A 144,179-nucleotide genomic window follows, 5' to 3' on the forward strand; every position below is an offset into this window, starting at 1 on the left:
GTTCTGTGTTAGGTAAGCCATGCTTCACGCAAAATACCACTGTCAGGCGTGTCGGCTCGCAGTGTGTTCTAGCATGGATTAATGTGATATTCCTCACATTTGGTTTGTGCTTGTGTTGCTTTCTTGGCTTCGTCCCAAACTCATACCTCGTGCTGTCCCTACTCTCCGTTATGGGTCAGTGCGTGTGTGTCGGTGTGAAGGGAGGGCTTGTTCATTTGGTGTCACCCCGCTGTTAACCAGATACCATTACCGAGGTTAAACCTTTTCATCTATCAGGGCTATGATGATCAAACAGAGCCAAGCCTGCGGCTCGTGCACAGGAGTGCTGTTAAACTAAAGGACATGCCAAAACAAGCACAAGCACAAGCACACGCACACGCGCGAGCGGGCGTACACGCTCACACACTGGGCATAGCTGGTAAAGACTCATCTGGAAGAAAAACAGTCTGTGTAAGCAGCCAACCGAGTCTGCACCAGCTGATCGGTGTGTTTGTGTGTGCGTTCTTGGAAGGCAAGAAACATAGTCCATTTACTCATCGAGACAGCACGTCGAATCTTTGAATTCTTTGTCCACTAACGTGACTCGAATCAATACGCCGTGTTTGGTGTCGATACGGCGAGAGCCCATTCTGAAACTCACCTCACAGCTTGCAGCTTCATTTCTAAACGCAGCGCTTAAAGTAGCCAATACTCAGATGCTCGGCATGAGTGTTTCTGTACATTGTAGTTGTACATACGTACATGCGACTGTCTAAACCCCATCTGCGATATTCAGTCGTAAATTACGGCGGACTGCAGAAATAACCTAGAGCAAATCTATAAATACCTCAGATTCCATTTTTCTTGTATTGATTGATTCACTATCGAACAATACAGACAAGCAATGTTTAAATATTTACCAACACATCATTTCCAGTCTGGTGAGTTTTGAGAAGCCATTTAATATAGAAGCATAGAGAGCTGGTTAAATATGTTTGTGTGATATTGGCGATGTTATGAAAAAAGTCAGCATGATTATTGATTATTTTTATACAAAGACACTACAGAGAGTGATTACAGGGGCTTTCAATTTCCAAACACGACTAAAAACATTATCATTTTCTATAGGTTTTTTTAACCAATCAGCTTTGTGTACTGTTTGAGATTCTGAAATGGGTCTTATTTTACATTGTTCAGCCAACAAGGATGGGTTTTTTTTGTCAATTTTTTTTTCACTTGGTAACACACACACACACAAATGTTGAAATTAACACTGCAGTTCTACCCCTGGCCCACAGAAACTCATGGACACTCAACTCAAATTTGGCAGGAGCTGAGGGGTTTTATATAGACTCACATTAATCTTGTGGCCCTCAGAAAAAAACTCTTATTAACCCACATAACCAGAATAAGATAATTACCTTTGTTACTGCTCTTCTGTGTTTAATTCTCGGCGGGTTGAGTGCGTGTGTGTTTGTGTGTGTGCGTGCGTGCGTGTGTGTGTGTGTGTGTGCGTGCGTGTGTGTGTACAGGAGGGATACTATAATCTGTGAATTATGAATATTTTATTATATCCTAATTAAGACTTATCATTTCCTGACGTTTTAATATTGCTGGTAACAAAAGAGTGTTTTTTTCAAAGAGCTGTCAAGTCAGCAAAAACAGAATGGACACAAAATGTCATCACATACTTCATAGTGGACACATGAGGAATAAAAAGGCTCCACTAGTGCGAGTAAAAGAAGGGGAAGGTACTCTAGAAAACACTGAGACTATGCAGATCACAGCAGTGAAGGGACAGTCTCAAATGATGACACATTCCACTTCAGGAGCCTACCATGCTTCTGCTACCATGTAACACACACATCAAAGTGACTTTGATCACTGCACACAAACACACTGTGCAGGTAAACAGGAGAGAGTGAGAGAATGGAATACTAACGTCGGTTACTGCTTACTGCATTCTATAAATGGTATGTAAAACAGTATGCAACGTGGGGATAATTTCAAATGGCAGTATGCTCGGTCGCTTGCCTGACCTCTCTGTTTTGCATAAACAAATGGGGTTATTTTGCACTTCTAATCCTAAACCTAAAAAAAACATCTTAACTTCTGGCAGACACAGGCAATGTTAAAAATCACATTCAAAATTACTTCTGCTTCATTTATCATGCTGGAAATAGTAGGTCAAGTCGAGTGAATTGCATTGTGGGAATGGCTCAGAATATTCCTTGTAGCTTGCTCTGTTCTATACTGCACATATTGTAGTAAGTAATTGTAGTAGGTCATCTGGGCATCTCATGCATGCAGACAATTTGCATACTGTGCACTGTGCTGGAATAGCGCAAGTGGTACTATATGGTAGGATGTTTTCCAAACACAAGTCTTGTCTATTAGACAGAGTTCAGTGCATAATCCCTCAACAGCTGTGTGTATTTTATAACAAACCCTTAAGAGCCCTGGAAAAATCACCTTCGAAAAATGACTTCTGTCTATTTGAGGAGAAGCTTAAAATAGCAGATAAAACCTCTCGTGACATTACCCTTTCCGCTCTAATTTCCGTTACAATTATGTTGAATGTAGTGGTACACCCAGACATTCTGACAGACTGATCCACAGACGGGCTGGCAAACTTGAATGGTGTGGAAACCCGATTTTGTCCCAAATGATAGTGCTTCCGGTGTACTTGGATGTCTACTGTAAACACTTTGGAAGAGTTGTAATGTATTGTTCCAAATAAAAAAAATGTTTTTTTACTACATGAAAACATTTAGTGTTTCCTGGTTTACTAGTATGTATTACAATATTTAAAAAACAAAAAAACTGTTTAGATGAATGACAGTAATGGCACATTAAGCATATTTGAACAAAAAAATAAGAGTTCATTAGTAAACATTTAACACAGCCATGGGGCAGTTTCCCAGACGGATTAGTTTACACCAGATTAGTTTAGGGATTTGTTAAATTAGGACATTTAAGTAGTTTTTACAAACATACCTTACCTTGCAAAAAACATGAAAAAATAATGGCACTTATGTATTTTAAGATATGTCACTGCTTACTGTTTTCAGTTTAGACAGTTCTAACATTTATTTTAGTCTAGGACTCATGTTAAATCCTGCCCCAGACTAACATAAATGTAAGAGGTATCTTGATCAAAAACAACTTGCACTATCTTAAAATCTACAGAATAAGCACAATTATATGGTCTCAGATGCATACAGTAATGTTTTTGTTATTGAAATTAAATATTCTACTTTAACAAAGGCCTAGTTCTGGTTTAAGATAATCCTTGTCAGGGAAACTTCCCCCAGATGTACCAAGATATGCAATTATTTGTCAACTTTTGTTCATACTAAGTATATGTCTCTGAAAAATGTTTGGACACTTAAGTCTCACTTAAAATGTAGGCATGCCATTGCATTAGTTAACAAGATATGAAACAAAGAGGCATTTTATAAGTTTTAAATAGTGTAGTTGTCAAACTAAGTGACATATGTTCATAATGTGATGCATTACAGCTGTGTTTACTGAGTAGCTGTGTGAACTTAAGATACAAATGATACTGAGATGATGATTTTTAATGAAACATTTTTAATTATTCTTCCTTTGAAAAAAGGAGGAAAGTCTGGCATCATTTGTTTGCCAACTGATATGATATTTGCATTAATTCATTTTCAAAACCGACTTACAGTAAGTGTTTAAATGTTTTTGGAGCCAGTGTATAGGATTGTATAATTCGATTATTACTGGATCTGTTTTAGAGTTTGTGTGGGTTAAAATATAGCATCATAAATTTATTATTAGGATTGATGCTATTTTTAGCTGGTTTGCTTAGTCATTTATTATGACTTAAATATTAACACTTCTAGAAAATACCACTTTTATAAAAGAAAATGTAATAGCCGTTATATATAAATCCATGTCCTTCTAAAACCTTGTATCTCCATATTTCATGATTTTTATTTTTTTGCCATAAACCATTATTATTAGTCACCCTTTATGTGTGTCACTGGGCTTTGCAAATATCTAACAAAAAAAGTATTACTAAGTGCTTGTCAACTTTGAGAACACTGTATTTAATCATTTAAAAAGTACATTGTTTTTCCATTCCCTAAAAAAATCCATGATATTTGGACATCCAAGGTTGCAGAAGGAAAGAGACAATATTTTTTAAATCATTCCATTTATACTGTACATACATACTATGATTGTCTAACAAATAAAAGATTTTGGTTCTGTTGGTTGACCAGCCTAGCCGATATACAACTCTGTCTAACACAGTGACTGGAATCAGGTATTACCGTGTGGTGTGTAGATATATTGCTGTAGATATATAGATCCGAATCAGCCTTACAAGAGATTGAGCTGTATGACATCAGCGGAGTGGGCAGAAAATACTGGAAGTTATAAAAACACGTGGACAGTAACTGCAGGAGAGAACTCACTCCCTTGGGCAGGGGGAGAGGTGGTGAAATACACACAGAGAATGTGTGTGGTTTTATAGATGAGAGAGAGAGAGGTAAAGAAACAGGCAAAACCAGAGAAAGCGAGTGTGTTTGTGTGTGTTTGTGTTCTGAGTGGGCTTTTCTTCTGCTGTGAACCTCCTCATTGTTATGCAACTCACATAGCGAGAGACTCACCCTGGACAGGACAGCAAAGTGTTTTGGAAAAGACTCTCTCTCCCTCTCGCTTAGACACACACACTAATGCACACCTGGGTCTCAAGGCTGTCTCTTTTCAGAGCTCAGTTATAACATTTGCACACATACACACACATTTCGTCTCTAAGTTTAAAGGAATAGTTCACCAAAAAGGATAATGAAAATTCTGTTTCTATATTTACTCATGCTGTTCCAGACCTGTAAGACTGACTAACTTTCATCTGTGGAACACAAAGAGAAGTGTCCTGATCCCTCTTTTTAAAACAGTAAAAGCACATTGAGACAGGGGTAATTAAGCACCAAAACTTGCAAAAAGCACCATAAACGTATATAAAATGTAGGTCATAAGTCTCATTAAGTCTCATAGATCGCAATTATAAATCAGATATGAATGCTTTCAAATATGAATACGGTTCAGAGTGAATAATGGCTTACATTGCAGGCTATTCCTCACACAAAGCTGTAATATGGCTGCATGCAGTATGCAGAAAATATTGGACAAAACTTGTACGATGATTTTGTCAGACACTAGTCAGATGCATTACAAGCATATTGCAAAACATTTTCTTTTGAATTCCACAAAAGAAAGAAAACCATATAGAAATGTAACGAAAAAAAGATGAGTAAATGATAACTGACATTTTATTTCTAGTTGAGCTATTCCTTTAACTGAAGGTGTTCCTAAAGCCACATAGCCCACCGCCGTCGTAGCGCACGTAGGTTTTCAGGGCGGACTTTAGGACCATGGAGAGTTCTCCCACAGTAACGAGCGCACACAAGCGCGTCTTGAAGAGGAAACCCCCACAGGAGCTCTTGCTGCCGGATACCTGAGACATCTCCAATCGTCCCTTTCCTCGCGCCGCATCCGATCGACGAGCGCACGGCGCGCCAAGGAATGCGCAGGACTGTCCGCTGGACGAGGGCGCGCGGTCACGCCATGGGTCCCCCTTCATGATCTCTGAGGTTCTATTGCGTTTTGATGCCGTAAAGTCATAGAGACCCTTGGAAACCTTTAGAATTCTCCTTCAAGCAGCGTCTGTATTGGAATAAACTCAGCTGGTGAATTTGTCTTCGGATGGATCATTTGGTCAGATTCCCCATTCATCGTGATGCGCGCTCGCTCCTTTTTCAAGTGTCTTATTGACTGACCGCGGATCAATTTTTGGACGTGGGCTGACGGTAAGCTCGTGCTCAGTGTTAGTTTACCGAGCGAAGTTAGAAGTGTGTGTGTGTGTGTTTTGGAGAGGTTTCATGGCGATGCGGGGGTGGCGAGTTGATCTGCGCTAGCTCGTGAAGATGCCAGTGTACTCTAACCTTTACGAAATAACATCTAAATGTGGAGTTCAATGCACGGTTTATGACAACTCGTTTTAGTGAAGGTATAATTCTAGGGAGAGATTCGCGAGAGCGTCAAGAATGTCCCGGTTGTCTTTCAGAATATCTAGAGGAAAAATAAATGATTTCCATTAAGAAAATTTGGCCGATAGCGTCACTTGTGACATTTTGATGTCAGTCAAGAACAACCCTCCACTTCCCATTACCGTAATGCGAACAATTGTATTTTTATTATTACACATGCAAAGTATTTCACGTTAAACATCATATAGTCGTGTTTGATGTACTTTCAATTTTTGCTGATTTTTCAAAATCTATGTGCAGACATATTCTTATTACAGTATACAATGAGAATCTTTAACAATGACGAGAAATACAAACAAACTTAAAAGTAACGCTTCCGTCACGCTAATGAGAATGAACATAGTGTCCTTATCATTTTTAATTTCCTGTTGAGTTATCAGATTTTTCCTTCAGATTCTTTCATAAACAGAATTTCAGGTGAGAACACCTCGATATAAGCCACGGACATTTTCTACACGCAAAAAATATAAGATTCTTTTAAAAATCGTCGTCTTTACATTATTGGCAAAACGACGGTACAGTGTTTATTCCAGTTGCGCTACTCATGAAAACCCACTATCAGTACATGAAATTTTCTCACATTTTAGCATGGTTGAATAAATGTAAAATAAAAACGCAATTGTGCTGCACCGTTTGAGGTGGCTTGTTTAAAGGCGGTGTTTGCGGGAGTATTGCACCCTCCTGCGATGGTATGGACAGAACACACAAACACACAGGCACTGCAGTGGCGTCTGATCACAGTCTGAGAAAGAGAGAGAGAGAGAGAGAGAGAGAGAGAGAGAGAGGGGCAAGGAAGAGAACAACAATCTGCTCCTGTAACCGGCTGCTACAGTTTAAACCCCTTGTGAGCTTTTCACACTTGAAGCTGTTAACCCTGGGTCGTTTTTTTACCCTGGGTAAATTTACAGTAATCTTGGGTTACATTGTTCACTGTTTCCTACAGTGCATAATCCTGGTAGACAGTTGGGTTTGTAAACCTTGGATTAACGTTCTTGTTTGCATATTTACAATCTTAATAACTTTGGATACTTTTTGGACCAAATGTTAAATCGTCTCCTCAATTTATGTTTGCTGGTACTGTTTGATTGTAGATACTGAAACTATCACTATTGCACACTTATATTTAGGATTTACTCAAATTTCTGTTTAGTTAATGACTAGATGTCTGTTGCTTTGTGATTTGATATTGCAATTGCTGTAATTTATATGGTTATAAAATATATAATATATTAACCAAGGGTTAAGCATAGTGGCTGTTTCAAATCTCTCATATTTTCGTTGAGGAATTGTATAGCAGATAAATAAAGTTGCTTCTGTTTTATTTGTTTTGGAGAATCTTGGTGGTTATATAGACTAAAAGCATTGTTATTGCACTTTACAGGGTGTGGGGGTGCACTAAACAATGCATAAGAATCAACAAACCCGAGGCATGGAAATTAAGACATGTCGTGGAGGAAGAGCTACGATTCTGTTCCAATGAATTTTCATAAACACGCACAGCCCTCCCTTCCCTTGTGCCACCCACCAAATGTTTCAATCCAGTGTGTAGCCTTACTGCGTTAGTTATCGGATCAGTGTCGACAAGTCAATTTCTTAATACTAATAATTACTATCGTTTTATCCCTCAGACGTGTGCCAAGAATCCATATATGAAAATTTGACAAAAATGACTTTGACAGTCCCATTGACTCTTCTTAAAGAAACTGTCACTCAGGTTTGGATGTGGCATCAGGCACAGCTCGTGTTTATTGTGTATGTGTGCACATTTATAAAGAATGCATCTATTCCCATGGTGCGGCTCTTATTGCCTACGGCCAGTTGGAAGGAGGACACGCGCACACACTTTAAGCTGTGTGGAGCAGAGGGGATCCAAGAAGATCTGGCTTTGGCGTGTGTCATCATCACCAGCAGCATTTGGATGCCCTATTAATAAGGAAGGCATGTTCTGTCATGAGCTTATTTTTTGCCCGGAGCATTGGTTAGCCACTTGTCGATAAAATCTGTGAGGGAGATATCGCAGAAGCCAGCAGGAAACCAATAAGCGTTAAGATGCGGCCGTCTTTGATGTGATTGGTGCAATGATTGGTCATTTGACTGTGAGACGTTCTGAAAGAACAGCCATGTCTATCTGGAGGAGCTAAAGCGCATCTGGCAGAACGCTCTTAGCTCTGATACATCAGCAGGTCAAATCAAGATCACATATCACTTCTGTGACAAAACCACTTTGACTGTTGCCCCGATCCGTGGAAAGTTAAAAGTCATGTCTGCGGCCCTCCGATAAAAGCATGCATGTATAATTTAAAGCCTGCGCCACCATCAATTTTTCAAAAACCTGCTTTAGCACAATGCACACTCCGGTTGAACTCCAGATTAAAAAGCTTTGCTGGCTAAATTGGAGTAAACAGGTTGTGAGTCTGTTGCTCTTTTGATTTTGATGTGAAATGGCTCGTATGGCAGAAACAGTCATTGTTATAAAATGGCTCAAAATCTTGGATGTGTTCAACTTGTAAAGCGGTATATTGGTTTGTTTGTGTGCGCGAGTGTGCGCATGTACAGGAGATGGTTCTATTGTTTTCCCGGCAAACAAAACACACTCTCGAGAACCCCAGTTTCTATGGGACCACTTTGCCGGGCACAATATCAATAAGAAGCTTCTGCTATCTGTGTGTGTTTGTGGGCATGTGTGCATAATGAGAAGAGTATGCTGTGGGAAAGCCCTCATTATAAAACAGTTTGAGCTCTCAGGCCATTAAAGTCAAGTAGAGAGAGAGCGAGGGAGAGTGTGGAGGATACTCGGGTGGATTGCTGATGATTGAAACAATAAGCTCGTTCTCTATGGTCTTGTCAGTAATGACTGATATTGGAATCCTTTGGGATGAGGGCTGTTGTCAGCTCTTGTCCAGGTGATGCTTGTGACCTGCGGTTCATTGATTGGTCTCTCAAAAGAACAGTAATCGATTGATAATAAGAGAAGAGATAGCATTGATTTTGGGTTGGCGAGAAGTTGCGGGGTCTTTTGGGAAAGTCCAAGCGGATTTCATGTGAAAACATGTAGCGGCCTTATTTGAAGCGTGGATGCAAAGGTGATAATCATCATCACCCATTGGACCTCATGGGGGGAGTTAAAATTTGAAGGATGACATGCACATAAATAAATATACAATGATGGTGCCGCATATATATTTGTACACAAGTGTGCGGTGCAAAATATGCAACTCAAATTGATGCACGCGCGCATAAACTCATTTACTGCTGGATTTCCTGTGGCTGATGAAGTCTGACATGCAATCTTTCCTTGAGTTTTTTTCAAGCTCTCTTTCTCTCTATTACCGTCACTTTCTATCTCCCTTAAGACTGTCAAGCTGTCAGAACCCTCACTGATTCCCACCGAACGGTATTGAAACCTGCCGTGTGTATGGTGGCGAGCGCACGTCGGTGCGAGTGTGTGTTTGTGCAGACCCGATTTAATCTCATATGCAAGGAAGGTATCTGGCACTTGCAGTATAACAAGAGTTCTCAGTCTATGAGGCACGTCTTACCCTGATTCTAGTCAAAAAATACTTCTGTATGTTTCTGTTACACCCTTGCTCATTCATTTATACATTATTGATTTCAGACAGACGATTTTATTCGCACGGCTCGCGGTGGCCGCGATTTGATGAGAACCTCATTTTGCTCTCTCTCTCGTCATTTAACCTTGAAATATAAGCCTGCGACAAACGCGCTGGATTCTAAGCCTGACAACGTTTGATGGAATTGGGTATCTGAATCCATTTTCTGTCCTCTCTCCATAGATGAGACAGTGCAGTCATTTACTTCATCGAAACTGAGTCAGGAACCTAGTCATCGGTCAGAAAAGCAGCCCAATAATGACAATCACAGTAATTCTGAAAACATTGGATGGGATGAAGATTTGGATTGAACTAGAAGACTGATTTCCCAAAGGGAGGAATGTTTTATTTGAGAGCATAGTTAGCTGTTTTAAAACAACATTTTTCTGCAATATTCCATTAGTTAATGCATTAGGGATCATAAACTAACAATGAATCTGTTACAGCAGTTATTAACCCAGGTTTATATTCCTTTATAAATGATGCTGTTGTTCATTGTTAATTCATGATCATTCATAATAAATTAACCAATGGTAGTTCATACAAAATAATATTCGAAAAATGTTCAAGTCTATGCATAAATCCACATTCAATTTGCTTTTTCACATGTGTCTTTTTCATCATTGTGATTCCATGTATGTCACGTGGCTTTGTTGGTGTGGTTCTAATTTTAAAACTACAATTATTGGAGTAGTACAAAAGACTTCATTTAGCGTTATGCTGATATTTGATTGGAGTTTGTGTTATGCTCAGGTTTGTTTGGATCGTGGTAATGTTAAGAGTACTGTACTGACTGTTATAGGTCTTTGTTGAATATGATTGTTTTGGACACTGGAGTGTCTTTGGCGAGTAATGACATTGGTAGTGCTTTGTATAGTACATTCAAGTATCATTTTTAAAACTGTGTATTGTCAGAAGGTTAATAGACTTGGATTTCTGATGAGGTGTTTTTCCGGTAATGTCAAAGTGATACTCCAAATGTTTTCAGATGTGATTTTCTTTCCCTATTCTGTTTTATTGTCTTTATACATGTTAAATTAAAATAGCCTTTATGAGCATGACTGTATTATGGAAGCCCAGAAGAAAATGCATTTGCTCTGTGCTGGCTCTTTCAAGTCTTTGCTGATTTAATGAAGCTCTCAGTTGAGTTTCCTTTAAAGTTCCGCTTCAGATTTTTCATTTAAAATTCATCGCATGCAGCAATGAAATTAGTCCTGGAAGGTGCTAATGATTAAAGGTCAAGTTCATAAATATTGTTGATTGTTTTATCTTACACAATCTGAGCACTGTTTGAGACATTCAGATCTTCTCTTAAACTAACACGAGAAACACGAGACAAAATCGACAGTTCACCTGGAAATACATACGTTCTTCCTTTTCTCATCATTAACCTAATTGCTATCTTGGAAACAACTGAGAGGTTTCATTTGTTATTTTTCTTTCCATGACTCTCACTTTACTTAGCTTACAACAGTGGTAATCAAATTGTATATTAGCAGTTAAAAACAAACAGTAAGTCAAGATGTATGGATTGAAGCCTCATTATCAGCATACAAATTGCAATGGCTCACTTGTCAAGCTTTTGTGCTTAACGGAAAATTGAAGTTACAAAATCTCCCACCATGTTTTTATGATCAAGCTTAGTCTTAGGCTTTTATAATTCAATTTTTATTGATGTTTTTCAACTAGAAAGAAAGAAGAAAGAATTGTTAATAATATTTTTGCTTAAGGTCTTCTGCCTTTTTGTGTATGCTTTTTTTGCTTGACTTTGCCTTAAGTTACAGTTTTCATCCTTACATATTGACATTTCAGAACCATCCACCAGCAGGATTCCTAATATCATGAAACACTATAAAAGTCCTGTAATTCCAGAACTGGGACAGTCACTAAATTCCTAAAGAATTTGTCAGTTGTATGTAGTAATGTTTTTAGTTTCTAGACTTGTGTGATAAAATCAGTCTGCCAATTTGATGGTAATGGCCTTTACTGTAAATCTCAGGCCCTTTCAAGTCTTACTGGAAACATTTGTATAATAAATGGAATCATTAAAATCTACTCATTCTAAACAATAGCTGTCATAAAGCTAAAAAAAGATAAACGCACCAGCAATCTCTACAAATTACATCACAATTATAAAAATAATGGAAATTCATCGGACAAAAAGAAAAAAAAATCTGGGGGTCAAACATATACACCTTTTATCATGTCATGTTAGATGTCATTTAAATAGAATAGAACAGACTATAATAGAATATTCTTAAATAGAATAGACCTTACGTTTCGTAGAGAGTCAAGCTCTTTTTCTGGTTTGCCATCCATTACCTTTGCTGGCCATTTATCTGTTCTTTTTGGACTTTTGACTGAGAATGCATCTGTCTGGTGAGGGGATTAGTGGCGCTGTGTGTCTGGAGGTGGTGTAGGAGAGCAGTAATACTCAATAATTAATCACCATCAGCAGCGCAGAGCATGGAAGAGTACTCAGGGGTCCCTTGTTAGCCAGGGCCGATCAGTGGAGTGTGAACAGTCTGCAAGCCACTTAAACCACATACACACTTGATCAATATACTGAACTTCAATTCATAAAGGGACCACGGAAAGACTGATACACGTGTGTCTCTGATGGTCACAGTGGAGCAGCTGTAGTCAAGGTTACGTGTGCACTAACAAGTCCATGACATAAACAACTTTAAGGAGTCTGTATGGGACTATATTTATTGTTTCTCATTTCCTGCTTATGCACTCAGTCACACACACACACATACGCACACACTCAAACGCACACACACTTAATGCCCCCGAGCGTGTTCGACTCTACTCTGATATTTGGCTGGCACGGAGAAGCTGGAACTGCCACAATAAATAATGGAGTCCACAAAGACCAGCTTGGTCTTTATCTTTTTTTCATACTTGCACAAACACAAGCCCACACCTAGGGAAACGCACATATGCGCGTCTATTTGCCTCACTGTCATATATGTAACGTCTGAATATAGATGCAGGACTGGTTGTCCTTGAGTCATTCGTTCTGCTGTGTCGTGAGCGTACATGTGTGTGTTGGTTTTAACGGTGTGTGTTTCTCTGTTCATAACTCAGCACTCTTCCTCCAGGGGCACTGTTATATTTACCGCATGGTAAATGTGTTGACTGTCAGGCCTGGAGGTTTGTAGAGTTTAAATTGGATTAAATCATAAAATCACCACATCAATCATTCACAGCTGGTCCTTCCGCAACACGCCTGTCTGCACGCGTGCATGTGCGCCGAGCAGCTGCACGCACGTGCGCGGATATTAGCTCCAATGAGAAATAAGGAATACCTTCTGTACACATCCTTCACTGGACCGTAATTGAATTGCCGGTGGTGACTGTGAAGAAAGCATCGTTCATAGACTGATTTGATCTTTGAAATGTTCAGCGGAGGAGATTGTGGAAAGTGTGGCTGTATTATTAGTGGGTTTTGCCAAGGCAAGCATCTCTATTACTTTTGAACAAGCCCTGAACCCAAATCTTAATCTCTCTCATTACCGATAACTCAAATCGTGTGGGTTGTTGAGGTGAGGTTTGCCTTTTTTTTGGAAGGAATCTGACATTTTTTGCCCCTCGGATGATGAATTTATGGAAAGCCCGAGTCATATCTAAGGCCCAGAATATTAGAGGTTTTAGGATATGGGGTCTTTTGAATCAGGCTGTTAAAGCAATCACTTTACAACACACTAAATTTCACCCAGGACAGATTAAAAGCCGCACAGCAACACCCTGTGAACCGGCTAGAAGAGGAGCATGAAGTTTTTCCACATCTCATGTTTACCGAAAATGCAAAAATGTAGTTCAGACTGACGTTTTACCTTGACGTCACGTTGCATACTAAATGATGTCAGGGATTCATTAAAGCTTTAATCAATGGTCCCGTACACATTAACGGCTGGCTTGGAAAATGTGAAATCCTCACATTTTACCTTTTCCCGATTTTTCAGTCTCTCTGTGTGTCTCTCTCCTCTTTTAGAACCTTGAGATTATGTGTGGGAGAGGGATGATAAGCCATTTAAAGAGATCACAAGCACTTTCTCTCTTTCGTCCCTCTGTCTTTTTAACACACACACGCACACGCACACGCACACACACACACACACACACACACACACACACATACACGGACACATCAACACTCCCACACACACACCCAAAATAAAGTCTATTAACCTCTCAAATGCTACTGTTCCTGATGGGATTTAGACCTTCCAGTGTCTGAATTTGGCATGCAATTCATCATCAGTAGAATGTTATTGTAAGATAATTACGGTTGAACAGGAAGGGTTTGCGCACACTTATTAAGTTTACATTAAGTACGTTAAATAGACGGGAAATGGGTTATAATAGCGTTTTTGGATCAGGTGTAGCATATAACATATAAGATCATGGAGGGAATTTTAAGAATGCCGTATAGCTGCAGGGAGTAATTTAGGGCCCACAAAGTGACAGAAGCTGTGCATCATAGGGTAAATCATGGTGACTGGGTTGTGAAAAAGGGATTATGAACCTGAAATGTTGTTAAGGTGACTTATCTACCAGAGACCTGAAGGCAGATTGGGAGTAATTGACATAAGCTGTCAAGCACTGAGTGTCCAGCAGTGTGGTTCACTTGATCTAAATCTTAAACATTTTTCTTGTATATTTGTCAAAATTTTTATATATAAAATAAAAGGAAGAATGTGTCATTCTGCAGGGCTATTTAAACGAATAAATTATCTAAATTTCAACTACCCAGTACATTTGCACTTGAATTCAGAAACCAAAGTCTGTGTGTCTTTATTAATGAATATTTCAGCCAATTGCGTGTTCGATGGACTTTAGAAGCTTGTACATAGCGTTCAGATGTTATGTTGGTCTTTCTAATCGCTCTCCTCATTTATTCTGTCACTTTGAAATGGAGATGAATTGCAGTATTTTATCTTGTTTGTTGACTAGTTTGATTAAAATTAACATTGGGATTTTTATATATTTGCTTTCTCATCTTTGAGTCTTGGTTATATGGTGAAATGATTCATACACAAGCAACTTGTCTTGGAAGCACAAAATGCACTGCTTGACTTTACCTGGAGCAAAAGAATATCCTCATAAATTGTTACATGTCTGGTGGTTATATTTCATTTCTGTGGCCGTATAGAGTACTTTATGTCCTTTATTACTCAAAGGAAAGAGAAAACAAAAAAGTAATAATCGTGTGCTTATTCTGTTATTGGAATCATTTGGTTTCCTCTGAAAATAGGCTTCTGTTTTCTCTCAGATATGGAAATCGTATGGCCGCTGTGCACAGCCAGCTAACAGAGATTAAAATAGATTTCAAATATTAACACAGAACTCAGGTGATTGAGTGGCAAAGCACAAAAATCAGATAAAATATGAAGAAGTCTTATGTTAATATGATTTGACCAAGAAGATTGTATCTCTCTTTGCTTTGTCTCAAGCATATATAAAGTAAAAAGCAGAAATGTCTGAATTTCTGAGAAATTCAATTTTGCAGACTGTGTATATTACAACTGGAACTTGGTAAATGAAGTACAGAAGGGGTGAAAATCCATTATAAATAAATGAAACCATGCAACAGGTAAACTAACTTCTATAATATATGTGTATTAGAAAACCATTCCACATTTTCATTTAATCAGCATTTTAGATGTATTGTGGCCATTCAAGTCCAGTGTCTGTTGAATTTCAACAAAATCAAACCTCAGGAGTGACATAAAGTCATTCAACAGCAGTGTTAAAGACTGACAGCGAGGTCAGGTTTTCACATAAAAAATGTTTTTTTTTTTACTTTTCTTACATATATTACTTTTGTATTGCTTAGAGTGAATATGAACTTGTTTTCTTTGCAGTATTTGAGGTCTGAAAAAATACAGAGCATCTTTTCAGTTATTTTGACCTGTTTCTCCAGTTTTCATTTTCTGCAAATAAATGCAAATAGAAACAATATCAATCAATGTCTCAATGGTTTGGTTTACATACAGTGGGAGTTAATGGGCGGTATTGTTGTGTGCATTCTTCAAAATATCTATGTTCTGCAGAAGAAAGAAAGTCAAACAGGTTAGGAATAACATAAGGGTGACCAAATGATGAAAGATTTTTTATTTTGGGGTGAACTATCCCTTTAAACACCAGAAGTTAACATGATAGACCAGTCAAACAAAAGCAATGTTTGAGCCACAATGTTTACCCTGCTGAAAGACCAGCATCAGTATTCCTGCTGGTCCGGGTTGTTTAATGCTTTGTATTGCTGGTCTGGTGCTGGGTTGTGAACCAAACAAAAACTTTCAGCAAATAAGCCTGGATGACTAAAGAATCTCCCTGGGCAAACAAGTTAAAACACCCGTAAGCAACCCGCCAGCATCCAAAACACAGAATATGTTGGTAATCAGCTGAAAGTTGACCTGCTATTGGCTTTCTTCATAGTTGTCTCCGCACGAGGATCAGAGAAAATGTTTAACATCAATAAAATCACATTTTACTTTGTAATCCTGAGCTTACAGAGAAACCACATGCATCATTGCATGCAGGTATGCGTGTGATTGTATGTTGTCTGTATAACATGTGAGGTTTGTCTCTGTACTTCCATCAGGTCGGAGAAGAAGATGACAGCTCTCAACCCAGTGCTGTTTCTGCTCTGCGGTGTCTCTGTGTCTATGACCCTGAAGGTTGTATCGAAGAGAGGCTCAGGTACGTCCAGTGTCTCTCTCTCTCTTTATTATTAATCACAGAGGGCCGCTTCAAGTTTTAAAGAGGAACATCAAATAGTATTTTACGCCATAATGAAAGCCGCTATGCTAAACTGTGCTCACTGGCCATGTGACTGTATGTATTAAAGCTTGATTTAATGCAATATTGACGGTGAAGGTCATTTGTGTGTGCTCAGAGTGTGTATGTGCTTTCCCTCATGCATCACCAAACTACACATACACACAAATGGGAACACGTGTAAACACACACATGCAATTTTTTAACAGAGAACAGGTTGGGAAGAGAGTAGTGCCAGCCCATCTGTCAGAGGTGATACTCTAATGTGTGTGTGGGGGGGGTGTCTGTGGGTGTTTTAGATAGTGAGAAATTGTGTGTGTGTGTGTGCGTGTGTGTGTGTGTGTGTGTGTGTGTGTGTGTGTGTGTGTGTGTGTGTGTGTGTGTGTGTGTGTGTTGTGGTGTGTGTGTGTGTTGTGTGTGATGTTGTGTGTGTTGGTGGTGGTGTGTGTGTGGTGTGGTGCATGCCGTGCCCGTTGTTTTGCGTGCGTGTGTATGACTGACTGACTAGGCAAAGGAGCACAAAATGAGAGCCAAGACCACCGTGTACTCCAGATAATTAGGTGCAGGGAGGTGTTATGAGTTCAGCCGCAGTTTGATGTTCCTCAGGACAAAATAATATTTCCTGGTACTTGGGTTTTTTTCAAATAGCATAATGAGCGCACAGAACAAGAGTTACTCAATTACAGAAACTCAAGCTGTTCACTGAAAAGGATCTAAAAATATGAACCCTATTTCATTGTTGGCTAAAAGAACGGGTTATAGACATATTGCGGGAACTTTTAAGTACATCCCCTCAAATTAAGCATGAAATGGCATTTGCAACCACGTGTGTTCCTTAAAGGGCTATTCTCTCAAATATTAACATTTTGTTGTCATTTACACACCCCTCATGTAATGACAAAAAAATATTTATACACTTGTTTTCTAGTACAAATATCTAAAACAAAAAAGTAAATCAAGATACATTTACTTGATAAGAAAATTGACCTAAGTTGGCGCCTGTGGTCTCTCCACTGTCCTATATATATATATATATATAAAGATGCAAAGGCCAAAAAAAGGGGGGGATACAAAGGCCAAAAAAAGGGGCGGAAAAGATACAAAGGCCAAAAAAAAAGTGACCTAAGATATTGAGAGGCTGTTTACACGAAACCATTTTTAATTAAAAATGAATTTTTTTTAGCCGTTTACACAACAACGTTTTGGGGGAATGAAAATGCAAACTTTTGAAAACGATACAGTGTTCTTACTCGTTTTTGCGTATTGATGTAAACGCAGATCGTTTTGACATTAGTGTCGTGTTTATGTGAAACTTACGAAAACGCATAGGAAAACGCTTATGTTTTGTACTCCATTGTTGTCATAAAAACATACTCTTAAAGCCACAATATGGAGTATTTGGACTGCTACATGGTGCACTTTTGAAACAACAACAAAAGGCGAAGCTAAATGACGTTATGTAGGAGAGTGGAATTAAGGTACATGTCATTTTCACCATCCAGAGGCGTATGGAGATCGCCCATCATGTTCACGAACGAGGTATGAAATTTATTTTATGTCATCGTAATGAATTAGCTTGCAAGAAACGTGGAATGTAATGCTACGTTAGCCCGCGACTGATATTGGACTTTGTCCATTGATTTGGTAGCGTAATGCTACACAGTTTTACGTGTTTAAAACAGTCATACAGTCGTCGTTTAAAAACTAAATTTGAACGAACCCACAGTATTTACAAGTAACGTTACTGGCTACATATTTTTGTGCGACATATACTGTATCTCTTAGGGTAACTGCATTCATAACTATTCAAATAATCTGTGCATGAGTATTTCGTGTACAATAAAAAAAAAGTGCTTACCTGTCTATTAAAACACATGCGAGAGCGGAGTCTCTGTAGAGTCCAAGTTGGTCGCGAAGCTCTCTATTTAGAAAACGCCATGCCGATATTAATCCTTGTTTTATTTCTTCATTTGTCAATAAGCCAGCTTGCCTCGTTTGGCCTACGTTTACGCTTTTTTGGGTTTCCTTTACTCGCCAAAGAGCAGTGTTGGGTGTAACTAGTTACTAAGTAATTAGTTACCGAAATTTAATTACTTTTCACTTGAAAAAGTAAAGTAATGGATTACTCTTATTTTTTCTGTAATTTAATTACAGTTACTTCTGATGTAATTAAACTAAATACTTTGTGTAATATATGTGTGTGTAATAGTGGAATTGACATCAAAATTCAGAGTCTAACTTTAAAATCTGTGCTTTAATGTATAATTCTCACATTTGTAATACTTTGATCAGTTAAGAGTACTCATAAGAGTACTTTATGTAGTTTAATAATATTTTTTGAGTGAATTAAAAGAGCCGTTTCATGTCTGTCCTTGAATCACTTAACTAATCAAGGTTGATATAGGATATAGAAAGTAATTAGTAATAAGTAACTAAATAATTTTTGGAGAGAGTAATTTGTACAGTAATCTAATTACACTATTGAATATGTAATTAGTAACTAGTAATTAATTACTTTTTGAGAGTAACTTACCCAACACTGCCAAAGAGTAATCGTGATCCGTAATAACAGAACAACAGATGCTGCGTCCCAGATGCTGTATAACCACTTCCGCATTTGCGTGTTGCCGTAGTTTCTACAACCGGAAACTGAGGGTAGTGTGGAGCACCGGATATTAAGTCACTGATATGCGACAAATACAAGGGAGACAAGGGACAGGCCATTATTTTAAATAGGAATTTCTAAGGATTTGCACATTCTTGGGAACATTTGGGATAATGTAAGTACACAACTGCATGAAATATATCACACTGTGCAAGGGATTTTTGGATATTTCATAACAAAATAATTTTATATTGTGGCTTTAAGTCTTCTTTTTTAAAAGAAAATATCAAGGTTATGTTTAAAACAAGCAAAAAAATCTGCCAATGGACTAAGAAAAATAAATTGAATTATTGTTAATGTAATAATTAATATTATAGATTGAATTAGTTACTTAAGGAAAGTTAAAACAAAAAATATAATATACAGTAGTTATTTATCTTACCCATGTAACAACTCCAATGCTGGCAGCCATGCCCCCTGCATCAGCACCTTCTCCCGGCCATTCCGTTCCCATTTCACCGGAAAAATGCATAGGCTTTTGATCGAGGGAACCCGTGCGCCACTAACTTCCGGGCTGGCATACAAAAACACGTCATCTCTTTGGCTCCCTATTGTCTTTGTTCATTGTCAAGTCTAGTTGTATTATGCGTGTTTCTAGTTCAGACCTTTTTGTACCTGTGGATGTTACCCGTGGATGTTATTTGTGAATTACCTGCCTGTGGATTACCTCTGGATGTTTGTTTACCCGTGGATGTATGTTTACCTGTCGAAGTTACTTGTTGGATTATCACCTGTCGTTTGTACATATGTTCACCCCTGTATTAAATCATCAGTTCACCTTACTCCATGTGTGGCATAGTCCTTCCCTCCGAAAGTGTTAAAACCCCATTTGCAATATTTTTTTAAGATAAATTTAGATAATTCTTACATTTTCTAGGTCACTTTCCTGGTCAAGTACATGTATTTTGATTTAAGAATTTTGAGATATTTGTTCTAAAACAAGTTAAAAAAAATGCTTAAATAAATTTTTTGCAGGTTGTCAAACCTATATGACTTTCTTCCTTAAAAAGAATAAAATATAAATAATGCTGTTGCTGCTTTTTATACACAGTCAAAGTAAATGGGGACTGAGCCTGTCACTCTGTAACACTTCTGCATAACATCTTATTTTGTGTTTGACTGAAGCAAGAAAGTCATATTGGTTTGGATTAACATGAGGGTGCTCAAATAATGCAGATTTCTTTAATGTTACGTATTTTGGAATGAAACAGCTATGTTTAATTTTGGCCATAGGGAATTGAATGAATCATGAAAAGTGGGCATTCCATAGCAGAATCGTGGTAGAGCAGAATGTGGTTTTGCTAAAACAAAGCCTAAACAGCTATTGTTTAAAATAGAATGGCCCTTGTTGCTAGGTGACATCAGGCGAAAAGGAAAGTCGTTTCAGAGCTCATTACAGCAAGTTATTACATTTGAATGATGATGAAAGATTACGAAGAAAAACATTTTTTTGGAATAACGTCCGCTGATGAATCGTGCACAATAAGACCAGGGACGTGACGGGAATTTCGTGGAGACTTTAAAAACCCTCTTTCAGGTCATGTTATGAGAACACTTTTCAATGCAGCTGTGTTCCTGTAACTGAAGAAACATGCTGCTTGCAACGCCAGGGTCAGTAGTTCAATTCCCACCGATCGCATATACTAATAAAAAATGTATACCCAACAGGCACTGTAAATTGTTTTAGAAAGAAAGATCTGCCGAATGTGTAAAATTTGTATGTGTAAGATCACTTCAGAGTCTTTTGAGGTTGTTTTTGTTAAAGAACCTTAAAGCTTTTTTTAAGGCACTGAAGAATTACACAGTTAGAAACCCACCATTTCTGTGTAATGAAAGCAAGCTGACTGCATGTCTAGTACAAAGACAATATTTACAAAACGGCAATATTTACCGTTAACTCTGGGTTTACACTAAGATTGAAATTGAATGTTTAAAAAAGAATTTGTGTGCTTTAGCAAACTTGCACGCTTGATATTTGACGGCATTCCACAGATGCCCTTTGTGAAAGTTAAGTTGAAATCAACCTGGAAGTTTCTTTTAAAGGGGTCATATGACAGGGCTAAAACGAATATTATCGTTTGTTTTAGATCTAATGTAATGTGTATACACGATTTAAGGTTCAAAAATGCTGTATTTTCCACATACTGTGCATGTTTGTATCTCCTCTTTGCCCCGCCTCTCTAAAACGCGCTGATTTTTTACAAAGCTCATCGCTCTGAAAAGTGAGGTGTGCTATGATTGGCCAGTTAACCAGTGCGTAGTGATTGGTCGAATACTGCAGGCATTGACGGAAATGTTACGCCTCTTACCATATTCGGAACATCATGTTCCCAAGCAATTGTACTGACAGGTGATAAAATGTCATCGGTACTTCCAATTCGAGTACTTTGTATCAGATTCGAGCCCGAATCTGATACGGAAAATGAATATGATCAAGCCGATAGATACATCAACTTTGCCAGCGCGACTTGAGCAGGATGTAATGGATTGGTAAGGTTTTATTAAAAAAAGATTATGTTAAATAGTTAAAAACTATAGCTAACTGTTTTACCTATTATAAACGAGGTTATAACGACTATAAACAAACAACCATATACATCATACAGAGTTTGTTTGCGATAGAAACAAGCATTCGTTTTTAGTTCGCAACGAAACACACAGCATCTCCGCGACATGGCTGCGATAGTGACGATACAATGAGATTTACAGGTGCGCCCACCTTACTTGCGTTTAGATGTGGGCGGTCTTAGTCAAGTCACGTTACGAAGTGATGTACATTCGCCGGGGTGTGGTTACACGAAGCGTTTCAGGCAGGTATGGGTGAGCATTCGCTTTTAGATAGAATGCATCTTTTGTTCCGAAACTTTCATTTTTGCAATTTTACGTGTCTAATACATGCATGGGCAACTTATAACACACCAAAGACATGTATTCGCGCCATATGACCCCTTTAATGAAATGGTAAAGTCTGCTGAAACCAGCAGGTGAGTTTTTATTAGACCATTCGTATGCTTGAAGCTGTGCTCAGATCAGTGGCTCTTCCGACCATATTGCAGCAGTCTCAAAGCTTCAAAGACACTATTAAATGTCAGACACATCAACATCACTCTGCAGCTCCAGATGAAATAATAACTCTCTCCCTTTCCATCTGATCATCTCAGCAGAGGCCCAGGGCATGGCCCAAACAGCAGTATGTGTGTGTGTGTGTGTGTGTGTGTGTGTGTGTGTGTGTGTGTGTGTGTGTGTGTGTGTGTGTGCGTGCGTGCGTGCGTGTGTGTGTGTTTGTGACTTTGAGCAGCACAAACACACATCTCATCTAAAACAGCAATTCCTCGATGTGTTTTAAAGGATTTCACAGCTGTAATTGAACAGGGCCATGTTCTGATTGATTATGAAATATCATGCTCTAATTTTCTCCTGCATTGTGTGTTATGAAGAACTTGAGTTTGAGCGCAGATTAATAAAAAGAGATTTGAGAAATGAGATGCAGGAAAAGTCATCCTCAGTTACCCTGGAGAAAAAGGTACTGAAGAAATGCACACTTAAATTTGAATGAAAACTGATTCATGGAAGCATTCAACCACATTTCTTTCTTGTTTTTGTATTTGTAAAGACCTCTTCACACCAAGATCCTGGAAAATACACGGAAAATCTGTCCAGGAATTTGTCCCATCGTTAGATTTTGTTCATTCACACTGCCAGTGATTTTCTGGAATCTGTGCGTGCGTTCACACACGGCATGAAGACTCCGCAAAGACATGTGACGTAATATACTGCAATGTAATGTTATGTGATTTTTTTTGTCGTGAAAGTATTCTGTAGCATGTATTGTTGCCTTTTGCAAATGACAAAGACGTCAATTTTCAAACAAACGTTTTTATTTATATTTTTATTGGTAAATGCAGAACAACGAAGAGGAATGAGGCACAAGAACGCAATGTAGGCTATACGAGATTAAGCCCAACAAGATTAAGCTAAATTTAAGAATATAAAATGTCATATGAAAATAAATAAAAGCAAATTGTTCAGGCTTGTTCGGTGCAAATTTACACAGCCTTAATGAAAACATATATCGGAAATGCTGCGAAGTAAAAATTAGACAGTATTTTTTTTAAATAGCCTAACTGCAATACAAAAGGCACGGTGTAATCATTTTTCAGTAATGTGATGTGCAAAAATGTGAGTTTAAAAATACGTTTTTAAGAATTTAGATTTTGTAAGCATTTCGGGATAAACTCATGCAGATCGAATGAAAAACCTGTTAATAAAGCAGATTGCACATAATGCTATAAAAACCATAAATAAACACTTAGGTCAGTATATGATGATCATGTTTATGTTGTTTACAATGTTTTTGTTGAGAAAAACAAGCACATAAATGTTCCGGTGAAAGTTTGGAGTTAGTCTGTTAACGGTGTCTGCACAGAAACTCGAGCACGGCAGGTGCACACAGCCGTGTTTTAAAGGTTGGTAAGAGATCAAGTGCTGTGTATTTTCTGGTTAAAAGTTTGGATAAAAGTAATTTCAAGTTTAAACTGCGTTTAGAAGCAGACATCGCTATTCTCGCATCTGACCCTAAAGGACGTGGATTTACGAAATACATTCATGTGTTTGGAGGAGGCGTGGCTTTGAACGGCGAATCTCATAGAGGGTGGTATTATAATTTCAGTGCTAGCAGGCTAAAGTAGCACATTTCCAAATCAACCACCCCACCTTTAAGTTTGGTGATTAGGACTCATTCATCCATGATTTAGCTAAAGACGAATAGTATGTCATGGTCCTGCCTTCTTGTTCAGGATTTTCTAGTCTTGTGGCAGGATCGTGACAGATCCCTTATGTTTAGTGTGAGAAAGCCATGGGGTGTTTATCTTTTGACACTCCATGTGTTTTCTCGTGTCTCGTCATTGGCCCTGCCTCTCTCGTTTCCTGTATTACTTCCCGGCCGTGTTTCATTACCCTCACCTGCCCTGTGTTACATCCCTCGTTTGTATTCCCCTTTAAATAGTCCTCATGTTTCATTGTCCTGTGCTCTTGCGTTGTACCTGTACCCTGTACCTTGTGCTTGTGCTCATGTTCTTGTACCATTGTGAGTAATTACCTACATTCCTTTGGATTACGTTAACCGTACCTTGTCTCATCCTGTCCAGCCTTGTGTTTTGATGTTTTGTCGTGTTTAGTTTAGTTATTTTGTCCTGCTGTTTTTGCCCCTTCGTGGGAAGTATTTTGGTTTCTGTTTTTATATTAGTTCTGTCTTCGTTACCCCATTGTGGGTCTTTGTTTTGTGTTTCTTTATTTAATAAAAGTTTGTGTTAACCCCTTCACCTCTGGCTGCCTGCAATTGGGTTCTTCTCCACCACCCCCGTGACATAGTAGGCCTATTTTTTTGTTTTCGATTTACTAACGAACAAAAAATCCCTTAACTATATTTGTTTTCATAGCCAAATTATTTACAATTTATTATAGATGTGTGTCATCACTACATGGCTTTTACGGCATTGTTTCTGCCTTTTGTTCACACAGGGCACATTCCGGGACTGATCCCGTTAATGTTACTAGATCCACATTCTGGAATCACTTTTCAGATCAATCCGGGATGCTTTTGCGTTCTCGGAGAAGGCACTCTTGCAATTTTCTGGGATCAGTGGTCTGTGTGAATGGGGTTTAAGAATGTCTGGTAATTTTCTGATTCTGTTAAATAAAACAAGTAAACCTGTCAGATGTGATTTATTTATGGTAGATTTTATATTTAATTTAAAGGGATAGTTCAACGAAAAATGAAAATTCTTTCATCATTTACTCACTCTCTTGTAGAATTGCACGGTAGTATCGTAGTACCGTAGATAATGTTGCATATGGGCATTAATATTAATTTGAACACTTACATCTGCCTTTTTGCAGTGTTTATCTCCTAAATGAATGTGTGTTTTGAATGACTCGGACGAGATAATGATTCAAATTAGCATTTTGAACCAGTTGGTTAAATGATTCACTAACTCAGTGGAAAACTTGCAATGTATCGTTACTTCCGCTAACACTCCAGTTCATAAGGTGGCGGTAATGCACCTATAAGCTGGTTTGCCAACCACCAGAAAAACTCAAGAAAAAGAAGTTACTTCCGCTAGCGCCTCAGAATGGAGTTTACCAAGTCCCTTGCACATCTGCCACAAATACATCTAGATGATGTACAACGTCTTGCAGATAAATTTTTGCTAACGGCCAGATCAAAGCTAGAGAAAGCACACAAATTCTTTGTTGAACAGTACCTGTTTGATTATGAAGGTAAGTGTTTTGTTTTCTTTTTGTGTTAGCGAAGGTGCTAGGGTGAGTACTTGAATACGTGTTCTGTCAGTTTTTTTTTCACTGTTGTTAAATTCCTGCACGACGGCAAAACGGAAGTTCTTCTTCTTCTACTTCTTCTTCTTCTTGTTTGTTGCAAGATGGATGTTATGATACACTGCTTTGCGAAAAGGCAGAAGTTAAGTGACGTCATTGTGAAAAGGGCGTATGGGTACCTTCATTGTTCGGTTACCAACATTCTTCAAAATATCTTCTTTTGTGTTCTGCAGAAGAAAGAAAGTAATTCGGGTTTAAAATGACAAGAGGGTGAGTAAATGATGACAGAATTTTCATTTTTGGGTGAACTATCCCTTTGAAGTCATATGAAGTCTCAATGTCATGGGATCGATTTCCAAGAAATACTCAAATTGATCAAATATATAATGCAAGTCATTGTAGATAAGAGCATCTGCTAAATTAATAAATGTACTGTAACATATGTTAGGCATGTTAATTATTCTCACCATCATGTCTTTACTTTGATTAATGAAGTACAAAAATTTCACACTGATTTTCTTTATAAATCACATAAATTCCAATTAACTTTTAACTTAAATAAACTCTGACACACACACACACACATATATACTGTATATATATAGAAGTGTACATTCAAGGTGTCAGTCCATTCTCTCTCATTAAGCGCTCTGCAGTTCCCTTTTTTCTCTCTCTCAATCTGTTTCTGTGTTTTTAAATGCTAATGACGGATTAGCCAGTGCTGTGGCCTCAGGATTTTCTCTCTTTATTCCTGTGTTTGTTTCAGTTTTCTCTCTCTGGTCTCCCTCTTTTCTTTTCCTGTCATGTTACTCTGACCCACAGACCCTCTCTCTTTATGAGAGGCAATGAAAGGCTTCAAACATCAGAATAGACTTCAATCCCTCTTTTCTCCATCTTTGTCAACCGAAGGAATTTTTTCATTATGTCCTCTAAAGCTGTGAGAAAATGGCTCTCTCTCATTGGTTAACAGAGCCACCTGCTCTCACAACGAACCTGCTCGACCTCCGTCACTATGGCAAACTGCAGGCGGAGGTGAGCGGATGCGAGTTATGGGAAAAGAGTGGGAACAAACAGTCACGCTATAATCCAACAGAGACTTGTTTGAGGTTAGCGGTGATTTGAGAGGTCAAGGAAAGGTCAAAACGAAGGACAGTCTGAGAGACGCAGGGCGGCACGGTGGTTAGTCATGGAAATGTCCTTAATTTGCTTGATGCAATCAGGCTACGATAAATCTGAGGCAGACAAAGCGATTTTTGCAATCGAGAGAGGGGTAAGAATCCATGGGAACAGTAAATAAGAGAAGAAGTGCATTGTGGGAGATTAAAATCACTTGTTTGGCCCAAAACACATCAGCTCAGAAATATGGGCTACATAATGAGTTTATATGAATATACCTACTCAAAACAGCTATAACCATAAAGCACGGCAAAGCAAAGGAGCCCGGTTCTACCTCTTCCTCTCTCTCTCTCTCTCTCTCTCTCTCTCTCTCTCTAAGTCTCTACAGAGAGCAGTAGGAAATGGAAATGCACACTTTATGGGTCTGGGTGATTGGATTTGCATGGCATCAAGCCAGCACAAACACACACACGCAAACACACAAACGAAAGCGCAGAAAGTGTCTAAGAGAGAAGTGGTAACTCAAAGTCGACATGACAGTTTTACTGGGGTGCAGTTGCTCTCAGTTTCTAAAGCAAACAGCCATTTACTGTTGCACTAAATAGCGACTAGGGTTTGCCCTCAATATTGGAGAGAGAAATTACCGGCTTGAATTCAAGCAGGGAATTGGAAATTAGAAAGCCATGTTTGAGCTTCGTCTTAAAAGAATAGCTGTTAATGTGCAATTGGAGTGAACCAGCCAATCAAGATTGAACAAACTGAACGTTAGATTTGGCAAAGCGTGATTACATACCGTATCTCTCAATTACAAATAACCGTTTCATCTTTTAAACTCTCATTTTCCCATTAAATGGAAAATTGGACTCTCGAAATGCCCAGACCTCTTGAATTTCTGTCCGAACGCTTGTATTTATTTCCGAAAGCATTGAATTGATTGTAATTGCGACTGAAAACCATTTTTACCAACGTCTCTCATGTACAAATCCACTCAATTATTACCGCGGCACTCCAAATTGGCTTTAGACGCATTCGGTTTCCTTTGATCATACGTGAGCGCCTCTACAATCCTGCTCGAGTCTGTCGAATTTGACGCTAGCCCACCTGTGGCAGGATGACAGCGTGCGGCGTACTGCGGCTTCATTGCCTCTGATCACAGGTCTCTGCCAAGCCTTATTAAGACGTTGCAATTTAAGTAAGAGAGAGATAGACTCCATATTCCTAAATGGTTCTTTGTAAAAGCAGAGCATTTGAATTAAATGAGACACAATTGTTAATTTAATTCTACTGTAATTGACTCCAGTGGTCTGGTGTACCATGCTAATATCACAGAGGAAGACTGCCTTCTGGTCGAAAGAGCGAGAGAAAGGCGAAGAGTGACAAAGACGGTGAACGAGTATGAGGAGACCTCCAGGGACGATGTGACCTACAATTAGTGACAGTAACATGATAACTCAAGGCCAACAGCGGTCCATTAGCATATTTCATAATTGATTACGGGAGATCTTCGGAGGACGAATATTTATTCAGAGCTAGTTAGGGCCAATTTGAGGGTGAATTAATGAGGAAACAAGGCTTTAAAAGAGACCTGCGCTTTCTCTTCCTTCGACCTCCCGTTCCTTTACATTGTTGAATTATGCAGTTATGTAAATTCGAGGTTTATAACGGCAGAAGAAAACTAATTCCATCACATACGTTCAGGACAGGTGATCTTTCCGATACAAAACTATTATCTATTAACTATGATCACATTTCTGTTCTGCAAAATGTCTATTATACGTTTGAAATAGATTCCTACAAATTCTGTTTTATTAAGGAGATTTTTTTTCAAATGAAAATTACATTTCTGTCATAGTTACCTAATTTACAAATAATTCTCAACCAAATAAAAATTCTGTCATTTATTCACCCTTATGCCTTTCAAAACCTGTATATGTGTCAGGATTGGCAGGAGAAGAACCCAAGCGCAGGCAACTTGACACAAAACAATGAGTTATTACACGAAAACGTAAAACAAAAACCCACGAGGGGGTAAAACAACAATGACAAAGGAAATAATAATCACAGACTAAACGGGAACATAGACTAACTAACTGGACTAAACTAATACAACACTTGACAAAACTTACACTGACTAAACTACTAGACAATACCTTACAGGACACAGCGTGGGAACAGGCGATGAGGTCTTTGCAGACATGGAACAAAACGAACTCGCACAGGACAGAAAACACAAGGGCTAAACTAATACAACAAGTTTAGTAAAGGGAACCAAATCAAGAGGGGAACAGGTGCGGGGCATGAAATTATTAACAATCAATAATGAGGAAACGAGCGGGCGGGGACAAAGACGAGACCAGAGAGAGCGCAGGGCGTAAAATATGGTTGTGGACAAGTTGAGGAACTTAAAGTAAAAAAGATTCCACTGATGTACAACATCAGTTCCTCTAGATGTTAATCCCAACCTGTATGATTTTCTTCTGCTCAGTAAGACCAAACAAAAATTCAGTCCAACTCTATCCCCTTTTGTATTCCTTGAGAAAAAGAAAATCATACGGGTTTGGAACGACATGTGGTGTGAGTAATTAATGACAGACGTTTTTAAATGTTCTGCTCTTTATAAATCCCTAAAAATACAGTTTGCTCTTTTTCTCCCTACGCTGCCACACATGTAGGCAGTGTTTTATTTTGAGGTGTAGGCACACCAGTGTGATGTTCTTATCATGACCACACTGCTTGGAAATGCGTCTGTAGTTATGGAAACTCTGTAGTGAGGCATTTTAACAAGGTTCTTATCTAAGCAAAAGAAACCTACTTAAACTAATTCCCCACCTCCACCCACCTAACCAACCACACACACACACACACACACACAAGCCCTTCTCCTGAAGATGAGTGATTCCCAGAAACGTAAGAAGCAAGTGCACACGGAGAAGATTACAAGTGAAAGATTATTTCTCTTTTTATCTCCTATATTTTATTTGTAATGCGCTTAAAATTACCATCATATAACATCTCAGCATCGGTTCAGATGCAGTAATGGGAATAAAGCTATAGTTGCTTGCCTATGCAAAACCTGATGCTAGGGTTTTGTGGGTGGTTACCAGGTCATTGCTATGCAGTTGCTAAGGTGTTGTCAATGTTTTAAGTGCATTGTGTTGCAATTGCAACAATGTTCTGTTAGTTGTTAAAAGGGTTCTGGGTGATTGCTACATGGTGGTGTTTCACGGAACATTACTATTCAAATGATAACTAGCAGGTCCTTATATGTAGTTTTGGACTTTTTTTACAGTTTTATCCACAAGGTGAAGTTGTGTTGCTTAGAAAAAAATGTACAGTTCCGCAATAAGGCGCACAATTTATAGATATTGTTGATGCTGGTGTGAGACAATTAATGCACTGAAGTATAGTACCTTGTTTAATAGTATAGAACAAATCCCTAACTTAAAGTACGAGCAATAATAGTAGCGATGCTTGCCTTAGCATACACCATTAAAAACCAGTCAACATATTAGTAACAGTATCAATAACACAGTAGATTTAATTCCCTCTTCCTCTCAGGTAAATGCAGTCATGCAAAACATTGTTGTGACCAGGGAACACCAACGTCATTTGCTTCTAAATTCGTTTTCATTTGTGTGTGCGCACGCATTATATTTCCCATGAGGACTGCAGAGCGGAGAGAAGGAGAGAGAGTTGTTTGATCTTTAACAGGATTATTCATCGTCTTTTCCTTTTATTTATTTATATTCTTCCTTTATGAGCAGAGCATCTGGCCAGAATTTACACTATTAAAGCACACACACCTCACAAGCTGTGTGTGTGCGTTTGTGTGTGTGTGCGTGGAGGCGTAATTCCATGACCCGACAGTCCTGTTGCGTGATCAATACTGCGTTGAATTACACACGAGTCCTTAAGCCACATGTTTCAAGTAACCTCCGCACTGTCAGCTCACTCGCTCCCTCGACCCACACGCATACACGTATTACATGCACAGGTCAGCTCTATAGCGGCTATTTAAACTGGCTGAGGACTAGATATTTGCACAGTACAACATATACTGTACACCGGCGTGATTGAATTAATTCAAATGTCAGCAGTTTGATTTGTGGCGGAAAAAAAATTAACAGAATTTTCCAGGTTCAGTGCATGTTAAGGTCTATTGACAGCAGCTGTCCACAACAGCAAAAAAACTTGACGTGTCCTTTAGTTTGTAAAAACGGACAACGAATAAAATGCAAGTCTACAGGCAAGGCAATGGTAAACAGATAAAAATAACTTAATTGGCAATATCTTGAATTGGCTGTTTCTTTTATTCACCAATTTGTATTGGTGTGTATCTGTTGAGAGGTTATGTAGAGAGATATTCAAGTTGTTGTCCATATTAAGATGTTACAGTATATTGAGAGATGTTATTGTGTTGTTTCTGTTGAGATGTAAATTAGAAAAAGGATATTATTATCCGTTCAGGTGTGTTGTAGGGAGATGTTGTTGTTGTAGTTTATCTGTTGAGATGATATTGTGTATCTGTTTAGATGTTATATAGAGAGATGATGTTGTTATTGTGTATCTGGTGTTCGTGTGTATTGTAGAGAGATGTTGTTGTGTTGTGTATCTGTTGAGGTGTGTTGTAGAGAGATATTACTGTTGTTGTGTATCTGTTGAGACGATATGTCAAGAGATGTTATTGTTGTTGTGTATCTTTTTAGGTGTATTGTAGAAAGATGTTATCACTGTTGTGTATTATTTTGTTAAGATGTTTTGTAGAGAGAGGGTTATTGTTGTTGTGTTTTTGTTGAGATGTTTTGTAGATAGAGGGTTATTGTTGTTGTTGAGGTGTATTGTAGATAGAGGGTTATTGTTGTTGTTGAGGTGTATTGTAGAGAGAGGGTTATTGTTGTTGTGTATCTGTTCAGGTGTTTTGTATAAAGATGTTATCGCTGTTGTGTGTTATTTTGTTAAGATGTTTTGTAGAGAGAGGGTTATTGTTGTTGTGTATCTGTTCAGGTGTTTTGTATAAAGATGTTATCGCTGTTGTGTGTTATTTTGTTATGATGTTTTGTAGAGAGAGGGTTATTGTTGTTGTGTATCTGTTGAGGTGTATTGTAGAGAGAGGGTTGTTGTGTATCTATTCTATTCATGGGCCCGTTTCAGATAGGAGGTTTAGTGAAAACTCTTGAGTATATTAACCCTGAAATGAGGGAAACTCTGGGTTTTCCGTTTCAGAATTCGAGGTATGTCAAACCCGAGAATGCGGGGTAACTCAAGCCCGTTTCTAAAGGAGAGGTAACTTATACTCAGAGTCAGTAGCCAACTTACTCTGTGAACCTGAGCATTTTTATTAAACCTGTACCATTTTTCTTTACAGTGAATTAGATATATCAAAACATCATAAATCCTTACATCAATAACTTCAGCCATCGTGGCCGTGTATTACATCAGAGCTATTCTTTACCTTACATTTTCTCACAAATGGTAGTTTTCTATGGAGGATGAGAAATGACTTAATAAAGTATATAAATAAAGTGCATGAATAAAGAAATGAATAAATACAGACATAAATGCAGAAGTAACACTTTATAATAACTTTCATTAATAAATCATTAACAAACATTATATAATGCTTAACAAACCATTAGTTCATTATGTTCACATAGCTAGAAATATGAGATAATTTGCTTGTTAATGTTTACTAATGTAATTTTACTAAGCGTTATCTAATGATTAACAGATATTATTTCATGTAAATTGAAATGCTTACAAATATCATGAAACTTTCAATTCATATGATCATATGATCATAAAATCTTTAAATGGTTTTGACATGGTTTACAATGATTAAAAAATGTCATTTATAATTTTTTAAGAAACAGTATATAATGCTTAACAGATCATTAGTTAACATTTACATATGTCATTAAACTTTCAATTCATATGATCATGCACTTTTTAAAAATCTACAAAAGATTAAAAATCTAAAAGAAAAAACTTTTACATTTACAAATGTTGTTAAAAACTTCCTTGGTAATTATAAGTACTTCACAAACTATTAATTTAACCTATTATTTATTAATTCATAATCACAGTCCGTAAAGGTCACATATTTGTTCTTTGTTTGTTGTGAAGACTTCTACTATTTTGACATTTTAGCAAATAATTTAGTAATTATTTGTTCATGTTTTTGCAGTACTCAATCTAAAGTGAAAGGTTGCTTTTATCCAAAGCAACTTACATTGCATTATCCTATACATTTGTTTCGTGCGTTCTCTCAGGTCTCGTCTTTGGCCCCGCCCCTCTCGTTTCTTCATTCAGCTTCCCGCCTGTGTCTCATTACCCACACCTGTGCATTGTTATCTTCTTTGTTAGTTCCCTTATTTAATGCCTTTGTGTCTGCTGTCCTGTGCTAGTTCGTTTTGTACCATTTGCTTGTTTTGTTCGATTCCATTTGATCCATGTCTTTGAAGACGTTGTGTCTTGTTCCTGTCTGTAAGTGATCCCAGTCTAGTCTAGTCTAGTGTAGTTTTGTCAAGTGTTGTTTTAGTCCAGCGTTAGTTAGTCTACGTTCCTGTTTGCCTGTCATATTATTTCTCCTCGTTATTGTTGTGTTACCCCCCCCCCTTTTTTTCTTCCTGTGCATCACCCTGACAGATTGTAAATATGTGTCCCAAATGACCTGAATTTACCCTATTTACACATCTTTAAAAATCATTTATTAATCAATTGTTCATGTTTTTGCAGTACCCAATCTAAAGTTGACTATTCTTCATTTTTTTGAATGTTAATAAATGTTTACTAATCATTTAGGATCTTTATGGGCTTTGGACTTTTAAACATTTGTGTAAAGGGTGGTTAGTTACATTTAATGCTTACTAAAGGCATAGCACTCATTGTAATTTGGGTGCAAGGCATGTTTTGCCTCAACATTTACACTAGCATACAATTGTGTACAATTAAATAGAATATTCCTTGAATCATACAGCAACCAGAGAACCACGAAAATCTGACACCCTAGCAAGTGTCCTATACACCATGACGTCTCACACTCATCACTAGAGCACTGATGGCGAGATTATTTCTGTCGTTTCATTCATTTATTTATTCATTTTCAGTTTGTTTATTGGTACCTATTTAACTTAAGTCATTTTCAGCACATTAGTAAATCCACTGTATGCAGCGCGGAAAGTGTGCCTCGCTCTAAAGTGCTTTCTGCTGCCATGTTGCTTTTTCCTTTGGTACCGTTGCCATGGTGAATCGTAATATCGGAGCTCCACTGATCATGGCTTGTCGTAGTAAGGTAAGCCTACTCAGAGTTGATAGAACAAACTCAAATCAGCTGTTCTGAAACCAAAAACTCAAAGTTTCGCATCTCTGTGTAAATCAAGTCAGTGTTCACATTTTAACTTGGTGCTGGTTGAACCTCCTTATTGAAACGGGCCCCAGGTGTATTGTAGAGAGAGGGTTGTTGTTGTGTATCTGTGGAGATGTTATGTAGAGAGATGTTATCGTTGTTGTGTTTTGTAGATAGAGGGTTATTGTTGTTGTTGAGGTGTATTGTAGAGAGATGTTACTGTTGTTGTGTATCTGTTGAGGTGTATTGTAGAGCAAGGGTTATTGTCGTTGAGTATCTGTTCAGGTGTATTGTAGAGAGATCTTGCTGTGTATCTGTATGGTTGTCGCTGTGTATTTGATGAGATGTTATAGAGAGAGAGGTTATTGTTGTTGCTGTGTGTCTCGAGGCATTGGATCATGGTGGATTAGTGGTAATCTTGGCCAGTGACACTCCCAAATGGTGGGATCACTGAGCACAGCCTCTCAGTCTTTCTCCTAAACAACCTTTTAACAGCAGCTTCAAGCCATGTAAACCTGAGTTTTGTGTGATTAGCTCGCATATGCATACACAGACACACACATTTGATTGCTCAAGACAGTCAGTGTCTCAAACTGTCAAGTGATCATTAGTGTCTTACTTAAGGGACAGACACAAACCAATAAAACCCTCTTAGTAAGTGCACAGCGAGGCATGTGCTAATCTCTTTGTATTCAATTTCATATTAAAAAACAAAGCGTTTTAATGTGTAAATTCCTCATCACAAACGGCTCATTTTACTAATGACCCTTTAGACAAGCAAAAACTCAACCGGACCAGAATTCTAATATCCGTCTTAAAGCCAGGACCGTAATTCAACCTCCCTCAAACGTTTGAATGGTTTCAGAGCAGCCTTTTCCTTTACTGCCTTTAAAACCTCGAGAATTGCTTCAACACACACAATTTTCTCTTCTATGTTGACATGCCCTATTAAAAGAAAATATCTTGGAGATTGTACTTTTAATAGCCAGTTGGTTTCAGTTTATATCACAGCTAGGCAAAACGACAATTTTCTATTTGCTATCAGTTAGGGCTGCAGCTATCGATTATTTTAGTAATTGAGTATTCTACTGATTTTCCATCGATTAATCAGGTATTCGGATAATAAATAATTTCTTTATTAAAGAGAAATACTAAATATACAAGAGAAAATAATACAGGTCTCTTAAAATGAACAACTAAGTTGTTTCCTTTTTAGAAAAAATATTTTTTATTGCTGAAATTGCATACATTAATATCTGTGAAAAGTTAACCCATTTAATACATTACATTGCCATATTACATTCAAAATGCAATATAAAACAAATGTATAAATAAGAAACATTAATAAAAATAGAAAGGTATACAACTAACTTTGAATTTAGTTTATCTAAATTAGTTTTTTTTTTACTATCAAATAGTAATATATTTGTCCACATAAAATACCAAGTTAACCGGACTTTTATTTTGGCAGGTTGTCTGAAGACGATTTTTTTTAGTATGTCTGTTTCTTCACTCAAACCATAAAATGTTCATGAAATAAACTCTTAGAGCAACTCTGCAGATGAAGTCCATGTGTTCATGTCCTCATACAGCGCAGACGCAGACAAATTCATGAGCATCACGCATGTAGCACGTTAAACTGCAGTTCATTCACTCAGACACGCAGAATAGCCAGATGACATGTGTAAATAACAGGATTCGGCATCCACTAGTCCGCATCTAGTTTTATAGACTCAATGCAGCCGGACAACAAGTTTCACTCGCAAAACAGACTAAAACTAAGTAAAATAGCAGTTCACCATTTCAATAAGCTATCACTTATTTATCAGCATGAGAAATACGTGTGAGCGTGTGAAAAGACTAAAATGCGTGTGTCTCACGGTAAATGCGAGAGACTTGAGAGCCCTGTAACATGAACAGAGTTTAGCGGGCTGTGCGTTAGTAATAACGGTCCGTGGGGAAACGCAGTTCTCCGTGTGTACTGTAGTTAAATGGATTAAACAAAGCTTCGAGGCAACAAAAATTGCCTCTGATTTTTTGTAATCGAATTACATGAGTAACTTGAGGAATCGTTTCAGCCCTACTATCAGTAGCCGGTTGCTTTAGTCAGCTAATGATGGCGTAGAGCTTAATTTCACCAATCTTTGCTGAATACCTTTCAAGTTTCATCCTTTTAAGCTCCATTCTATTATGATTTATGTGCCTGAAAGTGTCTAAATGGGTGAGTTGTTTACTTTGTAATCAGTCTGTCTGTTTTCGTCTGGTTATGAATGTGATAGCTTGACGTTATCCTATCGTGCCTCCTAATTTTTCATGTCATTGTGCTTAGTGATGATGAATGTTGAGTTAGATACAAAGCACAAATTCCAATCGGACTGTTCATACTGAAGTAACATCGTGTTACACAATCTATTTCCCCATATTAAAATGGGAATTATATGTCGGATTCGGTGTGTTTAGCTATTCACATTGTCATCCTGAAAGATCTGTCACTTGTGAAGGGAGGAAACAGATTTGGGCCACATTCAGCTGCAGTGTGAACGTACTCCTGTGATACATGGCTTAGAAGGATGAAAGTGCACCGCTACAGAGACCTGAGATAGAATTGTGTGTGTGTGGATTGGTTTAGATGCAATTTGCATGAAAAGCATCCAAAATCTTAATGATTTGCAAGCTGGTTGTTTTATCTTACACAATGGGAAAGCGAGAGCATGCTCAATCAACTTCTCGTTCATTTTCTCAAGCTCCTGGTTTTCCCGACTATTTTAGTGCAGTAGGTTGCGCAGGATTGAGAACATGTGAATGTTTTATAGGCTTACATAAGGGACCTCACCCCAGAGACAACCGACCTCGTTATCGTTCATTTAGCAGTGAAAAACAAGCTAGATAGATGGGGTGGGGGTAGATGAGAGGATGAAAAGAGACCGGGGAATGCAGAGGGGAGAGAAGCATGTACATGCAGAGGAGCAGAGCATGATGGGATACATTTGAGAAGGGAAAGGAGGAGAAAGAGGCATTAGGGGTTCAGGGTTTCAGGTGCGTGAGTGATGCGAGCGTTCGGAGAGAGAGATGTAGAAGGTGGAAGTGAAAAAATAATGCAGTTGATTCCAGCATGATTCCATTTGGTTTCTTTTATCTGTTACCCAGAATGCCTCAGGGAAGCTTAGCTTGTTAGCATCGCTTGGGCAAAGAAATGTAGGATTCTTTGCTGGAGATAAAGATGAAACATCTCTATTTCCTTTTGCTTTTACCGTCTCTTCTTTTTTTTTTGCTTGCATAAAAAGGTCAGAGTTTCCTAGAGCAGTGGGGTGCCATGTAAATCGCACCTGATATTAGAGTAGAGACTTGTCTGTATGTATCTCGTGTATCCCTGCCCTCATACATCTAGAAATCATTGCATAATGTGCAGCCAACCAACGCGTGTTTTCATGTGTGTGTTTGAGAGCCACAGGCTGTGGTGTATGTGCATGTGTTGGAGTTTATTGGGTCAGTGAGTTCAGCTTTAATATGACTGACTGTGTAATACGCCCTTTTCACAATGACGTCACTTAACTTCCGCCTTTTGCAAAGCAGTGTATCATAACATCCGTCTTGCAACAAACAAGAAGAAGAAGAAGAAGAAGAAGAACTTCCGTTTTGCTGTCGCGCTGGAATTTAACAACAGTGAGAAAAAAAACTGACAGAACACGCATTCAAGTACTTAACCTAGCACCTTCGCTAACACAAAAAGAAAACAAAACAAAACACTTACCCTCATAATCAAACAGGTACTGTTCAACGAAGAATTTGTATCCTTTCTCTAGCTTTGATCTTGTTGTTAGCGAAAATTTGTCTGCAAGACGTTGTACATCATCTAGACGTATTTGTGGCACATGTGCAAGCCACTTGGTAAACTCCATTCTGAGGCGCTAGTGGACGTAACTTCTTCTTCTTGAGTTTTACTGTACTGGCGGTTGGCAAATCAGCTTATAGGTGCATTACCGCCACCTTATGAACTGGAGTGCTAACGGAAGTAATGATACACTGCTTCGCGGCAGCACGGAAGATGCGTGACGTCATGTGAAAAGGGCGTATTGCCTCATCTGTCTTTGACTGCGTTATTAGTGCGATGCATAACGGCCCCCTAGAAACAAGGTTGTTATACTTTTGAATTTAGGTTTTATTTCGATTTTCTTTTCAATTTGTCCTTTCCATTCACTTTGGTTTTCATTAGCATTCACTCTAAACGTGCACTTTTGTATATGACAACAAATATACTAAAAAATTGAAAAGTTTTTTTTTAAACGTTTCGCATACAGACATCTATCTCTGTTTACACGGATTTGCAAAAACGACAAAAAAAAATGTGTCATTATGCATGCCAGGCCAGTGATTGGCAGTGTCTCTTTGGTGATGTCATATTTTTCCAATAGTTTGCTTTTTCTGCTCCCCAAAATGCTGGGTTATGGCTAGAAGGGATACAGCTACCACTGGGCATGCACGCTTCAAGACCGCATTGCTGTTTCAGTTCATACTTTTTTAATTTTATTTTATTTTATCTTAATAATCTTTTTAGCATTTGTGATGCGATCTGGGAAAACTCAACACATGGTGAAATTTTACATATTACAGATTTTGATACCATAAGAAAGCTGGGTTCAAGCATTTTCCAAAACTACTCTTATTATGTTCATACCTTGTATGTAACTTTAGTTATGGTTATCCGAAGTCGGCTGATCGCTTTGATTTTCAGAAACAGAATAAAAACAGGTTTAAAGTTGAGCGATGAAAATAAAAGCACAACAGTCAATTATCACAAGCAAAAGTCCCTTTACATACTTTATTAACAATTTAATATAAAAACATTTCCTAGTGTTGAAATATATCAAAAATACTGTATGAAAACCGTTTGAATAAAGTAAAAGTAATGCTTAGCGTTAATATGAAAATGGTGTTGGAGAGCTATTTTCAGAGATGATAGACAAGATGTTATAGAATAATAATTGAATAAAAACCCAATTTTGACCAAAAATTGACTTTCAAGCTATTTTTTATATTCTTGAAAACGTCCCAGCGCGACATCTGATGGGTTTTTCCCAGATAGCATCACATTTACAGTTTTTTCAGTTACGATTTTTGTAATAATTAAAATAAAGTTTGTAAAAATAAAAATAATCTCTGGTCATACTACATGCTTTTTTACTTTTTTTTGCTTTTTTAGCGTTTGCTTTTTTTTTAGCTTCCACGTCAATCCACGCTTTATTACTTGATTAACCAAAAAATTCCTTTGTGTGAGTAAAGAATGGTAACATCTCCTAGATTTCAGACCTCAGCACCATGGACAGCGGCAGAGCAGGAGAACAGGGCACTGATAGAGAACATGATGTGATAACGGTTGAAGAGGTTAACAGGGTTTAGAGGCATCATTTCAGTCAGTAGTGTTACACCACCCTGATGCAAGACAGATGTAAGACAAAACAGCAGGAAAACAGTGAGATGGAGAAATGAAAGAGGGGTGATGTAATTGTCATATTAAATGTAATTTATTTGGCACATTCTGCTGAAAATTGTCCCATTTTGCATGTGTCATCAAATAAATGTTATTCACTTTATCTTATTTATGTAAAAGATTCAGCAAATTACCATCTATTGCCTCAGCGTTTTCATAAGTGACAATCGTCCCAGTCTTGTGTGATGTTAACAAAAACTCTTGAGGGTCGCAACAAAAATGAGCAGCGTGTCAGTAAGCATTTCTGCACAGTGTACACTATTTATTATCATACCTTTTAGCATAGGCGGAATAATGAGTGGACGTTCTGTCCTCCACAGCAGGAAGAAAGTGTTCTGTAATGGGTTTCACTTAATTTGAACACAATTGGGAAGTTATTACAAAGACGGATTTAGCTGCTTGTGAAGTTGGTCAAGGCCAGTGCAGTCAAGCAGCAACAGAAAGGACTATGTTTAATAAAAAAAAGCTTCATTTAGGGGATGTTACGCTGTATAATACACATTTATGCTCTATCATAGTCTCACCACTAGCATTACAAATGTGTTTGTTTGGCAACGGTCACACAAAGTGTCCATGAATGTTCGGGTCACAATTCACCCTTGAAACAGAAAAAAGGAAACTGAGGATGGATTAAGGGGATAGTTCACCCAAAAATGAAAACTTTTCATTATTTACTCACCCTCTTGTCATTTCAAACCTGTATGACTTGCATTGGTTTACAAAAGAAGTGAATGGGTACTGCGTTGTTTGGTTTCAAAATATCTTCTTTTGTGTTACACAGCTTTGAAATGTCATACAGCTTTGAAATGACAAGGCAATAATGACAGAATTTTCATTTTGGGGTGAACTATCCCTTTAAGGGTTGTAGTTAGTTCATTTTAACCTGTGAATTGCACACACTTGCTGTCTGACCTTTGAATTCTTTTTTAGATCAAGATGTTCTTCGTTGTCACTTAAAGGCCACAAATGTCATGTCACATTATCTTATGAACACGGGCTAAATAAAATACTGGTTTTGTAAGGGACACCCACATTACACACATTATTTAAAATTGTGGGGCCCATTTACATTTTTCTTTTTTTTGTATCTTGCACTGCAGTCACTCATTTGACTATCCCATCAGATTTGAAACGCTTTATATTCTTCATCTCCAGAGTTTCAAAAAGCAATTAACTGCTTTTATTACAAGCTCGTGTCATCTCTTGAGTACACACACACACACACACACATGCGCACAACCATCTCCAACACACGTATATACTTAATATATACAGTTAATTACAACAATGAAACACAAGTTGTCAGCGTATAATTACTTGCAGGGGTTAACCTCTCTATAGCAACCGAGCTTTAAAATGAGCTGTGACTCATGTTGACTTAACATCTCAATAATTATAAGATTTTCTGTTGAAAAATCTGCATTTCAATAGATCAGAATTTGCCTTTATCACAGCGGCTTACAGTATGTGTGTGTTTGCATCTAAAGCTTTGTGCTCCACTGGGATAAATTAACGATTGTTTATTGAACCTACAGGATCTGATGAGCTCTGTAAAAGTAAAATGTGTTTATGGATTAAATAAGGCCGATCAAATACAAACAAAAAAAGTGCCATCAAGGAGTGATTCCCCTCAAAATGAAATTATACATAAAATGTATAAAATGTTAGACATTTTGCACAGTGGCTTGTAGTGTCGCTTGTTTAAAAAAGGACAGTTTAATAAATTCTAAAGTTAAGGAGACTAATACCTCTTTCTGTCTGTCTGCAGTGGACGGCTGCACCGATTGGTCCGTGGACTATCTTAAATACCGGGTGTTACACGGGGAGCCGGTGCGGATAAAGTGTGCTCTGTTTTATGGTTACATCAGAGCCAACTACACCCAAGCACAGAGCATTGGACTAAGCCTCATGTGGTACCGGAGTTCTGGTTTGGGTCATGGTGACTTCGAAGAACCCATCTCTTTTGACGGGGTACGCATGAGCAAAGAGGAAGACGCCATCTGGTTTCGACCAGCCGAGCTGCAGGACGCCGGTCTTTACTCCTGCGTTCTGAGGTGAGAGAGAGCCGCATACACACACAAACACACACACACACACACACACACAAACACACACACACACACACACGTGCATGCGGGAACACTCGCATGCTTAGATATGCAAATCCACAGAGAGACACAAGCACACACTCTGCCTCTCGGACATTAGCTGGATTACGGAACATGGTTAACTTCTTCCTTTGATCTTTTTGATTGTCTTTCAAAAGCCTTCAAGATAAGTTGCATGCTGGGTAAAATGAGCGTGTGTGTTAGCAGCTTCGTGTATTGTGATTGTGTGTTTGCATCCGAGTCTTCTCATGGACAGTAAAACTGGAAATGAAATGTGTAAGAGACGGCAGAGGACAGTGAAACGTTCTGTCATCCATCAATCAAGTACTGACACTCCGGCACTCTCCCATAATGCCGCAGGCCACTGTCACACATATTAAACAGTCAAGAAATTCTCCAGGGTCCTCATTTGCTCAGGTTTCAACCGACTTGAGGTCAAAGCACATAATCTACTCATCATATTCAGTTTTGCATCACATAATGTCACTGTGCGTGTGTGTGTGTGTGTGTGTGTGTGCGTGTGCGTGTGTGTGTGTGCTTGAAAGACAGACGGAACGAAAGACAGGTGGAGAGAAAGGGAGTGAATTTTAAATACTCTGCTGCCTTAATTCGTAGCATTCCCTCAGGACAAATACAAAGTTTCACCATGCGCTGATTTTTTTGACACCTTGCACTGTAAAAAAGCGAGTACAGAAATAAAATGAGACACATACTGTATTCTTAAAATCTACTGAGATGCTTACCTAGCATTTTGAGACCTCATAGGTTCCGGCAAGGTGTTCACAGAAACCGTTTTTAACCACCGATTATAATGCAGATACATTCTGTCGGCCAAAATTAAAGTCAGCATCACATCACATTCTTTCCAGAATGTATTGCAACAATTTTAGTGCAAGGATTTATTCAATATCCAATATTGAAAGAATGTAATTTTATATGTATGTACAGATACTCAATATAGTATTAATTCATAATTTTTTAAAAGTAGTTCAGTCTAATTAACACCGTGTCTACACAGGACGTGACAGGTGCGACGCGACAACCTTCTTGTTCTTAAAGGGGTGGTGCAACGGTGTGTCATGCATTCTGACATCTTTACAATGTTAAACGTGCTGTCTTCTCATGCTTAACATGGTCAACTTGTCAAAAAACGAGTTGGGCATTTAAGCAGTATTTCTGTGCTCGATACACTCCCCTTGCGATCGTACAGGTTTCGTAAAGTTTTTTTTCTACATATAAAACTGTTTCGTAACAATTTTTCTTAGTCCCTTATTGGACAATTCTCCCGGAAAAGCACGCGGCACGCCCACGTGGCAACAAGGAGAGCAGGAGAAGGAGCATGCGCAGACGTCACTTTCACTTATGTGCAGGAGAGAGAGAGAGCATACGTTTGTGAAGTTCAGGTGTTTGTTTGTTCACTGCATTTGGGTGATGAATGTTATATAAACGGTGGATATAATGCTGGATTTGGAGATCGTTTGAAACTGATGTATGGAGCCGTCCCAGCGCTAAAAGATGCCGGACATGAACCGCATGTGGTGAGTGAAACTGGTGTCTGTGTTTTGTTTGCAATGGGTGTGCACGTGCTTTAGTTCACCCTACCCCTCCCCCCCGCACGCGCCGTATGCTTTCGGAAATAATCGTACAGCTGTATCTATCTTTTATAAATGTGATCAAACTAAATACTCTTCAAAGATACGAAGTATGCAATACTACTCTATAGGTACTCAAGATTAATATGAGATTGGCAGAAACCGTGTGTGTTAGGGTCACTTTAATGTGTTTGTCGTGCCGCGTCGCTTCCAGTGTGGTCAAAATGTAAAATTATAATGGATTCTAATGTCTTTTATCGTGTCGCGTCATGTCGGTCGCGTCCGGTGTAGACACAGTGTTAGAAAATGATGCCTGATAATACACAACATCGCGTACACAACATTATTTGCTTAGCAACATGTTAACATGAGACTCCTCCAAAAATCAGGTGCTGGTGTGAAATCTACTGTTACAATATATTTTATATTATGCAAAAAATGTATTTAGAATACACAGCCTTTTTTTAAATGAAAATGTTTAAAGGAAAATGTTTTGGGCCACATAATACTAAACACACCGTTGTTGCGGCATCTGCCGGCAGAGGCTTACTGAGGAAGATAACCAACAAAAACCCTCAAGAATCAATTGTGGGGCTTTTGTAACCCTTCATGTGAAGTGCCCAGAGTTACTGCCTGTAGAGCGTTTCAAATCTGTCACTTATGAGATTTCATTTGAGTTATGAGAAGCCTGCCTATGAAGGCAGTAGAAGGCAAAGAAAGCACAGTCATTTCTGGAACAGAGTTATTAAAATCTGTTTTTTAGGTTAGCAACAGGATATAGAGCTGTTGTTGTTTTAGCTTTGAAATGATTAAACTATATAAACATTCGTTTTTAGCATCATGCTGGTATGGTATAACAGATATTTTTAGTATCTTCATGGGTTTGTGAAGAGATAAAGCAAACTCATGCTGACATATGCACAACTGGAAATAATGACAGTGTAAAAACATAAATAATCCTAACAAAAGTTTAAAACATTTGCCATAAATAGGGCACAAAGAGAGAAAGCGTTGAGGTTATTTTTGCAGTTTTGTTTATGTATTTTACAAAAGGCAAGCGCATTGCAGGTTGCCGCCCCAAGCACTCTGTAACCATGGTAACCCGGTAGGAGGTGTGAGGTCATTACATTGAAAAGGTCAAATTTCGACCAATCTTATCAGCAGCTATTACACTCAAAGCCTTTGGACAAAGCAAACTCTATACTCCTTAAAATTGAGATACATTATTGTGAATGTGCATATTGCATTGCATTAGTATTACAGAGTGTGTATTTTAGTCTGTATGTTTCTTATATAGTGTATTTTATTTACATATACAGTATATTTTGTAGAATTGTTTGACAATAATATACTTAAAGACCCTGACCTTTGGTTTATCAAGAAACATGCATTTCAGACTTCCGTAGAGCCGTTACTGTATTAATTGCATATAGAATTAAAGTCCGGGTAAAGTGACATTAAAATATGTGTTCTGAGTTTGTCACACAACAGAAAAGTGTGTTATTGACCACCCAGCCAAATTTGAATGGAGAAAAAAACACCCAAGTAAATAAAATAAGTTATCAAAATCTTGGAAAAATAAGCAGGACTCTGCTCTCAAACGCTGGGGGCGTGTCTGCTGTTGGTGCTGAAGCCACACCCACTCGCATCGCTCAACCTGAGTCCCCTGAGATTTTTGAATTTTATTAAAAACGGAGTTTTAAGTTTACCCTTTTGGTTCAGCCCTCCACTACAGTCCCATTTCTCATGTGGCCCCTTGGGATTAATTGCACGCCCCTGAATTAGAGGAATATTTGAAAATGTCAAGAATAAAAAATTATATATACTGTAAATTATTATAATAATGTGTCTTAAATGACAGTGCGCAAATTTTTTGCCATTTTTTTTAATATAAAAGTTTAAAACACAGGGTAAAAGGAATTGCATGTACATACAGCAGTGGTTCTCAAACTTTTTCGTTGTAAGGCCCCCTTTGTGTTACGTGCATCGCTTTGTGGCCCCCCATATAAAGACGTATAATCTTAAACTTAGAATTTTAATTAAACCAAAAACATTCAGTTATACAATGCTGGAACCTCAATTCGTTTGGTTGGTGGTGTCATTTTTCTGATGTTTGATTGCATAAAATCTATGATAAATTTCATAAAATGCCACAAAATCTGTGGCCCCCTGGATCCATCTTGGGGCCCCCCAGGGGGCCACGGCCCCCAGTTTGAGAACCACTGCTCTACAGTATTTATCAAATTTCAGTTTGGAATAAATTCAAAAGATTTAATTTAATGTGCGAATAATATGCGGCCCTTACCAAGGATTCGAAAACATGATGTGACCCTCGAGGTAAAAAGTTTGCCCACCCCTGCTATATGTGAAGATTTTTATGGGAGGAATTTAATGTCCGTGAGAGTTTGAAACCCTGAGTTCGTGATTGAGCAGACGCCTGATGCTAGACGCTCTAGTGATAGGGGAGGGGCCATGCATTCTCGGACACTCCATTGCGTCATTGATCCACTGTTTTAGCCCTGCCCAAAAACCCTGAACAGAGAATTGGTGAAAAACTGTTTAACCGATTAACTCCACAAAGAGTCTTTGTAATGTGTTTCAGCAATACATTTCTAACATCTACAATGTGTTTAGAAACAATTCTCAGAATTCTCTTTACCCAGACTTTAAGTATAATTTTTTTTAACTTGTGTTATTTTATTTGAGTTTTTTGAAGTATAAAAGTTTTTTTAATGTGTAGATAAATTATTAAATCATCAAAAACAATGACAAAGAAAATAAAACATTTTTAAAATAAACCAGGTGTCCATGTGCCACCAAAAAGAGAACGCAAGAAAATTGTGGCACAAGTTTAAAGAAGATACTTGGTTAAAAGTGTTTAAAAATAAGAGCTGTGATGCTGTGTTCTGCAGGCATCTTGGCTTTGTTGTCTTGGCCAATAAAGTCTCATTTTGGCACCTGGAACTCCTTGTCTCAAAATACTTTGGAGACTACAAGGAGACTTTCCACAGTAGTCACTGTGTAGAGTTTTTTATGTGCTGGCAAAAATAGCATACACAGAGAAGAAACGATTTACTGTCACATTTTCTTAGATTTTTTTAACCCCCAAAAAAGAATATAAATTTGGGCTTTTGCTGGCACAAAAAAAGGATAAGTGGACCTTAGTAAAGTTCTATAGTGGTTTCTCATGTGGTTTATAGCAGTGCTGTACTACTTGAGTCCGGACTCGGACTCGAGTCCAGAATTGAGACGTTTTTCTGTAGTCCCGGACTAGTCTTGGACCCGTTGGTATCTGCACTCGGACTTGTCTCGGACTTGGTCATTGGACTCGCCAAATGTTCTAGATGGTCTCGGCCGAGTCCAATGATTTTTTCTCCTTCCAAACAAAACCATTGATGAAGCATATATGTTTGCTTTAGTTGGACTCTTGACTTTCATTAAGTTAATTCTCTTTCCTCTTGGAGTGGGTTACTTTTTGTGATGGGTGTCAAGCTGTAAAATAATGATAAATAATACTAAATGAAGTTGATGACTCATTTTAGGGTTCTGGTTCACAACGCTAAGATACTGTGCCAAATTAAACCGAAAGTTTTCCTGACATGAACACTCATCATACAAACCTCAACAATGGTGAGAATCATCAACATAATTCAGATAAACAGGTGAACTGCAATGCATGCTGGGAGTCATGAATGAGTTTTGTACTATGATGTTACCCAGTATGCCTTGCAGCATGAAGCTTTCTTTTGTTGATTGTCACTATTGTTGAGTTTCATACACTGATTCATGATGACTGATTAATTCACCAATTTAAAGTTTTTTGTTTGTGTATTTTTTTGTCAATTCAAAGAAGTATAATAAACCATACCACTGCTTTAATCTCATGCTGTAGTATCAGACAATACTCATAAATCAATAACACAATGCACTCAACTCATGAGAAATTATTTAAGTAACTGCACAAAGACTACAATCATTATCACCTGATCCCAATGGATCTTACATTTTTATGCATTTGGCAGACGCTTTTATCCCAAAGCGACTTACATTGCATTATTCTATACATTGTATCTGAGTATGTGCAATCCCCTGGGATTGAACCCATGACCTTGGCGTTGCTAGCGCCATGCTCTAACCACTGAGCCACAGGAATCTTAGTTTTCATTGCCTCAACAATTTTATTTTAGCACACTTTTATAAAAGACAATGAAAACCCAATGCTTAATCACAAGAATCAACACCCCAACTAAAGCAAATACTGATCACAATAATGATGGTTTGTTGAAACATCTACATTTTTTCAACATTAATTGCGGTTGCAAAAGTGCAACAGTTAACACTTACAAGTGAACAAGCTGGGAATGGGAACATTTTCCATTGGCAGCCCAGAATGTCAATGTTACGCTACAATAAAAAGACTGAAAATCTGAAGTTGCACTTTGTGACTGAAAATTGCTGTACCTAAAGTAAATAAAATTACCTAATTTGATCCGCTTTTTGATCATTACAATTAAAGTATGTGGTCTTGAAGAGGATTCTTTTTTCTGTCTCTGTCTTGACCGTCTCATTTGGACTCGGTCTTGACTCGGACTCGAACCACTTTGGACTTGGACTAGACTTGGACTTGAACCTCTTTAGACTCGGTCTCAACTAGTCCTAGTCTTGGACTCGACAAAGGCGGACTTGACTACAGCTTGACTATAGCCCTGGTTTATAGTTAATTCTCCATCTTTATGTTACAGGAATTCCACATTTTGTATGAAGGTGTCTATGACTCTGTTGGTTGCTGATAATGACACAGCAGGTTGTTATAACTCAAAACTGCGCTACAGTGAGAAAGCAGAACTGGGCAAGAGTAAAGACATCTCCTGTCCTGATATCCAGGATTATATACAGCCTGGAGAGAAACCGCAGATAACGTGGTACAAGGTACAGTGAGATACAGTGTGTTTTCATTATAGCAATACATAATTTTGAGATGGCGTTTATGTTCAGTATAATGCATCTCTGTCCCCCTCTCTCTATCCATCTCTCTCTTCGTGGTGCAGGAATGCAATGTGCAGCAGTGGAGGAGCAGTGTGTTACAGTCTGCGGACATGCTGTCCATACAGGAAGTGAGAGAGGATGATATCGGCAACTATACCTGTGAGCTTGTTTTTGGAGGGTTCCAGGTGCGACGGACGACGTACCTGGGCGTGACAGGTAAATACATTGTGAGGACTATACAGCATGTGCTCATATACATCAGTATGTGTGAGAACACTTCCTTTAATGGTCTTTGCTGCAGGAAGTTGATATTGGAATATTGGTAATGGTTTATAATCATACGCAATTTGTTAACATTAAAGCATTTTATCATGAACAACGATTTACAGCATTTAGGTTCATGTTTATATTTACTATTGTTCATTGTTAATTTATGTACATTATGTTTCAACTCAAAAATATTCATTTATACAACCTGAAATGTCAAAAATGTGTTAGTATGTGTATAAATTTGCATTATGCTTGATTACTAAATGCTGTAAGAGGTTTGTTCATGGTTATTTTATTTTAGCTTTTGCTATGTAGAAACCTTGCTTACATTTTGTTCTTCTATGACACTGATTCATTAAAATAACTGTACCATTGACCTTGTAGTTCATTTGCACAAAAGGTCACATTTATTGCTTCTATTGAACTACACAAGATTCAGGGTTAACATGAAACTGTTATGAAGAGCGTGCTGTTTCCTGCCATGTCTTAGCAACCGCATCAATTCACCTCGCCATCTTGACGATGAATTTTGCGGAGGGAAGCGCCACCCACATTTCGTTTTGAAAATATGAACATCTAGATACTTGTGCAATTGTTTCTGGTGGCACCGACATTCCACATTCCACAACTTAAATATAAAGTTTATAAAACGAACAAAAGTGATATTAAAACGTCCCATGAAGGTCATTCCCATGTTAAATGCAGTGATGAAGTGCTTCATTATAGCACAGCCATGTATGTACTCTCACACGTTTTTAAATATTTTCCTTTTTTAATTCATGGCCTTTTTAGTCGAGAGAGAAAGTGTGAGAAAGTTATACGATTATGTCACTGGGCCGGATTCCAAACCCACCTTCCGGTGAGCACAACAACTTGTGTTGTGTGCATGTGTGCACATTTGACCTCCATTACTGCTTTCTACACAAAACACACACACACAGATTGAGAAAGAGATAGAGAATGACATTTATACAGACACCAAACCAAGCTGTCAGCGGAAAGGTCTTTTCATCAATAATTTTAGGTTCCGACATCTCTGTCTACATTTAAACAAAATGTTATTGGCCCCTTGTGGGTTTGACCCCTTCGGCGTCCGTGCTAGGTCTATAAAACAACACGTACAGTTGAAAAGAGTTCAAACATTATTCTTTTTTTCATTCCTGAACCCTCATTTTGTTGAAACCTATTAAAACACCCAGCACTGCTCCTCCAGCACTCATTTAAAGCTTATTTTAGGACTGCATTACGCTCTCAGGGACGATTTCCCAGATTAAAGTTGTAGTCCAGGACTGCAAATGATTCTCAATGGAAAACCACCATTAACAGCACAATTTAGTCCATAGCTCAATTTAACCCATGCCCAGCAAACAGAGTTTTCATGTTATGATACTTCTAGCAGTTACAGGAGAATCATAACAGCATACCTCAATTTGTTTTGAGCTGGTTACAGTCGTACGTCTCTATAATTGCTACAAAAACCTGCCTCGACGGTACATCTCTGCGGCGGGTTATCTGGTGGAACCGCCTGTACGCCTGAGGGAGGAAGTTAGTGGAAAAACACAGAATCATTTTCTTGTTTTTGAGTGCTTACAGACAGTCTATTACTGCGGACATGGTTTTCGACAACAAAGATTGGAGCGGTGGGTTTTTTGTGCTTGCGAGTGTGCGTGCATGTCTGAAAATCTGAAGCGTGAAGCTGACCTACAAAAATAGACGGCCGATGATGTGAATCTGAACTATTGTACATCCTCTCTTGAGGCAGAGGGCCAAAAATGTGTGGTTAAACAGTTGATCGTGCGCATTTAGTGCACGCTTACACACGAAGAGAGAAAAGATGAGCGAGGGCAAGCAATGAAAACGGACTGCGAGTGTATGAGTGTGTGTAGTCGAGTGTGAAGTCTAGATATCGGTGAAAGAACTGATTGTGGTATTAATGGGACAAAGAAATGGTTCGGGCAGCTTTTGTCAGTGAATAGTTGCTTTTGAGCACAGGGTTGCGTGCTGTTGTATATGTACAGGCCACAGGCGCACCATGATGCAGATGTCCCGCACACGCAGCTGACCTGCCTGGTGCCCTCGCGATCATTCAGTGATTCATCACGCTTTGCTTAAATTCATAAAAATACAGATTGTGCTACAAAGACAGCAGCAAAGGATAAACAGCTAGGGGTGTAACGATACACTCAGCTCACGATTCGGTACATATCTCGATGCTGGGTTCAGGATACGATACACATCTCGATATTTTGAACAAAATTAAAAATTCAAATAACATTTATTTTCAAAATATCAACAATTTCAGTAACTTATTTTGTTGCACATACAACTTAATAAAGCATTTTAACATTTTAAGGCTTAACTGAAATTAGAATTAAGATCAGTGTCAATTTTGACAGCAAATTTAGATTTAGTTTGTCATAGTCTTTTGACTAAAATGCAATTTAGTTTTAGTCATCCCAATTTATCATAGTTTTAGTCTATTTTTAGTTGACGAAATCTACATTATATTAGTCTACTAAAATCTATCTGGATTAACTCATTTAATTGGTGTAAATAAATGTTCCATACAAAGATTTAACTGTTTCGACATAATTTACTTTACCTTGGAATTCAATTAAACCATGTCATTACCTTTATTTTTCAGAAAAGTTCAGTACCTACTGGATATGCATTGTTGTAACAGAGAATATTAGACCATGAACGACATGTAGCAGTTCAATCAGTCTCATTTTGACTCAACTGACTCATTCGTTCAGTGAAGGGCGTGTTCATTCAGTACAGTCAACCAATGAAACGCTCTGACAGAGCTCACGCTCAAGCGCTATTGGCTCGTGTTTCTTTGAAGCTGCGCTGTCTTTGCTTGAGACAGTAATGAATGAGAAAAATCTTTCAAAAAGACATATTACATAAACTGTATTACATTTCTTCAATCATGCAGATCACATACTTGTTTTTTAGCATGTCATTCGATCTTTTAAAGTAAGCCGATTTTTTTTTGGCTTACTTGTTGCATATCACGTTATGCAGCAGCTCACGTTAGCAGATAAATTAACATTGGCATTTAAAAACGTTTGTGCTGCCTTTGTAATGAGTTTCGGGGTGACTCGCCTGCAGTCACGCTTCAAGTTTGCTGTGTTTTAACGGCGATTGTGAAGGAAAATATGATGCTTTTTAAACCACTTGGAGACACAGATTGTGTCTTGCGCTTCCTCTTGTCACAGAGACTTCTCTTTCTACCGCATATGTGAGATAAGCACACGTGACACGCTGGCGCAGAGTAGGTAGCGTCTTGACCGCTGAACGAATAGAATTAAACATATTGTAAAATATCCCCATCTCTCTACGATGCACATCGTATCATTTTTGCATCGCGAAATATCATAATACGAAGTATCGTTACACCCCTATAAACAGCTGTAGGTTTTAATGGGAAAATTTGCAACAGAGAGAATGGGATCGTTAGAAATGGTTGAGGTGCTTTTTTGTTAGAAGGAACACTTAATGGAAAAAATAATAATTTTTAATGTCACGTCATTATGTTTGAGGCCATCACACACTGTGGGGGAAACTTCTCTGAAATCAGTGGCCTGTGAGGAGATATATGGTTTCTAAACAATGGAATAAAAATATATAAATAAGCTTTGTTCAGATTCGCTTAATAGGACTAGGTGTTATAATACCACTATTTCAGCACAGTTTAATTGCCCAATAGGACATTTCTCACGCCTTATGCATGACAGTGGGAGCAGTCAAGAATAGAGGAAAGGAGGTCCAAGGTTTCACTGGGTTCGTCGAGTAGGCATCCTCTGTGTTTGGAGGGTCTATGATTATAGAAATACATAGCATATTTATACTTGCCTTTCCTTGCTATTATCAGAGAGACATCTCATGAGTTCCCACTCCGATCCCACTTTCATCACATCCATTATCCTGGGTGAAGGATGCCTTTTGGTGAGGTGCTGCTGATAATGCCCTTTGTATGGTTCCCAACAATGCGACACATCATCAGTTGTGCACCTCAGCCTCATTGGGTGTTTCGGCCCTTTATCACAAGACACCCTCAGCCAAGGGAGGCCCACCGCAGGTTGATCAGATGTGTTACATCTGGCAGCCCATGCTGTGTCCATCCGCAGCCACAGTCAATGGCTTCATCTTTCCACACCACTGGCCATTTCTTGATTACACTCCACTGGTCTTGGCCTCTGAACCCAACTTCCTGTGTCAATTAGCTCATCCAGATTACTGGCTTCGGCCACAACAACACTTGCTTTGCTGGTAGCGCTGTCGCATCGCACCTCAATGCAACCATATGTGCCAACCCGTTGGATAAGGCTGTTCTAGCCCCGCTAGCACTGTTAATGCATGCTCAGTGCCCCGGGTTTCGTATGGCATAACATTACAACACATTACCAACATCAACGCAACCATATGCGCCAACTCGTTGGCTAAGGCTGCTCTAGACCAGTGGCGATCGGTGCCTCCTCTTCAGGGGAAGCAGGAATTCAAAATACGTGTTCGGTGCTTCACGTGAACCTATGTGCATCACGCATCATGTCAAAATACGTGCCTGCTGCAGACGCGTCAAAAGGGTTTATGATAAGAGACGCTCACGTTCAGAAGACACTGCATTAACACTTAACTCTGATTACAAATGAGACTAAGAGAGTATCTATCAAATGCAAGCGTCTCTTTTATTAAAAACCCTTTCGACGCGTCTGCAGCAGGCATGTATTTTGACATGACGCACCACACACATGACGGCCTAAATACATGTTTTGCCGAGCTTCACATTACTGCTTCCCCTGAAGAGGAGTCACGGATCACCGTTAATGCATGCTTAGTGCCCCCGGTCCCGTATGGCATAACATTACAACACATTACCAAACTCAACGCAACCATACGCACCAACCCGTTGGCTTAGGCTGTTCTAGCCTTACTGGCACGTTAATGCATGCTCAGTGTCCCCGGTCCCATATGGCGTACCATTACAACACACAACACCTTTTTATTACGTGGTCATTTGGCAACCCATATCGTGTCCTTCCGTTTCAACCACAGCCAGTGGGTGCTTCTTTCAGCAACAGTGGCAAGTTCTTTGACTACCGTCCGTTGGGCCTGTCCTCTAATCCCCACTTCCTTAAGCAGCCTTGTAGTGGAATTGGAAACAAAGCCCCTGCAGCCCACTGCCACCGGGAACACTTTCACTGTCCATCCCCGATTTTCAGCTTTCGCTGCCAAGTTGGCATACCGGAGATTCTTTCTTTCGAATGCTTCGTTAATGGCCTCTTCCCAAGGTACAGTCAACTCAACTATGATAACTGTCCTACTGAAGCTGGACCACAGAACCATGTCCGGCCGCAGATTGGTTGCTGCGGTTTCCAAGGGGAGAGCAATTCTATGGTTTAAATCAACTCACATTTCCCAATCCCTGGCTATTGATGAGGGCTTGGCCTGCTTTTTCTGCCCCTCCCGATAAAGGGTTGCCTTTTTAGCGAGTTAGCCTGGGCGTTTTGGGGGATGGCATTTGCTGCCACTCTCTTGGTTTCTACTTCTGCAGCCAAGCACTTTAGTACTTGGTTGTGGCGCCATGTGTTTCTCCCCTGTGTCAAACTCTTCTTACAACCCACAAGAACATGTTTAAGGTTTGCTGGAGCTGCACATAGGTGGCAGGCTGGATCCTGTAAACACCAAACATGCAGATTTGTTGGTGAGGGCAGCACATTATATGTAGCTCTTATGATAAAACTTAGCCTGTTTGTTTCCATACTCCACAGCTCACTCCAAGTGATTTTGCACCGTTCATTACCTTCCCACCTCATCCAGCGGCTGGGCATGAGAGATCGCTGTTCGGTGTCTTTAAGGTCTGCGGTGTATCACCATCCACGGCTTTTGATGGGCTTGTCTGTGGCTGTTGGTATGGGCTCGCCCTTTATGCAGGTTTGGTTGTTGTGATGGTTGTCATGTCATCCATGTATGCCCTGATTTGAGGTAGGCGCAACCCATTTTTCAAACGTTCTCCTCCAACCACCCAACACAATGCCCGGTTTATTATTTTCATTGCCATTGTGAAAGCCAGTGGTGAAATTGTGCAACCTGCCATTATGCCAAACTCCAGTTGTTGCCACGTGGTGGCACTATCCTGTGTGGTAATACAGAATTGGAGATCTGAAAATATGCCTTAATCAGCTTTTTTACCTGCTCTGGAACATTGAAGAAGTAAAAGGCTGTCCACAGCAGCTTATGTGGCACTCATCCAAATGCATTGGCAAGATCTAGAAAAACCACATGCAGGTCTTTCTTCTCCTTTTTTTCCATTTGCAACTGGTGCCTGTTGATATTAGCATGTTCCAAACATCCGGAGAAACCCCTATGAATGCCTTCTGCACTGAAGTGTTGATGAAGTTGTTACTCTTCAGAAATGCTGAGTCTTTTGGCCACAACGCTGAAGAAAATCTTACCTTTCACATTCAAGAGGCTAATTTGTCAAAACTGGTCAATAGTTGAGGAGTTTTTCTCCTTGGGGATCAGTATGCCTCCTGCCCTTCTCCAGACTTTTGGTATCACCTGATTTTTCCATGCCACAGCCCTTAATCTCCAAAGTTACATCAACACTCCAGGGACTTTCTTGTAGAGCCTGTATGATATACCGTTGGGTCGAGGAGCTGAAGCTGATCTTGCCCGTTTTACTGCACTCTCAACTTCACTCCATTTGGGGGGCCTTGTTTCCATCTGGTGTTCTGGTAGCTGAATTGGTGTCATGTCCTCTGGAATGGATATTGTCTCATGCCTCTTATTGTTGGAATATGTTTTCTGTAAGTGTTCCTCAAGATCTGTTATAGGTGCTTTAAGGGTCCCAGTTTTCTCCTTGCTAAAGATGCTACTGACGAACTTGTAAGGATCTTTGTAGAAAGCGGTGCTGGTTCGCTCCTTTTTCTTATGTTGCTTTCTCAAGCTCTCTGCTCTTTGCAGCGAGGCCAGGCGACTTTTAATATCACCTTGTAGTGCCTTTTAGTCTCTTCCTTTCCTCTTCTGTGGCCTTCTTCCACTGTTTCCTCAGGCTCCTCCTTTCTCTCACAAGTCTGTCAAGCTCTTTTTGTCTCCTGGACTTAGGTCGGCCTGTCGTCTCCTCATGTGTGTCATGACTGTGGGAGGAAAAGAGGAAGCGGAGACTCAGATGCAGGTGCAAAATGAGAGAATCTTTATTAATACAAACAGTCCAGTAATTCCACCAGGCGACACCGGGCTCGAACCCAGGAACCACGTAAGCCCGGGGGGGGGGGACTCGACCCACCGGGACTTACGGAAGAGCAGAACCACCTCGGGAGATCCGGACCAGTAGGGCCCTCGAGAACCACGAGAGGCCGCGGGGAGAGGACTCGACTCGACGACACTCACGGGAGAATCCGAAGTCGACACAGTGCGAGAGTTCCTGACCCACGAAGGGAACACGCACGGCGGGGAGAGCCTCGGGACGCCAATGAGAGCTAAGGGGAGGATTAACAGAGAACTATGAGAGCAACGGGTGAATGCACTAGCAGCTAAGACGAGGAGAGAGTCTGAGAGAGTAACTAAAGGAAAAAGTCAGCACTAAGAGAAAACAAGAAAACAACAAAATAAATCAAAACTATGACTGAGATAATCATGAACTAACTAACAAGATGACTAAGAAAACAAGACTAGGAACGCCCAGTGATGTGAACATTAAACAACGGTCTGACACAAGACAAGAGGACAAAGGGGATTAAATAGAGGGGAACTAATGACGGGAATGAATTACAGGTGAAACCTAATGAGTAACCAGGGGAGACTACTGATGGGGAACCAGCTACAGGAGTGACGGTAATGAGGTGATGGAAACCCGGTGAGGGGAAAGCCTGGCAGGGAGACACGGGGCGAGTGACGCAAACACCAGACACATGTAGAGCAGTCAAAACGGCACTCCACATGTTCAACAAAAACAACACACACCACATGAGACACAAAGCCAAGACAAGACTGAGATCACGACAGTACCAAGGTCCCGAGAGACCTATATTCAAGGTTTTTATGATCCGTCCAGATCAAGAAGGGCTGCACTGACTCCTCCAGCCAGTAATGCCACTCCCCCAAAGCCAGGCGGACCGCCAGCAGCTCTCTGTTTCCGATGTCATAGTTACGTTCTGCAGGGCAGAGGCGATGGGAATAGAAAGCACAAGGGTGCGCACCTTCCATCATGACTAGAGCGCTGAGATAGAACCGCGCCTATCCCAACATCAGATGCATCGACCTCGACAATGAATTGCCGCTCAGGATCTGGAAAACAAAGCACAGGAGCAGAGACAAAACGGGACTTGAGGTTATCAAAGGCTACCTGAGTTTGGGGTTCCACCTGAACGAGACCTTGGTGGAGGTTAATGGTGTGAGCGGCACGGCCATCTGGCCGAAACCCCGGATGAATCGCAGGTAAAAGTTGGCGAAACCCAGGAACCACTGAAGAGCTTTACGTGAGTCGGGAAAAGGCCACTCGGCGATGGCTCTGATCTTGGTGGGATCAGTGTTGATGCCTCTGCCAATGAACAAAACTGTGACTGCGTGGAATTCGCACTTCTCCACTTTGACAGAGAGTTGATTCTCTAATAACCGCTGGAGAACCTCTCTGACGTGTCGGGCGTGTTCCTGGAGAGAGGGGGGGAAATGAGAATATCATCCAGGTACACAAAGAAGAAACAATTGATCATGTCACCCAACACGGCATTTATGAGGCCCTGGAAGACGGCAGGAGCATTGGTCAAACCGAACGGGAGAACCAAATACTCATAGTGTCCCGAAGGTGTCTTAAATGCCGTCTTCCACTCGTCCCCCTCCCGAATACGAATTAGGTGATAGGCATTGCGGAGGTCTAGCTTGGTAAAGACACGAGCTCCCTGCAGGAGTTCAAAGGCAGTTGACATGAGAGGCAAGGGGTACTTGTTCTTAACGGTAATTTCATTCAAACCTTGATAATCAATACAGGGACGCAGGGAGCCGTCCTTCTTCTGGACGAAGAAGAAACTTGCACCAGCCGGGGAGGAGGAGTGGCGAATGAGCCCAGCTTGTAAACACTCGTGGATATACTTGTTCATGGCCTCTCTCTCAGGGGCGGACAGGGAGTAGAGGCACCTCCTTAGGTGGAAAAGTGCCCGGGAGGAGATCTATGGCGCAGTCGTAGGGGCGATGCGGAGGGAGAGAGGTGGCTCGCGACCGGCTGAACACGGTGCACAGATCGTGGTATTCCGCCAGGACCTCAGACAAATCGGTGGCTTCAACTTGTAACACAGAAGACACAGAGACAGGAGATGGAGCAGAACCAAGACAAGACGCGTGACAAGAGGGGCTCCAGGCCAAAACAGGATTTTTAACCCAATCAATGTGAGGATTGTGCTTTGACAACCAAGGATGCCCTAATATGAGGGGGGTATTGGGGGAATCGAGGATGTACAGCTCAATACACTCACAGTGATTCCCAGAAAGAAAAAGTCTTACGTGAGGGTAACCCGCTAGTGTCTGGACCGAGATGGGCTTGGCGAGAGGCTTGATAGGAATCCTCCATCGGTCAGCAGTGGCAGTGTCGAGGAAACTTCCCTCGGTACCCGAGTCGAGGAGGGCTTGGCTGGTATGGCTCTGACCGGCGAGCAAAATCCGGAACGGCAATACGGAGCGTGAAACAGGAGAGGTAACAGGAATGATGCCCACCCGGACTCTCCGAATTACGGGTGGGCGGGATCTTTTAGCGGACATTGGACGACCTGGTGCCCGGGCTTCCCACAGTAAAAGCAAAGTCCTCCCAGCAGACACTGCTGCTTCTGCAGTGAAGATAGCCTTGAACGGCCCAGTTGCATCGGCTCCTCCTTCGAGCTTGCCCCGACAACTCTGAGCAGAGTTGGCATCCCGGACACGCCAGGAAGGTGGGTTGGCGGCATCGGCAGTTGTTTATCCGGCTCTCGACTTGCAGACACAGATTGGTGAGAGCGTCCAGATTCCGAGGGGGGTCGAGGGCGGCGATCTCATCAGCAATGACCAGGCTCACCCCGTCGAGAAACCGAGCGCGCAGCGCCCCCTCGTTCCAGTTGCTGGCGGCCGCCAGTGTCTGGAAATTGATGGAATAATCCGTGACCCAGCTCCGGCCCTGTGTCAGGCGAGAGAGCTGAGCGGCCGCCTGCTCACCCTGGGCCGATCTGTCGAACAGCCTCGTCATCTCCGCATGGAACTCTGCAAAGGAGAGGCAACATGGAGCCTGGGCGTCCCACATGGCAGTCCCCCACTCATGGGCTCGGCCCATCAGCAGAGTGAGTACAAACGCCACCCTTGATTCTTCGTGGCTGGAGGGAGAACACCAGAGCACACTGGGAGAGGAAAGGCCGGCAGGCATTGGGATCTCTGCTGTAAACCGGGGGGCTGTTGACGTGAGGATCCGTCTCCGCTGGGTGACCGCTGGGAAGAAGCCCGGCTCACGGCGAGCTCCTGTCGTACCTCGCTGAGCTGGGCAGTGAGGTCCGAGACCTGGTTGGCGAGGATTCCGACTTCCTGAGTGGTGACGTTCAGCAGCGTGACCTGATGACCGAGGGCGATCCCCTGTTGCTGCAAGGCATTGCGGAGAGGATCCATCCCCGCTGAGTCTCCAGTAGGGTCAGACCATTTTGTCATGACTGTGGGAGGAAAAGAGGAAGCGGAGACTAAGATGTGGATGCAAAATGAGAGAATCTTTATTAATACGAACAGTCCAGTAATTCCACCAGGCAACACCGGCCTCGAACCCAGGAACCTCGTAAGCCCGGGGGGAGGGGGACTCGACCCACCGGGACTTACGGAAGAGCAGAACCACCTCGGGAGATCCGGACCAGTAGGGCCCTCGAGAACCATGAGAGGCAGCGGGGAGAGGACTCGACCCGACGACACTCATGGAGAATCCGAGGTAGACACAGTCTGAGAGTTCCTGACCCACGAAGGGAGGAACACGCACGGCAGGGAGAGCTGCCGTCTGTCCGGAGACGAGAGCGGGAACCACAGTGGAAGAGATGCCAGGGTGTGAAGAGCTGGGACTTAATAGGACTTGGTGTTATACTAGTTCCCACTATTTCAGCACACTTGAATTGCCCAAAAGGAAAATTTCCCACACCTTATGCATGACAGGGGGAGACGTCAAGAATATGAATAGAGGAAAAAGGTCTGAGGTTTCACTGGGTTCGTCGAGTAGGCATCCTCTGTGTTTAGTGGATCTATGATTATAGAAATACATAGCATATTTATACTTAACTTTCCTTGCTATTATCAAAGAGACATCTCTGACAACAATGTTATTTTTAATTTAAAGAAATGCATCTGAAGCATTTTATATGCATACGTTAATCTCTTGTGGCCTTTAGTTTATCCGAAACTTCTACCAAATAGAATTATTCATAATTTGGGTATTCATTACTTTCTGATTTTTCTCTGGGCCTTTGAGCATGTCTTTTTAAACACAGGTCATGAAAAATGCTGTTTTTACATGTTTAAGTTGATATCGTGTTTCAGTAGATTGAACGATTTTAGCAGCAGTGTCTTTTAAATTACCGTAATTTTCCCTAAGCGAAATCAAGATGGCTTTAATATCTCAATTGTTTTTTAAGCAGCAGCGAGTTTAAATGAAGAGGAGGAAATGGAGTCTTTTACTTACATCTGCTTCTCGCATTTTTCTCCCTGAGAAGACTCCAGTGATCGCACATGTATCTCCTTGAGAGTTCCAATGAAAACATTGTCACAATTTGGACTCAGAATGACCAGCATTGCTCTGGGATTTTAATATAGACTTCAATTAAACTTAAAAACATTTTTCATCCAGTTCTACCAAGACCAAATTATCTAAGCTATGTGCAACTATAAGCTATCAGTATGTCAACCATTTTTGTGTGTGTGTGTGCACGCGTGTGTCTATGGAACTGAGAACTCTAACTCAAGTCTCTTGAGCTACCAAGGAGCAACCTCTAAGTAATAATATTTTCCTTTGGGTTATTTTTAAATGAATACTGATGGGACCCTAAAAATCAATTTGTTAGGTGTCTAGCTGCCGGCTATGGAGCGGTGTGTTAGTGAGTTGAAGTAGTTCTTGCTGGCAAACAGTTTCAAAAAGTAGCTTGCGTTTCCTATTGCTATTTTAGTACAGACAATGTGGTTTCCATGGACACTTGCGTGGTGTCCATGCCAACGGCAGGTTTGGAGCAGTGTAAGCGTGTAAGCGCGTGTGCCCGGAAGGGACTTTCAGTGGAGTGTTCCGGGGACAATGCCAACCATTCTTTACATCTACCACCTGTACCCACCTGTGCCCTTCCCTCTAAATCGCCATGGCAACAATTAGAGTAGGGCAATCGCTCAGACTCAATCCAGTCAGCCATGTGCAGAAAGGATTATGGGTAGTGTAGACCGGTAGGGAAGCACTGTTAAGTGGCAGAGTAGGTATTTAGTGGTTACAAGATGATGCGTGGGTAAGAATGTGTTTTGTTTGTGTTTATCCATTGATCTCCATGTTGATTGGAGCCCCCATGGTCTTTAAATTCCCCATGATACACTGGGGCTGTGATCTCACATACTTTACACGTGCTCCTAACACTATGCATCTGTCGAGTCTAATTAGGACAAGATAAGTGTGTGTGTTTTGTGCGCGAGTGTGTGTGCACGTGTACGCCTAATCAGTGGAGAGTTATGTAATCATATTTCATTAAGGATTAATTACAAATGCTGCTAAGTGAGAGGGCGACAACTTAAACGGATAGTTTATCAATTATTCCATCACTCACCCTCATGTCATTTCAAACCTGTATGACTTTCTTTTTTCTGCAGAACAGAGAAGATATTTTGAAGAACGTTAGAAAAACCATACAACATTGCCCCCCCATTGACTTCCATTGTGGACACAAAGCCACTAAGACATTTCTCAGAATATCTTCTTTTGTGTTTCACAGAAGAAAAAGTGATTGTGGTTGTGGACAACATGAGGGTGAATAGGAAACAATCGCTACGTTTACATGAACACATCAGATAGAATTTGTTCAGATTGTGCAATCTGAATGTATGGTTTACATGAAAGGTGATCTGATTAATGTGCGTGTTTATATGACAAGCTTCAAATCTGATTTAATCTGCTGATATATGCACACTGCACCTAAATACCCACTAAAACGGTGTTTTAAAGCACATACCGAAAAAAAGTTACAGTTTATAACGGCAGAGTAATGTCTTGTGCCATTAAGCACGAGCACATCTGATGCGGTTTTACCATGGTAAAACCAGAGCCATTGAGAGAGAGAGAGAGTTCTGCCAGCTCCGTTGACTCCAATGGAACAGTGTTTTCACAGCAATCGAGGCTCTCAATAGTTTCCGAAAGTTACTAGTAACGCATGGAGCTGCGACTAAACAGACCAACTGAGTAAACTTCTAACCCATTTAAAGACGAAAGCCATTTAATGAATAAAAAAATGAAAGAAGTAAAGCATTTAAAGAGTAAACATGACTTCCTGGAACTATCTGAAGGCTCCATGAATCAAGTGACGCTCCAGCGTTTTGGACTTCCGTTGGCAGAACTCTCTCTCTCAATGGCTCTGGGTAAAACCATGGCAAAACTACCAAGACCCACCAGAGCGTCTGCAGGCAAACAGTAATTAGGATAAATGTTTAATAACAGCTAATACCGAACATTAGAAGTGATAATATGCAGATTCATATCAGCATTAACGGTAAACATAGACAGCTATCATAATAATATTCACAAAAAGGCTACTCAAACAATGTTATAAGCTCAGATATGTTTATTTTGTCACAGACACCAGCATAATAATGTACAGTTCCTAAACGCAAAATAATGTCTACATATCAATGAAGCAACGTCGTTTTACACAGCGATTTATCATGGTAAAACAAGTAAATCCTTCCAAAGCACATGTAAGTACACTAGAAATAAAATAAATGTTCGGTACTACGAATACAAATTAAATTTTATGATTAGATATTTTAGTATGTTTGTACATCTGCAAATGTATCATGTTTTAAAAAGAAACCCGAGAAATTACGGTTAAAAGGGAACTCCAGGGAAACAATTGAGATTTTAAATGCGTAAAAATATTAATATGGTCCTTTAGAGATGACAAGCATATGGAAATTTCTACCACTTTTTTTTATTTATTGCTTTTGGTTTCTTTACCCTGTTGAAAAAAACAGCATATGCTGGGTTAGGTATGTTTTAATGCTGGTTTAAGCTAGTCATGTTCTGGTTCCTCACCATCTTAAACCGGCTCAGGACTAGCTAAGGACCAGCACATGACCAGCTTATACCAGCACAAACCAGCATCAAAACATACCGAACCCAGAATATGCTGTTTTTTTCAACAGGGTAGCAACAGCTGCTCGTTCCGTGTGTTATACGCCCTTACGTCTGTTGGAACCAGCGACGTCTTTGCACATGCTCAAAACTTCCTACTTCGATTTTCAATCTGATCAAGTGTTTACATGTCCTATCAAGCAGATTACAAACGGCATAAACCACCCCTTACAATCTGACTGAAATTTCAATCAGTTTGGGCATTTTTAATCTGATTGACGGGTTTATACAGAGCATTTTCATTCGGATTGGATTTCTAATCGGATTACATTGGTCCATGTAAACGTAGATAATGACAGATTTTCTTATTTTTTGGTCAATCTATTAACTCTGTCAAGCCCATAACACAAATGTTTGAAGACTTTCCAGTGAGATAATGTATTTTTACCCCTTACCCCTAAATGTATTTTTTTCTAGATACTAATTTTTCTAGATTTATTTATTAAGCCATTTTCTTCATGCTAGATCCACAGACTTACAGACATACTTAGAGTGATAGTTCACCCAAAAATGAACATTCTGTCATCATTTATTCACCCTCTTGTCATTTCAAAACTGTATGACTTTCTTCTGCAGAACACAAAAGAACCGAACCGCGACAGCACCCATTCACTTACTATACATTGGCTTTGTATCCATACGATACTATAGGCACTGTTCGGTTACCAACTTTCTTCAAAATATCTTCTTTTGCGTTTTGCGGAAGAAAGAAATTCGTACAGGTTTGAAAGGACAAGAGGGTTAATAAATGATGACATTTTTGGGGAAACTATCATTTTAAGCAATACAGTATGAGCATCTGTGCAATATTGAGAATATAGTCACAGCTGAAGAGTGTCATTCGGTACGGCCCGAAGTCTAAGCCAGGACATATTGTGAATATAGCACAGCTGTTGACCAATCAGCATCAGGAACCGCAGCTATACATTTTATAAATGTCAGTAACACACTATCTTTTTTACATTCCACCCCAGTAGTTCTTTCCCTCAGAGGCCCCTTTTATCTTGCTGTTTATTTCTCAAGGACATCTGAACAGGAATAATGCACAGCATGAAAATCTCTGTTATCGCTGAAAATAGAGTCAGATCTTCTGAATGCTCTACTAAAGTGGATCGTATCCAGCGCAGTGTGCTGCAGCGATCGCGATGAATACATTGTTGTGTCCTCCCGAGCATCAAATCTGCCCTAGTTTCACCAGTGAACCGTGCTCTCGGGCTAATGCTAGGTCATTTCTGGTAGCTTTCACAGGTTAGAGATCGCGCAGGGCTTATCTTGTAGTTTATGCTGCAGCTTAGTAAGGCACGGTGTTGGGTATGTATGTTACAGTAGTGTGTGCACATCTCAGAGGTTGGTGGAGCCGATGGGCATTTAAGGTGCATGCTTTTGATTAGCTTTGCCCCAGGTTTGGGTTTATCTGTAATGGAAAAGTAGTGTTACAGTAGTCAGGGAGCATGAATTATTTACCCCGCACTGCGTGCCGGCTGCAAAGACTTATGCAATACGGACTATGACAGAGAGAGATGAAGAATGCGTACATCCTAGAGAAAGTGGGTCTCGCATCTGAATAAATATGCAACCTAAATGAGATCCCAAAAAGTATTTGGACACTTAAAGGGATTATTCACCCAAAAGTGAAAATTTATTCACTTCTCATTTATTCACCCTCTTGTCATTTCAAACCTGTATGACATTAGAGCACAAAAGAAGATATTTTGAAGAATGTTGGTAACCAAACAACATCGTTACCCATTGACTCGCATTGGTTTTGTGTTCACACAATAGAAGTAAACGGGTACAGCCATTGTTCGGTTACCAACCTTCTTCAAAATATCTTTTTTTTTGTTCTGCAGAAAAAAGTTTTGACGAATCTTGGTAACCAACCAACAGCGGTCCCCATTCACTATTGTATGGACACAAAACCAATGCAAGTCAATGGCTACCGCCGTTGTTCGGTTACCAACATTCTTCAAAATATCTCCTTTTGTGTGCCATGAGGGTGAGTATGTGATGACAACATTTTAATTCCTTGTTCTGTGGTTGTTAAACAGAACAGTTTAGAATTTTGTTGATGCTGCTCTTTTTCTACACAATGAAAGTAAATGGTGACTGAAGCTGTCCTTTTTTGTGAAAAAATGTGTTTAGAGCAGCATATGGATGAGTAGAGTACACAAAAAGTCACAGTTATTGAAACGTATCCATTGAATTACAAAATCAAAACTTTCCTTAGAATACAGTATAAAGTCAGTTTGCCTCACATTCACACAGGTGCCTTTGAAGAGTGATGCTGCATTCAAGTCAGAAAGTCAGAAAACTACTTCAGGTTGGACTGCCAGCTCGGAAACTGGTTATCTAACGCACAGCCATTCATACATTTTTAGGTGTGACTCAAGTGTCCAAATGCTTTTTGGGGGTACTGTACGTGCGTGTGTTTGTGGGAGACGTTGAATGTGCGTGCTTACGTGTGTTTGTTGCCATGTGTATGTGTCTGTGTGGGTGCGTATGTGTGAGTTGTGAACCTCAGAGGGAGCGAGTGCTATCACACCTCTCCTACTCGCAGTCTGTCAATATATCAGACTCAAACTCTGTGAACTCATCTCACACAGAAAACTACTCTACGCTTGTGTGTGTGTGCACGATAACACAGAAAAAGAGCATGGAGGGATTTAAAAGAGGAAAGATTCTAGGGTTTTTTCTCCCCCATTCCCTGCTGTGTCTAACTAGTTTCCCCACCGTGCTGGCCCGAGCTCTTCTTTATTTCTCCCCTCTGCTGCATCACGCCATTCCTCCGTCACACTCATCCCTTGCAACTGAGCCAACTCCATCTCTCGCTCTTCATCTCTCTCCGTCACAGTCTCTCTCCTTTTTAGACATAGAGGCGGCAGCATCTTTATATTGAGGGTGTTTGTCACTGCTAACGGTTTGAAGACCAGTGACATGATGCACAGTTACGGTTATGTAGTACCTTTCAAGCTCTGTAACGTTTAAAGGAAAAATGAGTTTGTCTGTGCTGTAATTGTAGAAAGTATATCTTTAAAAATATATATAGCTGAGCCACTTTTACTTCATTGAGTAGTAGTTTTGTTTTATTTGAGAGTGTGAGCTTGAAGTAAAATGTTATGTTTTTTTACCAACTTTTAATCAAATTTTCATGTTATATCAATTTTTACATGGAATGTGTGGAACAAACCAACTAATACCAAAACAAACTAAAATATCAGAAAATGCATAAAACCCATTGCTAAAACCCAATAGCTATTTTTTTTGTGACCCTGCCTCTGAAAACCAGGTTAAAGGGATAGTTCACCCAAAAATGAAAATTAAAAAAGATACACACTCTTAAAAGAAAAGGGTGCTTTAAAAGGTTCTTCGATGCCATAGAAAAACCTTTTGGTTCCATAAAGAAGGTTCCACCTGGTTTGGTTCCACCTTTAACATCTGAAGAACCCTGCAGTTTCACAAAAGGTTCTTTTTGGCAAAAAAGGTTCTTTATAAAACAGTCAGTTTTAAGTCAGTCAGTCATAGGCGTAATTTGCGGGTGGATGGGTGGGACATGTCCCCACCACTTTTTGCCAAAGTCAGTTTTGTCCCCACCACTTATTGGAAGAAATAAAAAATACGGAGTGTCTATTTACCGTGCAAGTAGCCCGCTTTGTAAACAGAGGCTATTCATACCAACTCCGCCCATCAGTTTCAGATTAGAATAGACAAAATGTAAGAAAGGCACACTCATATCGACTGCTCCAGTGGCGTAGAGCGTGAAGCATGTGTTACTTACTTCATGTCGTCGTGGGTTCGGGACTACTGTTTGCTGAACTTTTTCCCTATCACATATCAGATTGTAAAGGTAATTATTTTTAAGAAAATGATGAAAATATTTGAAAATGGCTCTTCAAGTGATACATGTACCAAACATTTTGCGCTTAATTGCACTTTGGTGCTATATATTCGTCCTTATTGTTCTCGACATGGGGTTGCTATCGTCTATTAGATATTATTTTTCCATCTGTTCCTCTGTATACTTGAATGTTTGTGCTTATTAGCAGGGGGTTCCCAAACGTCTCAATCCTTGACCCACCGACAGGTAATCTGTGTCAAACAACAAATTTTTAACATGGGGAAAACACACATTCGTTTCAGTAGTTTTTATTTTATCACAAATTAATATGTTTAATTACGTACGGCAACAGCCATCCTTACATATAATAAAGCACAACATGCTTTAAATGGTCTATTGATGAAAACATGATATACTGTAGTTCAAAAACAAATGGAAGCAGATCTGATATGTGATGTGAAAATTTAGAATAGTGAGTTCAGCGGATTCGAACCTGCTTCACGGCAGTGTCAATAATATTTGTCATGCGTCTTTCGCACTAACGTTACACCAATGAAGCCGTCAATAAAGCGGCGCAGTTTTTATACTGTTTACTGTTTTCTAGAGGAGTCACCTACATTTTTCACGCTTGTTACGCCCATGAATATTCCCAACGAGTTAGTACAGAAACAATTTATTAAAGTATTGTTTGTGTCGTCTTTGTCCCCACCACTTTTCAAAACAAAGTTACCCCACTCAGTCAGTCATAAAACTTGTCCTTGATTCTGATTGGCTGAGCCGAGTTCTAAACCGTTATAAAATACCCCGATTTATAACGGCTGACCGCATTACATAGCCTAAATATCATTTTATTTACTTTATTTTATGAAACCTTGATACGTACAGTATATGGAATAACCATTTTAGCAATAAGCCTCCGCACCGCGTCGTGCCACAACGCCCTTAGCTGTTATAAAATGCACTGTAACCCACTGCTTCATGGGGCTTATTGCTTTATTAGATTATAAAAAGTAAGAAAGAGATGGTTCTTTAAAGAACCTTTGGCTGAATGGTGTCATGGCTCTGCCTCACTTAGTCATGTTTTTCTTGGTCCTTTGGCAGAGTCATGACAAAGCCTTTGGTTATGTGTGGAGAGAAACATATTATTGTCCTTTTGACAATAATATGCGTTTTCTCCTGTCTCTCGTCATTGGCCCCGCCCCTCTCGTTTCCCGTATTGTTTCCCGGCCGTGTTTGATTACCCTCATCTGCCCTGTGTCGTTATCCTTCGTTTGTCTTCCCTTTAAATAGTCCTCATGTGTCATTGTCTTGTTGCTCGTGGATTACATTGTACTGTGTATGTGAAACCCTGTACCTTGTGCTGTGTTTCGTGCGCTTTGTCTACCTGTTCCCCGAGTTCTTGCCTTGTCTGTAAGTTTGGGTTATTCTTTAGCCTTAGTTTCTGTTTTGCCCCATAGTGGGAAGTTTTTCTTTGTCTTTTTTGAAAAGCATTTTTGGTTATTGTGTTTGTCCCCCATCGAGGGTTTTTGTTTTGTCTCCGTTGTTTTGGAATAAAGTCTTGTTTTGTTAACCCCGTCACTGCCTGCCTGCATCTGGGTTCTTCAGCCACACGATCCTGACAGAATCCACGAGCCAGCTCTGAACCCAGCGGGCAGTATGGAGGAGACGGACGAGGCGTTCAGGAGCCACCAGGCTCACGTCCTGTTTGGCTTCCGCCAGAGGGGGACCCCCGTGAAAGACTTCGCCATGGACTTCCTGTCCACCGCGTGCTACTCGGAGTTCACAGATGCAGAGTTGAAGGTAATCTTCAACAGCTGCCTCGATGAACCCTTCGAGCCAGCTGAGACGCGCCGGTTGAGACCCCTGGGCTTCGCGGACCAGGTCCAACTCGCGATGAATCGTGAGGAGCCCAGGGGAATGTCCATGGCGGAGCCTCTCACGGGGCTGGCGGCGATTCCTGAGAACGGCCCCTTGCAGGTCGGGGTTTTGGGTGTTGCCACACCGTCCACCTCAACCCCTGCAGCCTCGCCTCCAGTCAGCCTCGGTGGCAAGCGGGGGAGGCGAGCATCCTGGGGGTCCACCTCCGAGGAGTCCCAGCCGGAGCCAGCCGTACCCGTCACATCCTTTCTTCAGCCGACCACCAGGCAGGTGGCTCGGCTGAAGAAAAAGAGGCAGCGGCGGGCAGCGCGGGCCTCGTCCCCGCCGGTGCAGCAGCCGGTATCCCAGCCGGTGCAGCAGCCGGCGTCCAGTCCGGTGCAGCCAGCGTCCAGTCCGGTGCAGCCAGCATCCAGTCCAGTGCAGCCGGCGTCCAGTCCGGTGCTGCCGGCATCCAGTCCGGTGCAGCCGGCATCCAGTCCGGTGTCCAGTGTCGTGCCCAGTCCGGTGCGGCCGGTGTCCAGTCCAGTGTCCAGTCCAGTGCAGCCGGCGTCCAGTCCGGTGCTGCCGGCGTCCAGTCCGGTGTCCAGTCCGGCGTCCAGTCCGGTACAGCCGGCATCCAAGCCGGTGCAGCCGGCGTCCAGTCCAGTGCAGCCGGCAGCCAGTCCAGTGCCCTGTCCAGTTTGCAGTCGTGTGCCCAGCCGGGTTCCGGTCCTGTCTCCAGTCCGGTGTCCAGTCCAGCTTACAGTCCGGTGCAGCAGCCGGCCTTCCAGCCGGTGCAGCAGCCGGCCTTCCAGCCGGTCCCCAGCCTTGTGCAGCCGGCATTCCAGCCAGCGCCCAACAAAGTCGGTGGTCCCCCCCAGGACTTCCTCCCCTAAGTCCCCCAGGACTCCGCGCCCTCGAGCGCAACCGGGGACTAGGACTATTCCCCCAAAGACTGTTCCTCCCATGTACCCTTGTCTGTCCCCACCCCCCCTCCCATGTTTATTATTTTTGATGTCCCACCCTAGTCCTGTTGTTGTCTTGTCATGTCTGCCCTTGATTTTGTTTTCTTTGTTTTGCCTTGTCCTGTCTGTCACCCAGTCTGTCTTGTCTCGTCCGTCTACCCCTTGGTGAGCACCTGGAGGTGCTAATTAAAGGGGGGGCTTCTGTAATGGCTCTGCCTCACTTAGTCATGTTTTTCTTGGTCCTGAGTCATGACAAAGCCTTTGGTTATGTGCGGAGAGAAACATATTATTGTCCTTTTGACAATAATATGCGTTCTCTCCAGTGTCTCGTCATTGGCCCCGCCCCTCTCGTTTCCCGTATTGTTTCCCGGCCGTGTTTGATTACCCTCACCTGCCCTGTGTCGTTATCCTTCATTTGTCTTCCCTTTAAATAGTCCTCATGTGTCATTGTCGTGTTGCTCGTGGATTACGTTGTACTGTGTATGTGAAATCCTGTACCTTGTGCTGTGTTTCGTGCGCTTTGTCTACCTGTTCCCCGAGTTCTTGCCTTGTCTGTAAGTTTGGTTTATTCTTTAGCCTTAGTTTCTGTTTTGCCCCATAGTGGGAAGTTTTTCTTTGTCTTTTTTGAAAAGCATTTTTGGTTATTGTGTTTGTCCCCCATCGAGGGTTTTTGTTTTGTCTCCGTTGTTTTAGAATAAATTCTTGTTTTATTAACCCCGTCACTGCCTGCCTGCATCTGGGTTCTTCAGCCACACGATCCTGACAGAATGGTTCTTCTGTGGCATCGCTGTGAAGAACCTTTAATGCACCTTTATTTTTGAGAGTGTAATGTCACTTCCTGGAGGATGATGTCATTAGAAACTGACTTTTTTAGTTGAAGGTAAAGGGTTTGTTTTAATGTAAAAAAGTGATAGGAATTATTCTGTTTTAATGAAAATAATTTTTCATAAGAAATGTTTCGTTTGAAACCCTGTGATTAGTGAAATAAAAAATTGTCTTAACCCTCATGGAAACCTACATAAAGAAACACCTAGAACATTTCTTAATAACTTGTCAGTTCTTCGTGTTACAAGCACCCTGTGACATGGGAGCATCTGCTCGAAGCAAAACTACCCAATATATTAAACCATAAATGAACAAAAAATTGTACTGCATAACAGAAATGACCCACTCCATTTCTCACTGCATGGATTAGCTTTGTAATTGTTCTCCTAGACTTGTTTGGTGACTCATCCTCTCTCTCTCTCTTTTCCTCTGGTTTTCTCCCGTTCTCAGCACGTCTGAGACGCAAGCTGTGTTTAAAACATGTTACGATAGATACAGTCTTGACAAGCTCATTAAAAACCCTCACATTCTCCCCAAAAAAACTCATCACTTGAAACAAGCATAAAACAAAGCAAACAAGTGGCACTGCGAGCATTCGTCAGTACAAGAGTGTTGTTTTCCCTTACAACCCTAAAAAGTGTGGCATGGGTCAGCAGCGTGATGTGTATATTCCGGAAGCGTAATTCATTAATTTGCTGTTTGCTATCCGTCAGTCACCCGGAATAATCCGTCAGGAGGGGCCAGCGTGCTTTTCTCCGCCGAGTGAAAATTGGATTTTGGATGAGCGATCGCGCGGCTTAAACTTCCACCAGCTCGCTGTCTATTAAGCGCACCCCCACTGCATCAGACACACGCTCGCGGCTCGTGGCCAATCTTGTGCCACACACGCAAATATACAAATATTCATTCTTGAGTATTAAGACCTATTTAAAGCCAAATACAAACGCACGCATGCACACAAGGTAACGCCATGCATGTTGTATTACCTTGAGCGACGTGCTCGAGAAAAGCCAACTGAACAAACACAGTCAGCATAACTCATCAGAGAGAGAGAAATACACACCTCTGACTCAAAGGAAATGATCTGGAATTTAGAGCATCATGCCCACATGGAGAGAGGAAACTCTGGTGAGGGGGATGGGGGGGTTGATGGATAGAGAAAAAGAGTCAAGAGGAGAGAAAGAACTGAAACGTGAACACTAGGGAGACCAGGACAATTCTCGCTGAGATGTTGATGGCGAGATGCTAGAGTTTACTCATCCAATCATGAGCGCGTGGGCAGCAAGGGGACCGCGTGTGTGCCTCATCAGAAGTGCTTGATGGCACTTAGTAAAAATAACGCTGTGTGTGTGTTTCAGCTCCTCTGACTGAAGAGCCCCCCAGGATTCTGTTCCCTTCTGAAAACAAGCTTCTCACCATGGACGTTCAGCTCGGTAAGACCGGCTTCTGTTTGTTTGTGTGTGGTTTTTTTCTGAATTCCATATTACCTGCTGTTTTAGAGAGCTGTGTGCAGTGTGTATACTGTGCATAGTATGCGTATATTTTTCATGTGTGTGGAATACCCCAGATGATACATGAAAGTATCAATAACTGGAGAAAGCATAACATTCCTGTTCATCCAAATGGTGATTTCGCAGCTGGTGTGGGAAATGTATTTGAATGTCTGTTTCTGCTCTGGTATTTTGTGTTTTTTGCATTTTTAGTTACATAAGTCGCAAATCCTACATAAGAATCACTTTGAAGTCATAAAAAATCATCACTGATTGGCTGATGGCAGCACAAGAACACAGCTGCTTCCTCTTTTCTGCACAAATGAGGTTTATTATAGAATGCACCATTACAAAAATCAACCCTGTGGGCCTTAGGAAAACACACAAAAAAAAAAAAAAATGACCTACAGTAAATTTTCTCTACATCTGATCTAGTGCTGTCAAACGATTCATCGCCATGAACCGTATCCAGAATAAAAGTTTGTGTTTACGTAATATATGTCTGTGTACTGTGCATATTCATTTTGCATTTATAAATACATACACATACATGCATATATTTAAGAAAAATATAAAATTAATAAACATTTATGTATATATAATTTAAGTTATTGGTAAATAAAAATAAATACATGTAAATATTTCCTAAATATATATACATGTATGTGTATGTGTTTATAAATACAAAATTAAAATGCCCAGTTCACAGACATAATATTATGTAAACACAAACATTTATTCTGGATGCGATTCATGGCGATGAATCGTTTGACAGCCCTCAATCTGATCAAATGATGGAGATCAGTGTTATAACTGTGCCTGTATTGCAAATTGCAGTCAGCTCAAATTTTGTACCGAAACTCAGACAGTGCATATAAATAAATGACACATCATTTTTCATTCTCAATTCACCAATTCCCCTCTCAACATAGTGACAATATCGTCGTCGCAGCTTGAAACATTTATCATTTCATACCGCATACTCTTACTTTGAAAAAAAAATGGTATGCCGTATGTGGCATGTACTGTGCAGTAGGCATTCCAAACATATGTGTTTTTATGTATTTGCTTAAGTGTGTTTTAAGTAATTCTGTTTACATGCAGGAGACATTTTGTGACTGCTTACACAATCACACACACACGGAAAAAAACACACAAGTTTCAACAAATTATTCTAATCTGTTATTGAAAAGACGTCAAACTGTTACTAAAAGAAAGTCATCAAGAATGCTTGTGCCACACACTGTTATAGCTCGGCAACATTATTTCTGTGAGGAGTTCCCATGCTAGATAGATAGCTGCTCGAGTCAGCATTATGATGCTACGCTCTGAATAGAAGTCATTCAAATAAATGCAAATCCTCTATGCTAATTATCTGCTGGTTTCTCCAACAATAGTGGCTCCATATGGTGCAGAGAAATTCGCTAGGCCCTCTGTTGGAAGTCACTGTGTGTGTTAAACCAAGCACATACAACATGCCTTTATATACGCAGCGGACAGAGACGCTCGTCTGCGCATGCGCGTCAGTCTATTAGAGTGTGCATTGAAGTGAACCGCGCGTGTGTATGCGGTGGATGGAGGCACGTCTGTTTGTTTGGCCGAGACTTTGGATGCAGGCATGTTGGAAACAAGAGCAGATTGGAGCATATTGTGACGACTCTGACCATGTTCTGCCTTCAGAATGAGCAGAAAAAGAGCAGGACACCGTTCATCGACTGGAGACACACACTGACCACATGATTAGTCATTTTGAGGCTGAGATGCTGCATGTGTGTGTCTGCAAGTGTTTTGCGTGTGAGCTAATACAAGCCAGTGAAGTTGAGCTTTGCTGTGTTGGAAATTTAGGTATGCTGTTATTGAAATGTTTGGGTTTTTTCAATTTCATTTCAATCTAGTGTAACAAAAAAGTGTAGCACAGGTTTTTGCAGCGTGATGGGTAAAAAAAAGAATGTAGTAATATGGTGGTCAGGTTGGATGCAAAGATTTTATTTTATGAATAAAAATGCACTATTCACAGTCAGCTCTAATTCATTTATTTAGTAAAAATGTCCAATAGGGGTTACCGAGATAAATTGAGGTTGCATTTTCATTTGCCAAAAAGTATCATTTGCACTGTCATGATTTATTCGGAGAGCGAACGTGCAACCAAGTGTATGTGAAACAGAATGGTAATGTAATAGTACATAAATTTAAACACATTTCTCAAAAGTACTTTAAATTTACTGTCAAGTATTTCTCAAAACAAACACGTGACATAAAGTAGCAATCAATGAATTAAACAAAAAAGAACAAATCAAAGTTCACTGTAAAAATGAAAGGTTCTTTGAGGAACCATTTGGGGTTCTTCACATTGCCACGCCGGCGGAACACTCAGGGGACACTCAAGGCACCGCTTAATGAAGGGTGGTTCTCTGAGGAACCCTTAAGGCTTCTTGGGGATCCCTTTTCTTAAAATGGTCTGGAACCATCTTGGGTGCTTCAAGGCACCATTTCACAGTTTATATTTGCTATTCACAATACATTAATAAGCATAAATACTAAAACCAAATACAAAGCAAACAGTTTATTGATAAACAACAACAATTTACATTGAATAAATATTCACAGAATAGTCAATATTGTACAATTGTACAAAAAAACAATGCTGTTCTCTCCAAATGGGTTTCCTGCTATTACCAGGTGGTGTGAGGATCCATGTAGGCGAAGTCAAAATTATTTTTATAGTGCATTTCACAATTTTGTATTGCTAAAGTAGATATGTATGGCAAAAAGAGAACAGGAGCTGCGCCTGTTGGCCTTAGGTGTCCCAGGCAGTGCAAGGATGAGCATTAGGGTGGGCTGGAGCTGGGTCTGTTGGCCTTGGGTGTCCCTGGGAATAAGACATGGAGACAAAAAGAGGGATTTAGATAAAGTCTCATAAAACGTTACATTTAATCATTTAGCGCATCACAAATTGGTTTAGAAATGTAACAATAAACAAAATATTACAATGCCTGGAAGTCACTGCTTTGGTCTAGGGTTAAGGAGTACAATAGGCTATTTATAGCAACAACTGTAATAATCCACTTTTTCCCGTTTTTTTCATTGTCAGAAAGTATTTTTACATGTGCCAATATAACAAATAATAAAAATATCATAATAAATATAATACTTATTTTTTTGTCTGCTCAACTGGAAAATACTGAAAATTCTGAGGAAAAATGATAAAAACAGAATTGAATATGATAAAAATTTAATTACAGACAATTTATGTAACATGGGTGGGGAAACCATTCAACACAAACAGCAATAAGTAAAAAAAGAGCTATCCATTCACTAAAAGTGGCTAAAAGTCATTGTTTGTCATTTAACACTAACGTTACCCATTTAACGTTAGCCCCACTAGCTTCATAATTAACTTATATTCGTTAGCATCTCGGCTAAAACAAGCGCTGCCTTCACTGTGTAAATAAACGGTTTACTTTAAACAGCCAAAAGCGGCCATACAATTAGACGTGTCAGAGTATCAGTATACATTTATATAAATAATATATAGTTAGTATATTTAAGTTATGTATATATTTTGACTTTACTTACCTCCAATGGGACAGTGGAGAGGTTGTTGGGATCCGTTATTTTGAATTCCGGATGTTTGATCGCAGACTGATCGGCGTATGACATCAAAGCACAGTGAGATCTATTTGTGAGCTGACTGCTCTGTATGCTTTGGAGATGCTATTCTAATGCCGTATGCTTTTTGTCATAAGGTGATCGGTCTGCGCAGAGCTGGAAAAAGTTAAACACACATTCCAACGAAAGCGCCACATGCATTGATGCTGCGATATTGGGCCAACAACGTCACAGTACTGTGGAGGACAAGACTGCACAATAAACACACAGAGCAGCTGCAGTTTGTTTGAATGGAAAGCACAACAACGTTTACATTTTCAAAAGATTTCAGTGACTTAGGATCCAATTATAAAGTAAAAATGTTGGTCACACTTCAGAATAGGGGGCAATTTCCGCTATTAACAAACCATTAACTAAGACTTTTCCCCCAATAAACTCTTAATTTGTTGCTTATTAATAGTTAGCAAGGTAGTTGTTATGTTAAGGTATTGGGTAGGATTCGCGATGTAGAATATGGTCATGCAGAATATGTGCTTTATGAGTAATAAACAGCCAATATGCCAATAACAGGCATGCTAATAACAACTAGTTAATAGTGAGAATTGCCCCCTATACTGAAGTGTTAACAAAATGTTTAGTCTCCAATTAATATAATATCAATAGTAAGAAATATAAAATAATTAAAAGCTTGCTAATTTTTTTCAAAATAACATTTAGCCTTTTCTAATCATGTGCATTATTTTAAAATGTGTGTTCAGTTAGCTGGGGCCAAAAACCAAACTTTGGACTATTCTTATTCTCATAAAACATCAAAATGATCAGACACTAAAAATTTCATGCAGAATTTTGGGTGGTTCCTCTAGATAATGAACCCCACTTATGATAATGAGAACCACTTACAAGAACCATTTTTTAGAATTTGAGTTCCTTCAATAACCCGCAAAGCACTTTGAGGTCCCAGTGTAGTGAAAAGGTGACTCCAGAACTTCAGAACTGAATATGGGGTTATTCAAGAATCTTATAAGTACTTGGAAGAACCACAAAAATAGATGGTTCCACCAATAGCCCTATTATGAGAAAAGGAGCTTTGAAGCACTTAAAATACAGGTTCTTTGAGTACACAACAGGATGTTTGAAGCACCTTTTATTTTTACAGTGTAGTTTTAACCCTCCTGTTATGTGCTATTTTTTATGTGTTATTTAAGCAATGATTTAATGGTTTAAATTGACCCCACAAATGGTTATAGTAACAAAATGTTTTATTTATTATTACTCGTACTTTACCTAGTTAATATTTTTAATAAATTATAATATGTATGTAATATATTGTAATATTTTAAATGAAATATTAGGACAAAACATATCTTTTTGATATGTGTTTATATTTTATTTGTGTACATTCAATTTCTGAGTTCTGGGCTGAGTTCATGCAAAAACCACAAGACGCTGTTGATTCTCATAGATGCTTCAAATTCTTTATAACAAAATAAAAAAACTGAAACCATTCAAGCTCTTGTTCCAGAATGCATGGGTAAAGAATATAACTATCTGGGGAAAAAAATGATTATTTTCATGTTGTTATTATATAAATGCGTTTTCTTGAAAATTGTTAATTTGACCCTATATAACAGGAGGGTAAGGCAATGTTAAATGAGCAGGGAATTAAGAGAGATAAACTGAAGATGAGAAAGAAAACGTATCCACTAATCATTTAAATGAACTATATGTACAAAAATGGTGTCCTTGTGTTCTACTAAGACAGTCATTTCATTGTTCATCTAAATGTGAAATGTGCGGCATAAAGGTGTGGGTTGCAGGTGACATTTAATGAAAGAAATTGAGCGACAGATGGAAATTAGCAAGAGCGATTCTGAAGGAAAAATAGCATTAAAAAATGAAGGAGGTTGTGGGAAAGGGAGGTACCGTAGAATACTGAGCTGGTGGAGGAATTCTTAATGCTTTTAGGACTTTTCAGAAGGGAATCACTTCTGGCTGAAGACTTTCTGCAGAAATCTTATTGGACACGCGCCGATACAGACACACACACACAAACTTATACACACAGTTTCATAAGTATAGCAGGTAAGAGGATATTGCTGGTCTAATACTAGTTATTTCCAGCATTTTGATGCTAATGTGTAATACTATGTGATATGCATGATGTATATGGTCATTACTTTGCTATAAACATGTTTATTATGAGAGATGAGCTATCGAAATCATTTTTCATGCTCTCTGCTGTAGATGTGGAACAGATGATGTGAAAGGTTTGGATGATGGCACGATGAGTGAAAGGTGGAGAGAGAGAGAGATAGATAGACTGTGCCATGTGTGAACCTATCACTTCTAGACATTATTAATGACAACATGGACACAGCGCACACACATACACAACTCAAATATCGTCGTCAAACAAAGAAAAGAGGGGGAATCTAGTGAGATGAAATAAGAGATATAAAAGGGGGGAGCTGACTCGCATTCAACATGAAATGAAAATATTGTGACCTTTCTAGTCCTGTCTCTTTGTGTCTGTGCCGTTGCCATTCGAGATGAACTAATAGAATGGAACACATGCTGGACTGAGATCACATTTCTAAATCCAATCTAAACTGTATTGAGTACATTGATCTGATCTGAATTGAACTGATGAGAGTGAGTTCGGAACAACATGAGGGAGAATAAATAATTTTCAGAATCTTCATTTTTGGGTCAACCGTTTTTTTATGAACCGAAAATAACAATTGAAACGTATTCACTGTATATCTTTGCCTTTCTTCCTCCACAGGAAGAGCACACAGATGGCACACACACAAACAAACGCACACACACATTAACAGAGAAGCGCACACAAACAAATGCACACACATTAACAGAGAAGTGAGGAGGATTTGTGCAGAGGTATTCAGAGAACACTTCTTAATATTAATCACCCTTGCCCAAAATAATACAGTTGTTGCTAAGCAACCATCGGAGAGATGAGGGCATTTCTCTAAATAAACATCTCAATTTATTATTGAGTAAGATTGGACACTGATATGCTAAAAGGAACAGAACAAAAACAGTTGGCCTGTAAAAAAGCCGCGTTTCCGTTGTTAGGATTTTGTGCTAAATAGCCTAGAACCAGATATTTGCGGTTTACAAGGCCATTTTCAGCTATCGGGCCACGGCTGTGGATTAAATGATTAATTTTTTATGCCATTTCCTGTTCTTTCAAATCTAATCTTGTTTATTAAACTTTGCTATGTAATGCGCAGCAGGCAAATGAGAGATTGTAGCAGCCAATGAGCAGCAAGTTCTTAATTAGCCGATTGACATTTTTGATCAGCCCATCCAAGTCACATTAAAATGTTCAGTTCAATTTGAGAAAAAGAGCAGTAGAGGAATGACTAGACTTAATAAGAACAAACTGTCTTTTTCTGTATTCTAAAGTATTCACTCTAGAGTTCTTTGTCCTACATTCTGGGTCCACAAGGGCACGATCCAATCAAGCACGTGAGTCATCATGACCTTTCATGCACTGGCGGTTTTTAACATGCCCTTTAAAGGAATGTTTCAGGTTCAGTACAAATTAAGCTCAATCGACAGCATTAATGGGTCAATGTTCATTACCACAGAAAATAGTTGTTGCTCATATACTTTAGTTTAAAAACGAGGAATGATTGTGAATGGGCCTAACGATGAATGGCTCCTTGTGACAATTTGTGACATGCCCGCTAATATTTTGGCCACACCAGAGTTATTATAGTTTTAAGTTTTGTTAATATTTTGAATCGTCTTTTATTTTTATATTTTTAGTTTTCATGCAAATTTTTGTTTAATTCTTTATTTCATTTATATGATTTATACAACTGGGGAAACAATTGAGAGACCATTTCAACATTCAAAAAAACAGTTTTTCTACAGAAAAGATGCTCTGTATTTGTTCAGACCTTAAATACTGCAAAGAAAACAAGTTCATATTCACTTTTAAGCAATACAAACAGTAATATTTGTGCAAGTATTTAAGAAAAGTAAAAAAAATTGATGGCCTCAATTTTTATTAGTTTTCATGTGTCTTGTCATATTCTCAGTGTGTTTCACGTATTACTTCATTTCTGAGGTTTGATTTTGTTGTATCTCAACAAACACCGGACTGAAATGGCCACAATACATCTAGAAAGGAAAATTTGGAATGGTCTCTTAATTTTTTCCACGGCCGTATGTTTATTCTTATGTTGTTATATAAATGTATTTATTTTTATTTGAGTTTCAGTTTAGTTTTTATTTATTTTTAGTTAAATTCTTAGTGACTCAAACCTATTTCAGTTTATTGCTATTTTTCATTTTCATTTAGTACATTTTTAGTCAATACTTAGGCACATATTTGATTAGATTTTTCTTAACATAAATGTTCTAATAGTTTTAATTTTAGTAAACTAATGACTTTGGGCCACATCCTCATATGATCTAATTGAAGAATGACTAAGTTTGCTTCGAGAACAGTGGTCTCATGACAGAAATGGCAATTTAGAGACGTTTACTGATGCAAAATGACCCAGAAATGTGAGCAGATGTTTGAGTCATTTGCAAGAGAGCCAACCTTTTCTGGCAAAGACACAACAAAAAAGTGACATTTTACTCTCTTTCTCTGTGCTACACCTATCACCTACTTGCATCTATCTACTCTTCTTTGATGCTTAACCTTTGACTGTATATCTTCTGCATCCCTGTAAAATGTTTGATCTCCGTCCTTTCTGTCCTTGCTTTAGGAGGAAATCCTTTCATCTGACATTCCACACCACCCTGTCTTTCTTCTTTTAGTGAGGTTTAGCTGTCAGGGTTGGTGGCCAAGAGAGAGAACCCAAATGCAGGCAGTGGTACGAAAAACTCAAAACTTTAATAATTCAAAATAAAGACCCACGATGGGGAAACTAGAACAAACAAACTACAAACATGGTGCAAAAACAAAACTTCCCACGAGGGGGCAACAACTGAGAAACAGGATAAACACAACAGGAACAAGGCAAGATGAACTGGAGGAAAGCACGGTACATGACACGACGAAGTGAACATAGCAAAATGCAACAGCACAGGACAGCAAACAAGAGGGTATTAAATAGGGGAACTAACAAGGGATAATTACAATTGGCAGGTGTGGTATAGTGAAACAACTGCTGGAAACTAAACGAGGAAACGAGGGGGCGGGGTCAAGAGATGAGACTGGATAGAGCGCATGGCATGCCAAAACGAACAAAGCCATGTCTCTCTCCACACTAAACACGTGGGTCTGTCATGATCCTGCCACAAAACTAAGAAAAACATGACCAAAAGAGGCAGAATCATGACATTAGCGTGAGCCGTACCTTTAAACCATTTGCAAACCACTCGTCAGTCTGTTAACAGACTCATACTCGCATACAAAAAGGAGCATTAAACGCATGCGTACACACACGTGTCAAACACAGAGTGTTTCACGGTCAATCATCTTGAAACTGTTGGAAGTTACATATACAACTGTCATTTTAATTTACTTTCTAAAATGGAGCCCCAGAAATAATCTGATCAGATCAGATTTGCAGTCCAAAAACACCTCATTTGTGTCCGTCTTTGTGCAATTTGTCAGATATCCAGACTTTTTTATCAGTACATTGGGGGATTTGACTAGACAATCCCTCATGGATGGCTCTTATGAAGCTGAAACTGAAGACGAGGAGGAAATTAGGGAACAGATCTATCAAATTCAAGTATAAAGAAATAGCTTATCGAGAATTTATTTATTCGCTGTTATGTTGTTCCAATCCCACACTTTTCTTTCTTCTGTGGACCTACTTTTAACATTTATTTTGTGTGAAACAGTGTTAAATACTGCTGTAAACTGATCAAAACATGAGGAGTACTCGAGAACGCATTGCATTTCCAGCCTGATTTCATGGGAATTTGTGACTGTTACAAGGTGGCCAAGTCTATCAATTAATGCGATGTGAGTCATAGAAAGTAATTAGAAAAAAACAATAATGAAGCCCAACCCCTAAAATGAACCATCACTGGTGCAAAAGCTGATTTTACTAAAATGCAGAAACGAGCTTGATTAAATTCATACAAATTAGCCACCTTTCAAATAGTTACGATAGATATGCTGCGTTCCAGACACCTCGGATTTAGTATATTTCCCACCTCAACCCGGAAATAATTTCTGGAAGGGCGCTCTTTTATAGTTAATAAATACTTGAATTTGTTAATGTTATTTAATCTTTGATAACATTAATGTTGTAATTTTACTAAATACTTTTAATGGTTTTAAACCAGACGGTATTTCCAGGTTTGAGGTTGGAAATATCCTAAATCCGAGGTGTTTGGAACGGAGCATTTAGTCGTCTTGATTCATCCGGGATATCAGACATACCTGTCAATCAACTATTCTGTAATTTGAAACGCACGCAATGCCCAGGTGTAATAGTGGTCTGTTTCGCCTGATGAAAATTCCATTAAAATGTGATTTAGACTCCTGCCCACCTCAATTAGTCTACCTTGTACTGTGGCCACGTATCGTTGTGAAATTGTGGCTGAGATTAACCAACACCACACATGATCTCTCAGGGGTCCGAGCAAGTTTGAACCCACTGTCAGCTGAGGAAACAGACAGGAGAGAGAGAGATGCTGAGAGGGAAGAATGGACACGGCGGGTTGAATACGTAAGGGCCTGCTGACATGCTGATATATCTGGATTCGGATTTATTTTGGAGATTGAAATATTCTCTGGAGAAATTCAGTCTGTGGCGGCGGGGGGGGGGGGACATTTCTGTCAGTATGTCTTGTGTGTGCGCGTGTGCTTCTGTATTGAAAGACCGTTTTAACATCCTACTTATTCGGAGTTGTGTGCGTATTTCTGCGAGTCTGTTTTATAATAGCAAACTTTCTCTTTGTTCGCGAATCTCCCTTTACAATTCAAATGTGCCGGGAGCTCCAAAAAATGGATTAAACTGTTCTAATTGTCTTTTCTTTATCATTTGCACACTCTTTAAGTGTCAAATACTGCATGCGCACACACGTTTAACATCCCGGGCTCGGTGTGAGAGAGTCGAGGCTGGGTCTCTATTATGACATCACAAAGAAAGGATGAGGGGAGGACAAGGAGTATGAAAGGATTTGCGGAGGAGTACCTGTTCACAAAGCCCTATTCTATAGGCCTACAGATAATTAAAGTCTTACATGTCCCCGTTGGGTTGCACTGCTGAGGAACAAATCAGCAGAAGAATTAGAGGAGGGGAAAAAAAGGGGGATTCAGTGGCCTTAGCTGTCTTTTAATGCAGAATCTTTTTTCGTGACTGAAGCTGGATTTTGAGTGAAGGTCAGAATGTTGGCGTATTAAGTCTCCAGTCGTTCAAGGATGTATGTGATGCTTTTAGACATGTAACGTGTGTGTGTTTGTTCATGTTTGTATATCCCGGTGGGGACCTAAACCTGAATGCACACCAACACATGGGGACTCGTGTCACCGTGGGGACCAAAATTGAGGTCCCCATGGGCAAAAAAGCTAATAAATTGTACAGAACAATATTTTTAAAAAATCTAAAAATGCAAAAAGTGTTCTATGATCTTTAGGTTTAGGGATAGGGTTAGGGGATAGAATATACAGTTTGTACAGTATAAAAACATTACGCCTATGGACTGTCAGACACGTGTGTGTGTGTGTGTGTGTGTGTGTGTGTGTGTGTGTGTGTGTGTGTGTGTGTGTGTGTGTGTGTGTGTGTGTGCGTGTGCGTGTGCGTGTGCGTGTGCGTGCGCGCGAGAATGCCCGGTCAATGTTTCCGCAGTGTCGCTAAATGGAGCGACACTCGCTAAACTTGCACGCCTCTCATTCATTTACACACACACACACACACACACACACTGAGGGGAAAGAGCAAAATGGCTGGTTAGGGCTCAGAGCTCCCTCTGGTGGACGACATTATTAAACATCTGCGGCTCCTAGCTATTTTCTAAATGATGCGTTGAAATTGCTAAATGAGTCTATATTTGTAGCGGGTTATCCCCTGATTAGGAGGCAGAACAAGCTTTTGAAGACAACAGGGAACAGAGGAACTAGACGTTTTGAGGAGGAAAACAATAGTGCTTGCAAGGCAACAAAAGAATACTGTGAAAAAGCTTAGGTTTTGTGCTTTTATTCTATTTAAATGATATGCTGCATCAGATCTCTTTAGACTTTGTTCATTTGTATCTGTAATTCAAAGACATCATCTTTGAAGTTTAAAAGTAGTTGGATAAATAGATAGCCTATTGAAAGGAACGGACCGATCATAATTCAGCATGCATATATATTACAATTTATATGCAAATATTAGGCTACCATGACATAATCAGTGTTTTATTTTGAATGCTGAACATTCTTTTTAGTGTTAAAGTCACTGTAATCTTACATTTTACGGTTATTCAACCGAACACTGCTTGCAAAGCTGGAAAGGAAAATGTACATTAAACAGTTTGTGCTGCATTAATTGCAGAAATTTGTGGAGGAGATGAAGAAAGAGATTTACATTTCCCCAAGGAAAACCAGTGCTTACAAGGCAAAAAAGAAATAGTGTTAATGTGTTAGGTAAGGTAAGATTTTGGATTATGGATCTGAATATACGAAATTTGTTCTTGTAATGACACTGCGTGAGACACATAACACAATAAATATAAATATAATTCATTATATTTTGTTAGTTATAAGAATCTGAATGCTGAACGGTCAATGAGACTTTTAAGCCTGGCTAAATAGATGGCATAATTAACATTAAATGTGTTTCCATCGTGGTTTATGCACCTTTCTTCCTATCGAATAGAAAATGTATCTACTCAGTTACGTTCTTTATGCGCATTTTAAGAATTTATGCACATCTTTGTGTTTCCATACATTTTATGCCATATTCCAAAATATGCATTAAAATTGGTGGATGGAAACATGGCTTTAGAAATTTTCTAAAAAGCTTTGATGCAGTTGTCACAATAAGTGGGTCAAGCTGAATTGCTACCTGAAAACGGGAGAAAAAAAGAATAAGAACAATATTTCTGAAGAAATTGTAGCTGGTGTTAGTGTGTGCAAATGTCACCACCTAAATTTTAGGTTATTCTGAGTGAACGCCAGCACGTTGCTGTGCTATTCCTAATGCGTTCTGAGTATGTTGTAGTACGGTTGCTAGGGTGTTCAAGATGATTTCTTACTGGCCCAGGTCAAAAGAGACTGCCCACAGATAACTGATTTTAGATATTACTTTAGATATAGCTTGAATTCTAACCTTGAGTATGAGCAATAGTGACACTGAAGCATGCCTTAGCAAGCGCCACTAAAAGAATATGAAAAACTGCATAATAAAGAGACAATATTCAGTCGAGAGAGAGCGAGTTGGAGGAGGTTAATCCATTAGGGGTCTGATGACAGGTCAGGCTGCGATTGGCTGAATAAATATGATTTATTTATTCTAGTCCAGTGAGAACACAACTGTTTTCAAAGATTCGCTGCTTGTGTTAGTTTATTTAGAATTGGTGTATGGACAACCAACATTGTACCTTGTCTACAACTCTGATTTATAACTACATACACACTACATAACATGGCGCAAATGTAATTTGTGTTTATTAGCATACGTCACACAAGCACACGTCAGACCCAGCGTCTGTTTAATTCTGTGACTTGAGTACAGTATGTGGGCATGGTGCTGTTTTATAGACTCATGATCTCAGTGTCTCTTTGATCAAATGCTCCACATGTACTTCGCATCCTGGTGAGAGACAGATGCTATTTCTGGTTTGTTTGGGGGCCCGGAGCAAGATCTTCCCTGGTGTTGGGCCCTATTCGTTAGCAGTCTAAAGACATGCCTAATTAATGTCAAACACTTGACAAACATCACAACATTTAGGCAGAAATACCACCTCATCCGCAACTAAAGAAAGAAATGAAGACGTGTCTGAAAACTCTGAAGATTCTTATTAAAGGGACAGTTCACCCAAGAATAAAAATTCAACCTCAAGTTGTTTCAAATCTGTATTAATTTCTTTGGTCTGATGAACACAGAGAAAGATATTTGGAAGAATGCTGGCAACCAAACAGTTCTTGGCCACCATTGACTTCCATAGTAGGAAAAATGACAACGGTTGTCAATAGTGACCCAGAATTGCTTGCTCTCCTACATTCTTCAAAACATTTTCTTTTGTGTTTAAAAGAACAAAGAAACTGTATAAAGCAATTTTTCCTACTATGGTAGTCAATGGTGGCTGTCATGATCCGGGTCTCTCGGGGCTATTGTCCTGCAGGGGGTGTGTGTGTGTTGTGTTTTGTCGAAAACGTGGAGTGCCGTTTGACAGCTCTCCACGTGTCCGGTGTCTGCATCATCTGACCCGCCGTGTTGCCCTGTCGGGCTTTCCTCACTCACCGGTTTATCACCCACACCTGTAGCTCCTTCCCCGATTAGTACTCTCCCCTGCTGTCTAATTTACTCCACACCTGTAGCCCATCCTTAATTTACTGATGTCCCTATTTATTCCCTCTTGTCTAGTGTCAGCTCGTTATTGTGTTGTTGCAAACCTGCCTGAAGACCAGTGTCAAAGTCTTGTCTTAATCTTGTCATCTGTCTTAGTCATTTCTCAGTTTTCCAGTCATAGTCCAAGTTTCTAAGTTTTTTCTTTTGTTTTGCTCCAGTGCCTTCGTTTTGCTATACGTCCTCTTTGTTGTGTCCCTCAGTTCTCGCTGGCGCCTCGGACCCCTCGGCTACACGGTTCCAGACTCTTTTCCCCTCTGGACGGAACCCGGCAGCACTGAGCTCTCTTCTGGTTCGAACCACCCAGACTTCTCAGGCCGTCAGGCTGAGCCAGTGCCTCGCGGATTCTCACGGCTTTCAGAGGATAGTGTGGGGCTGAAAGAACATTGTACTTTGGGACTGTGCTGCTAGTGTCTAAAAAAAAAAAAAGTTTCTAAATAACTTTGTTTGAATTTATTTCGTATAATGAATATGATGTCTATACAAAGACTTCTGAGACAAAGAACGGGTCAATGCTGTCATGATAGTCAGAGAGGAGACGGAGATTCAATTGCAGGTGATGAAACGTTATTACACACAGCAGGGAGAAAAAAAAGGAAAAAACGGTTTCCAGATACTAGCAGCACAGTCCAAAAGTACAATGTTCTTTCAACCCCACACTATCCTCTGAAAGCCGTGAGAATCCGCGAGGCACTGGCTCAGCCTGACGGCCTCCACGGATGAGACGCTCCTCCGTCCCGGAGGTTACTCTCCGCCGGAGAAGAGTGAGAAGTCTGGATGGTTCGAACCAGAAGAGAGCTCAGTGCTGCCGGGTTCCGTCCAGAGGGGAAAAGAGTCTGGAACCGTGTAGCCGAGGGGTCCGAGGCGCCAGCGAGAACTGAGGGACACAACAAAGAGGACGTATAGCAAAACTAAGGCACTGGAGCAAAACAAAAGAAAAACTTAGTCATTTCTCAGTTTACCAGTCATAGTCCAAGTTTCTAAGACAGATGACAAGACTTTGACACTGGTCTTCAGGCAGGTTTGCAACAACACAATAACAAGCTGACGCTAGACAAGATGACAAGAGGGAATAAATAGGGACATCAGTAAATTAAGGATGGGCTACAGGTGTGGAGTAAATTAGAGAGCAGGGGAGAGTACTAATCGGGGAAGGAGCTACAGGTGTGGGTGATAAACAGGTGAGACATGGCAACACGAGGGCGGGTCAGATGATGCAGACACCGGACACGTGGAGAGCTGTCAAACGGCACTCCACGTGTTCGACAAAACACAACACACACCCACCCCCTGCAGGACAATAGCCCCGAGAGACCCGGATCATGACAGGTGGCCAAGAACTGTTTGGTTCTTGAAATTTTCATAAGCCAATATGGCTTATGGCTTGCAGATTTGGTTAATTTCATCCGGAAAGGACTAACTGTGATTCTCCATGGTACTTTTGAATTGAATTTCAGGAATACTCCATTCTCCACCATACACAGGTAATTACTTTAGAGGATTAGATTGAATAGATCGCAATGATTTGAGAGTTCATTAGAAATATAAAAAAGAAATTTGAATAGCTACATTTTATATAATGATATCTGAAAGAAATAGTATTCTAGTACATAATGTTACATGGAAAAAACATTTTCTCTGTCCTTCCGATTTCTTTCCTCCAGCACACACCGTTGTGAGAAAGCTTGTCAGTTGCCATTGACCACAGGGAGGCCCCCTAGTGTCCATTGCAGGAAATTAGTCATTATCTGTGGCTTCATAAGCACAGTATGAGCCTAGAATTTTCTTACAGAAGGCAACAGCCCCAGGCAAAGAACGATTGCATAATAACAGCACAAAGAACATGAAAGATGTTTGTATCAATGTGTAATCACAAACCTGTCTGCCCTTCTCAGGAAGCATGCTGAACCTGACGTGTCAAGCATTCTTTGGCTACAGCGGCGACATCAGTCCGCTTGTCTACTGGATGAAAGGAGAGAAGTTCATAGAGGACATGGACCAGAGTCGCATTCGAGAGAGCGAAATAAAGTAAGATGACACAATGGTAACAGCAAATGATAAAGAATGATGATTTATGAATAAACCACACAGGCATCATACCGAAAAGCTGAGAGTGCATGAGCAAAAACAAGGTTGCATGCAAGTTACACGTCAAGGAATCGACCATTTAAAAAAAAAACAATCCTAAAACCATCAGCAAAATTTGGTAAAGGCATGATTTTTCTTGTCTTATTTACCAAAGATGTCTTGCTGGGTAGAAATGAGCATATCGGCACAGTACACAGTTCTGTATGAATATACTGTACATATCACAGTATGGAGAAACTGACTCATTACAGCATTTAAAAGAGTGTTAGTCATTTCTTTCACTTTCTGCCGGGTGTGTAAGAGAGGTTTCTCTTCATTTCCGTCTTAGTTGATAGATGGATTTTGAAATAGAAATGGCACTGAGAGAGGACCACACGGGTATAATTACTGCGAGCTATTTGATAACTTCAATCTTAATGAATGGCATTGTGAGTCAACTGGAATAACTGGAATAGTTCTCTCAGTGCTTTCAGTCATGGGCAGCTTCACACAGAGGGACTGCTGAAAAATTGCTGAAAGTGATTATAGCTCAATTGGACTTGTGTTATGATGTTTGAATTTGTGGTGTGGAATTCTGCAGCTTAAACAAATGCGTGTAGATTCCACCTGGGCCTAGTTATGACAGAAAATAAACTTCTAGGATAGGAAACAATAATCATCTTGTAATACAATGTAGTAATTTAGTCATGACCCACAATAAAAACAATACATTCATTACCTATAGACAATGAATAAAAGGCCGTAGTTTTGCCGTTGTACAAATTAAAAATAAGTTAATATATAAATGGATAGTTCACTCAAAAATAAAAATTCTGTCATTTTTTTATTCACTCTCATGTCTAGCAAAACCTGTATATGACACTTTTTTCGTCTGTGGAACGCAAAAGAAAATATTTTGAGAAATGTCTCAGTGGTTTTGTGTCCATGGGAGCCAATGTTTGTTTGGTTACCAACATTTTCAAAATATCTTCTTTTGGGTTCTGCGGAAGAAAAAAGGTCATGCAGGTTTGAAATAACAAGAGGGTGAATAAATTATGAAGAATTTTCATTTTTGGGTGAACTGTCCCTTTAATTGCAATACCGACGTATGGTAAAATATCAAAATTGCTAGTTATTAATGAAACTGTTTTTGTGTTATGTACTACAACAGCCTTTTCGCGGCCCACCTTAACACACCATGCGACCCACAAGCAGGTCCCAGATCAGTTTGAAAACACCTGACTTATTTCACTGCTAATCGATCAATACCTGGCATTTTTTAGAAATCAACAGCATCAACTATTGTTGATAATCGTATCATTACTATAAAAGAAAAGTATAATTTAGAGGGCATTCAAAAAACAGTTGCTTTAAAAAAGCTCCCACTGTGAAATGGCATATTAAATCCAAACGCTACTGCGCTTTAAATGCTCACTGAGATGTAGACAGTACATTTTCAATTACTGATATCACAAGCTTGTATATGAGCCTATTTATATCTAGCAGGGGCGGTCGCTGCGATGACACGTTGTTATTAATTCCCCTGTCTGAAGGAGCTGGATCATAGCAGTGCTGAATACGTCCTAATAACATGAGGAAATGTATCGTACAGCATGCATCCAATGCATTTGCATTTACATGCAGTGATGAAGCAGCAATGTCAGCATCTTTTAAATGAAAATTCAGTTTCAAATGCATCGGCCGGGACAAACAAGAGAGTGGATGCATGTTGCTATAATTAAATGAGAGCTCCATTTGTTCGGTGCCAACCAAACCCAAAGGTCATCCTTCCAAAATTTGTAATCTCTACAAGCTGCTCGGTCTAAAATATATCCCCAAAATATGAATTCATTAAACTGCTTTTTATTCCACAACACCCCGGCTGTATCGATCATTTTTTACCTGGACCATCTGTGATAAGTAGCTCATGGTGTTGCTCTTTTTGCCAGGACCATCAGGGAGCACCTGGGTGAACAAGAAGTGTCCATTACACTGACCATTGATTCGCTGGAGGATGGCGATTTGGGTAATTATTCCTGTTATGCAGAAAACGGCAACGGGAGACGGCAAGCCAGCGTACAGATTGGAAAACGAGGTAGCGTATTAATAAAGCATGGCACACCGGCACATATGCTCACAATTATGATCTAAACAGCAAAGGAATAGATCACCAAAAAATAACTAGTACTTTAGTCTTTTTTTCTGTGGAACACATGAGTTGTTTTGAAAAATGATGAATATGATCTTTCATATAAAATGAAAGACAGTGACCAAGGGCTCCGAAGTTCTAAAAATGATGAAAAAGCACCATCAAATCCATTGAATGATTTATTTTTTATGTCTTGTAAAGCCAGCTTTACAAGACATAAAAAAAGTAATAAAAAATATCACTGACGTTATTTATTATTTGTTGAAAATCATTTTCGGCTAAGCTCTCGGATATCATTCACACGTCCACGTATTGTTTGGTGCACAAAGTTTAAATATGTGCATGTGCAATGATATTTGAGTGCTACGGTGGAGGAAAAGATTTTCAGTAAACAATGTTATGAATTTCAGTCTTGCACAAAGTCACTGTAGAAGACTTTGAAAATATCGCATGAGACTACTTTACAGAACATTTCGGAGCCTGACAGCCTGGTCACTGTCTGATTCATTGTATTGGAAAGAGCATCTCGGACATTTCCAAAAATGATTCCTTTTGTGTTCCACTTCCGAAAGTAAGTCATATGGGTTTGCAACAACATCGGGGTGAGTAAATGATGACAGAAGTTTGGTTTTGGGGCGAACCATTCCTTCAATGTGCTATGGGAGTTCTTTACATAAACAGCACAGCGTGTTCCTGTGTCTCCTTCCCCTTTTCAGTCTTTCTTTCTCTCCTTCAGGGAAATACATCAGCATCTAAAATTCGCTCTCTTTTTGTGAGAGCCGCTTTGAAGGCGTCCTATCTTCTCTTTTAATGGCTGTTCAGAGGAAGAGACAGCTTCAGCAGTTCACACATATTCTCTCCCTCTCAGCCCAACTCAAAACTATTCAACTGTTCTCTCTCTTTCACACACACACGCACGCACACAAATAAATGAATACACACACATACATACTCTTTTCAACCGTATACACACATTCCTGCCGATAATCTCAAAGCACACAAACACAGACCAAATCTCTCATGTGCACACGCTCTCTTTCAGCTCACTGCTAAGCACACGCACACACGCATGGTTTGAGAATCTTTCAGCGTCCCTGAAGCATCTGAGTGTACTTTGTGTGTTTTCCTCCATTAGCTATAGCACTGCTGGTACACAGAGGCTGATATGAACATCATTAGCACTTAATCATTCGGAAGTCAATTCTTATTTCTCTCCCCTCGTGTATGTGGCTCTGCCTTTTCCTTTTGTTCATTTGTTTGACGGAATTCGGTGTGTGAATTGAGCTTGCCCTAAATCAAGCCTCCTGAAAAGACCAGCTTAGCGTAGAATGAATTTCTGTGCTGGTTTGGCGGTAATCTGTTGATAGACCAGCATAGTCATGGTGGTCTTTCTTGTGAACTAGCAATATATTGCTAGTTCAGAAGCCTAGTCCATGCTGGAGACAAGCATCCTAAACAACTCATATGTTGCTGGTCTTTATTACAGTTATTATAACCATACAGCAGATATTTGCAGCTATGGATGAAATTATGATGAGACCACTGCAACATTATGGTCTCCTAATAATTCTTTTTTCAGTTTTACCTGAATTTACTTTTTATAGGTCGGCCATTCTACAGAATTAGTGCAAAATCAGAGTCGGAAACATCTGAAAAAATGTGTTTCTAGTGTTTCTATATTGTAATTTCAGAACGTTTTAGAATATTCTTCCTCTCTCCAAATTTTGTCACTACCAAAATGCAATAATACGGAGCCGTGGAAGAGACATTGGCGAAAATAAAAATTCAGAAGACTTTCTTGTGCGCACGCAATTTTATGGAAAACTCCCACTCCCAAAAGTTTGCTTAATTGCAGAAAAAAGATGTTTGGTGTTGACGTTCCTTAAAGTTACACACAGATATTCAGACTTTTGAACACATTCACTTCAAAATGATAAAACCGATCTACTCACCATGTAGCTATTAGAGAGAGGGACACAGTAATGATTCTTGATCAAAAATGTAGGGGTGTGGCTAAAATCAGTCTCAGCCAATGGACTAAAACATACACTGTTTCGGTAGTGATATGAAAATGCGGGCACATTTTTTTTACATAAAGTTTAATCATTTAAAAATAAAATATCATATAAATATTTTTTTTGAACTTCACTTTCTTAAAAACACCAAAAAAGATATTTTTAAAAACAACAATGGAAAAAAATGCGCAAAATATCTAAGTTCATAAGTTGAAATTTAGTGGTTTGGGTTCGGGACGCTGATCTCCCAATTGAAAGTACCCAATAAATGATGATTTTATATCTATTACTCTTACTGATATTATAAATATTATTGTGGGTTTCAATAGATGATAGAAGGATCTTAGTAAACAACTAAGATTCGATTACTTGAATGCTTTTTAAATGTGTTTTTTTGATGTGGGACAGCAGTTTGCACGAATTCTGTAGAATGGCCTAGGTATGTGTAAAACGATCATTTTTGCTTCGCTCTGTGAACGTTTCTCCCATATTCTAAATAAAAATATAGTTTGTTTGCATCCTTCATTTTTGACTAGTCCAGTATTTTTCCTGCAAAGTTTTCAGTCCTCGAATACTGCAAAAAAAATACTGCATTTTTTTTGGAAATAATTTTGACAGCAATTGCGATTACCAGGTTATGTTGCAGTATCAAAAATACTATGGTACATCAATATGGTAATCATATACAGTACTATGGTACTGAATCCATCACTTTACAGTGAAGCTGCTGCAGTGTTTTTGCAAGTTGGTAAAGTAAAATTTCATGATAGGCACATTTTTTATATATTCTATGTCGTGATTCACAGCAGGATCCCTTGTTATGTGTGGAGAGAAACGTATTATTGTCCTCTTGACAATAATATGCGTTCTCTCCGGTGTTGCGTCTTCTAGCCCTGCCCTCTCGTTACCTGTTAGCGTCTCCTTAGTGTTTGATCCCTGTCACCTGCCCGTCACCCTCCCTGTGTTATCATCCCTCGTTTGTATTCCCCTATATATTGACCTTGTGTCTCTTGTCTTGTGCTGATTCGTTTTGTATTACTTTGTATTGTTCCGTGGCTCATTCTCTAGTAAGTTCTGATATATTGCGCAGTCTTGTGTTTGATCAGTGTGAGTCCTGTCTCAGTTTTATTGATTACCTCGTCCATTTGTTTTGTCCCCCACGTTGGAAGTTTTGGTTTATGTTTTATATTTATTCGTAGTCCTGTTTTCATTTTGTCTCCCCCATCGTGGGTGTTTGATTTGTGTTTTTGTATTAAAGTCTTGTTGTCATTCACACTTTGCTGTCTGCACCTGGGTCCTCATTGCCAAATCATGACAATTCTATATGTACACATTTTTATGAAAACTTTGTCAGTAAAAAAAACTGGGTACAATAAGTGTGGTTCTCATGTTTTTGGGACTTAAGAATTAGTTTTTAAGATTAAAAGTGGAATTTGCTTATTGGAAGTTAGTGGACTGTTTATGTTTTTAGACATTTGGGGTATAAATGAGGTATTGTGTACTGAGAATGAATTGGTGTTGTCTTTTTAACTGTACATGCAAGAAAAGAGGAATGTTAAAATGTCATTTTGAACGTTTTGTATATTTTGAGAAAGAATTGTTAAAATATAGTTGTATTTAAAATTCTCTCTCTCTCTCTCTCTCTCGGTTTCACCTCTCTCAGTAGAGCTAATGTACACAGTGGAGTTGGCTGGTGGATTGGGTGCGATTCTTCTGCTCTTGGCTTTGCTGTTGTCTATATATAAGTGCTACAGGATCGAGCTGCTGCTCTGCTACAGGCATCACTTTGGTGGAGAAGATACAGATGGAGGTAAACGCCACACACACTCCCCCTACTGTACTTACTGAGTATAGCACTGCAGCAACCACTATGCTGCAGACTCACTTTAACAGAAGCGTTGTCATGTTTGAGATATAGTCCTAAAATATTTTGTTTTCATTTCAACTCATTTTCCTCAATATCTGCTTCCTGTTCTTTCTTCCTTCAGAAAATAAAGAATATGATGCCTACCTGTCCTACAGTAAGGTGGAGCTTGACCAGTGGGGTCAGGAATTACAGGAAGAGGAGCGCTTTGCTTTGGAGATCCTCCCGGACGTCCTGGAGAAACATTACGGCTACAAACTCTTCATCCCCGACCGAGATCTAATCCCTACCAGCAGTATGTGCAGAACGTGTGTTATGTGTGCGTATGTCCGCGTTAGTGTGTTTGTAAATGTTTTCCCGTTAAATGTTTAAAACATGTTCACTATAAAATGCCTGAAGTTCTCAGGCATCGTTGCTGGTGAGGTTTTAGGAAAACCACAGGTCACGAAAGGAAACACCTTGGACAGAGATTTCGGAAAGAGCACTAATTATACAGAACTAATGAAAACTCTTTGATCATTTATAATCAAGTGTGGCATTTTCAGCTCATGAACACAACAGGAGTGCACTGGGTTTACCTTGCCTTCTAATGTCTGCTAAGTAATTAAATCATTTGTAATTCAAATCTAATTAAACCCCCTCATCTGCAGTAATATGACCAGAAAATAGCGGAATACTTAATTTAGTCTTTGTTCAAACTTTCTGTTGTGTATGATTTGGCCCATGAATTTAAACTCCCAAATATTGCCATTTGTTCATTGCGAGCCATCTGTTTATGTGACATTGTATGTTCGTGTCATCATGATTTGATGTCTTGTCCAGTGTTTTTGCCCTGTATGTGTGCTGTGTCTGAAAGCTGAATGTTTATGTCCAGGTATGAGCAGTGATCATTACCAGGATGACACACATCTTCTTAGAGGTACAGCTTTCTTTTAATGCAAAGTCATTGACACGCGTGCACAGCGCACGCATCACGCATACAGTTCTGCATGTGCATTGGTCAATGTGTTGTTCATGAGTGACTGCGGTTGTTGCGTCTCGTGTGTTCGTCTACTTTTGTCTGTTACTGTCTTTTCAGCGCCTGTAATCTGAACCGTTGCATCTCACGATCTCTCTCTTTCTCTTCCCTCTGTCCTGTAGCGTACATAGAGGACGTGTCTCGCTGCATAGACATGAGTAAACGACTGATCATCGTGCTGACCCCGAGCTACGTGCTGCGTCGCGGATGGAGTATATTTGAGCTGGAGTCCCGTCTGCGCAACGCTCTGGTCTCGGGGGACGTCAAAGTGATCTTAATCGAGTGTGCCGATCTGCGAGGGGTCATTAACTACCAAGAGGTGGAGGAGTTAAAACACTCCATTAAATGCCTGAGCGTGGTGCACTGGAACGGCCCGCAGAGCAACAAGCCCGGTTCGCGCTTCTGGAAGCAGCTTCGCTACACCATGCCCTACCGCCGACCCCAGCAAACCCTGACCAATCACGCGCTGGACGCCGGTGAACCCGGCCCCTTCGCCGACCTACAAACCGTCTCGGCCATCTCCATGGCCACGGCGACGTCCGCCGCCATGGCGCCAGCTCACCCCGAGCTGCGTCCGTCCCTGCGGAGCTCGTACCGCTCGCATTCGCTGGCACGGCAGAAACACTCGCACTACCGCAGCTACGACTACGAGCTGCCCTTCACGGCCGGAGGCACGCTGCCGCCCCAGCACACCTACTGCAACCTGCCGCTCACCCTCCTCAACGGGCAGCGGCCCGTCAACAACAAGACCCTGCGCCCCCAGCACAGCCTGGACGAGCACCACGGCAACAACGCGATGCTCCCCCTGCTGCCAAGAGAGACGAGCATCTCCAGTGTTATCTGGTAATACCAGGACCAAGACGAAAAGCATGTCCAGTTTAAGCTGCTGTATCCAGACCGGGCTCACGGGAGACTTAATACGCTCATGTGGCAGGTATACAGCACGGGACACACCGAGGTTAGTGGGTTCCTGTGAGCAAAACGATCATTCTGTCTACGGTAAGTGGGTCTGAGGACGTCTTACATGCTAAATCTTCTTCTGGGCATTGCTCCAGCAGCGAGGGATTACATAGTGCCATACCAGTTTTATCTTGCTGGGACTGTAGGCGTGAACTGAGCATTCAAAGTCACACCACACAGAGGTATACAGGGTCTCGTGTAGATGTTAGTGTTATATTTGTAGCACCACCGTCTTCCCGTCTTCACGTTTGGTTTGATCTCGCCATCCTTATTTTTAGCATTCGATGCTTTCCTGTTCTTTGTTCTTTTCCTTTTTTAAGTTGGACGTGGACATTTGATGGAGATGCATTTTTTTCTACCTGTTTTTGAAGATGGACTGAAATAGCCTATGATTTTACTACTGTCATTTTGCTCGAAAGCTACTGCGTTTCGTTCCGTCTCCGTTTCCGTTGTCCAACATAAGGTACGTATTTATGGTTTTAATTGCAGATTTATCAAAAAGAAAATGTATCACAAATTATGCAAAATATACGAAGGCCTAAAGGATGGGTTGATGGTGCTGTCTTCTCTCAGCAAACGTGCAGGAGGAACAGCACCCTTTCTCAAATACTAAAGGGGATTTTAAATGACGAGAAATCTATTTTTATATCTGAAGAGTGCTGTTTCTCTCTAATATCACAGGGTCATTGTGACTATGGGACTGAAGACTCTTATTTGTGAATCTGGATATTTTATACTGTTTACTATATTGTCCTCATCTATGGGAAAAAACCCTGAAATGTTTTATGTTAACTTACGAAACAATAACCAGTTGCATTTTTATGTTTCGTTTCTTTCTGTTGTTTATTGGGTTTCATTTATTGATACTTTGGGTGGTTCACAGGCAGACCTTTTCACATTTCTAATCCGTTTAACTCTCAGTCTAATGTCATAACTCACTGGCTATATGCTTGTCTTTTTCTCCTCCAGCTGATGTGTAACTCAGATACATGCTGGCATGTTTCACAGGGAAACACAGGCCTGTAAACGTACATTCTGTCACAGAGTGTAAATCTAAATAACCCGGCTTGAATACATAAAACACACCATATGGTTTAATAAATGCCCAAAGTCAACATTATGTATTTGTTGTATCTTGTCTTATGGCAGCATGTACTGACTTTATGGGGGGGAACAAAGTTAGAAACAAAGTCAAAATAAAATCGTTTTACAGTAAGAGGTCTAACTGTAAAAAAAATATGAACTATTCATGTAAGTTTCTTTCTGTCTTTTTTTATTTTGCAAATTTGCAAATTCTGTTGCAAAAAAAAGGTTGTTTAAAAAATGAATTAGAATAATGTATGAATGTTTACCTCTTGAGTATGCATAGAGACTAGTTGTGTATCCTGATTTGAATATTTACTGTATTATGAACAACAGCTATCACAGAGAGATGTGCAATCTCTCTAGAGGCACAATCATTTTTCTTTTATATTGTTTCTCACGGTGTACAGTAAAGTCACAAACCACTAAAAGATTTTTGTGTGTGTTTGCGTGTTTGTATGTATGCATGGTTAGAGAGGTGTCACCATTTAACATCAGGCCTGATCTTTTGTTTTAGGTTCACGTGAGTTGCTAAAAGGAATAATACCCCTTGCACTTTTAAGCAAGTTACTTAGTACTGAATGCTACAGTTGAATAGACAAAAATTGTTTGACAAAATTGAATTTTAGATATATCAATTCACTTTTTAAATAAAAAACAAATGAGAAAAGATATGTACTTATTTCTGTATTACTACTGTAAATATGTGTGGCGTGGCCATGATCAGTTGCATTATTAGATCATTTTGACAAATTGATATTAATTGACTTCCTTTACAAAGATTTAAAAACGTCTTAACTTAAGACCTGTTACAAGCACTAAACTTAACCCAGTCTTACAGTTTTCCCATAACTCATCAAATATCTTAAAGATTTAATTTCTAATAATTCAGTCTTGACTTTGATCCTTATAGAGTTACCTATAAATAAATATAGACTAAGCTATATAGAACCTTCACACTTACAAAATAAGCCTAAATGAATTTAAAATTAAGCCTACATTGCTATATTAATTTATAAACGTAAGTACAGTATTCATTGTAATCTTTTTTGACATGTCATACAAATAACAGTATGATTTTATAAAATGAGTATGATAAGTATGAAATATATGAATATAATTTAGGGCAAACACACATCTATTAGAGCTTCTTTGTCATTAGAATAAATGTCATTAATGATTGATTAAAATAATGAATGAATGCACACAAGGTTTTTTTGGTTACAGAATGGCAAAGACAGACACGCCAAGATAGTTAATAAAAATTATGTAAATGAAAATGTAGGCCTATATAAAACACAACTGTTAATAAATATATTTACACATGACTAAATATTTGTATATTCAACCACAGATAAAAAATATAAATGCAGCAAATCATGTGCAAAACTCCAGCACATCAAGGTAGCAGATTTTCTAGAAAACTCTGGGGTAGGTTTACATAACCAATCCGATACATGTTTATGATTATGGCTAATGTCTCTTGAGGTTTTAAACAAAAAATTGTATTCTGTCAACTTTTACTCATCCTCAGATTTTTCTAAACTGTATAAATTTCTATTTGGAATAACGTCAGATCTCATGCCCCATTGACTTCCCTGGTATTTATTTTCCCTAGTATGGCAGTAAATGGGGAATGAGAGCCGACATTCTTCCAAATATCTTTGTGTGTGTTCAGCCGAACAAAGAAATGTATACAGGTTTGGAACAATCTGAGCATGAGTAAATGATGACAGATTTTTCATTTTTGGGTGAAGTATCCCTTTAAGTAGTCTCATAACGCCCCCCTGTGGAAGACAGCTGAAGATGCTTTATTTATGCAGGTGCGATTCATGTCCATTTACAGAATTTATTACACTTCAAGTGGAGCTATTTGAAAGTGAACCTAAATTCAGTTTGACTATAATCTAATATGTTTCAACATTATAAGGATGAAACGTGTTAAAAAATATGCACTGTCTGTTGGAATCAATTACAGAGTGCAACAATGAATTAAATTAACCGGTGTTCTGACCGGCTGAAAATCATTCTGACAACGCCAAACAACGAAACTTTATAGACTGCACCACATGTAGTCATTGCATCATGCAGTGTATTAGATTATGATATGTTTTTTAGTATGAATGTTAATGCACTGCTTCAGCGAGAAAAGACAGACCAGCTATATTTCTAAAACACTGTACTTACAGTCATTACATATTTTCTGCTGTTTTACATAAATTCTCTGTAAAATAATAATTTGTTCACTCCAGCCTGAAACCCGCCCACGTTTTAACAAAGCGAAATGTGATTGATCGCTTTACATGTCAGTCAGACTGCCTAGCCACTAGTCTCTGCTTTTGCTCGTTTTCGAAGCAGTTGACCAAGACCCGCCCACTTACACCGGGAAAAAATTAGTCTGACCGACACGTAAAGTGACCAATCGCAGTTCGTCCTCATAATACTTGTTTCTGGTGGGCGGGTAAATCTGAAATCAACTATGGAACAGGAGGCTCAGCAAAAACGCAAGAAATGTAAGGAGAATTTGTGTTTGCTCTGTGGTGACGAGTTCTATCCATCCAAAAATAATAAGCATCGACTGTTTCACGGAAACAAAACTAAAATCAAAGCGGAGCATACAGTTGTGTTGGAGGAATTTGTTGGCAAATTTCAGGAGACGACACGACTGGCCATTTGCGGCTCGTGTAGAACTCTTATATTGAGGTACGATCGGGTATCAAAAGACACGGAGAGACAAAAATGGCGTATAAAGGATACGTGGAGGAAGACCAGAGAGAGACGAAGTGCGGCTTTAACGCCTGCAGGAGTGGTAGAGGTGAAGAGACGGCGAGAAGCGATCGACACCACAACACATGATGATAGCACTGCGACCACCTCGCTACAGTCCACCGACATTTCTACAGCTAAAGTGAGTTACTTCATTACCACATGGTAATGTACGAATCGATTAACGTGATTGGATAGTAACTTATTCATTTCTTCCAGGAGAAACTGAAAACTGCACTAGAACCGTTGCATGAAAGGCTGAGAATACTCGAAGAGTTTAATAAGACTTTGCATGAAACTACAGAACATATTGTGGTAAGAATTTGCCAGATTAAAAGTTGTAATGTTGTCAAACCAAACTACTTTGTAAACATATTTATGGATTCCTGCAACACCTTTGTTTTTAAAGGGATAGTTTACCCTAAAATGAAAATTCTGTCATCATTTACTCACCTTCAGGTTGTTTCAAGCCTGTATACATTTATTGGTTCTGTTGAACACAAAGAAAGATATTTGTAAGAATGTTAGCAATTTTCAGTTCTGGGACATCATCCCCTACCACACAGTAGAAAAAAAAAATTGTTTATTTTTTGTTCTGTTGAACACAAAAAGATATTTTGAAGAATTGAGAAAACAAACCGTTCTGGAGCACTTTTGACTACCATTTAATTTTTCCTACTGCGGTAGTCAGTGATGTTCCAGAACTGAAAATAGCTCAAATTCTTTCAAATATCTTTCTCTGTGTTCATCAGAACAAAGAAAATTCATACAGGTTTGGAACAACTTGAGGGTGAGTTGTTGACAGAATTTTCATTTTTGGGTGAACTTTAATGTCTTTTGTTTCAGTTTCAGACTCAACACACCGAATTGAAGATTAAGGAGGAGTTTGCGAAACTTCACAAAATGTTGTATAACGAAGAAGCAACCAGGATAAAAGCACTGAGAGAGGAAGGAAAGCAGAAGAGTCTGATGATTAAGGAGAAGACTGGACAAACGGGAAGAGAGATTGCATCTCTTTCACTCGCAATAAGAACCATTGAGGAGGAGATGAAAGCTGAAGACACTTTATTCCTACAGGTATGAAACCACATGCAGAATTAGTATTTGTTATATACTGGAGACTAAAAATTGTGTTTTACTAATGAACATGTATTTTCATTTTTGTTTTAGAACTATGAGACTACTATGAAAAGGTTTGTATTGTGCCTTCTTTTTGTTTACTTTTAAGTTCTGAAATCATACACATCTAACATCATCATTGACTTTTAATGTTTTTTTTCTTTAGGACCCAGTGCAGATTTCCAGATTCAGAGAATATTTCAGGAATGTTGATCGATGTGCCAAAGCACCTGGGCAACCTGAAGTTTGCTGTGCTGCGTAAAATGCAGGACAATGTTGCATACAGTAAGTGCAAAGTTCATGAATAAGCCGTTCCGTTAAATTTTATGTGAGGTGAATAGTGTCTAATGCTGTGTTCACACCAAATGCTAACAATCGTGTTCCACGCTCTTTATTACTCGCTGGAAAAGTTTGTTATTTTCGCGTGAGTGATGCAATGAAAGCAATACAACGCAGTGGTGATGTCAGAATTTTATGGGGGTCCCATCTGGGGTTACAGAGGCAGCGATGTCAAAGTAGATATTCTGATCGAAGAGACAGTCTTTTGCTGCTGTGTGACATCCTACTGGGACAAAATCTGATACAAAGTGTTTGACTGTGTGGTTTTTGGCCTCGCAATAAAGTTCTGAAAATTGCAGGATGTTTTTGTAGTACAATTACCTCTCATATGTAAAAAGGATTTTTTTTCTCAATTCCTTTAAAGGAAGTTCTGATCATTTACCATGCCTAGAATAGAACGTGCATAACGACATTGTTTGTCATTTTTGGTCTGTTGTCTTTCCTCAGCTCCTGTGACTTTGAACCCCAACACTGCTCATTGTAATGTCATTGTGTCTGATGATCTGACCAGTGTGAGATACAATGATGAAGAACTTACACTTCCTGATAATCCAGACAGATTTGATATGTTTGCATGTGTCCTGGGCTCAGAAGGTTTTAACTCGGGGACTCACTGCTGGGATGTTGAAGTTGGAGACAGCACAGGCTGGTTCTTCGGTGTAATGACAGAATCTGCTCAGAGGAAGAATACAATATTTTCACGCAGTGGAATCTGGCTTGTGGGTCATTTCTGTGGTGAATATAAAGCACATATTACACCACAGTCACCAACTCTTCTCCCAATGAAAGAAAAACTACAGGGGATCAAAGTTCAGCTGGACTGGGACAGTGGAGAGCTGTCATTCTGTGACTCTATAACAAACACACACATACACTCTTTTACACACAGGTTTGCTGAGAGATTATTTCCGTTTTTTGGTGTTGGCTGTGACATTTCACCTCTGCGCATCTTGCCAGTAAATTCACCACAATCGAACTTTAAAAGATTGTAAACTTATGTTGTACAACATCGCTTTTTTGTAAATGACTTTTGTTTCACTTTTTGGCTCAATGCAGATAGGTAGACTTACGAAGAGTTTAACAAGAAATTAGAGAAGGATGTAAGAGGTAAAGTTCCTTTATTTATGCAGGTGAATAAACTAAATAACTATATTATTGGTATACTATTCATATTTTACACATTTTGTTACTTACGATCTGTTTAAAATATTTCTGATCTTTGTCCATACTCCTCTGTAATAATAGTTGCTGATTAAAAATTGACATTTTATGACATTTATAAAAGTAAATTTTGCTGTCATAAGCATTTTGTTTTATTTCTCTCCACGTCTGTCATCAAATTCACTTGTTCTCAGTGGAGATCTGCAGTATAGGAGTGCTGATCTCGCTGGACTGGTAACTGCTGGTGACTTTGAGCAGGCAGCTGAGCAGCATGTCTTTGGCCCGTGCCGTCTCCATGTTCTGCTCTCTGCTCAGCTGCAGGGTCATCTGGTCCAGGTTGGTCTGCAGCAGCTCAGAGGCCATGACGGGCCTCGTCCCTGCGGGTCCCTCGGTCAGATACTGCCTGTACAGCTCCAGCAGCTTCTGTTCCAGATAGCTGTTAAGCTGGGAGTTAGAGAGGGGGAGACCTAACTGCAGAAGAGAGGAACGCTCGCGTGCGCTTTCTTCCCTCCAGCGCCTTGAGCTCCGGTATTTATGGACTAAAGGAGGGAGCATGGAGGGGGAAGGGACATCTGCAGATAGAAGGAAGGGACCAGGCTGGGAGTCCTGACTGTGATTCCCCAGTGCATCATCTGCACTAGGGCTGAGAGGCAGCACCTGGCCACCGGCGATGTGTAAATCGCTGTAGTGCTGACAGATGCTGTGGCAGCTAGAAGGCACCAAAAAGGCCTCCGCTTCTGGTGAGTCTGCTTGTTTGGGGATGTTCACACCTACGGAGAGCTGTCTTCTTGCTGCAAGAGCTTTGGAGGAAGGACAGCCGTTGGTCATAGTCGTATCATTGTTCCGCTCTGGAGATGTGTGCGCTGGGATTTGGGCTGAGAGGTGATGGCTTGGGGGAGGTGTTGATGGAGCTGTGACTGTGGAAAATGTGCGTGGATTTGCACACTCAGGTTCAGAGTCATACGTCAAAGACCACAGCTTACTTTCACACAGCATCTTTGAATACACACACAGAAGTTAAATTTGGATCAGTTCAGAACAAGCTGTTTAGAGCATGATACATTATTTTAGCAAAATTGTCAAATTTAGCGTGGTACCTCTATTACCTCCGGAAAATCAACCGTGGAAAAAATTGAGACTGTTCCAAATTTTCATTAAATCAGTATTTCTATATGTATTGTGGCCATTCCAGTGTCTGTTGAATTTCAACAAAATCAAACCTCAGGAGTGACAAAGTCATCCAACAGCAATGTGAAAGACTGACAGCATGACAAGATGTAAGAAAACTGATAAAAATGATGGTTATCGCAATAAAAAAAAAAACATTTTTAACTCTATAAAATGATGCTTATAAATGAATCTGAACTTGTTTTCTTTGCAGTATTTGAGGTCTGAAAAAACAGAGCATATTTTCTGTTATTTTGACCTGTTTCTCCAGTTTTTATTTTCTGCAAATAGAAACAATATTTTTAGCTGAAATTTGGGAGAAATGTTGTTAGTAGTTCACAGAATGAAACAAAAAATATCATTTTCCCTAAACACATACTTACAAATAGTACATTCAGAAAAACTGAAAATAATTTTGAAATGGTTTGTTTATTTTTTCCACGGCTGTATAGATCAAAAATATGTGTTGAACATTTCTTTTATGTTGCACAAAAATCAAACCTGGTTTAGAAAGACAAGGGTGAGTAAATAAAAGGTTTAATTTGACCAAAGCTTACCTTCTTTTCCACTGAAGAGTATCTGGATGCTGAGCTAAAGGCTGCACCTGATGCCACAAGCACTGCTGTAAGTTGTGCTGTTTCTTTACTTTTATGCTTCAGTGAAGGGGGAAGTGAAAGTGGTGTGATGAAATTGTTTTCCAGGTAAATTTGGAACTTCTTGTGTATTTACATGTAACACTTAATCACTGGTGCATATTGTAGTGATAGAAGCTTGTTATATTCATTATAATAGACATGGAGCAGCTTATGCAATTTTAATATGATCATACATTACCAGCAATATTCAGCGTAACACCTGTCTAGAACACTGGAAAACACCCACATTATTTCTGTCTCGGGGGAGCACACCACATTGTCTGCTGTGTTTCCCCTAGATTTTCTCTATAAACTAGAATTGGTAAATTCCCTAGGAGCAGCCTAAATAAACTATCATAATGTAATATATTTTAACAGATATGCTGTTTATTAATGTTGCTGGCCAAAAAATATAACCATAAAGTCTGTATGAAACTGGCCTGTTTGCAGAACTATATGTATTTCCCAGGTTTCTCATTCTTACCTATCCAGCTGTTTGCCTTGTGATCGAAAGATTATATTTTGCAGTTTCACGACAACATTTCTCTGTAGCACACTTCCTCTAATGTGTAATCCATCATGATTAGCACCTGCAGCTTCTAAATTGTCAGATTTTAAACCCACTTCAAAAAGCAAAATGAATTGTGGTTTAACATGTTGGTTAAGCTGTGTAGTGGGTTGTTCTTGGCAATGTGGATGAGACTACAAATGTGTAAGGAGTGTTACGCGTTTAAATTAAAGGTATGGAGAGGGTATAAAATTATCATTTTAAACAATGATTAGCTAACATAATATATTAATTGCGAAAGTAAACTAAGAAATAAATGTTTGATGTGAGCATCCTTTTTGTTGAGACTGGAGACCACATGCCACAGTTCACTCAATACCCCACCAGAAACCTTAACTGCCCCGATGGCATCATCTCAGGTGTCTGACTCGTTTGGTTAATATGAACAGATGATTATCTACATTCTTTGTTATCAATCTTAAACTTTTCATTTATTTATTCAGGCTATTTGTCTATAGTGATTATAGTATTTGGCCAAACTGATGGCAACTATGATAGAAATATGGATATTCATATTCAGGTACTGTTATGTTTACATCTCTTACCTATTTACTGTATATAATTACAAGAGGATGTTAAATATCAAGGTTGTTTTAAATCAAGCAATGAAATAAATGGCAAGCTGTCATTTCAGATGCCTTTTCTATATTGATTCTATATTGAGTCAATACCCTAACAGAGCAAGGTGCATATGCACAATTTTTTTCCGAATTCCATAATTGCATTGAAAGTTTGTCCAGCAAACTTTATTTAGTTGTGTGTAGCCTAATATGTCTAAGGTTGATGAATTATTAATATGAAGTGTAGGATTACAAGCGTACCGTTGCTATGGCTGAGTAAGAAACCTACCATGACTTCTTTTTGCGGATGGTCATCTCTTTTAATATTGTCTTCAGTCTCAAAATAGGGAGTTCAGGACCATGGATAAGATCAGCCAACAATACTCTTACCTGGTTCGAGCGGTATTAACCAAGATATGAAGTAAGTTTTCGTGTGTGGAAAAGTTTTAAAACTTTAAAGTCAAGGGACGTAAAGTCCGTTGACTACAAAACCAGTTGATTGACATAAAATGTTACTCGTTAGTTTTTAAATTATGTTTTTATAAATCTGGATCAAAAGCAAAATGGTGATAGATCCCTCATGGGGTTTGAACCGACATATTATCAGATTTCAGTCCAGATATTTAACCGCTGGGCCACACCATCCCGTCACCAAGTGTAATGTTTAAGAAAATCAACGCAGCTTTCCGTCCGAACCATGGACATCGCTTCCGGGACGGGTTCCGGCCCAAGGATGACTACCATAGCGCTTGCACGGTGAAACTGGACCGCAGCACGTCGATGCTCGTGGTCGGGGAGAGCACTCGCGCGCAGCAGGACTCCACGCTGAAGCGCAGCGTGAGCTCCGTGAGCGTCGAGTCCAGTATGGCCCTGTATTACTACCAGAGCCGAGAGGATCGAGTATGGCTCTATTCCCAGAACCAGAACTGTTTGGAGTATTTACAGGAACTGGTAGCGCTCAGGCGTCAATACACCAAAAGTATCATCGACCTGAAGAATAACGAACGGAAAGAGAGCGCGTCCCGCAAGAAGAAACCCGCACCTCCGCCACCGCAGAAAAGAGTTGTACAGGTGAGTATATTAGTAGTATTAGTATTGTTTTGTTTGTTGAATGTGTTATGCTGTTCACTTAAAGGGATATAGTTATATAGTTCACCCGCAAATACAAATTCTCTCATCATTTACTCACTTTCCTCGAGTTGTTCCAAATCTGTATACATTTCTTTATTCTGATAGTACAGAGAAAGATATTTGGAAGAATGCTTGTAACCAAACAGTTCTTGGACCCCATTGACTACCAAAAATTACTTTTTGTTCTGTTGACCACAAAAGAAGATATTTTGAAGAATGTAGGACAGAAAACAGTTCTGGGGCACTTTTGACTACCATTGTCATTTTTCCTGCTGTGGCAGTCAATGGGGTCCAAGAACTGTTTGCATGAATGTAAAGTTTAACCATAATATTTGTTGTAAAACTAGTATGGTAATCAACATGGTTATTCAACTTTTACTACAACGAAATGTAAAGAGACAAGGTTCAAATGTATTGAATAATCAAATATTGAAGGAAATTACTGCCTAAACCAGCAATGCAACTAACAGTATCCTAAATATGTTATTTCTTTGATTATTAAAGACTTCACGGCCTGAACCTTCTGCTCCCCCAATCCCGAATGAGGTAGACACACTTCAGTTCTTTGATGCAGTGATTGCAAGCTGTGACCTAGAACCCAATCGAAAACCCCATGTGGACAACGGCCACGCAGATGTGGACTTCATAGGCAAGTTTGGAGCTTAGCACTTAAAGGGATAGTTCACCCCAAAATGAAAATACTGTCATCATTATTCACCTTCTTGTCATTTTAAACCTGTATGAATAAGATATTTAAAAAATTGTTGCTAACTGAACAACACCAGTACCCATTGACTTGCATGGTTTTGTTTCCATACAATAGAAGTGAATGGGTACCGCCATTGTTAGGTTACCAACATTCTTTGAAATATCTTATTTTGTGTTCAGGTAAAGAAAGAAAATCATACAGGTTTGACATGGCAAGAGGGTAAATAAATGATGACAGAATTTGTATTTTTTGGGGTGAACTGTCTCTTTAACATTCTGCGAATGTACTTGAATGCATCTTCGTGTTTTCAGCCTCAAATTAAATAGTTTGTTTATTAACTAATTTCTTTGCACCTCCCTTTTTAATTTCTCTTTAGTGGCAACCAGTACCAGTGAGCATGACCTTCACTCTAACTGGGTGCTTCGGGACCCTCGTCGAATCTCCATGACAGAATCACAGTTAAAGTCTTCAGATATCAGCCCTGGGCAGACAGCCCAGCAGAAAGGAGACATGGGAAGCACAGGTAGTAGGAGACGCTTGCAACGAAACCCTATCCACCTGCCAAAAGTGGTAGAGAGCGCCTTTCAGACTTTGCGCTTTAAACCAAAGGTAAAGAAGAAAGACTAGCTGAAGAGCACACTGGAAGAACACCATTGCATTCCACTTTTAGTGCCCAAACAGGTTGGACCCAATAGAAGACACCTGGGTAGACTACATTAATAAAGCAGTTACTCAAAGCTGTTGTGAAACAGGCGTAGGCAGTGATGTGATGTCAGTGTTTTAAAGCTTACTCACTGCCACAGCTTCATAAATTATCCAATACATCCGATCCTTATTCAATTGCTCTCAATAACAAACTCTTAAAGACATCACCAGAGCATAACCACTCTGCTTCATCCTTTGCACTGATGCCATCCAGGCTGGGCAACTGGAATTTCCTCATCACAAATAAAATGACTTCTTTTTGTATAGTGCATGACACATGACCGATTCAACTTATTCAGTACATTTGTTGAATAGTTAATACGGTGAAGTGAGTGCTCAATCTTGTGTTAACTAGCAATACCTTTAAGTTTGTATTAGTACGTTTTTTTTTTACATTAAAATGTATAAAGAGGAACTAAACACGTGTGCTTAATCCAAAGCTAAATGGGCTGGTTTCTGCTTTGAGAAAAGGAACTAGAAATAAGGTACTGTTCTTTCAAATCATAATAACGGCAAACCAAACCTCAAAACAAACAACGCCAAACCAGGTGCAATTAGACTCCTAGGTAAGTAGAAAAATTGTATTATGTAGAAAATGAAATATGCCTCATATGGCAAATTACACACAATAGAGGTGGATAAAACGACAAAAACAACAAAGCACAATGTCTTTTTTAATAACTTTATTAGCAAAAACAAGCACATGCACTCATTCAATTCTTCTCTTGCTTGACTTTGAAGAACGATGCCATGCTCTTCATGCCAGTTTTGTCTACTTTGGCTAGAGTCTTCTGAGCTGCAGTCATCTTCTTTGGAGGCTGAGAAACCATGGACCACATTTTAATATTATACTTAATCTTTAGGTGCTTTATAAATGAAACTATTAAATTGAGCATAACTGACAATATCTGAAGCATGAACTGCAAAATGATTTTTTTTTAAAGCAAGGACAACAAGAAACAGATAGGCAAGACATAAACAATGGATATCCACAAAGTTTTGCAATGCAAGTTCTATTGTGTTTAATGGAGCATTTCTTTCCTCAATCCCATCAGCACTGTTTCTGTGCTTCTAACTTACTTTTCGTGCAAAGTCCGAACTGTTGAACTTGGTGTAGTCTTCTCCAGCCTCTACTGGTTTATCTGACAATTTTCGTTTCTATCAAATCCAAGACAGCAGTCACAACAACAGTGAAGACCATATACTCTTAAGTAAACAACTACAAAATTTCTGTTACTTATATTGTGTTAAGATGAAAATAGTTACTGAGGAGTTTCATTAGAGAAAATAAGAAAAAACAAAAAGCAGCTAGGAATAACGGGCGTAAAACAAGTAAAGCAGGAACCAAGCATCATTGATTTAACATTCAAGCATGACTGTAACATGCAGGCAGCTAATGTTAGAGTTACCTTAGAGGGAGGCTCTGTTTCTTTGGGGCTGGATATCTCTGGCAACCTTTAAAATGAGACAAAAATAAAACATATCTTCATAAGGTGAATAACTTGAAAGTAGTGAGTGACATAATTTGCCGTTTAATATTGCCTCGTTCATTTGTGGGGTGATAAAAGTCAGCATGTGTCTAGTGTATGTACATACTGTAGATGCTTAAGGAGATCTTTGCTCAGGTCTTCACTGATGTACTCTGATATGAGACCATGTGCGTAACGCAAATAGTCTTCTGAAAGTATAACACAGAAACTCGTTAGCAAATACTGCATACAAGCATACCGTACTTAATAAAACAACTTCAAAAATGCTTATTATAAATACCCTTTTAATGCCATAATCAATCCCAAAATTATACACTGGGACAAATTTGTGCATAATTAGTTTTGTTAATGTCATGTAATGTTTTTTTCCTAGTTTGTCATTGCTTCAGTATTCTGGTGTTTGGACCCATCCCTGACTTTTGACCTCCTTTACCTTCTCTAGCATCTGCTTCCTGTTTAACTCTCACAAATGTGCTGGACTTCACTCCTCCACCTACAGATATATTGCTCTTTTTGAGTGTGGTTACTGTCCTCTGAACCTGAGAGAAATATATCATTTATTTAGTACTTAAAATACCATTTCAAACCGTTATTGGTTATACAAATGCAGTACTGTGTATTTTAGGCATATTAGTAGCTTTATCAAATTTGTAAAGATTTTTATATCTTTTGTATATATATATATATATATATATATTATGTCAAAATACTGTACATAAATGAAATCAAATATGCTGTATATATGTGACCCTGCCTGTGAAAATCCAGCAAGTCATTTTTTGTGTTTTTGTAGATAATATCATCCTTGTAAAAATATAACCTTGATATCTTCAATCAAAGATATAATAATTGAAATGAAGCTTTGATGCTTGTTATGTCATAATTAGATTATGAGACTTAAGCCTGGATTTCACAGGGTGACATACAACAGTATAAAATATCATAAAGTGCATGAACCTTTTTCTTAAGCCAAGCCATGGTCTTCTCCTGGTTATAACTGTGAAACTTCAGACTGCCAACCTCTGAAAAAGATATCTACTTTTTATATATTGGATGTAAACTATGATACATTATTCTACTCCTCACATGCCTTCAAATATACACACGGACCTTTCTCGTCTGCCACATGATGAATGGAGTCCAATCCCTGTTCGCATTGCAGAAGCTGTGTACATCCAGGGTAATCTTCATCCATCACCATCTGCTTCACTGGCTGGAACTTTCCCTGAGAACAGAGATCACATTTATCATGAAGGTCACAGGACAGAACGTAGCTTTGCTTTTTTATTTGCACTTCAATTTTTGTTTACCTCGGTGGCAGCGCTCTTAATGTATGGCAACAGCAGAAATAAAGGATCAATGGGAGTCACAATAAGCAGTTTACCATCTGTGCACATGCAGAATAAGAGAACTGTTATACCACTTAACTTGTCCTATTACTTACTACTGCATTTCATCGAAGCATCAAAAAACCACAATCGAATGTCACTTGGTGAATTGGTAATGTGAGCTTACCCCTTTGCACAGTCTGTCCAATAAACCAAGACCGAAACTCCTCCGTAAATGCCTTAACTTCATAAACACTGTCATCAACACGACCAAACAGGTACAGAGATGAACCTTCTGTTGTAAAACAGAATTAAAGAACAAGACGGATGCAGTTTAGTGTAACGTTAGTAGTTTAATAGTCAGATGCAATGAATCAAATTGCTATTGTAGCAATAATAAATTAAGCAACCTGTAGCCGGATTTTTTAGTTTAGTGAAGGCTGGATCACTGTCTTCAGAACTGCCTGTGTGCAGCATTGAATCTGAAGGAAAGCAACACAGCATGACACATCAATATAACTGTATGTATCCATTGTTCAACGATTCGTATACTTTGACATGTTAATAGTAATACAAGTTTAATGTGCATTTAAGACTATGACAAAATTAAAAATATGATCTTAAATTAACGTTACTCACGTCTAGAACGTCTGTGCATGTAACTTTCCTGCAAGTAGCATTCAGCACTGTTAACTTAGTAAATAAATTATAACGTTACCTGGCGCAATGACAACCCAGCTGTCGCTGTTAGTGTGAGCAGAGCGTTTCTTTTTAGTACTCATTTCAACAACTGTGTTAAAGGTGTTAAGTTATCAAGCAGTAGCAGTAGCATGAACTGTTGAACGTAAAAGAGCAAAACTGGTAAGGTCCAACTTCAGAAAAAAATGGCGGCAAATTTTTGTTTACGTACTGACAGGGGCGTGAACAAAATCGAAATTTAGTTCTATTCCGTTATTATTCACATGAATATGGCTTTACAATATTATACATTATTTAAAAAGACGGTAAAATTTAAATCCGGTCCAACATTTCTTTAGAAAGTCTTTGTGAATACCACATCGTTTTCAATAGTTCCTGCAACCCCTCCTTAAAATGGTACATTCCCCAGAATCCCTTAAAGGCACACTGATGCTCAGCCGTTAAACTGTAGCATCTTTCTCACAATTCTACACAATATTTCGCAATAATTTTGTACAAGATAAGACAAGATTTTTTTATAATAAAATAAATATAATTTCAATAAATATAGCATAATATAATAATAATTTCACCCCAGGTGTCCTACCGTTAGCTGAACATATAAACCGCTTATCAAAATCATTGCGGTTTCTAAATCTTACCACAAGATGGCGACATTACCTTATACATGTAACGGTTAATGCCCTAAGGCAACACGTAAAGTATTCAATAATTGCGGATTGATTGTAAATGTATTGTCTATTCTTAAATATTACCTTAATGGAAAATTATAGTAATCTTATCTTCGTTTATAATGCCAATAAAACAAAATAAATAAACTGATAGGAATGAGATACAGTAAAATAAATAAACTAAATTCTAACAAAAAGTTAAACTGAGCCATCTGATGGGACATTTTTAAAAACATTTTTAAAAACACTTACCTATAAGACAATCATTTATTTTGTAAAACTGTACCCTTTCATACACTGGTCATCTTTCCCCTTCAACGTGTGACACCATTATTGAGTAACTGCATTCGTGTTGTAAGAGTGAGGCAGTATCTAAGTTGGGTGAGAGCTCCAATAAACTACAACCACTGACACCATCTGCACAGGCTTAAATATATATCTGATCTGTTGGTCTGTTTAATGTAATATTTGATGGAGTAGTCCATAACCTTTACAGAGATGAGAATAACCATTCTTATTTTGCATCTGAGCCATACCTCCTCCCACACACATGCAAAATTAGGCAAACACACTATGCTGCCTTGCACAAACATGCTCCCACAATATTGTTGGAAAGCAAAAAGAAAACAGGGACATTTAACTGGTGTTTGGTTTAACTTTTCCACTCTCACACAGACAGACGTTACCTAAACAAGTAGCCTAATGCTTGCGCATCAGTAGGGTACTGTTGCTGCACAAATGGGGTCAATTTACTATGCACTGAGCATCTTACAGCATCACCCAACAGCAGACACACGCCTCTTTCTTAATGTGGGACTTATTCAAACTGCCTGAGGTCCATGAGAATTGGGTGAGTGTGTGAGTAAGCTACCAAGATTGAGAAGCACATTATAAAAAAATGTATTTTTTTTGTAAATAATTGTTTTTTGAGTGTTGATGAACTAAGTGGGTTTATTGTGTTTTATTAATAGGGCAGGTCGCTAGAAATCGAATTGATCTTTAAGTGCTTTTATTGACACTTTATTGATTACTTTATGGTCAACTACAAACATTCAAACTAATTTTAGGCTATATATTTATGTTTTCGTAATTATAACGGGGTTTAATTTAAACCTCATAAGAAACCTAAATTTAGTCGTGAAGCTAGGTTAATATTTCCACATTTTCACGTAGCCTATAACTTGGGGAAACCATATTAGGGCGACCACGAAACGAAAATACGAAGTTTGTGGAGCACAGTCAAAATACGAATTTGTTTATGTCAGCAAACTGGCTGTCAAGATATATTGAGCAGGCTTTTATATTTTATAAAAATGCTCTGACTATCTACAAGTTTCAAGTCAGTACGCATAGGGTAATTGGTTATTTAGGCTATTTATATTCGTAAAAATAAAGAAATAAATATATTTTTTCACATTTTAAACAAGAAGACTAATAGAGTGATATGCTAAGTTAAAAATTACGAAGAAATTCGTTACTTATTCTTACGGCAACGTTTTCGCTGGATAAATCCACACGTTATAGGTGTGAATTCGTTAGGTTACATTTTCATTTGTTTTGACGCAGTGTGAAAACTAAGAAAAATGCAATTTTCTTGATCAAAAGGACGATTTCAATGCTTCAAACTTATTTTCGAAATGACTACCATTTACCAACGTTTCAAGTCGGTGCAAAACATCAGTGGGGGCGATGATGATGACGGATTTAGGTCTGGAATTGGTCAAGACGATTTGATTTATCAATAAAAAAAACTTCGTAGTGTTTAAGAAAACGCAAATAACTTATTTGTATGATGAAACGCATAAATCCTAAATGTAGCCTATTACGTTGCGTTTAGATTACAATAATTGTATAAGATTATGATATATTTCTGAATTCCTATATAATATTTAGCTTGATCCTAAAAATCACCTACAGCCACGAAGTGATAATCGTCAGCATGTGTTTGCTTGTTTGAGAGTGAGTCGAGGAAGGTCGGAAAATGCTGAAAACCTCACCTCAGCTGTGTCAACAGGCCGTATGTTTTCCCTGTTATAAATAGATCCACTTTCAAATTAACTTCCTAAACAGCACGTGCCATCCAAAATAAAGGCAGTCAAATTAAATATTTATATTTAATGTAACATTGAGCACAAAGGTTTCAGTTGTACATGGCCCTTTTGTTGTCAGTGTATATCTGCCGGATTGGCTACCATAACTTTGGAAGTCAATGTTTGCCCATTGAGTTTATATTTACATGTATGCCTAATTATAAGCAGTTTTTGCAAAATAGTAACAAATAAAATAATTATTTATATACCAAAATACCATTATTTGCCATTCACTCAATGTGGGACTTCACAATGCATGGCATCCTTAATATTAAACCTTTAAAACATTTAATTCATAGTAGGATTATGCAGAAAATGTGTTTGCCAGTCATTATAAAAAGTGCAATGCATGGTTAAACTTTCAAAAGCTCTATAATTTGGTTCAGCAACCGATGCATCTGGACAGGCTTTATTGCTTGAACGCAGTTCAACGCTGCAACAGGGGTAACAAAAACAAAGTCAAATTCTAAATTCATCCATAAAAACGATGCGTTGTTTAGATTATCTAAACACACCGTGCATTAAGAGAATATTTTTAAAGAATAGGTCGAGAAGTTTCTCACCTCTTCAAAATTCCTCACAATAAAAGGAGACTTTGGCTATAATAAGGTAGGCTGCTTGGCATCTCTCGAGCAGCCAGAGGTAAAGCCTCGCTCTCAAACCATGCTGTGGACGAGCGCTGCGACCGGTCTATAGGTCTCATGTCGTAGAGATCGGGATTGTTTGCAGTTATGACACAGGACTCGGTCTCCGCTCCGCAGCACGTGACCAAATCTGATCCTGTGGTTTTTTTGTAAGGCTAGGTCGTAGAGTTTGAGTCTTGAGTATCTAAGGTCGAGCACAGGCGCTTGGTCTATTTTTTTCCTCTCTTTCGCGCAGCTCTACCGCTCCGCCTCCTCAGCGCGCAACTTTGACGCTCTGTGTATATACTGGAACAAAAGAAGAACTTCCTCGATGGCTTGTGAAACGGCAATATAAAAAAGGTGAAACTGTGATACGAATTGAAATGAACGTGCTTCAGGAGGGAATTGTCAATACATAGTAGAACATCCCTCTATAGAGTCAAGTGATGTCTTCATATATATATACTTATTTTTTTCCGCATCGCTTTGGGTAAGTGCCATTCATATGAACTTTAAGGTACCGATCAGTCTCTCTGCGCCGTGAATAGACCAGTAAGAATTAAACATAACTATTTCACAAAATCTTTGAGCATTCTGTATGGTGTTGAAGTTTGGGTGGCAGAGCAAAAAACGCGTGTATTAAGTTCATGTCGTTGTTGTTGTTGAAACAATGATGCCACAGCTCTTGTGCCGAAGTAGCAACAAACGTCGAACTAATTGTCAAAAAGTTTTTGTCTCTTAACTGAATGTCAGTCTTTACTTTGTGTTGAAATTCTAGCAAGTTGTTGAATTCTGATGATCCGTGAATCAAAACCGTAACTTTGACATTAACAGCGGTGGGTTAAATAAAAAAAAAAAACGCGCTACTTGTCAAAACATGAGCAACTCTTGTTTTAAGTTGCCGGGTGTCTTCGATATACGTTTCTGTCTAAGTGTCAAGTAAAAATGTTTAATTAGAGTCGAATAAAACTACTTGTTTAAACTGTTAGCCGGTTTCTTATTAGTTTTTTCGTAGACAATGACATGAGGTCCATAACACGTCCACTGTGTTTTTGTGTGAGTAGTCTTTTGTCGTGTTGAGCTTTTCAGCCAGTGAACAAAGAAACGCGTAGCAAAGGCTCGGGACCCGAGAGCCCGTGGAAAGTAAGCGCCCTGTTTACAATAATAACACTAGCCCAGTGACGTCATACGACTGACTGGGCGCTCCACCAATGGTGCAGCCCCGTTGCTTCGGCAACACGCTATATTTGGAAAGGCTTACATCATTGCAGGTCTGCCTTTGAGGCGGGACATCCGCGAGAATTGACGCGCTTGTCTGGACTTGCCTGCACTGCGTTGTGTTATCATTACTTTACCTTCTGATAAAATATCAAAAACCTGTCACGGATTAAAATACGAGGCGTGCTCATTTAGCCGTTCTAAAGCATGGGTAACAGCATACTTTACATTTATATAAGTGTGTACTAGGCTAGTGAGGACAGTTCTTGTGAAGAATAAAAAAAATTAAATCAATAAGTAGTTTCATTAACATTAAGTATCATATGAGGTAAAGGAATGCAAAGAAAGGAGAATTTAAGTCTTGATTTAAACTTGGTGATGACTTTATTCTGGTTGGTGATTCTGTTAAAATGCTTGCTTTATTTTGTGATGGTGGGAAGAAAAAATAAGGTTACTAATGCAAGTAGAAAGATGCTATACATATTTTGAGCAGTCTAGCACATGCTTCATCTTCATAAGTGGAATTAGCAATATGAAAGCACAGTAAGTAAATCTAATAATGACAGTCAAGTTTGAAAAATCTAGTTTTGCAGAATTGTTCAGATAAAACACCCAATTTATGAGAGACGTGAGCAAATGTCAAATACTTGGCATATAACTGGAAAATGAGGTTGACACTAAAACAGTTGCATGAGGTGTACATGTTATTTGGCATAGGCCTACACTGCCCGACACACTTCCAGTTCCTTCCCCAGCTTATCTGAGTACAAACAAGGGTGTCTATTTATTCGTTCACTGTTCACACATTAGACCTTTGCATGCATACTCGTTTTGTTGTGTTTACAGTTTGTTTAAAAAGGCTGAGTGGAGCTATCATACTATCATCATATGCATCTAGATAACAAACCATTTTAGCAAAAAGCACTATGCGTCGAAGCTTTGCCCCAGACTTCTAAGTACTCTTGGAAGTAGCCTTTGTCTGGGTTTGTTCAGTTGACGTTTATCGTTGATCAATAAGGCTGGGGTTTTAAAGCAATTTGGTCACACAGTCACCAGATATGTTAAATGGCCCCAAATGAATCATCTGGGGTTGATGGTCAAATAGTTACAAAGAAGTGCCAAATTTTGAAAGTCTCTATCCGAATGATGCAGTCGTCAGTAATCCGAAAGTGGCGGATTTGACAGATGGAGCACAGTTTCTTTCTTCTCCCAATCAACCTTCACGCTGCTGGTGGTGTGAGTGACGCAGCTCGCAGTTGCTCTCTGTCTGCTTTAGTATAGCACTGAGTCTGTTGTTGTTGTTAAGCTACATCCAAGTGGCAGTTTGCTTCGGCTTTACAATATCAACCATCATTCTCTGTTATGCATTAGTGTAAATTTACCCGCACGTTTAAATTGGGTTATAAAGGAAGACGTTTGACCGCGGTTAGCAATGCTTTAGTTCCCTCTTATTTTCAATGAGGCAAATGATAAGACTTGTCCTACTTCGCATCATAGCTTTGTCACACACGCGTAGGCGCGCACTAGAAAAGCGGCAGCCCACACTCTAGCATGAAATGCATACATTGCATATAGGTTGCTGTTTCTAGATTCATTTCATAATAGTGGTGTTCTGAAACGTACATAGCAGATTTGTGATGCAACTAGAGCCCCAGCGTACATCCATCGTCTATAACAAAGAACATTCACCTGAATATATAAATGGCGTAAAAGCGCTATTAACAATCGCTCGTCCTAGCATTCGTTATTTCAAACACAAACTGGCAGAGTTACAGTTAAACCGTGCTCTGCTGGCCGTGTAAGGATATTGTGCGTGGGTTCTGGGTTGCTAGCCGGTTTGAGGGTGCATTTTGTTTCGACCAATCCGGCGCGCCGCTCTAGGTCCCGGCATGCCCAATGCGGGCAGGGGGAGGCTCCGGCCAATTTGAATGAAGACTAGAGCTTTCGGCGCCATTTTCGAGTGAGAGCAGCTATAGCAACAACAGCTGCAGAGGCTCCGTTCTGCAGTTCAGTAATACGAGAGAAGGAGGGGGACGCACTTTTCGTCTGTTCTGAAGAAGAATATACTTTTTCCTCAAATTCACCACAAATTTGACTTGGGTATTTTCAAGAGGATAATGACTGGACATAGGAAAGACAACAAATTGTAAATTGAAGACTGAAGTGAGCTAACAGGCTAATCCGGCTAGCATCTCCAGCCGAGAAGGGGCGTCCGATAGGAGCCGCGCCGTGGAAAGGAAATATAATTATTTTCGAAAAACCCAACAAATACACGGATGACCTTAAAAATCAGTAAAAATTCGAAAAATTACAGCAGGCGACGAGGAATAGATTCGTGTGGGTTGCTTAAATGAGTGAGGTGGTTTCGTGCATTTTTTAAAACGTTGAGTTTGAGCGGGATTGGTGATGTGAGCGAGACGGCCGGTGAGCCCGACAGCCTATCAGCGAGCGATACACGGGATCCCACACCGACCAACATTGTCCTATTATTTACTACATTTTTATTCCTCATTCAGTAAAATAAGATTCAGCGTTTCAGCAACTATGACCAACGTTTTGCTTTTTTGGCATTGACTCTATAATTTGTGTTCCATCATTTTTTTATTTCAAACCATTTTTATGGATTTACCAAGAAGACCGTTTAGGTAAGTAACGTTTTGCATGAAAATGTAGCTTATTTTGTTTAATGTATATGATCATTTATGTTGCATTCTTATTCAAAAAATAGACTAAGAGTGCATAGAAATAGAATAAAGGTGGAAAAGTGTTGTAATGGCAACTAACTTGACCGCACTGGAGTTGGACGATGAAATGAAGAAGGCAACCAGTTTATAAACAGTTTGTAGAACAGGATCATCTCTAGATCGAACCAACACGTCATAATGTGGTGATCTACTGTACCACGCGATTGCAACATCAGGTTCGCAACTTTACTCAGAAACATTTCCCCCGTGCGATTTGTAACGCACAAAGTGTTATGGACACGTATTCATGCTTTTATACAGGCAGGCCTATAAATTGAAATTACATAACCAAGTTGCACTGTGGGATAATTTAGGCCTAGTTGTATGATCGTGAAGTGCAATTTTTCATCATATGGATTGTTTTAGGATTATATTTACTTTAATGCCTTTCACAGCGACAACCAGTGCTGTTTATTATTTAAGAATAACATTAGGTGAAAATACATATATGGCGAATGGTTGATTGTCAGTCCTTGACTGCGAAGGGTCGTGTCAGCCTGTGCACCTCAGTTTTTTGTATAGCGCCCAGTGTTTTCTGTCTTTCGTGTTTTCAAGTAATTATGTTGTTGTTTTTTTTGTATCGCACTCGACCCATGGTACATCCCCACTGCTTCAAGGAAAGTGGCTCTTCGGGAGCTTTTGTAATACGTAACGTAGTGGTCACATGCAGAAAGGTCATTAAGTTATTACCATGATGCTTTGACCTCCTAATTGTGTTGATTGATGTAAAGACCCGTCCATGTCATGGGGGTTAACCTAGCAGAGACCTAAGGTCAGTTTAAACCCAACCGGGCAATAAAAAGTATGAACAAGTCCAGTGGGTTCAGAAATAAAGTTTTAAAGCTTTTAATTAATGTTCTGATTCAATAATAGTTTTATGCAGGGTATGTACAGCTCTTTTTTTTTTTTTGGTATTTACAATTCAGATGTAAGACTGGCATATGACTTTTGTAGGGCAATTTTTATAGTTTTTTTAAGGTTTTAATGCTCTCTGGCTTAGCCTAAATATTAGTCATATTTGGTTTAACTGACATTCAAAAAGAAAAAGGGACAAGTTATGCCAAATCAGCACAAGCCCAATTTACATATACCTTGCATTATAATAAAATACACGTTGTACTTGGGGTGCAATCATAATTTCCTAATTTACTTGGCTAAAACTTGCAATGATTTATCATTGTTAGAGTAAAAATGATTAATATTTAGTCATTTTTATATAAAAACCTTTTTTCTTTGTTTACGTAAGTGTTGTTTTTGTATGTTGAAAACAGCCCAAACAGAGGTATTTATCTGTGATGAAAATTTTCACATGCAGCCTTTTTTGTTTTACAAGTGTTTTGTTTTATTTTATTTATTTTTTTACATTTCCTGGCAGTTTTTTCTTCCCATGAGTTGACCCTGCCTGTGACTGTAGGGAAATCCCCAGAAGTCAACCACAAGGATTTCTTTATCATGTTCACAACATTGCAGTTTAATCAACAGACACGTCATACACCCACTCAATTGGCACTTGATGTTTCAGTAGCACAATGCTGATATTATATGACTTAAAACATTTCCTAAATTTTATCATTTTATTTTTTGTACCTCATAACCAGTGATACATCCTTCCTCTTCTATAAATAAATTATATTTAATACTTTTGTCAAATCTGTATTTTAATGATGCTGTTAAGTCCTGTTGGTGTCATTGTTAGTAACACTTTAGTTCTTATTGCTTTAATGCTTAATATTCGACACATATGCTTAATTATTGCACAGTGGATATTAATGCACTCCATAAGACCACTGCGACAGCCATGATCTGCTGAAATAAATGTGTAATTATCCTATAACTTATGTTAGGTAGGTTACACTTCACACAGGGAGGGTAATATGCATCTCACATCTGTGCAAGATTTTGTAAGATGTGATTTATACACTTATTTAGCTTTTTTATTTAGAAAAACTATAGCAGTTCTCCACCTACAGTTTTGGTAATTCAGTGTTGTTTGTTTGCTGGTATAGAGAAAAGGCGCCATTTTTTTATGGAGTTACAGGTCTATAATACAGGCAGTTAAGTGGTTATTGTGCTGACTGTGACTTAAGTTGTATAGTTTATTTATATTATATGTTATGTATAAATGATCTAATCAGAGATGCATTTTTACACTGGCCTAGGGTTAACTTGAACAGTTTTTGTGCTGTCAGCTCTAAATTTAATGGAAAAAATACCAGTCTAGGGAAGTTACTTGTGGGGTGTACAAAATTAAAGTTGGTAAGAAAATTCAGTTATGAACTTCAGAAAATAAAGTCTTATGGTGTACTGACCATACGCTATATATAAACTTAATTTAACTGTGCAGATAATTTTATGAGATTATGGTAAGAAACGTTAATACAACATGCCAAGAGGCTCTGAATTTGCATAATTGATTGAAGTTATATGTTAAGAGTGGTGACAAAGTTTTACGTTATTTTTTTATAATTGAAACCCTAGTCTTTTTATTTTGGCCCACTGTACTGTGCAGTAGCAAATGTGTGGTCGTAGACACACATTCACCCATGCTTTTAATGATTATTGGAAAAGCTTGTTTGTGTATTTAAGTTTTTTTTTTTTTTAAGAAGCCATCCCAAATTCTGAGACTTAAAGCACAGATATTGAGTGACAACTGTATCTTCTGTAGTATGCAAGCTGCTAGATGGAGTTTGTTTGCAGAGTTGCAGGGCTTTCTTTTTTCATTGCTGTTGAGAGGTGGCAGTGGGGCACAGGTGTATGTTTCTGTGTATCGTATAAGCCGCATTCAGGTGCAGCGGTGTCGTACAGGTGTGCAGGCTTGCCTGATGTCATTCCTACTTTGACTAAATATTTACACAGACTGAGGAGTGATGGGGATTGGAGACAAACAAATATATACTGCTTTTCTTACAGTAGTTGTAGGAGTGTAGTTAATTCGGTTTGCCTATAGAAATTATTTTCTCTTAAGGGAAAAGTTAGTAGTTGAGACCTTTTACAAAGTCTACACTGTTGTCTAATTATAGTAATCTAAAGTCACGCATACAAAATGGAATATTATTTTGGCTGAATTTTGTTTAGATCATTTAACTGTGACTGTAATTAGTTGGGAGGTTGGTCTCTCGGAGTGTGTGTGTGTGTGTGTAACATGCTGCTGTTGATGGAGGAGTGGAGGTGATACCCTTTGACCCCAAGGTCATGTGATCTCTGTTGAACACAAGCAGAGAAAGGTTAAATGTTATACATTCATTCACACCTCCTCTCACTCACATAGACTTGTTCTGGTGCTCTGATGTTCTGCACCCACCCACACACACAAGTGATAATTTCCAGATTATGGGAATTGTGCTGATACACTGTTATCTATGTAATCAAGTCATATAATAATAATAAAAATGACTAAATTTGTCAAAATATAATGATGCCATAATATGATGAATATCATGTGCATGTAATCTTGTGGGATTATGGTGTTACCAGTGCATGAGATTAAATGACAGAATTATCTAAAAGTTTATACAAAAAATATTTTTTAATTTCATCTGAAGTGTAAATATGGACAAACACACACAACTTGTTGAAATGGGTTTGATTTGTGGATTTTGTCATTTAACAAGGCTGTTTATTATTTTAACCACTCTTTTACTTGGTGTCATTTTTTGTGTGCATTTTGGTCTCATTTCAGAGCCCTTTCAGTTTTTTGTGACTGAGCCTTTTTCCTCAATGCTAAAAATTCATGTGGTCAGATGTTTCCTGTGAAGATACTCGTAATATCTTAGTATAGTGTGTGTGTGTGTGTGTGTGTGTGTGTGTGTGTGAGAGAGAGAGAGAGAGAGAGAGAGAGGGAGAGAGTATAACGGACACACTGTAAAAAAACGTAATAAATCTATTTTTGTAAACGCACACATGGATTTCTACTTTGCACTAAAATGAATGCATAATATTGCCCCAATCCAACCCTAAAGATTAAGACTTTTTTCTTTAACGAAATTAAAGTTATATAAACTCCATGCTGTGTTTTTATTTTCAAATAATATAATTATTTATTTATATAATGGACTGCACTGATGATGGATTAATACAGGCCACTAATGATTTTAATCTGATTTTTTTTAGGGAAATGTGTATGAATGTGTTTGTTGAAATAGATAAAGCTGAGTTCAGGTTTATCTGAGAAGCTGCAGAGACCGACACATCCTCTCAATTTTTATACACACTATTACACTCACTGTGTGTTGTTTTTTTGTCTTTTACCAATGTTGCAGTTATTTATATAGCCTACATGTAAATGTTATCACATATAAATGTTGATAATCCTGCTTGTTGATGGGTTTTTTTTTTCAGAATTTGCCTGGTGGTGATGTCAGAATGCTGAAGACAATTAATGGTAATAGCATCTCTCTGCATTTTACTCAAATGTTTTTACTTTATTGTTTTTATGAGAGCTGTGTTTGACACAAGGAAGTTAGGTTTCAGAAAATTACACTTTCAGAACTTAAAAAAAGCTGTTGTGGTGGTATTAAAACTTATAACATTATAATTAAAAACTTTAAGCATTAGGTTGTCTGTCTTAGATTGACACCTCAAAAGAACAAAATTATCATGGATCATTTATTAAGCACATTTGTAATCCTGTTTTTGTCTTTTAAGAATACTAAATTTTGTGTTTATGTCCAGACCAGCGAATCACTCTAATCTTCAGATATCGAAAGATTGGCTTAGGTGAAAGTGTAAATAGATTGTTTTGTTTTAACTAGGTTATAACAGTAGGTTTTGTATATTCTGTAGTTCTCAGATGCTTGATCTTGTTAGAGAATAACAAAGTTGGTTGTTTGTCAAATGCAGGCCATAGGTTCCTTACTGTATCTTGTGAAAAAGTCTTCATAGTCGTAATGTCCATCTCTGTAATCACAATTATAGGCATTATGTTTTATTTGGGGGCCAAAGTCAGTGCTGGAAAACTTTGGAAAGATTCTGTTTCTCTCATTTCCTGTCAAAGTCTTTTATGTTACTTTTTATGAGAAACAATGTATCCCGCAGCAATGATTTCATCAGGAGCTAAACAACATATCAGTAATGTACATTGTCCTGTTTCTTGGCTGTGAAACCATGTTGCATCATTGACCCAAATTCAATAATTATGTTAGTCAGGTTGTAACCTTGGTGTCAGAGTGCACCCTAAAATCCCAATAACAAAAATAATATTTTTTTTGTAATTTGGGTAAAAAGCGTAAACACTGTCTTTATTAATGTATGACAACAGATAACTATTACATTAAACAAATCAAATACCCATTGTTTTAGGTTGTTGGTTTTATAATGTTGTGGTCATTCACAGCACTCATTTAAGACGTTAAAGTTACTGGAATGTTCAGAACCAAAATTCTCCAATAGGTAAACTTAACTTAACCCATAGGTATAATAACTTTTATACATTTCAATTTAATTTACTTGAAACAGCAAAGAATTGATTCATATAAAACAACACACATATTAAATGGAACACCATATATATTAAGCATAATGTAAGCGTGGGAAATCTCTGTTAAAGGGAAAGTTGTTGGCAGGTGCCTGCTGTTGAAGATGATTTGGATGTTGCCAGTGTTGATCGGACAGAATCTTGAAGGTTAAATACAGTTTTTCTAGAACAGTTAGTTGCTTGTTTCCTTTGAAAGCACTGTGTTCGGATGAGCAACTAGAGGCCAGGTTTCCATATAGTGAAGAAAAGGTGCTGATGGATCTGGAGGGAAAATAATCATTAATACCATTGACATTTAAAAGCCTAAAATTCTGATTATTTAAAAAAATTACTACTTAAGTGTTGGGTCCTCTCTTATTAAATGTCCAAAAATAGTCAAATGTAAACATGCCAAACAATAAAACTTGGAGTGTTTTAAAAATCCAGGTTAGTCCCATAACGTTTCTTTTAAAATTTAGGTTCTGTTTTTCTTGCTGTTAAAAATACTATTATTCATTGATCCATATTGTTAATCTATAGAAATACATGCTTTATTTAACTGGTGCAACATGCTGACTTTGCATGCCATAACTTTTTGACTAAAAATATTTAAATATCCAGGTGATAAACGTGTTCTAATAAATATTTACTGAATTGTATCGAAGCACATTTTTTTACTCTATGACATACAGGCAAACATGTCATAGTGAATATGGAATTTTACTGCAAACTGACAGCATCACATCCAGCTGCAGTGTGTATGTTCTTGCTCAAGCGTCCTGTTCTCTTCTGTTTCAGATGGAGTCCTGGAGTGCCTCATGTCCTATTGAGAGAGAGAGAGAGGGAGAGAAAGGAAGGGAGGAAGGGGAGTCACACGCATGTGGTTCTGGCTGTGCTTGGTTGTGTTGCCGAGGACGTGTGAATGTGTGTTAGGAGAAAGAGAGAAAAAGGGACCCTCTCTAGGTGATGGTGTAGCAGCACAGAATGGTTTGTGGTGATACAGAGATACAGGCCGTGATGTGCTGCAGCATCAATTCCTGGGACATACGCAGCAGGAAAGGGATCGAGCTCGTGTGTGGAAATCTGTGTGTTGTCTTGCTTTAGCAGCATGTAAATATTGGAGTTACTCCTTGGCCAATGCCTCCAATATTGCTCGTGCTGCTGAAGCAAGAAGTCACCAAGCTGCACATGTACATCATCTTTTTATCACAGCTACCAGGGCCTTGCTGGTAATGGCTGACTCACTGGTACTAAAATTCCTCCATGGGCTGAATCACAGAAGTAAGGAGAGCGCTCAGCTTCACTGGAGCAAACTGAAGGGTTAAAGGTAAAGGCAGACACTGTTAGTTCTAGGACATTTCTATCAGTTTTATTTTGTATACCAGTTACATTTTTTATGTCTTTGCCCAGTTTGTGATCTTGTGTACAATTTGTATTCCTGAATATGTAAATGTGTAATTCTACCAATTGGTTTTGTCCATTGCCTTCATTAAATATTCCAGCTGCTTAAATCTCGTTTTATGGCATGGTATTTTTAATTATTTTGTGTCAATACAAATGAAAAAGAAATGCAAAAAAGAAAGGAAAAACTTGTGACCTGTGTACTTTTGACTTTGGCGCACTTTATTTATTTGTTTAGCTTAGATGTTGCATTGACTAGGCCTATATGAGGGCTAGTATTTGGTGTCTGCTTTATTCTTAATTGATTACTCCAGATTTTATATAATTAACAAGCCCATAGCGTAAAGTCAAAATGCGCATTGAAATTTAATTTGTGGGTAAAATGAGGCCACAAAAAATACTAAATAAACCTGCATTAAAAGTTATTTTAGAATTTTTCAAATCTCGATTATTCCGGTTCTTGTAATGGAGTGCATATAAATATTGGAGCAAGGGTCCCCAATTGTATTTCTACAAACAGTCACTAAACAGCATGTTCAGATTTTTTTTGTTAATACTATTAAATTTAAGACGCCAAAAAATATAAACGGGCGCATTTCTGTTAGGATCGTTTTGTCAGTTTTTCCTGAAATTGTACTTGACAAAAATGACATTCCGTACCGTTATTAAGATTTTTGGACTTTGATTTATATATGTAATATTTGTTAAAAATAGGGTTCAAAATGAACTTAGACTACTTGAACAGTGATAAGAACAGTAAGCTGTGCAGGACTCAAATACTGAAATCGCCATTCAATGAAAAAAAACGACCCATATATATATATTTTGTTCTCATTTTTACACACTGTTTGGACAAAATGCTTGCTTTCGATTATTTTATTACCGACGCTGTAAACGTTTTTAGTCTAACTTTGTGTTTTATCAGACTTGTAAACACTACATTTTTATATCAGTTTGAACGCAGAAACATTATTTTACGCAGAAATGCATCCTATGTTTTTTATGTCTGAACGGTTCACGGTTATCACATCTTGTGTCCTTAGCCATGAAGCAACTGCGTTTAAGCCGACCACCACTCATCCTGTAATATGACCACGTTTTAACACATTAATTTAATTATCTGATGCTTCATTTGAGTCGTATGACGCTTTTAGACATTAATTAAAGATGGTCGACACAGATATTATATTGTAGAAGCAGTAAATGGTTTTCTTGAGCTGTAGGCGAAACAAATATTACTGATGTTATTGAAGATTTAGAGATAAAATGATGGTTTATGCGTGAATGCTTTATAATTACAGCTCTTTAATTAAACTAATTACGGGCAAATAGACAAATGTACACCAGCATCTTGTAGTTTTAAAACATATCTACATTTATTATTTTGAATCAGAATCGAATTTATGACGTTTTAAAAAAAAATTGCATTTTATAAGACACGTTTGTGGCCTACTTTAAAAGTGGCCTACTTTTATTTAAAAAAAACTTAACTCCGCCACGGTCGCAGGTGAGAAAACAAAATTAAGTTCACGGATTTTTTTTACCTTAATGAAAACAAAATGCGCTTTGATTTTCGCACTATTTGTATTGTGCTGCATGGTCAGTGTGTTTGAATAAAAAGGCGGTCTAGCTTAATGTTTTTGTAAAAACAAAAAGGTCGCTCTATATTTTTATGTGTTTGTGTAAAGCTTAAATAATTTTACCTTCATATCTTCCAGCACTCAAAATTTGCAGCGCACAGATGGAGACCCTCATGCTCTTAATTCTATAGAAACACACACACACACACGCAAAATCAGTTTTAAGTCTTCAATCCGGACGGCGCTTGCATATTCTCTAGTTCCTTAAATGTTAGAAAATGGCATCTTTAGTAAATTAAAACAACTTTAATGGGAAAATATTCTTTCTTTCTGCACCATTAAAATTTGGAGTTTTACTCTTAGTGCTAATGCTCTATATTGCTGCACCATTTATCACCATGCAAGGTTGCTTTGCCATTGCGAACGCCGTATGACACGTATGGAATTTTTTTTTTATTATGATTTCGTTCTTATATATGATAGCTGTGAATTCCAGTGTTTTTGAGAGCTATTAAATATCTGTGCCCGTATTCTTAAAGCTTCTAAGAATCCTCTAAGAAAGCTCTTAATTTATCTTAAAAACGTCTTGGCTTAAAAGTGATTCAGGACCAATCTGAGAGCAACTCTGAGCAAGGAAAAGACAAAAACTTTGATCTTAGTGAGGAGGCGGGGCTGACCCCGTTGCTATGTCTTTTGAAGACTGGTTGGTTTGTTGGCCAAGAAGGAAAAAAGATTGTTTTATAGGGTCATTAGTTTGAAATTGCACATGTAATTTTTTTCTGTTTTACCGTATTACGCACACACAAATACATTATTTATTTTTTATTTACCATGCTGTTAATGTCAACGTATTTGATAGGAAATGAACAGTGACACAATAAGTTTCTGTAAGTGCTGTAATTGTTTGTGTGATCCCCATAGAAGGTTGTGACAGTACCAAATCATCTCTGCTGCATTTCTCCTGTTGCTAAATATGTTAATGTAGTGATTTCTTCTATTTCTGCCGCTATGGCATTTCTGCACTGGCTTGGATATGTTAGCGTGTCTCTAATAGGATCGGTCCTGCACGATCTAATGTGTTGTGTCTTATTAACTCACTGTCATTCAATTCAATGTAATTTAATGTTATAGCGCGTTTACAATTTGCATTGCATTGCATCAAAGCAGCTATACAAGAAAACCAAGATAAACCTATGTTAAACACACAAAAACAATAAAAAATCAGATGAATCTTTAAAGTAATATGGAAATTTATGGAAACACATTTCTTCTCACTTTTCGTGTTTCGTCCATTTTTTCTGCTGCTAAAGAAACTATTAAGTCTCTTAAAAGTCCTCCTCGCTACTCCTAAAATTTTGGACCTTAAGAGCTCTTTTAAGGGTTAAGATGCTTCATGAATTTCTTTTTTCTTTACTAGGATCTTTTCTGTAATTTTAAGGGGAAACGCCCACATTTTTAAGAATTTTCTTAGAATTTTGTCACTAGGAGCAACTCTTTGCGCTAATATTTTTCACGAATACGGGCCCTGTTCTTTTAGTCTAAGAAAAACGATGATATTACATTTTAACAATTTTTAGGGCACAGTGAATATGACATTTTATGTGGCTTTAAGTCGTTGTGTGATGATGTAGTTAAACAATTTCAAGTCAGCATAATGCTACAACTAAAATGTGTCCTAAAAAGAAATGCTTTTATTTATTTTCAGTTTTTCACATTTTAAAATTGAAGAAAACAAATCATTTAAGTTTTCGGAGTACAAGTTTAAGTGTACAATGTGCGGTTCTTTCAGAAACGAATCTTGACGATACAAAACCAAACAGCCAAGACAACTGAATCGTGAGTCATTAGATACAGAAAGACAGTAAAAAAAGCACCCAAACTGCTACCCTCTTTCCTACAAATCTTTGGATTTTAGTATAAAAATGAAATAGAAACCTGAAAACTCGTTATTTTATACAGTGGTGCATTTGTTTAAAAAGACGTGAAAAACATTAAGGAATGTGGATTACATAACACCAGGCGCCATTTCACAATAAACTATTTCTTAGCAATACATTCGTCATAGAATGTTACATATTTATCAACAAATTCATGTTATTCTAAAGATTTTAGATCTGTATTTTGTAAAGTAAATTAAAAAAATCATTTCATTTATCAACTCCAGTTCGCCTGGCAACAGTCGGCTAAATATATGTGCAGTGACGTGCGCAGGGCTCCACCGATGACGTCATACTAAAACAGTCATCTGTGAATATCTCAGCTTTACAATTTAAACCGGAAAAAGGGAAAACGTTTTTTAAATCAGTCTCAACTTCCTGCCATTTTTGCAAATCTCGTGTCTCTCATGCACAGAAGGGCTAACATTACAAATGGGTTGTGGAGTTTTTAATCATTTGAAAGAAATGTATTAAATTGTATAAAATAGCTATTCCATAACTACCAAACTTAAGACACGAATCTATTCGATAAACAAACGCAACTCAATTAAACTTAAAACTAGGTCTCAAGATTTTAGGGCTTAGTTGAATACTACTGTAATATTCTTATGTATGTAAACAAAATAAACCTTAAAATAGTATGTTCTATTATAATAGAGTTAAAAGTAGCCCAATATTTCTGAATGAATTACAAAGTGAGTGGTCGTGTGTGTTTCCGACATTCAGTTACGTAACGCATAACCTTCTGTCAAATCGTGTTTCTCCTCTCAAAGTTTTGTTTGTCTTTAAATTCACTTCACTACTGTTTCCACATCTACAGATATCTTACAAATGATGACAATTTAATCATATGTGAGAATTGTCCATTTTTATTCGAGAGGAGATTGTCCACTTGACGTGGAATGTGAAAAATGCATTACTCTGTAGTGTTATTCAAAAAGTAAACAATGATTACCACGTTTTCCATTCACGTAAAAGGAGCAAAAAAAATCTGTGTTACTTTTAAAGCACACAATTGGTGACTATATATGAAACAACCGTTCTTGTTGCAAGTTTAATAACAAACGAAAACACAAACTTAACTTCCCCAATGCTACAAATCTGATGTATAGACTAGTTTGAAAAAACTGTACTTTAAAACTGTACCTAATGAAGGAAGTTATAAAATCAGCTGATGAAATCGGATGTCGTGTTTATAAGGTCCAAGATACAGTTCCGACACAGCTCAATGAGAAGTGTGCAGATTGCGGCTCCTTCTTTCCAACAGAACCCGAACCAGCGCACAATCTCCCCTGGACCCGGCAGAGTAAAGCCAGAGAGTGCGACCACCTTATCGTTTAAGCTCAGAGCAAGACAGTCTGAAGGGAGAAAGTTCAGCGCAGGCAGACACGCGCATACAACCAGAACAACTCTCCACAGTACACGGGAATAGCGAGGAACGGGGGCAGGGGGCAACGAAGCCAAGTATGAGCCGCTTTCGTACGGGGCGCACAGCTTGTCCACCTCTCCAAGGCGCACTCGATCCCATTCCTTGACATCGAAGCTCTGCAGGTTATGCAAACCCACTTCCAAGTCAGTTCGAGACGGCAGTGGTGTTGCTCGAATCACGCGCAGTTTTTCTCTGAAGGCTTGCATCTGCTGTAGAAAAGTAAGAGGATCAGACAGTGACCGGAAGGATTCGGCGATGGCGAGAGCGCGCCGTTGTTCCTCGAGCGCCGAGCGCAGTCGGTTTATCTCGGGGTCAAATGTCTGCATGACCGCGAGCTTCAGAGTCTCGAAGTCAGAGAGGATTTCACTCCGTTTGTGCTCCAGTGTGCGCAAGAGTTTGTCAAAGTATTGAGAGACCCCATCTGCGTCCCTTGAGACCCTCTCCAGCGCTTTTTTCTTCGCTCCCTCCAACGATTCCAAGCACGAATGCACCTCCGCACTTCTCCATCCCTCCACGACACGAAACAACTCCTCAAACGCTACCTTCTCTCTTTCGTAAGCCTCCTCTAGCGCGCAAAACTTGTGTCCTTTATGATCACCTGTTGTGGCGCAAAAACCACAGATAAGTTTTAGATCCGTGGCACAGAAAATGTTGAGCGGTTGCCCACTGTGAGCTCGACAGAGAGACATCCTCGGCAGCACCCGAATCCTGTTGTACTTCTCCACGATGCCGCGTAAGGAGTAATTGACTTGCAAGCTTGCGATGCCGTTGTGCACGGTCTCCTTTCGACAGGTCGGGCATTTGAACGGAGGTCTCCATGCGATGCTTCGGTTGCCGTCCAGAATGCCCTCGAGACACTTCTTGCAAAAGCTGTGGGAGCAAGGCAGAACGCGCGGGTCCTCAAAGAGACAGCAGCATATCGGGCATGTGAGGTCCTCCTCCAACAGCTCCATGGTATCCTAATGTGAAAAAATAAATAAATAATGACAGCTTGTCGACGATATGACACATCAATACAACTGCCATCAATTTGCCAAGCTTCTATCGAGTGCATCTCAGTATCTAGGGCGCGCACTGCTGTCCAGGATCAGAGCATCATATCCGTTACGCACAATACTGTACATACTTGTATAATGCAAGTGTTTCGTCAAAAACAAAGCACTTTTGACCGATCGAGATTGTCCTACGAGCCTACAGTAAACATTTATTTATTTCTTAACGCCATTCCAGTTCCAGCACCTATAGTTAAGCTCAAAAGATAATTTTGCCTCATAATAAAAACAATAAAAAACGTCATCCTTGTACTGGCTATTTAAATTAGATCTTAATGATGTCGTATGTCACAATCTATAATTCAAGAATTAATATCATCTGCATCGATCGATTTTGAGTGTCCAGCCTAGTTTTGTTTTTAATGAGCGTGCATTTCGAGCGAAGCCCGACAATGAAGCTGCTGAAACTAAATAGTAGTTCAGATTGCCTGATGATGAAGACGTCTGAGTGCACCAGTACTTCATTTTTAATTGCCCACGTGGGAATTCTCGTGCACTGATATCCAAAGACCTTCCAACTTCGAGGTATTGATGTGAGTCAAAAACAGAAACGCCACCGCCGAGTTGTCAAAATGTTTGAGTTTCGCCCTATGCCTAGGTCCGGTTGTCAAGGCATTGCTACGGTTGTGGCAGATTTTGCAGGCAGAACGCATCAGCAATTGGACTACAAACGCACTAGATGCTTAGGAAGTGTGCAACGCAATCGTGGCTCTTGTTGCTGTGCAGACTTCGCCCTGTCCAATTGAGCGATTTTAACTAGTTCAGCTCAAGTGAGTATGCTCAAACAATTCAGATGGATTCGCGCAACGTGTTATTCGACAATGCAACGAAAGCCATACATTGCAATGACGAATTCTGCATTACGTCCGGATGGCATGGTGCATTTTCAAGGTCGGGTAGTTAGATACACGTTTTGTGCAGTGTCAACGAAAATGCAGATGATCCCTTCATCCGTGGATGGGGTTGCTAGGGAGTGTTCTCTCTCTCTCTCTCTCTCTCTCTCTCTCTCTCTCTCTCTCTCTCTCTCTCTCTCNCTCTCTCTCTCTCTCTCTCTCTCTCTCTCTCTCTCTCTCTCTCTCTCTCTCTCTCTCTCTCTCTCTCTCTCTCTCTCTCTCTCTCTCTCTACAGATTACGTCATTACTGGCGTTACCTATAATCTGCCCACTAAAGTGCAATTCATATGTTATATAAATCACTTGATATTTGTCATTCATCACTCATCGTGGACCACTGTGCAGTTAACAGACAAACATCCTAAAATGTCAGTAATCTACACTGGTGAATCATATAGTTTCTCCCACAAACACATCACGCCAATGTGGTCTGGTCGCATATGCTCGTGCCATGTGTCAGGGTCTTGACGCATCGATAACCAATCGCTACTGAGTCACGTGTCAAAATATTTTGACCTCGATTTTTCTTCCCCTGTTTCCATGCCATCAGGAAGAGAACTGCATCCGAGGCTATGCGCTCATTGGTCAAATCAGGGATGAAAGCTCAGGCAGTGACGTAATTGACCACGAGAGGGCGAGAGCCTCGGCGAACAGCAGGTTTGTCATAGAAGTAGGATAAGATCAAATAGATTTGTTTTATTTTTTTATATAATAAAAACAAATAAGCGAAAACATACAGTACATTTAGAAATAAACAGGATTCATCCCAAATAAATGTAAGGCATAAGATACTCTTATAGCTTTTATGTAGGAGATTTAGACTACAGTGATAAAGACAACAGATTAACCCAAAATATTAAAATATAAATAGTTTTGAAGCTGTTATCTAGCTATTTATTCGGTAGGATTGCATTTCACTGGGGGACCTGAAAACAGGTGGTCATAAACGATGGGTCTAAAATGATATAGTTTTTTATATTTTGACACTTAGCTGTGAATTCATTGTTTTTACGTTTACTTATTGTCCAATAAAAACGGGCATTGTCACGTGGTACCTGATACTGTTCTCACCACACGTAAAGATGGACCAACCATACCCTTACGAAAATTTACCATGGTTTTACTACAGTTAAAATTGAAAAAACATGGTTTTACTACAGTTAAAACAAAAAAAAAAAACATGGTTACTGTAGTAAAACAATGGTTATCACAAAATAACCATGGTTTTGAAAACCATGGTTTTTGTAAAAACCATAGTAAACGATGGTCACTGTAGTAAAACCATGTTTTTGCCCCAAGTAATCAATGCACCTAAAAACCATGGTTACTACTCTTGTACCTAAAAAAAAAACATGGTTAATTTTCGTAAGGGTAGTTGTACAAGATTGCTGCATAAGGATATTTAAAAGTATTTTCACTTGCAACTGAACATTATCATGGGTAAATATTTATAATTTCGGAAAATAATAGCTGGAATCAATATATTTAAACAAAATGTTTCTTTTTACTAAGGATGTTTATTTATAAGCAGGGGTGCACATAAGTTTTTCTATCTGGTTCTCAAGAGAGCACCTGGAGATTCGGTTTGGTGCTTACATTGCACATAGTGTGACAAATTATATTTACCTATTAAAAATAAAAGTAAAAAAGTAGTTACTTTTTAATGAACAATAAACAAAATAATAAAGTGGGATAATACTTATATTACTTTAAAGTACACTTAAAATACAATGATAATGTATTTCTTCTTGTTTTTCTTTTTACATTAGTAAATATTAATTTTCAACACCAATTTTGAAACCTAAAACGACAACCTTTTTGGTTTTTGGCAGGTTGCTGGGAAGTGCACTTGCGAGCGCACATGGAGACTTGCGGTGCGGAGCTAGGATCGAGTATAGCATAGAGAAACACAAGCTGCGTGCAAGTGTCAAGTTTAAACTGCTTGTCCTTTTAGAAAGTTTAAGAGAAGCGGTGTTTTGGTAGACGCGCAGCGCAGTGCAGTTCCAGACATTCACAGAGGCTGCGCGTGCCGCGTGCTTCTCTAGTAACGAAAGCATAACCAACAAAGGCGGAGCTACCAATACTCCGTTTTTCATCATTTACACACAGGTCCCGTTTAACAACGGGAACAAACGAGATATCAGTAGTTTTAGCAGCATTCAGTACAAACGGAAATCTTATCCAGTATTACATTTAGTCAGTCTAAAACAGTGATTGTGCATCAAAAGGTTTCAACCATGTCAGTACGCAAATGAACGTTCTAAACTTATTTACAGAGCGCATTTTTAATTTTGGTCGCGCATGCGCACCACTTATATGCATCCCTGTTTATAAGACACCAACCGTATTGAATTTTAAATGCAGCCCAATCTTACATCAGAGCTCGTTAGCGCCTCCTTGAGGCAGATAACGTTGTGTCTCATAAGAAAACATTTTCAGCACTCAATTTGAATATTTGCAGCTCAAAGATTTTTCTATTGGGATGGAGAGTTGTGCGCTCTTCAGTTTGACGTGTGTAACTGCACTTCCGGTGATCTCAGCGCTAGAATGGCTGCGGTTTTTACGTGTTGTTTGGGCTGCTGCGGGGATGGCGGACCGGGTCATGCTCCCCTCAAAGAAATGCCAACCGTACATTTAGACACGCATCATATGGGTAAGAGTTATTTACATTGCTCGGTGAACATCAGAACCGCGGGGTCACAAAAAGTCACCGATTTACTTACACGAAGATGCGTGTCAAATTAGCCGATGACGGCATATCCCAAAACAACGACTAGCAGTTCAATTCTTCGGTAAATAAGACGCATACGTTTGTTGTAGAATCTAATCAATCAAGTAGTTCGATCGTTTTCCACAAGCCATCAGTTGCTTACCGCTGTTATATAACTTAGCCCTGACAGATCCGATATCTCGTTTCATTCACATTTTCAGTGGATTTAAGGAACGATTCTTTAAGAAGCATGTTATTCTGCATACAAATAGCGTGTATATATACATACCTTGTGACTGCTGTGTCAGTGTGGTCATGAAGAGTTTGCCTGGCCTTGTTTCCCAGGGACGGATGTGGTCATAGTGAAAAGCGGGAGGCGGATCTGTGGAACTGGAGCCTGTCTCGCCAACGCCCCTTTACACCAGAACAAGAGCTATTTTGAGTTCAAGATCCAGTCCACGGGTGAGTACCTATGAAGATCTTATACATTAATGTCTTCATTCTGTCTGTATGAATATGCTACGGCTTTTGTTGTGACTTCAGTCTTACATTATTGTGGTGTATTGATAACAGTGTTGGAAGTGGCCAAGATCCACTGGGGGGACTCTAGTTTGGGACATATTTTGTCATTTTAAACCAAAAATGCAGAAAATGACCCGTTATTTATGTATAAAGTGTGCATAGCTTTTGGAGCCCATTGCATGGGTAAAATATAAAAACCCTCTACATTTTGAGGTGGAACTCTGTCTCCTGTGTTATTCCCCCTTTTCCATATAGCAGAATCTAAAATAAATATAAAATGATTTACATTTTTTAATAATGTTTAATACTATTTTATAATTCATATTTTTTCAGAAGACTACATGTTTTCTGAACCTAACAATGATTTACAATTAACTTTTAAGGTATGTTTTGTGCAAAATTATTTGGTAAACAATGGAATATGGTCAAATTTGATCTTTTATTAATATTTGTTGATCCTCTCTTGCAGTAATATTTTGTAGCCACTCGATAGGATTTGCTCAAACTTTACTTTTTGCCAATGCTGAGCTTCAGTTTACATTCCAAACACAACCACACAACATAAATAAAATGTTTGTAGTGCATCATTATTGCTATATTTAAATAAAAAGTTGGAGATCACTTTTGGTCAGGTGTGTGTATCTGTCTCAGTTTATGGATGTTTGTCATGCAGGTGTATGGGGGATCGGTGTGGCGACACAGAAAGTAAATTTGAACCAGGTGCCGCTGGGTCGAGACAGTCACAGTTTGGTGCTAAGACATGATGGCTCCATATACCACAACAATGAGGAGAAAAATCGACTGCCTGCCAACAGTCTGCCACAGGAGGGAGATGTAGTGGTCAGTTTTTTCCTTTGTATGTTTGCTTACGTGAGCTACCAATAGCTTCATTGTGAAATATAGCTAATATGATAATGCTGTATCGTTTGTGTGTCTGTTTTCAGGGACTGACCTATGACCATGTGGAACTGAACTTGTATTTGAATGGAAAAAACATGCATTGTCCAGCCTCAGGAATTCGAGGGACAGTATTCCCTGTAGTTTATGGTGAGTGTGGTTTATGTTTTACAATATTGGCACGCTGGTTCACCCTTGCATATTACAACACTGCCAGTAATATCAATTCAATACCAATAATTAGCAATGCTCATAATATAACTTTAGTTGTTAATGTAATGCGGAAGCACATTTCTGAGTCAATAATCAATATGACACTTACAAAAAAAAGAGATTCATGCTGCCATTCATTTAATATAAAAAACAAAGAAGTTATGCTGAATCCTGCACGAGGAACTCATATTTCCATCTTCTTTTTTCTCTCTCTCAGTGGATGACAGTGCCATCATAGACTGCCAGTTCAGTGATTTCTACCATACTCCACCTGAAGGCTTTGAAAAGATTCTGTTCGAACAGCAGATCTTTTGAATCTGAAGCTGTGTGTGCATACACAGCGTAAAGTGGATCTGTGTGCCTGGCAGCACATAGTTGTGTCCTCTTTCAATGTTGCTTCTGCCTTTGCTGTTACTACTGCTGCTCTTGTCCGTCTGGAAGATGAACCGGGTGTGTGTACACACAAGGCAGAGAGAATCTCTAATCTAGATCAATGGCACCTAACCCTGTTCCTGGAGGATCCCTGCGGTACACATTTTGAATGTCTTGAATCAACTCCTCAGCTCTTTAAGGAAGACATCCAAAATGTGTAAGGTTGAGGATCCCTGAGGAACAGGGTTGGGAAACACTTCACTTAAGCACTGAAGACACTTACTGATGTCAACTTTCTGGATTGGGTGAGAGAGGTGTGTATCTTTTTATTTAATGTTAGTGTACAGTGATCAGGTTTGTGCTGTCTTTATTTGATTTGAATTACATTAGATTTTCCTCTTATATGTACACAAATATCAACTCTCTTGAACGAAAGGCTTGTATTTGCACTAGTTATTGGTCTTTGAGAATCAAACCAAAACTCTGTGTTAAAATAAGTTTTGATGTGTGATGATTTTTGACGAATCTGTTACTGTCATTGCCTTTCCTCTGAACTAGGCAAGTGTATCTTTGTCCTGTTGATAAAGTGCTAACTACAATAGCAGTTATTCACATTATTTTCCAGTGTATTTTATCGCTTTACCTCTGTGATCTGTGATCTTCTCTTTTTGCACATATTGAAGTGACTTAAGCTGGACAGGCTACAGTTTAAAATACCCACCAACACTATGAAGGGTTTGTTGTTGTCACCAGACCACACATTGGTTAGAATTTTTTCTTTTAAATTTCCTATAAAGTTTGTTTTTTATTTTGTTAACAATTAATGTATTAACTATTAGCTAACAAAAACTGACCACTTGGCCTCATATCTTACCAGAACCCTTAAGCCAGGTTTAAGGCGTCTGGTTCCGGTAACTTTTTACTCGAATATACTATTTATCTTTACAGTAACTGACAACTCTTAACCAAATTTATCGGGCTAATGCAGAGATGTTGTTCTATCAGTGCAAGTCATCCAACTACAAACAGCATGTATCATTTTTATTCTATACAATTCAATGCAAATCTTACATGCAGTAACTGAAAGGTAATGTGTTTTCAGAAAAGGGTTACTAAAATATATACACAGAATTTTTGCCCACAGTAAGGATTAAAATGTTTCTTACTTTCCAGAAGTGCTCTATTTACCCGAGGTATTCTGTTCTTTTCAAACCTGTGTTATATGTTGACATCAATGGCCTATCAACAAATAAAGTATTTTAAAAAAGTGTTTCTGTTTATTATGTTAGTTCTAGGTTCAGGATTGAATGTGTTGAAGTTTGTCAGTTGTATACAACTTTTATTTATCTTTCAGGGATATGGTGTTAGTTTTTCACTATTAGTTCCAAAAATTATGGATGCATCTAGTTTCTAATTGGTTAAACTCGTGGCATTAGAACTCACCCCATGTTACTCCCTCGGTCTTCCTTTTTATTGTCTTGACGTCTCAGCATGCCAAAACATAAGTCATGACAGACAGAGATTCAGCAGATATTTTGAGAAAAGATTAAATTAGGTGCACAGCATTTATTTGGCCATCACACCTTTAGGCTGTATATCTTTAACAGATGACAATAGTTTACTGTTTATAATTGTGTGATTAACAAACTGAAGCCTACAATCTGTGTTTGTTTTCTAAAATGTATAGGGTGAAACATAACATGTAAAGTGTTTGTTAAAAAATTTTTTAAATAAGAAAACAATGCTTGTAAAAATTGGTTGTTAAATTTAAACAAATTAATTATAAAAATAATTTAATAATAAACTGGGAGTAAATATAGCAAGTGTATATAAATAAATATATTGATCTTTACATTATTACAGTATATTGCTAAATAAACATCTGCTTATCATACATTATAGTATTTATACTTTGAGCCTTAAAAAGACTTCTTAAGGAAAAATATAGATGATATATAGATGTAAAAAAGCTAACCAACAACATTGAATAGCTAGTGAAAACTCACCGAAGTTCACGCAGTGTTTTGCATTTAAAAAACTTTACAGACTACACAGACATGATCTTCTAGAGTTTGGCTACTTATTAACTACGGAAAATCAGAACGATCTATTTTTAGTGAACAACTTAGTTCACACAAAAATGAAAATTCTGTCATGAATTACTCACTCTCTAGTTGTTCCAAATATGTATTTCTTTGTTGCACCTATTGTATTATTGCCCCTGTGACATATCGCTTTATTGTTTCCTAAATTCTCTGTAAGTCGACAAATGTTGACAATAATAAAATGTTGACAATAAAACAAAATGGTAGGTATATTTTTGACAATAAAACAAAATGGTAGGTATATTTTTGACAATAAAACAAAATGGTAGGTATATTTTTGACAATAAAACAAAATGGTAGGTATATTTTTTATAAGACATTTCTGTTGTGATTAATTTTTGAAACATAAAAATTCGATTTTTATAAAACTTAAACACAAAAAAGATAACAGTTATTGCACAAGGTCACTCTAACATTTAAACATTTTATGTTCCAAAAAATTACTAAAACTAACTCTTGCTCACTGACAGCTAAAAGTAAACAAAATGTAACACTAACAAACCTATGAACCACAATGTGTGACACAACCTTGCAGTTCTACACATCAGAATATTAGACTAATTTAGACTGAATCTGAGGACAGCTCTGGCATCTCTCAGCGCTGCCATTTTCCTCAGCAATTCCCGTTCCTGCTTCTCCAGGTCTAGAAACACAAAGAGCAAAGCATCAGCAAGCAAAAATATCACAGTGCAAAGATTTTATAATGCTAACTACTGCAATGCACATATTTAAGATCAGGAGATAGTCTGAGAATTTAAGAAAGTCACAACTAATATGACTAGTGGAGGGATGCAGGTCATATGATGCTGGTCATAGTGAAAAGCAACCGAAATATTGTACCTTGTTCAAGCTGAGTTATAATTGTAGGTAGTCGTCCAGATGCCTCTAATACCTTCAGAGCAACATCAAAATCTGTGGAATTTTCAAAAGCGATCACGGTTTAGCAGTTGTATTAACCCACCCTTTAGCAGATTTTTACAGAGGCTGCTCTCTCACCCTGCTGAGTGGCTTCCCGTGACTGTATCCGTTGTCTTATGCTGTTCAGCTGAGATACCAGTTCTGAGAAGATTTCTTCAGTGCATCCGGCCTCATTACATTTAGCCCAGAATGTTGTGGCGCTGGACTCCAAGCTCATCATGGCATCCACATCATTAGCATCCGAGGTGCCAGGATGATGTGACGCGGACGCCGCTTCCGGAGGAGAACGTTCTGCTGGGTGATCCGTAATGATGTGAGATGCTGAAAGTGGTTGTATTGCGGATGGTAATGCTTCTGGAAAGTCTGATGTGGGGCTTTGTAGCTGATCGGTGGGACCGCTGTCTGAGCGTTCTTGTTGGGGCATGTGGTCAGCGGAACCAGGAAAGGCCGGGTCAGTGTTTGGAGCTTTGGGCTCTGAGGCAGTTATGTTTGTCGATGTTGTATCTCCAGGTTCAGGTTCAGGAGTGACAGAACCGGGTGAGGTACACACATCAGCCGTGACGGGCCTGGAAGGTGAACAAGGGTCTAAACTGTTCTCTGAAAGGCAAAGAGAGCATATGAACAAATCAGCCCATTTGTTTACTGAAATGTCAGCAGTGAGACAAGCCAAGAGAACATGTACCTGATTCCATCGAGGGCCCTGAGTCCATGATAACTGTGCATTCAACAGTGACATTGTAAGGTCCTGATGGTAACAAACTTTGAGATACATCCTGACAGACAGAGAAAGAGCATCGTAAGCAATGTACAGCTGGTTTGAGTCAAAATTATATATTAAATCAAGAGAGAAAAACGTAGTGTTGAATAAAGTAATCAGAATAAAGTATTCTAATGAGTCACAAGACATTACTGTGTGTAAATCACTCTAAGTGTAGAGATGCACTCACTGAATCAATGTCAGTATCATCACCATCATCTCCTGAAAACAACAAGTGTTTTTACAAAAATAAAAAACTTGATTTTTATTATATTTGTATTTTTTAAGATACACACACAGATAGTGTTTATGTATACCTGTGGGTAATGAATTGAGTGCCTCACAGGGTCTGCAATGAGACAGTAAAATTCAATGATAATGTTCTTACAGACATTTGCTATGTTAACCATTATTTTTGCCAAGATGACAGCACTGTCTTCAGAAACGTTTTTAACAGCATTAACAATAATGCTAGAATGTGTAGTATATTGTCAGAAACTATGGTTGTCTATCTATGGCATGACTATCTATTCTTGTAAAACTAATAACAAACTACAGTGGTGTCTAAACACATGATTCAAGAGTAAAATGAAGAATAAAACTTCTGTTACTTAGATTGATAGGCGAACGGAAATAAACATACCTTGTATTTTCAGTCACAGGAGTTGAATGCTATTAAAAGGGAACAGTGAGCTACAATTGAACAAGATTCACAAGCACCCAGTTGGGTTTGATGCAAATCAGAATGTAAATTCATGTAGGGCTGTCAAACGATTAATCGCGATTAACTGCATCCAGAATAAAAGTTTGTGTTTTCATAATATATGCCTGTGTCCTGTGCATATTATTTTTTTATTTATAAACACATACATGCATATATTTAAGAAAAATATACGAGATAAAAATGTATAAACGTTTATTTATTATATTGGTAAATCTAAATAGATTAGTGCTGTCAATCGATTTAAAAAATGTATCTGATTAATCACACATTTTTTCTGATTAATCGCACATAACATTAATGTTTTAAAATGTACTTTTAAATTCTAATAATTTCACATTTAATCTTCAAATTAATGTAGAAACAACAGATTTCTTTAACAGCATCATTTTATGAATGAAAGCCAACATTCTGATATTAGTACTGCAACTGATGTCTCTATTAAATTTATATAGTTTTTTTTACATTATATTCTTTACGCTGATCTGATGTCACTCCCATTTTCACAACTCTTTGCATTAATATAAGATTTTATTTAACACGTTTTGAAGTCTGTGCTTACGAAAATGCTAGACAAAACAGGCTTTCTGGCATAATCTTGCATGGTTTTGGTCATTCAAGCACGAAAGAGAATTTAATACTGGTGTGCTGTCTGACAGAGATTCACTGACGCAGCCTTCAGCCCGTGACTGTATACACCAGACTGGACCTCGCGTTGCGTTTTGCCGCGTCCCACAGTTTAGAAGCTGTCTATCTTCAATGAACGCCTCAAAGCAACTCTTTCAAATCACGCTTAAGTGGTTTAAAAGTCTGTACATGAATAAGAGCGTGATTATAAAATTATTAAATATTTTTAACACGTTAATCTGAAAAAAAAAACGTAATCGCATGTGTTAACGCGTTAACGTTGACAGCCCTAAAATAAATACATCTAAATATTTCCTAAATGTATATACATGTATGTGTATGCTTTTGTGTTTATAAATACAAAATTTATATGCACAGTACACATATATTATGTTAACAAAAACTTTTATTCTGGATGCGATTAATCATGATTATACCGCGGGGCTGTTGAATGCTTCAATATGATTGGTTGACAAACGTTATGGGTATGCATTAACTTTCAGTAAATGGACACCTATGAAGGTGTTCCAGGTCTGCTGACCGCATTACAGTTCCATTTCACTTCACCAAGTTTAAATAACTATTTATATAATTATATTATATATATATATATATTACTATAGTGTAGCCTAAAGGCCATCACCTCACACAGCACACTGCTCTTGATCTGACATCAAACTTTACTGTTAATGGAAACGCGTGCACAGTTTCGTTTCAATAAACAAAACAAAATTCATAAACAACATAGAAATACATATACTGAAATCGAATAAATAAAATAACTAAATAGAAAAACCTACTGGTTCGTTTTCCTCTTCATGCTGCCTATGACTGATAACAAATATATTTTGATAGACCTACTCTTTCAAAAGTTTGCGTGACTCCGCTTCGCGGCCGCATTTCCACCTCGGGGTGTGCATTAACTTTTGAATAATTGAACGGCCCTTCAATTATTCCTTACTTAATCGTTTGACAGCCCTAGATTAGCATGAAGCCATAGAACCTGTATGTATGTAGACATTTAAAATGATCACAGTTTAATATGTGCCACTTACATTGTGCTGTGTTGGAGAGGTGCATCCCCATGCATGTGGCACTACTGGTGAAACTACAGGATTAGTGCTGGTCTCAAGTTCATCATCTAAATGACATAAAATATGACAACATATATATAAAATATGACAAACTTACATTTTACACAAGTCAAGAAAAACTTTTATTGTGATGTTGAATTAGCATTAGAAAATAGTAATATAACCAATAACAAATACCTGAGTCAAGTACTGACAACTTCTTTTTCTTCCTTCTGGGAGTTTCTGGTGAACTAAAAGCATTCAATAAACATGTTGACAATATTTTTTGATTAAAAGGTTAAGAGTGAGTTTGGACACACACACACACACGCGCGCGCGCGCACGCACTATACTTACGCTGTTGGTGAATCAAATTCAATCTGTTAAAAAATACAAAGGAAAGGGAAATTAAATTGTTGTTGGCAACTTTTCTCTAAAAGTATTTCTGGAAAGGTCATATCTGTGTGAGTGCATTAGATCTGTTTGATTCTATTTAAGTAAAACATTCATCATTGTGTTACTACTGTACATTTCTTAAACTGCCATTAATTCCTAGATAATGTGCTATCCAGCATCCTCCAAAATATTTTGATTGATCTAATCGCATTCAATAACTATTTTTTGCTTCTTTACTATATTAAACATTAAATCTGCGTAATAGTTAAAAGTTTATACTTCTGATGCGGAAGATCCTGTAATAAGGAAAACCCCATGTGTTTTATGTGATAGAAGTGTATGTGTGTTATGTGTGCTGACCCTCTTGTTAAATTGTCTTGGATTGTCACCATTACAGCCATTCAAACGAGATGCTGTGGCCCTATTAACCAAACCTAA

The 144,179-nt window shown here is 38.9% G+C and overlaps 8 protein-coding genes and 1 long non-coding RNA gene across 16 annotated transcripts in view; 5 read left to right on the forward strand and 4 right to left on the reverse strand.

Annotated features, from left to right (window-relative positions):
- Positions 1 to 4,509: 4,509 nt before the first annotated feature.
- Positions 4,510 to 97,625, forward strand: il1rapl1a (interleukin 1 receptor accessory protein-like 1a). Of its 4 annotated transcripts, none has more exons than XM_057336132.1 (12): positions 4,510 to 5,822; positions 16,287 to 16,384; positions 41,178 to 41,463; positions 47,852 to 48,038; positions 48,158 to 48,311; positions 71,571 to 71,645; positions 87,703 to 87,835; positions 89,824 to 89,969; positions 93,705 to 93,848; positions 94,027 to 94,197; positions 94,777 to 94,821; positions 95,043 to 97,625. In XM_057336132.1, exons 2-12 carry the CDS (start codon positions 16,300 to 16,302, stop codon positions 95,765 to 95,767), a joined length of 2,151 nt encoding a protein of 716 aa, XP_057192115.1. In that variant the 5' UTR covers positions 4,510 to 5,822; positions 16,287 to 16,299; the 3' UTR covers positions 95,768 to 97,625. The 4 variants fall into 4 exon arrangements, with proteins under 4 accessions (XP_057192115.1, XP_057192114.1, XP_057192118.1 ...); XM_057336131.1 differs by having other exon boundaries at positions 4,514 to 5,822; positions 93,702 to 93,848; XM_057336135.1 differs by lacking the exon at positions 94,777 to 94,821 and having other exon boundaries at positions 4,515 to 5,822.
- Positions 97,626 to 99,119: 1,494 nt separating this feature from the next.
- Positions 99,120 to 102,179, forward strand: LOC130555981 (E3 ubiquitin-protein ligase TRIM35-like). The gene is made up of 6 exons (XM_057336584.1): positions 99,120 to 99,871; positions 99,949 to 100,044; positions 100,576 to 100,806; positions 100,900 to 100,922; positions 101,015 to 101,133; positions 101,635 to 102,179. The coding sequence occupies exons 1-6, from the start codon at positions 99,443 to 99,445 to the stop codon at positions 102,177 to 102,179; spliced, it is 1,443 nt and encodes a 480-aa protein (XP_057192567.1). The 5' UTR covers positions 99,120 to 99,442.
- Positions 102,180 to 102,518: 339 nt separating this feature from the next.
- LOC130555983 (TLR adapter interacting with SLC15A4 on the lysosome) lies at positions 102,519 to 104,776 on the reverse strand. Of its 2 annotated transcripts, none has more exons than XM_057336589.1 (2): positions 104,073 to 104,776; positions 102,519 to 103,344 (listed from the first exon to the last, which is right to left on the reverse strand). In XM_057336589.1, exon 2 carries the CDS (start codon positions 103,342 to 103,344, stop codon positions 102,529 to 102,531), a length of 816 nt encoding a protein of 271 aa, XP_057192572.1. In that variant the 5' UTR covers positions 104,073 to 104,776; the 3' UTR covers positions 102,519 to 102,528. The 2 variants fall into 2 exon arrangements, with proteins under 2 accessions (XP_057192572.1, XP_057192571.1); XM_057336588.1 differs by lacking the exon at positions 104,073 to 104,776 and adding an exon at positions 103,455 to 103,666.
- Positions 104,777 to 104,931: 155 nt separating this feature from the next.
- On the forward strand, positions 104,932 to 108,231 carry LOC130555984 (uncharacterized protein C13orf42). The gene is made up of 3 exons (XM_057336590.1): positions 104,932 to 106,349; positions 106,914 to 107,058; positions 107,495 to 108,231. The coding sequence occupies exons 1-3, from the start codon at positions 105,939 to 105,941 to the stop codon at positions 107,743 to 107,745; spliced, it is 807 nt and encodes a 268-aa protein (XP_057192573.1). The 5' UTR covers positions 104,932 to 105,938; the 3' UTR covers positions 107,746 to 108,231.
- A 260-nt stretch (positions 108,232 to 108,491) lies between these two features.
- On the reverse strand, positions 108,492 to 111,673 carry rnaseh2b (ribonuclease H2, subunit B). 2 transcript variants are annotated; one of them, XM_057336585.1, is made up of 11 exons: positions 111,360 to 111,673; positions 111,052 to 111,123; positions 110,829 to 110,936; positions 110,624 to 110,700; positions 110,424 to 110,538; positions 110,271 to 110,335; positions 109,747 to 109,852; positions 109,420 to 109,501; positions 109,233 to 109,278; positions 108,904 to 108,981; positions 108,492 to 108,641 (listed from the first exon to the last, which is right to left on the reverse strand). In XM_057336585.1, exons 1-11 carry the CDS (start codon positions 111,421 to 111,423, stop codon positions 108,537 to 108,539), a joined length of 918 nt encoding a protein of 305 aa, XP_057192568.1. In that variant the 5' UTR covers positions 111,424 to 111,673; the 3' UTR covers positions 108,492 to 108,536. The 2 variants fall into 2 exon arrangements, with proteins under 2 accessions (XP_057192568.1, XP_057192570.1); XM_057336587.1 differs by having other exon boundaries at positions 111,281 to 111,393.
- A 3,022-nt stretch (positions 111,674 to 114,695) lies between these two features.
- On the forward strand, positions 114,696 to 125,049 carry LOC130555392 (uncharacterized). Its single transcript, XR_008963116.1, has 3 exons — positions 114,696 to 115,214; positions 123,025 to 123,067; positions 124,937 to 125,049. It is a non-coding gene; the product is annotated as an uncharacterized LOC130555392 (long non-coding RNA).
- trim13 (tripartite motif containing 13) lies at positions 123,135 to 135,516 on the reverse strand. Of its 3 annotated transcripts, XR_008963115.1 has the most exons (5): positions 131,966 to 132,514; positions 130,203 to 131,444; positions 127,243 to 127,304; positions 124,874 to 124,961; positions 123,135 to 124,420 (listed from the first exon to the last, which is right to left on the reverse strand). XR_008963115.1 is itself a non-coding variant. In XM_057335563.1 (3 exons), exon 2 carries the CDS (start codon positions 131,436 to 131,438, stop codon positions 130,224 to 130,226), a length of 1,215 nt encoding a protein of 404 aa, XP_057191546.1. In that variant the 5' UTR covers positions 131,439 to 131,444; positions 135,430 to 135,516; the 3' UTR covers positions 127,195 to 127,304; positions 130,203 to 130,223. The 3 variants fall into 3 exon arrangements, 2 of the variants coding, with proteins under 2 accessions (XP_057191546.1, XP_057191547.1); XM_057335563.1 differs by lacking the exons at positions 123,135 to 124,420; positions 124,874 to 124,961; positions 131,966 to 132,514 and adding an exon at positions 135,430 to 135,516 and having other exon boundaries at positions 127,195 to 127,304; XM_057335564.1 differs by lacking the exons at positions 123,135 to 124,420; positions 124,874 to 124,961; positions 127,243 to 127,304 and having other exon boundaries at positions 129,910 to 131,444; positions 131,966 to 132,512.
- Positions 134,948 to 138,414, forward strand: spryd7b (SPRY domain containing 7b). Its single transcript, XM_057335565.1, has 5 exons — positions 134,948 to 135,083; positions 135,486 to 135,602; positions 136,336 to 136,502; positions 136,607 to 136,709; positions 136,990 to 138,414. The coding sequence occupies exons 1-5, from the start codon at positions 134,978 to 134,980 to the stop codon at positions 137,085 to 137,087; spliced, it is 591 nt and encodes a 196-aa protein (XP_057191548.1). The 5' UTR covers positions 134,948 to 134,977; the 3' UTR covers positions 137,088 to 138,414.
- A 528-nt stretch (positions 138,415 to 138,942) lies between these two features.
- Positions 138,943 to 144,179, reverse strand: part of phf11 (PHD finger protein 11) — a 10,783-nt gene continuing 5,546 nt past the window's right edge. The window contains exons 11-21 of the mRNA XM_057335561.1: positions 144,102 to 144,175; positions 143,703 to 143,725; positions 143,544 to 143,596; positions 143,328 to 143,413; positions 141,568 to 141,596; positions 141,242 to 141,273; positions 141,115 to 141,146; positions 140,850 to 140,940; positions 140,246 to 140,764; positions 140,090 to 140,161; positions 138,943 to 139,892 (exon numbers count right to left, since the gene is read on the reverse strand). Of these exons, the coding sequence (XP_057191544.1) occupies positions 139,807 to 139,892; positions 140,090 to 140,161; positions 140,246 to 140,764; positions 140,850 to 140,940; positions 141,115 to 141,146; positions 141,242 to 141,273; positions 141,568 to 141,596; positions 143,328 to 143,413; positions 143,544 to 143,596; positions 143,703 to 143,725; positions 144,102 to 144,175 (1,097 nt within the window). The 3' untranslated portion in view covers positions 138,943 to 139,806. The remainder of the gene's footprint in view (positions 139,893 to 140,089; positions 140,162 to 140,245; positions 140,765 to 140,849; positions 140,941 to 141,114; positions 141,147 to 141,241; positions 141,274 to 141,567; positions 141,597 to 143,327; positions 143,414 to 143,543; positions 143,597 to 143,702; positions 143,726 to 144,101; positions 144,176 to 144,179) is intronic.

The sequence above is a fragment of the Triplophysa rosa genome, linkage group LG6 (genome assembly GCF_024868665.1).
Source record: "Triplophysa rosa linkage group LG6, Trosa_1v2, whole genome shotgun sequence".
Taxonomy (NCBI): domain Eukaryota; kingdom Metazoa; phylum Chordata; class Actinopteri; order Cypriniformes; family Nemacheilidae; genus Triplophysa; species Triplophysa rosa.

Excerpts from the sequence above, each read along its gene's own strand:
- spryd7b (XM_057335565.1), top strand. The coding sequence starts at position 134,978 with ATGGCTGCGGTTTTTACGTGTTGTTTGGGCTGCTGCGGGGATGGCGGA. Across the intron at positions 135,603-136,335 it reads GTTCAAGATCCAGTCCACGG|GTGTATGGGGGATCGGTGTG; the intron begins GTGAGTACCTAT and ends TTTGTCATGCAG. Across the intron at positions 136,710-136,989 it reads AGTATTCCCTGTAGTTTATG|TGGATGACAGTGCCATCATA; the intron begins GTGAGTGTGGTT and ends TCTCTCTCTCAG.
- trim13 (XM_057335563.1), bottom strand. The coding sequence starts at position 131,438 with ATGGAGCTGTTGGAGGAGGACCTCACATGCCCGATATGCTGCTGTCTC.
- LOC130555981 (XM_057336584.1), top strand. The coding sequence starts at position 99,443 with ATGGAACAGGAGGCTCAGCAAAAACGCAAGAAATGTAAGGAGAATTTG. Across the intron at positions 100,923-101,014 it reads TATGAGACTACTATGAAAAG|GACCCAGTGCAGATTTCCAG; the intron begins GTTTGTATTGTG and ends TTTTTTCTTTAG. Across the intron at positions 101,134-101,634 it reads GCAGGACAATGTTGCATACA|CTCCTGTGACTTTGAACCCC; the intron begins GTAAGTGCAAAG and ends GTCTTTCCTCAG.
- LOC130555984 (XM_057336590.1), top strand. The coding sequence starts at position 105,939 with ATGTTTAAGAAAATCAACGCAGCTTTCCGTCCGAACCATGGACATCGC. Across the intron at positions 106,350-106,913 it reads CGCAGAAAAGAGTTGTACAG|ACTTCACGGCCTGAACCTTC; the intron begins GTGAGTATATTA and ends TGATTATTAAAG. Across the intron at positions 107,059-107,494 it reads CGCAGATGTGGACTTCATAG|TGGCAACCAGTACCAGTGAG; the intron begins GCAAGTTTGGAG and ends ATTTCTCTTTAG.
- il1rapl1a (XM_057336131.1), top strand. The coding sequence starts at position 16,300 with ATGACAGCTCTCAACCCAGTGCTGTTTCTGCTCTGCGGTGTCTCTGTG. Across the intron at positions 71,646-87,702 it reads CACCATGGACGTTCAGCTCG|GAAGCATGCTGAACCTGACG; the intron begins GTAAGACCGGCT and ends TGCCCTTCTCAG. Across the intron at positions 94,822-95,042 it reads TGACACACATCTTCTTAGAG|CGTACATAGAGGACGTGTCT; the intron begins GTACAGCTTTCT and ends TCTGTCCTGTAG.
- LOC130555983 (XM_057336589.1), bottom strand. The coding sequence starts at position 103,344 with ATGCTGTGTGAAAGTAAGCTGTGGTCTTTGACGTATGACTCTGAACCT.
- rnaseh2b (XM_057336585.1), bottom strand. The coding sequence starts at position 111,423 with ATGAGTACTAAAAAGAAACGCTCTGCTCACACTAACAGCGACAGCTGG. Across the intron at positions 110,539-110,623 it reads TTAAGAGCGCTGCCACCGAG|GGAAAGTTCCAGCCAGTGAA; the intron begins GTAAACAAAAAT and ends CTCTGTTCTCAG. Across the intron at positions 109,502-109,746 it reads GGAAGCAGATGCTAGAGAAG|AAGACTATTTGCGTTACGCA; the intron begins GTAAAGGAGGTC and ends TTATACTTTCAG.